At 46.0% G+C, this 144,179-nt stretch overlaps 1 protein-coding gene across 3 annotated transcripts; it reads right to left on the reverse strand.

Moving 5' to 3' along the window:
• Positions 1 to 39,424: 39,424 nt before the first annotated feature.
• On the reverse strand, positions 39,425 to 93,188 carry tp53inp1 (tumor protein p53 inducible nuclear protein 1). Of its 3 annotated transcripts, none has more exons than XM_070894382.1 (4): positions 92,884 to 93,188; positions 79,742 to 80,017; positions 69,908 to 70,250; positions 39,425 to 42,104 (listed from the first exon to the last, which is right to left on the reverse strand). In XM_070894382.1, the coding sequence occupies exons 2-4, from the start codon at positions 79,857 to 79,859 to the stop codon at positions 41,855 to 41,857; spliced, it is 711 nt and encodes a 236-aa protein (XP_070750483.1). In that variant the 5' UTR covers positions 79,860 to 80,017; positions 92,884 to 93,188; the 3' UTR covers positions 39,425 to 41,854. The 3 variants fall into 3 exon arrangements, with proteins under 3 accessions (XP_070750483.1, XP_070750474.1, XP_070750491.1); XM_070894373.1 differs by having other exon boundaries at positions 92,724 to 93,188; XM_070894390.1 differs by lacking the exon at positions 92,884 to 93,188 and adding an exon at positions 92,475 to 92,503.
• Positions 93,189 to 144,179: the final 50,991 nt, after the last annotated feature.

Below are 144,179 nucleotides of genomic sequence, written 5' to 3' on the forward strand. Positions count from 1 at the left end.
CATGGATTTATGAAAGGGAAATCATGCTTGACAAATCTTCTGGAATTTTTTGAGGATGTAACTAGTAGAGTGGACAAGGGAGAACCAGTGAATGTGGTGTATTTGGACTTTCAAAAGGCTTTTGACAAGGTCCCACACAAGAGATTGGTGTGCAAAATTAAAGCGCATGGCACTGACATGGATAGAGAACTGGTTGGCAGACAGGAAGCAGAGAGTCGGAATAAATGGGTCCTTTTCAGAATGGCAGGCAGTGATTAGTGGGGTGCCACATGGCTCAGTGCTGGGACCCCAGCTATTTACAATATACATTAATGATTTAGATGAAGGAATTTAGTGTAATATCTGCAAGTTTGCAGATGACACTAAGCTGGGTGGTGGTGTGAGCTGTGAGGAGGATGCTAAGAGGCTGCAGGGTGATTTGGACAGGTTAGGTGAGTGGGCAAATGCATGGCAGATGCAGTATAATGTGGATAAATGTGAGCTTATCCACTTTGGTGGCAAAAACACGAAGGCAGAATATTATCTGAATGGCGGCAGATTAGGAAAAGGGGAGGTGCAATGAGACCTGGGTGTCATGGTACATCAGTCATTGAAAGTTGGCATGCAGGTACAGCAGGCGGTGAAGAAGGCAAATGGTATGTTGGCCTTCATAGCTAGGGGGTTTGAGTATAGGACAGGGAGGTCTTACTGCAGTTGTACAGGGCCTTGGTGAGGCCTCACCTGGAATATTGTGTTCAGTTTTGGTCTCCTAATCTGAGGAAGGACATTGAGGGAGTGCAGCGAAGGCTCACCAGACTGATTCATGGGATGGCAGGACTGCCATATGAGGAGAGACTGGATCGACTGGGCCTGTATTCACTGGAGTTTAGAAGGATGAGAGGAGATCTCATAGAAACATATCAAATTCTGACGGGACTGGACTGGTTAGATGCAGGAAGAATGTTCCCGCTGTTGGGGAAGTCCAGAACCAGGGGACACAGTCTAAGGATAAGAACATAAGAATTAGGAACAGGAGTAGGCCATCTAGCCCCTCGAGTCTGCTCCGCCATTCAATAAGGGGTAAGCCATTTAGGACTGAGATGAGGAGAAACTTCTTCACTCGGAGAGTTGTTAACCTGTGGAATTCTCTACTGCAGAGAGTTGTTGATGCCAGCTCATTGGATATATTCAAGAGGGAGTTAGATATGGCCCTTATGGCTAAAGGGATCAAGGGGTATAGAGAGAAAGCAGGAAAGGGGTACTGAAGTGAATGATCAGCCATGATCTTATTGAATGGTGGTGCAGGCTTGAAGGGCTGAATGGCCTACTCCTGCACCTATTTTCTATGTTTCTATGTTTCTATCTCCTCGTCCTCTTCCTCTTGTTCCATATCCTCCTATTTCTCCTGAGGTGGTCCCACAATCCGTGATGGGAAGTGCTGTGCCCTCAATGTGATTTATTTGCAGCCATGCTCTGTCCCATGCATTGTACCATGTAATTAAATGTAGCAGCCAACAGATGGGGAAAGCCTGCCAGGCACACATTACTGCACCTCGTGCTGCCTCCCGAGTTAAAGCAGGCTCCCCCTGCAGATTTCACTTTTGGAGTTTACATTAAAGGTCACAATGGGCCACATTACAGTGATAAGCATATGTATCACTCATGATGGCCAAGCTGTGAAGCATGCAGCAGATCATCACAAAATGAGACAGCCGCATGTACTGGAGTCCTCCTCCCGAGTGATCAAGGCAGCGGAACCCGTGCTTCAGTAGCCCGTTGGTCTGTTCGCTGATGTTCCTGGTGGAAGCATGGCTCTCCTATAAATGCTGGGCATGAATGGTGGGGTAGCAGAGGGGAGTCTTCAGCCAGGTGCCGAGCAGATAGCCCTTATCTCCGAGCAGCCACCCTCGAGTTTCATGTGGTATTGGAAGATTGCTGGCACACCGGACTGATGCAGGATGAAGGCATCATTGCTGCTGCCAGTATAGCAGGTATTGACCATCAGGAAACGCTGGGTGTGGTCCCACACCAATTGCATGTTAAATGAGTGATAGCCTTTACAGTTACGGAAGACCTCAGCATTGTGATGCAGTGCCCGTAAAGCCACATGGGTGTAGTCGATGGTGTCCTATTCCATGGGGAAGCCTGCTATCCTGACAAAGCCACATGTGCGCTCCTTCTGTTTCTTTCTGCATAGAGAGAAGACAATGTAATCCCTTCTCCTGGTATAGAGAGCCTCAGTGACCTCCCAGATGCAGCGATGGATGGTGAACTGGGAGATATTAGCTATGTCTTCTGTTGCAGACAGGAAGGAGCCACTGGCAAAGAAATTGAGGGCCACGTTGACCTAGATTGCCACTGGGAGAACTGTGTTCACCCTGCTCTCAGGCAGCAGCTCTGGTTGCAAATAGTGGCAAAGTTCTGTGACCACCTCTATGGTGTAGCATGAGATTTTACTCCAGCCTCGAACGATCCCTGTCTCGTGTCCCTAAGGATGACAAACTGATCCTCCTTGGCGACTTCAATGCCAGTGTCGGTAAGGACACAGACCTCTGGGGAGGCGTGATCGGCAGAGAGGGGGTAGGGAAAACCAACTCCAGCAGTAACCAGCTCCTTACAAAATGCCTAGAACATGATCTTGTCATCACTAACACCTTGTTCCGCCAGAGGGACAAGTACAAGGCATCGTGGCAACACCCTCGCTCCAAACACTGGCACCTGCTCGACTATGTCATTGTTCGAGCCAGGGATCGCAAGGATGTGCGCATCACCCATGCCATGACAGGAGCTGACGACTACTGGACGGACTACCGCCTAATCCATTCCATCATCAACATCAATATAACCCCAAAGCGGCGACAGCAGCAGAAGCAGTGCCGCAAAAAAAACAACGCGGGGGCACTCAAAGACCCAACGAAGAGAGCCCTATACAGCCTCACTGCTAACCTGCCGACCCTTGATGACACCAAGACGCAGAATGCCCACAGCGCTTGGTCTTCCCGCCAGGCCACCATAACCAGTGCTTGCGAAGAGACGCTCGTTCACTGAACCAGGAAACACCAGGACTGGTTTGATGAGAATGTCAGGAGATCCAAGAGCTAATAAATCGCAAGCGCTGCACATTTCTGAACCTAAAACAACAACCCAACTCGGGAACAGCAAAGCAGCTTTACAGATGACTTAAGGCTGAGGTCCAACAAAAAAACCCGCGACCTAAAGAATAGATATTGGGTGGAGAAAGCACAGGAGATTCAGCAGCTGGCCGACTGCCATAATTGCGAGGATTCTACACCGCAGTCAAGTCCACCTACGGCCCAAGCACCCAAGGCCCCACCCCACTGCCGGCCAAGAACGGGGAAACACTCATCAAGGACACCAAGGCAGTCAGGACCCGCTTAAAGGAGCACTCGAAGATCTCCTTAACTGAGACTCTGCATTTGACACAAATGTCCTCGACTTCATCCCACAGCATGCTATCTGCCACCATCTCAGCAAAACCCCAGCCCTGCATGAGGTAGAAAATCCATCAGCTCAAGAACACCAAGGCATCGGGAACAGATGGAATCCCCGCTGAGGCACTAAAGTATGGTGGAGAAGCACTGTTAGCACAAATGCAGGATCTCATCTCTCTCATTTGGAAGGAGGAAAGCATGCCAGGAGATCTCAGAGATGCAGTAATCGTGACCATCTTTAAAAAAGGGGACAAGTCCGACTGTGGCAACTACAGAGGAATCTCCCTGCTATCAGTCACTGGGAAAGTCATCGCTAGAATCCTCCTCAACCATCATCTCCCTATGGCTGAGGAGCTCCTCCCGGAGTAGAAACATAGAAACATAGAAAATAGGTGCAGGAGTAGGCCATTCAGCCCTTCTAGCCTGCACCGCCATTCAATGAGTTCATGGCTGAACATTCAACTTCAGTATCCCATTCCTGCTTTCTCGCCATACCCCTTGATCCCCCTAGTAGTAAGGACCTCATCTAACTCCTTTTTGAATATATTTAGTGAATTGGCCTCAACAACTTTCTGTGGTAGAGAATTCCACAGGTTCACCACTCTCTGGGTGAAGAAGTTCCTCCGCATCTCGGTCCTAAATGGCTTACCCCTTATCCTTAGACTGTGACCTCTGGTTCTGGACTTCCCCAACATTGGGAACATTCTTCCTGCATCTAACCTGTCTAACCCCGTCAGAATTTTAAACGTTTCTATGAGGTCCCCTCTCATTCTTCTGAACTCCAGTGAATACAAGCCCAGTTGATCCAGTCTTTCTTGATAGGTCAGTCCCGCCATTCCGGGAATCAGTCTGGTGAACCTTCGCTGCACTCCCTCAATAGCAAGAACGTCCTTCCTCAGGTTAGGAGACCAAAACTGTACACAATACTCCAGGTGTGGCCTCACCAAGGCCCTGTACAACTGTAGCAACACCTCCCTGCCCCTGTACTCAAATCCCCTTGCTATGAAGGCCAACATGCCATTTGCTTTCTTAACCGCCTGCTGCACCTGCATGCCAACCTTCAGACTGATGTACCATGACACCCAGGTCTCTTTGCACCTCCCCTTTTCCTAATCTATCACCATTCAGATAATAGTCTGTTTCTCTGTTTTTACCACCAAAGTGGAGAACCTCACATTTATCCACATTATACTTCATCTGCCATGCATTTGCCCACTCACCTAACCTATCCAAGTCGCTCTGCAGCCTCACAGCATCCTCCTCGCAGCTCACACTGCCACCCAACTTAGTGTCATCCGCAAATTTGGAGATACTACATTTAATCCCCTCATCTAAATCATTAAGGTACAGTGTAAACAGCTGGGGCCCCAGCACAGAACCTTGCTGTACCCCACTAGTCACTGTCTGCCATTCTGAAAAGTACCCATTTACTCCTACTCTTTGCTTCCTGTCTGACAACCAGTTCTCAATCCATGTCAGTACACTACCCCCAATCCCATGTGCTTTAACTTTGCACATCAATCTCTTGTGTGGGACCTTGTCGAACGCCTTCTGAAAGTCCAAATATACCACATCAACTGGTTCTCCCTTATCCACTCTACTGGAAACATCCTCAAAAAATTCCAGAAGATTTGTCAAGCATGATTTCCCTTTCACAAATCCATGCTGACTTGGACCTATCATGTCACCTCTTTCCAAATGCACTGCTATGACATCCTTAATAATTGATTCCATCATTTTACCCACTACCGATGTCAGGCTGACCGGTCTATAATTCCCTGTTTTCTCTCTCCCTCCTTTTTTAAAAAGTGGGGTTACATTGGCTACCCTCCACTCCATAGGAACTGATCCAGAGTCACAGTGCAGATTCCATCTGTTGTGTATGCAATAACTCAATAGGCTTAGTACCGTGAACTCAATCAGGTGCGATAGGACTACTTTATTAGCTCTCAAAGTGAGGCTTTCTTTATATACAAGGGCTGCATGTGTGTGTCTGTGGCCCAATGACCTCTGACGGTCACTCCCCCTGGTGGCAGGTAAACCCAGGCATACATACATTACATCATTGCCCCCCACCAAGATCTTAGTATCAGTCCTATTTACAAACTGAGATGGTCCTTTCTGCTCCCTAGTTGATCATTTCAGTTCAATTCCAGATCCGGGTGAGCTCTCCACATCATTTATGACTTGAGGCTGGGTAGCCGATCTAATGGGAGTGGCAGTGTCCATGTCGGGGATTGAAGGTCCAGATTCATTGACAACAGCAGGGTCTTCTGATGGCTGATTATGAATCGGTTGGTCATTGACGGTGTCTTCTTCAAGCTGTTCCGGTTCGGCTGTGTGCCGCAATTTCGTCTGATCAATGTGCCTCCTGCATGTTTGCCCATTAGTGAGCCTGACAATAAGCATCCTGTTACCCTCCTTGGCTGTAATAGTGTCAGTGACCCACTTGGGGCCTTGACCATAATTTAGCACATACACAGGATCATTAATAGAGATGCCGTGTGACACGGCAGTGCGATCATTATACCACTGCTGATGTTGACGTCTGTTTTCGACGTGATCGTTAAGATCAGGGTGGACAAGCGAGAGCTTGGTCTTGAGACCTCGCTCCATCAACAGTTCAGCAGGGGGGACCCCAGTAAGTGTGTGGGGTCTTGTCCTATAACTAAGCAGTGTGCGTGACAAGCGAGTCTGCAAAGAACCGTGAGTTATGCGGTTCAGGCTCTGCTTGATGGTTTGGACAGCCCACTTTGCTTGACCATTGGACGGGGGTTTGAATGGTGCTGACCTTACGTGCTTGATACCATTGAGTCTCATAAACTTTTGAAACTCCAAACTCGTGAAGCACGATCCATGTCGCTCACAACGATGTCGGGCATAGAAACATAGAAACATAGAAAATAGGTGCAGGAGTAGGCCATTCGGCCCTTCTAGCCTGCACCGCCATTCAATGAGTTCATGGCTGAACATTCAACTTCAGTACCCCATTCCTGCTTTCTCGCCATACCCCTTGATCCCCCTAGCAGTAAGGACCTCATCTAACTCCTTTTTGAATATATTTAGTGAATTGGCCTCAACAACTTTCTGTGGTAGAGAATTCCACAGGTTCACCACTCTCTGGGTGAAGAAGTTCCTCCGCATCTCGGTCCTAAATGGCTTACCCCTTATCCTTAGACTGTGACCCCTGGTTCTGGACTTCCCCAACATTGGGAACATTCTTCCTGCATCTAACCTGTCTAACCCCGTCAGAATTTTATATGTTTCTATGAGGTCCCCTCTCATTCTTCTGAACTCCAGTGAATACAAGCCCAGTTGATCCAGTCTTTCTTGATAGGTCAGTCCCGCCATCCCGGGAATCAGTCTGGTGAACCTTCGCTGCACTCCCTCAATAGCAAGAATGTCCTTCCTCAGGTTAGGAGACCAAAACTGTACACAATACTCCAGGTGTGGCCTCACCAATGCCCTGTACAACTGTAGCAACACCTCCCTGCCCCTGTACTCAGGCAGACCATGAGTGGTGAACATGGCACGAAGGCTCTCAATGGTGGCTGTGAATGTGCTGGATGACATGATTACACATTCTATCTATTTGGAATACACATCCACCACCACCAAAAACATTTTGCGCAGGAAAGAACCCGCATAGTCGATGTGGATCCTCGACCATGGTTTGGATGGCCACGACCACAGACTTAGCGGAGATTCCACTGGTGCATTCCTTAACTGCATGCACACATGACTCCAAATCAGAGTCAATGCCAGGCCACCAAATGTGAGACCTGGCAATGGCCTTCTTCATCACAATACCGGGATGGGTACTGTGTAAATCCCATACAAATCTCTCCCTGCCTTTCTTGGGCATGACAACACGATTACCCCATAGTAAACAATCAGATTGAATGGATAGAACCTTACTTAAGGAAAGATATACTGGCTTTGGAAGGGGTACAGAGACGATTCACTAGGCTTATTCCGGAGATGAGGGGGTTACCTTATAATGATAGATTGAGTAGACTGGGTCTTTACTTGTTGGAGTTCAGAAGGATGAGGGGTGATCTTATAGAAACATTTAAAAAATGAAAGGGATAGACGAGATAGAGGCAGAGAGGTTGTTTCCACTGGTCGGGGAGACTAGAACTAGGGGGCACAGCCTCAAAATATGGGGGAGCCAATTTAAAACTGAGTTGAGAAGGAATTTCTTCTCCCAGAGGGTTGTGAATCTGTGGAATTCTCTGCCCAAGGAAGCAGTTGAGGCTAGCTCATTGAATGTATTCAAGTCACAGATAGATATATTTTTAACCAATAAGGGAATTAAGGGTTACGGGGAGCGGGCGGGTAAGTGGAGCTGAGTCCACGGCCAGATCAGCCATGGCGGAGCAGGCTCGAGGGGCTTGATGGCCTACTCCTGTTCCTAATTCTTATGTTCTTATGTTCTTATAGTTCATCTTTGCGACGGTTGTAAGGTTTGGTCTCATCACACACTTCCCTGGGAATGGCTGACCAATCACCACTAAGGACACAATATTTTACAACCGATAAGATCGGATCCTGGCTGGTCCAGGTCCTAACTTGTTGAGCAGTGACAGGCGATCCTCCACTCTCAAAGGCATTCATGACCAACAGTGGGTCTGCGGGCTGTGGCGATTCCACCTCCGGCGTAGGCAACAGTAAACGGCTTAATACATCGGCACAATTCTTGGTGCCAGGTCTATGGCAAATGACATAATCATAGGCAGATAATGTCAGCGCCCACCTCTGGATGCGGGATGACGCGTTGGTATTGATACCTCTATGCTCTGAAAACAAAGATATGAGCGGCTTGTGATCGGTTTCAAGCTCGAAACGAAGCCCAAACAGATACTGGTGCATCTTTTTAACCCCAAATACGCAGGCTAAAGTTTCTTTCTCTACCATGCCATAGGATCTTTTCGCTTTAGACATGCTTCTCGACGCGTATGCAACGGGTTCTAGATTGTTGGAGCACGCAACCAACCCCATGTGATGAAGTGTCACAGGCCAATACTAACCACTTGCACGGGTCATAATGTACAAGCAATTTGTTGGAACAAAGCAGATTTCTAGCCTTCTCAAAGGTCCTGTCTTGAGATACACCCCAAACCCAATTGTCGCCTTTTCTAAACAGCATGTGCAGTGGCTCTAATAATGTGCTCAATTTAAGTCAGAAACCGAAGTAGTTGAGAAGACCAAGGAATGAACCCAGCTCTGTCACAATCTGGGGTCTGGGTGCATTTTTGATGGCCTCTGTTTTCGAGCTCGTAGGCCGGATGCCGTCTGCAGCAATCTTCCTTCCCAGGAATTCGACTTCCATTGCCATAAAGACGCACTTTGAACATTTCAGCCTGAGCCCCACTTTGTCTAGACGATGTAGAACCTCTTCCAGGTTGTGCAGGTGTTCGGCAGTGTCATGACCTGGGACCAGAATGTCGTCTTGGAATATCACGGTTCTAGGGCCGGACTTCAGTAAACTCTCCATGTGTCTCTGAAATATGGCTGCAGCCGAGCGAATTCCGAAAGGATACCTGTTGTAAACGAACAGCCCTCTATGCGTATTCATGCACGTAAGTTTCTTCAACGATTCGACAAGCTCCTGTGTCATATAGGCTGACGCCAGATCCAATTTGGTGAATGACTTTCCCCCGGCTAGCATTGCAAACAGGTCATCAGCCTTTGGTAATGGGTACTGATCCTGTTTCGAAACTCAGTTGATCGTAACCTTGTAGTCTCCACAAATCCTGACAGTGCCATCACTCTTCAGCACGGGAACAATGGGACTAGTCCATTCGATAAATTCGACCAATGAAATGACCCCTTCACGTTGGAGTCTGTCCAGTTCGATTTCGACCTTCTCCCTCATCATGTACGGGACTGCCCAGGCTTTGTAATGTCTTGCATCCGAGTCCAGGTGGATCTGCACCTTGGCTCTCGTGAAGTTGCCGATGCCCGTTTCAAACAGCGAGGGAAATTTGTTCAGCACTTGAGCACACGAAGCGTCATCCACTGATAACAAAGCTTTAAAATCGTTTCAGTTCCACTTTATTTTTTTGAGCCAACTCCTGATGAACAGCATTGGACCATCGCCTGGAATGATCCACAGTGATAGATCATGAACCGCCCCATCGTACGACACCTTGACTGTTGCACTGCCAATCACTGGTATGAGCTTTTTGGTGTAGGTATGCAATTTTGCATTTACTGGACTCAGCAGCTTGGGTTTCACGGCTTTGGTGTCCCACAGCTTTTCGAAAGTCCTCTGACTCATAATTGACTGACTCGCACCTGTATCTAATTCCATAGATACCGGCACGCAAATTAAATTTTACTTCAATTATTATTGGTTGGCTCTTTGTCAGGAACGAATGTACACTATACACTTCCTCCTCGCGTATCTCGGGTTGCATTGCCGGATCCGCTCCGGATCGGTCATCATCATCCACTTGCTGAGCTGCGGACACATCCGCAGAAGGTGTCCCATTTTCGCACAGCCTCTACAAATATACTGTCTGAAACGGCACTGATGAGGCCGATGATTGCCCCCACAGCACCAACAGGGTGAAATCGGATTTGTGCCCAATGGCGGACTTCGAGCAGCTACAGGTTTCGCAAACACAGTCGGGTAGGCCCTGCCAGATGCAGCTCTGCCAACCGACGACACAATCTGGTGCACAGGACTTGCCATGGAGTTCCGACTCTGCGAGGATATCTGCTTTGTACTATCGACTGTGGTCAGGCAAACCTGGGCGATCGTGATGGCCCTGCTCAGATCCAGCGTCTCCGCAGCCAGCAGCTTCCGCAGGATCACCTTGTGGTTTATGCCTATTACAAAGATGTTGCCCAGCATGTCTTCCAAACTTACACAGCCCAACGAGATGTCTCAGGTCGGCAACAAATTCTGCCACGTCCTGGCCCTCAGAACGAACATGCTTGTAAAAGCGTTATCTCAAGATAATTATACCTTCTTTAGGTTTGAGATGGTTCCGAATCAGAGCACACAATTCCTCATAGGTCTTTACCGTTGGACATGCAGGTGAGAGCAGAATCTTTATGAGGGCATAGATTTTTGGATCACAAACCGTGAAGAAAATCGCCCTCGCCTAACTGCGTCAGCGTCTTAATCTATCTTGTTGGCCACAAAGTACTGGTCGAGACGATCTGTAAAATCCTCCCAGTCTTCTCCCTCCACGAATCACTCCAGGATTCCAAAGGTGCTCATTTTTTTTTGTGTGTGTGTGAAAGTTCATTTTGTACCTCGTCGCCAAATGTTGCGTATGCAATAACTCAATAGGCTTAGTACCGTGAACTCAATCACGTGCGACCTAACTCTACTTTATTAGCTCTCAAAGTGAGGATTAAACATGGAAACTTTCTTTATATACAAGGGCTGCACGTGTGTGTCTGGGGCCCAATGACCTCTGACGGTCGCTCCCCCTGGTGGCAGGTAAACCCAGGCATACATACATTACACCGTCCACCACGTGGTACAATGGACATGATCCTTACGGCACGACAACTGCAAGAGAAATGCAGGGAATAGCAGCAACCCTTGTCTATGGCCTTCTTTGATCTTACAAAGGCCTTTAACCTCGAGGGACGATGGAGCGTCCTCCTTCGTTTCGGCTGCCCCCCAAAAGTTTGTCGCCATCCTCCGCCTGCTCCATGACACAGAAACATAGAAACATAGAAAGTAGGCCATTCGGCCTTTCAAGCCTGCACCGCCATTCAATAAGATCATGGCTGATCATTCCTTCAGTACCCCTTTACTGCTTTATCTCCATACCCCTGGATCTCTTTAGCCGTAAGGGCCATATCTAACTCCCTCTTGAATATATCTAATGAACTGGCATCAACAACTCTCTACGGCAGGGAATTCCACAGGTTAACAACTCTCTGAGTGAAGAAGTTTCTCCTCATCTCAATCCTAAATGGCTACCCCTTATTCTAAGACTATGACCCCTGGTTCTGGACTTCCCAACATTGGGAACATTCTTCCCGCATCTAACCTGTCCAGTCCCGTCAGAATCTTATACATTTCTATGAGATCCCCTCTCATCCTTCTAAACTCCAGTGAATAAAGGCCCAGTTTATCCAGTCTCTCCTCATATGTCAGTCCAGCCATCCCTGGAATCAGTCTGGTGAACCTTCGCTGCACTCCCTCAATAGCAAGAACGTCCTTCCTCAGATTGGGAGACCAAAACTGAACACAATATTCCCTGTACAACTGCAGTAGGACCTCCCTGCTCCTATACTCAAATCCCCTAGCTATGAAGGCCAACATACCATTTGCCTTCTTCACCGCCTGATGTACCTGTATGCCAACTTTCAATGACTGATGAACCATGACACTCAGGTCTCGTTGCACCTCTCCTTTTCCTAATCTGCCACCATTTAGATAATATTCTGCCTTCATATTTTTGCCCCCAAAATGGATAACCTCACATTTACCCACATGCAAGCCGTGATCCTGACCAACGGATCCACCACAGACCCAATTCACGTCTGGACCGGGGTCAAGCAGGGCGGTGTCATCGCGCCAACCCTCTTACATAGAAACATAGAAAATAGGTGCAGGAGTAGGCTATTTGGCCCTTCGAGCCTGCACCGCCATTCAATAAGATCATGGCTGATCATTCACTTCAGTACCCCTTTCCTGCTTTCTCTCCATACCCCTTGATCTCTTTAGCCATAAGGGCCATATCCAACTCCCTCTTGAATATATCGATCTTCCTCGCTGCAATGCTCCACCTCACACTCAACAAGCTCCCCGCTGGAGTGAACTAAACTACAGAACCAGTGGGGATTTGTTCAACCTTCGTCATCTCCAGGCCAGACCCAAGACCGTCTCATCATCTGTCATCGAACTACAGTACGCGGACGACGCTTGCGTCTGAGCACAGTCAGAGGCTGAACTCCAAGTCTGTTTAAGACCACTCTTTTTGTCAGTAGATACTGTGTACTTTTATGCACCTTGGAGCCACACCCAAGTTACAAATGTTGACTCAGCTTCCTATTCACAATATTCAAGATCAAACACTTAGAGCTGATTGACAGTCAACTGCCACTGACAGGCAGTTTCTGTTAACTACAGTTTTTAAAGTTCTAAGTTAAATTCCAAGGGCCTCAGTTAATGGCCAGAGGGGGCATTAATGTGAGAGTTAGAGCTTACCGACTGGGTCCGCAGTCGACAGAAGATTCATTGGAGGTTTACCAGGGACACAAACCGTGGTGCCTGGCTGCTGATGATCACTCCGATCATGACACCAGTCCTGGTGCAACACCCACGCTTGCGCCCTGCTCGTTAAATTAGATGCGGCCGCCTCATTTAGCGCCCACCAATAATCACATCTGATAAAACAGTCAGTACAGGCTTCCAGAGTCGTTATCTGGTGGCTACTTAAAGAGATGAGTAAGCACTTCCCTCGGAGGTCACAGTCAGTGCGTTTACACACAGCATGGTGCGTGAGCATCCGAGTTTGCAGCGGCAGATAGACATAACATTTCAGCTTGAGAAAAAGTCAATTTGAAAACGTTAATGGGGCCATTACTAGTTCGCCAGTGTTGCATTCTACATGCTCTAGCAAGGCGGAGTCAAGAGAGAAGGGCTGTTGGCCATGTGCAGTGGCCGAAAGAGGAAAGCCTCTAGATGTCAGGGCAGGAAGCCTTACCCCCCATGGCTTTACTGGCGACATTGCTCATACCTGGACCTGTCCGAGGAACAGTGTGTCAGAAGGCTGCGCTTCTGAAAGGAGGTAGTTACAGAGATATGCCATCTCCAGCAGGAAGACCTGCAGCCTCACATCGGCACCAGGACTGCGCTGCCCATCGCAGTGAAGGCCACGGTGGTGCTCATCTTCTATGCCTCCGGTTCCTTCCAGGTTGCATCCGGGGACATATGCTGCATCTCACAATTTGCAGCACATTGCTGCATCCATGACATCACACAGGCTCTCTACACACGTAGAATGGACTTCATTATCTTCCTGATGACCAGGGAGAAACAGCATGAGCGCCCATATGGGTTTTGTCATGTATTCAACCAGCATTGTAACCCATGTATAAACTGACCTAAGTTGTACACCGTGAGAACACTGACCACTAGGTGGGAGACATTCCTAACCTGGACCTTCAGGTATAAAAGGGGAAGCTTCACCCACCTTCATCACTTGAGTGCTAAGGAATAAAGGACAGGTCACAGACTGACCTTCTCTCAAGCATGGGCCTCGTGTGCATTTATACTGTGTGGTAAGGACGTATCAATGGCGACAAGAAACTGGGATTTAAACCACGCGAGCATGGCCACTAGCAGAACAGATGAGGGGTACTGTGTTAAGGAATGGTTGGGACAGAGATTCAACATTGTTAAAGCAGCACACAGTTCTCCAGGCAGACAAGGGCAGTCAGGCATGCCCCAACATGTAGTCGAACCCAGAGGGGGAGTTCGACAGAGACAATGGCAAGCTGAACAGCGATTCACGCCATTGCAAGGGACAATGCGGCCAGTAATGGGGCCATCAACACCTGTTAATGGTGCACTCAAGGACAATAACAGGGACAGTCAGGGACGATCGACTGGCAAGGGACCTTTTGTTTCAAACCGCAACTCATGCTGGAGCTGGAGGCGTGGAGGCATACATTCAGCCGGAGTTTGCAGAGATGAGCAAAATACCTGCAGAAATTGCAGAAATGGACACTGGGGGAAATCGCTGGAAGCTGAAGTTCAGCGAGTTCATGTGGAGCACGTATACAGTTCATACACCAGGACGCCACCGATAATGATGAAAGTGCTCCTCAATGGCATCCCAGTATCAATGGAGTTAGACACAGGTGGCAGCCAGTCCCTGATGGGTATCAAACAGTTCGAAAAGTTGTGGGCATCCAAGGCCAGGAGGCCAAAATTATCGCCGATTGACGCACAGCTACGGACTTACACAAAGCAGATCATTCCGGTGCTAGGCAGCGCCACGGTAGTCGCGACCCACAAAGATTCGGAGAACAGGTTGCCACTCTGGATTGTCCCAAGGGATGGTCCCGCACTACTGGGGAGGAGTTGGCTTGCTGTCATGAACTGGAAATGGGGCGATGTCAATGCAATTTCCTCTGTGGAGTGAGTATCATGCTCACAGGTCCTGGACAAATTTGACTCATTATTTCAACCTGGCATTGGCACTTTCATGGGGGTCAAGGTAGTGATTCACATAAACCCAGACGCGAGACCAGTACACCGCAAGACCAGAGCGGTGCCGTACGTGATGCGGGAAAAGATAGAAGGCGAATTGGACCACCTGTTGAGGGAAGGCATCATCTCGCCAGTCGAATTCAGTGACTGGGCGAGCCCGATTGTGCCGGTGCTCAAGGCGGATGGGTCGGTCAGGATATGTGGCGATTACAAGGCCACCATCAATCGGGTGTCACTCCAAGACCAGTACCCGCTACCGAGAGCGGAGGACCTCTTTGCGACACTATCTGGTGGCAAACTTTTTTCAAAATTGGACCTGACTTCAGCTTACATGACCCAGGAGCTGGCGAGTGAGTCGAAGAAGCTGACCACCATCACGACACACAAGGGGTTGTTTGAGTACAACAGATGTCCGTTCGGGATTCGCTCGGCCGCCGCGATTTTCCAACGAAATATGGAAAGCCTCCTCAAGTCGATTCCAGGGACGGTGGTTTTTCAGGACGACATCCTCATTATGGGTTACGATACTGAAGAACACCTCCACAACCTGGAGGAGGTGCTACGCAGACTGGACCGGGTAGGTCTGCGACTGAAAAAGGCGAAGTGCGTCTTCCTAGCTCCAGAGGTAGAATTCCTGGGGATGAGGGTAGCAGCAGACGGGATCAGCCCTACTGCATCCAAGATGGAAGCGATCCAGAGAGCACCCAGACCCCGTAACACGACGGAGCTGCGTTCGTTCCTGGGGCTCCTGAACTATTTTGGCAACTTTCTTCCCAAATTGAGCACGCTGCTAGAGCCGCAACACGTGCTCATACGCAAAGGTCGCGAATGGGTCTGGGGAGACAGCCAGGAAAGGGCTTTTAATAGAGCACGCAATTTGCTATGTTCCAACAATCTGTTAACGCTATATGACCCATGTAAGAAACTTGTGTTAACGTGCGATGCGTCGTCCTATGGTGTCGGGTGTGTGTTGCAGCATGTCAATGCCAAGGGTCAGTTACAGCCGGTAGCTTATGCCTCCAGGATTCTGTCCCAGGCAGAAAGGGGCTACGGGATGGTAGAAAAGGAGGCGCTCGCATGTGTATATGCGGTAAAGAAAATGCACCAGTACCTGTTTGGCAGGAAATTTGAGCTGGAGACAGATCACAAACCCCTAACGTGCCTTTTGGCCGACAACAAGGCCATAAATGCAAACGCATCGGCCCGTATACAGAAGTGGGCACTCACGTTAGCTGCCTATGACTACACAATTCGGCACAGACCGGGCACCGAAAACTGCGCCGATGCACTCAGCAGGCTCCCACTAGCCACCACTGAGGGGGCTACCGAGCATGCTGCTGAGATGGTCATGGCTGTTGAAGCTTTCGGAAGCGAAGGCTCACCCGTGACAGCCCGTCAGATTAAAGTCTGGACAAATAGACACCCCTATTGTCTCTAGTCAAGAAATGTGTCCTGAATGGGGACTGGGCAGCCACGTACAGGGCATGCCCTGAGAAATTTAAACCATTTCACAGGCGCAAGGATGAACTCTCGATTCAGGCTGATTGCCTACTGTGGGGAAATCGCGTAGTCATGCCCCAGATGGGCAGAGAGGTGTTCATCAGAGAACTCCACAATGGGCACCCGGGCATTGTCACGATGAAGGCAATTGCCAGGTCACACGTTTGGTGGCCAGGGATAGACGCAGATCTGGAACTTTGTGTTCGCAGGTGCAACACGTGTGCCCAGCTGGGCCATGCGCCCAGGGAAGCCCCCCTTAGCCCCTGGCCATGGCCCGCCAAGCCTTGGTCACGCATCCATGTGGACTACGCAGGTCCTTTGATGGGGAAAATGTTTTTGGTTGTAGTAGACGCCTACTCCAAATGGATCAAGTGTGACATTTTAAATTCAAGCACATCCTCTGCCACGGTAGAAACTCTACGGGCAATGTTCGCCGCCCACGGTCTACCGGATGTCTTGGTCAGCGACAATGGCCCGTGCTTCACAAGCACTGAATTCCAGGACTTCATGGCAGGCAATGGAATTAACCATGTTAGAACGGCACCGTTCAAGCGGCCTCAAACGGCCAGGCAGAACGAGCAGTGCAGATAATCAAACAGGGGATGCTCAGATTCCAAGGGGGTTCGCTACAAACCCGCTTATCACGCCTCCTGTTGGCCTATAGATCCCGCACCACACTCGCTCACAGGGGTTCCACACGCAGAGCTACTAATGAAAAGGACGCTCAAAACCCGATTATCCCTTATACACCCCACCATGAAAGAAATTGTCGAGAGCAGGCGCCAGTCACAATATCACTACCAATACAGGAATGCGAGGGCGCGATGTATTGATGTAAATGATCCTGTTTTTGTCCTCAACTACGCTGCAGGGCCAAAATGGCTCGCAGGCACTGTGGTTGCCAAAGAGGGAAATAGGATTCTGGTAGTTAAATTTACCAGTGGACAAATCTGCCGCAAACATGTGAATCAAACAAAAAGGAGGTTCAGCAACCCCATTGAAGAAGCAGAGGAAGAACACGATATAGAGTTCACTCGACCACAGGTGACTGAACACCGGAACCAAAGGGAGGAGAGCCCAGTCACTGTGGGCAGTCTGGACAGGCCTGAGGCACTGCAAACAGCAGACACTCAGGCCAGCGCCCAACAACCGGAGCCCCAACTCAGGCGCTCTACAAGGGAGCGTAAACCACCAGAGAGACTTAACCTGTGATCCCAATAAGACTTTGGGGGGGGAGGTGATGTCATGTATTCAACCAGCATTGTAACCCATGTATAAACTGACCTAAGTTGTACACCGTGAGAACACTGACCACTAGGTGGGAGACACTCCTAACCTGGACCTTCAGGTATAAAAGGGGAAGCTCCACCCACCTTCATCACTTGAGTGCTAAGGAATAAAGGACAGGTTACAGACTGACCTTCTCTCAAGCATGGGCCTCGTGTGCATTTATACTGTGTAGTAAGGACGTATCAGGTTTGTCAGGATAGTGGGCTTCCCGACAGTGCAAGGACCAATTGATTGCATGCATGTGGCCTTGCTAGCAACATTCCAGAAGGTCTTCTGAAACAAAAAGGGATGCCACTCTCTAAATGTGCAGCTGGTGTGCGACCACACGCAGCGCATCCTCGCAGTCAATGCTCGCTTTCTCCAGGACTGTGCCTCGACTGTTTCAGCCACCACGGGAAGGCCAAGTCTGGTTGCTCGGGGACAAGAGATACAATCTGGCCACCTAGCTAATGACCGCCCTTCCGCAACCCCACCATAGAGCTAGAGGAATGCGACAATGAAAGCCATGTCGCCACCTGCAACATCATAGAGCAGACAATATGGCTGCTGAAGCAACGATTCCAATGCCTGAAGGCAGCCTTAATACTCCCCTCAACAGGTCTCACTATTCCAAAAGCAAAATACTGTGGATGCTGGAATCTGAAATAAAAACAGAAAATGCAGAAAATCTCAGCAGGTCAAGCAGCATCTGTGGAGAGAAACAGAGTTAACGCTTCGGGTCTGCTCCTATTTCTCATGTTCTAGATGTAACAGATTCTTTAGGAAGTGCAGGGGCAGTGAAAGTGGAAGGGGAGAAAGAACAAAAGGGAAAGTCTGTGATAGGGTGGAAGACAGAAGCAGTTAAGAGACAAAAGGGATGATGGGTAAAAATGAGATAGTAATGGAACAAGTTAAGAAACAAAAGATGAGTCTAGATGGGGTGTGAGCGGCAGAATCATCACTAGCTGCCATGGGAAAGAGAAAAAAAGGTGGTTGGGGGGGGGGGGGGGGGAGTTTGTAAAAAAAAGGGGGAAAAACATGGGCAGACGTTATGGTGTAAAATTGTTGAACTTGATGTTGAGTCCAAAAGGCTGTAACGTGCCTAAACGAAAGATGAGGTGGTGATCCTCGAGCTTGCATTGAGCTTCATTGGAAAAGTGTAGGAGGCCGAGGACGGAAAGATCAGAGTAGGAGTGGAGCGGAGAATCAAAGTGGCAGACAACCGGAAGCTCGGGGTCACGCTTATGGACTGAATGGAGATGTTCTGCCAAGTGATCACCCAAACATGAAGGCCCAGGCCTTGCCAGTGGGGATCACAGGCCCACCTCAGGAGGACGAGGATGAAGGGGAGGAGGAGGAGGAAGAGGAACAGGAGCCTGATGCCCCGAATGTCCAGCAATACAACAATGACTAGCAGCAGACATGGAGGAGGCAGCTGCAAATGTTGGTGGCGGCAGGGCTATTCGGCGGCAGCTCAAAAGAGATCGGTTTGCTTAAGTGGAGGGAGCTGAGGGATGCAGCTAATAATGACCGCATTGTACCACGATAAGGCCACATCTCCATCACAAGTCCACAATCATATACCAGAGGCTGAAGGAGATAGTCAAAGTAAGTTTATTTTTCACACATCGCTCAAACTACCCTAAAAACCTCACACCCTCAAATGAAACAAAATGGAGCACATGCCCCTTCAAAGAACACAAACAAAGATGAGACTTCATTATATTTCTACAGAGAGACATGGGGAGACATTTGCTCAGTGGGTCTTATGCTGGCATTTCCCATCCCTCTGCCTCACCCCCCTCCCACACCGACTGCTCCTCATCAATGTGGCCTCAGTGCTTGCAGCAAGGCCACTTGAGGGCTGCTGTGTGTCTGAACGAGACAGGACAGATGGCCTACATTGACGGCCTGGACCAGCTGTGGCCATGGAAGGCCTGGCTGCTGACTGCACCATCTCAGGATGGGCGGCAGCAGTGTGGTTTGGCTGAGGTGCAGGCCGTGGCGGGTGCAGAGGCGGACTGGCAGTGGCGGGAGCCGGAATGCTGCTATCATGAGGAAGGACAGCACCTTCCATTTCCAGCAGCACACTGCCACTCCTCTGGGGCGGCACCAGAGCATCAGGAGCAACATGTGCAACCACAGATTGCTGATCTGCTGCGGCATCGTCTGTCCCCCATCCGACTGTGGGGATGACAGAAAGGATAATGGCACAACTTGCATGTTATCACTCTGAGACTGAAGGAACATAGGGAATGCTTGAAACACTGCAGTCTGAGATTGCATGCCAGCAACTAGTGTCTGCATGACATCATGAAGATCTTGCGTGGCTTCGGCCTGTGATGTCATGGCCGCTGCAACATCAAGCATGGCACGAGCTGTCACCTCTGGGACCCTAGAGGCCACTTACCGGTTTACACGGGCAAGAATGGATTTAATGAGAGGCATGCTGGAGGGGGCCTCTGCCACACTCACAGCAAGTGCATCCACACTCTGTAGTACCCTCCCCAATGCACCCATAATCTCACATTACATCTGCGTGGACTCCCTGGACATAGCCTCCCAATCCAGGTCCTCATCTGGCTGACTCTGAGCAGTGCTGATTTACTCTCCGGAGAGCTGGCCCCTGAGCTTCCCCTTGCGCTGTCCATCGCTGCAGGCCACTGGGGCCAGGAGCGTTCAGAATCAACAAACCCCATGAACGTGCCCTCCTCCACTGTGCTGATCTCCCCACTCGCTGGCACTGAGGACGTGTCCCGGTCTGTGGCCAGACACATCACGTCCTCCTAATCCTCCTCCTCGTGTGGTGACAGCGGCTGACGGGCAGGCTGCGGCTCATCTGGCTGATCATCTGTAAGCACAAAACAACATGTGTGGGTAGCAGTTGGGAAGGGGGCAGGAAGCAAGAAGGAGGAGCATCGTTATTTTGCAGCACCATGTTGTAAGGCATATGGGCTCAAGGGCCAGGGCTCTCACAGAAAATGGACATCATATTCACAAGCCATCACTGTCCTGTGGGGGCTCTGCCTCACTGGCCGCCACCGCCTTGACTGGTACACCCATAAGGGCAGACACTTGCTCCTCGATGGCGGTAAGGTCCTGCAGGTCTGGCTCCTTACCTCCCATCAGCTCCCACTATCGCCTGTTGTAGGCGCGTTTGGCCTGCAATAACCAAAACAAGGTGTTGTCAGTGGGTCTGTAGCTGCTCGTGTGCCTCATGTGTGACTCGATACTAATTTTGCGAGGTGTGAATCTCTGCATCTCAGCTTGTGTGGCAGCGCACAGTGAATGTGTCAAAGGTGAGATTTAGGGACAAAGAGCTATGAGGCTGAAGGCCTGTGACTGCATATGGAGAGTTAAAAGATGTTGGTGGGTGTCCTCAGGTTGAGTTGGGAGCTCGAAGGTGAGGGACGCTTGGATGGGCAGGGCATGTCTGGTCAGACGATAGAGAGCATTTAGGATGTCTCCAGAAAAGAGGAGCATGGCCTGGTACAAATAAAGAAGGGATGGGCAGTGTAAAGCTTTTACATTGTGTAAGACAGTGAGGATCACATGATCACATTGCAAGGTTAATGCAAAGGGTACTCACCCTGACGACCCTAGTGAGGTTTTTGTATTTCTTGCGACATTGAGTCGCTATCCTGGTCACCGTGTTGGGGCAGAGACGTGCTGGGCCACCTCCCTCCACAGCCTCCTGAACACCCTTGGCGATGGCCTTCGTCTCCCTCCGGATGTAGGGCATTGTTGTGCCTCTCCACGGCCTCCAACAAGGCCTCAAGGGCCATGGCCAAGAAGCGGTGCGCTCCCTGCCTTCCACCCTGCTCCTCCGTTTTCCCGCTCTAATGTAAGTGAGGAGGTGGAGCTGCTTATGCACATACTTACCTTTAAGACTTGGCTTTTCCTGGGATCTGAATCAGAGATCGGAGCATGTGCAATGGTTCAGAAAAATTTATTGGCAGTATTTTCGTTAGCGCCCGCCGAGGTCAAATGTGTAATGGCTGATTTTGCGCCACCTTCAGCTCATCGTCCGATTCTGACAAATTTCTTGGCGGGAGGCGCAAACATTTTCAAGGTCCTAAAATTACCGCTCTGCCCGAGTTAACGCTGCAACAGAGGCGCGACCGAATTTCCACCCCAAAGTGTTCAACTAAATTTCACTTTTTAAAACTAGTACTTATCAGAGGCTCCCACTCTTACTAAATTCACAACTTTAACATTCTGTTTAGAAGTACTCCGTTTAAGACTGCTCTTTTCCCATAGCCCTGTAAATTTTTTCCCTGCAAGTATTTATCTAATTCCCTTCTGAAAGTTACCATTGAATCTGCTTCGACTACCATTTCAGGCAGTGAATTCCAGGTCACAACAACTCACTGCATAAATAAAATCTTTCCTCATGTCACCTCTGATTCTTTTGCCAATCATCTTAAATCTGTGTCCTCTGGTTACCCTCTCTTCTGCCACTGGAAACAGTTTCTCCTTATTTACTCTATCAAAAGTGTTCATGATTTTTAACGCCTCTATCAACTCTCCTCAAAACCTTCTCAGCTTTAAGAAGAATGATCTAACCTTCTCCAGGCTCTCCACATAACTGAAATCTCTCAACCCTAATATCATTCTAGTCAATCTTTTCTGCATGCAATCTAACGCCATGTCATCCTTTATAGAAACATAGAAACATAGAAAATAGGTGCAGGAGTAGGCCATTCGGACCTTCGAGCCTGCACCGCCATTCAATGAGTTCATGGCTGAACATGCAACCTCAGTACCCCATTCCTGCTTTCTCGCCATACCCCTTTATCTCCCTAGTAGTAAGGACTTCATCTAACTCCTTTTTGAATATATTTAGTGAATTGGCCTCAACAACTTTCTGTGGTAGAGAATTCCACAGGTTCACCACTCTCTGGGTGAAGAAGTTTCTTCTCATCTCAGTCCTAAATGGCTTACCCCTTATCCTTAGACTGTGACCCCTGGTTCTGGAGTTCCCCAACATTGGGAACATTCTTCCTGCATCTAACCTGTCTAAACCCGTCAGAATTTTAAACGTTTCTATGAGATCCCCTCTCATTCTTCTGAACTCCAGTGAATACAAGCCCAGTTGATCCAGTCTTTCTTGATATGTCAGTCCCGCCATCCCGGGAATCAGTCTGGTGAACCTTCGCTGCACTCCCTCAATAGCTAGAACGTCCTTCCTCAAGTTAGGAGACCAAAACTGTACACAATACTCCAGGTGTGGCCTCACCAAGGCCCTGTACAACTGTAGCAATACCTCCCTGCCCCTGTACTCAAATCCCCTCGCTATGAAGGCCAACATGCCATTTGCTTTCTTAACCGCCTGCTGTACCTGCATGCCAACCTTCAATGACTGATGTACCATGACACCCAGGTCTTGTTGCACCTCCCCTTTTCCTAATCTGTCACCATTCAGATAATAGTCTGTCTCTCTGTTTTTACCACCAAAGTGGATAACTTCACATTTATCCACATTATACTTCATCTGCCATGCATTTGCCCACTCACCTAACCTATCCAAGTCACTCCTCCTCGCAGCTCACACTGCCACCCAACTTAGTGTCATCCGCAAATTTAGAGATACTACATTTAATCCCCTCGTCCAAATCATTAATGTACAATGTAAACAGCTGGGGCCCCAGCACAGAACCTTGCGGTACCCCACTAGTCACTGCCTGCCATTCTGAAAAGTATCCATTTACTCCTACTCTTTGCTTCCTGTCTGACAACCAGTTCTCAATCCATGTCAGCACACTACCCCCAATCCCATGTGCTTTAACTTTGCACATTAATCTCTTGTGTGGGACCTTGTCGAAAGCCTTCTGAAAGTCCAAATATACCACATCAACTGGTTCTCCCTTGTCCACTCTACTGGAAACATCCTCAAAAAATTCCAGAAGATTTGTCAAGCATGATTTCCCTTTCACAAATTCATGCTGACTTGGACCTAGCATGTCACCTCTTTTCAAATGTGCTGCTATGACATCCTTAATAATTAATTCCATCATTTTATCCACTACTGATGTCAGGCTGACCGGTCTATAATTCCCTGTTTTCTCGCTCCCTCCTTTTTTAAAAAGTGGGGTTACATTGGCTACCCTCCACTCTTTAGGAACTGAAGGAATGTTGGAAAATGACTGTCAATGCATCTGCGATTTCCAAGGCCACCTCCTTAAGTACTCTGGGATGCAGTCCATCAGGCCCTGGGGATTTATCGGCCTTCAATCCCATCAATTTCCCCAACACAATTTCCCAACTAATAAGGATTTCCCTCGGTTCCTCCTTCTTACTAGACCCTCTGACCCCTTTTATATCCGGAAGGTTGTTTGTGTCCTCTTAAGTGAATACCGAACCAAAGTACTTGTTCAATTGGTCTGCCATTTCTTTGTTCCCCATTATGACTTCCCCTGATTCTGACTGCAGGGGACCTGTGTTTGTCTTTACTAACCTTTTTCTCTTTACATATCTATAGAAACTTTTGCAGTCCGTCTTAATGTTCCCTGCAAGCTTCCTCTCGTACTCTATTTTCCCTGCCCTCATCAAACCCTTTGTCCTCCTCTGCTGAGTTCTAAATTTCTCCCAGTCCCCAGGTTCACTGCTATTTCTGGCCAATTTGTATGCCACTTCCTTGGCTTTAATACTATCCCTGATTTCCCTTGATAGCCACGGTTGAGCCATCTTCCCTTTTTTATTTTTACGCCAGACAGGGATGTACAATTGTTGTAGTTCATCCATGCGGTCTCTAAATGTCTGCCATTGCCCATCCATTGTCAACCCCTTAAGTATCATTCGCCAATCTATCTTCGCCAATTCACGCCTCATACCTTCAAAGTTACCCTTCTTTAAGTTCTGGGCCATGGTCTCTGAATTAACTGTTTCATTCTCCATCCTAATGTAGAATTCCACCATATTAAGGTCACTCTGCCCCAAGGGGCCTCGCACAACGAGATTACTAATGAATCCTCTCTCATTACACAGCACCCAGTCTAAGATGGCCTCCCCTCATGTTGGTTCCTCGACATATTGGTCTAGAAAACCATCCCTTATGCACTCCAGGAAATCCTCCTCCACCGTATTGCTTCCAGTTTGGTTAGCCCAATCTATATGCATATTAAAGTCACCCATGATAACTGCTGCACCTTTATTGCATGCACCCCTAATTTCCTGTTTGATGCCCTCCCCAACATCACTACTACTGTTTGGAGGTCTGTACACAACTCCCACTCACGTTTTTTGCCCTTTGGTGTTCTGCAGCTCTACCCGTATAAATTCCACATCATCCAAGCTAATGTCCTTCCTAACTATTGCATTAATCTCCTCTTTAACCAGCAATGCTACCCCACTTCCTTTTCCTTTTATTCTATCCTTCCTGAATGTTGAATACCCATGGATGTTGAGTTCTCAGCCCTGATCATCCTGGAGCCACGTCTCTGTAATCCCAATCACATCATATCCGTTAACATCTATTTGCACAGTTAATTCATCCACCTTATTACGGATACTCCTTGCATTAAGACACAAAGCCTTCAGGCTTGTTTTTTTAACACCCTTTGTCCTTTTAGAATTATGATGTAGTGTGGCCCTTTTTGTTTCTTGCCTTTGTTTACTCGGCCTTCCACTATTGCTTTTTACCTTTCTACCATCTGTTTCTGACTCCATATTACTTCGCCCTATCTCACTGCATAGGTTCCCATCCCCCTGCCATATTAGTTTAAACACTCCCGAACTGCATTAGCAAATGTTACCCCTAGGACATCAGTTCCAGTCCTGCCCAAGTGCAGACTGTCCCTTTTGTACAGGTCTCACTTCCCCCAGAACTGGTTCCAATGTCCCAGGAATTTGAATCCCTCCCTCTTGCACCACTGCTCAAGCCACGTATTTATTCTAACTATCCTGCTCCCTCTACTCTGATTAGCACGTGGCACTGGTAGCAATCCAGAGATTACTACCTTTGAGGTAGTGCCCTGAATTGAACACAATACTCCAGCTGAGGTCTAATCAGTGTTTCATAAAGCATAACTTTTGTTCATTCATGGGATATGAGTGTCACTGGCAAGACCAGTATGTATTGCCTGTCCATAATTGTCCTTGAAAAGGTGGTGGTGAGCAGCCTTCGTGAACCGCTGCAGTCTATTTGGTGAAGGTACTCCCACATTGCTGTTAGGGAGGAATTTTGACCCAGCGATAATGAAGGAACAGCAATATATTTCCAAGTCAGGATGATGTGTAACTTGGAGGGGGTGGTGGTGTTCCCATGCACCTGCTGCCCTTGTCCTGCTAGTTGGTAGAGGCCGTGGATTTGGAAGGTGCTGTCGAAGACACCTTGGCGAGTTACTGCAGTGTATCTTGTATATAGTGCACATTGACGCCATGGTGCGGGGAGGGAGTGAATGTTTAAGGTCGTGGATGGGGTGCTTTGTCCTGGATGGTGTTTAGCTTCTTGAGTGTTGTTGGAGCTGCACTAGTCAGGAAAATGATGAGTATTCCATCACAATCCTGACCTGTACCTTGTAGATAGTGGAAAGGCTTTGGGGAGTCAGGAGGTGAGTCACTTGTTGCAGAATACATAGAATATCTTACTCTTGTAGCCACAGTATTTATGTGGCTGGTCCAGTTAAGGTTCTGGTCAATGGTGAGCCCCAGGGTGTTGATGGTGGAGGATTTGGTAATGGTCATCCATTCGAATGTCATGGGGAGGTGGCTAGACTTTCTCTTGTTGGAGCTGGTTATAGCCTGATACTTTGTGTAGTGCGAATGGTTCTTGCCATTTATTAGCCCAAGCCTGAATGTCGTCCAGGTCTTGCTGCATGGCGCACAGACTGCTTCATTTTCTGAGGGATTGCGATTGGAGTGTGCAGTCATCAGCGAACATCCCCACTTCTGACATGATGGAGGGAAGGTCATTGATGAAGCAGCTGAAGATGTTTGGGCCGAGGACACAACCCTGAGGAATTCCTGCAGCGATATCCTGGGGAAGAGATAGAAAGAGATAGAAACATAGAAATATAGAAATTTACAGCGCAGAAGGAGGCCATTTCGGCCCATCGTGTCTGCGCGGGCCGACAAAAAGCCGCATGGCCCTTAGTCAGCAGCCCTAAAGGTTACATATAAACCTATGAACAATGACGGAAAGGCAAAGAGCACCAAGACCAACCAGTCCATCTCACACAACTGTGACACCCCTTATACTGAAAACATCTACATTCTACCCCAACCGGAGCCATGTGATCTCCTGGGAAAGGCAAAAACCAGATAAAAACTCAGACCAATTTCGGGAGAAAATAAATCTGGGAAAATTCCTCTCTGACCCATGCAGGCAATCGAAACTAGTCCAGGAGATCACCCTGGCCTATTCCCTGCAGTACTTACCATTATATCTGCGCCGTCCAACAAAAGGTCATCCAGTCTAATCCCAATTACCAGCTCTAGGTCTGTAGCCCTGCAGGTTACGGCACTTCAAGTGCCCATCCAACCATCTCTTAAAAGTGATGAGGATTTCTGCATCCACCACTCTTCCAGGCAGCGAGTTCTAGATCCCCACAACCCCTTGTGTAAAGAATCACCCCCCCCTCAAATCCCTTCTAAATCTTCCACCAACCACCATAAAACTATGCCTCCTCATAATAGACCCCTCCACCAATGGAAATAGATCCTTACTATCCACTATATCCAGGCCCCTCAATATTTTGTACACCTCAATGAGGTCTCCTCTCAACCTCCTCTGTTCCAATGAGAACAAACACAGCCTATCCAATCTGTCCTCATAACTAACATTCTCCATTCCAGGCAGCATCCTAGTAAATGTCCTCTGCACCCTCTAGTGCAATCACATCCTTCCTATAATACGGTGACCAGAGCTGCACGCAGTACTCCAGCTGTGGCCTAACCAAAGTATTATACAATTTAAGCACAACCTCCCTGCTCTTATATTCTATGCCTCGGCCAATAAAGGCAAGAATTCCATATGCCTTCTTAACCACCTTATCCCTCTGACCTGCTACTTTCAGGGGTCTGTAGACAAGCACTCCAAGGTCCCTTTGTTCATCTACACTATTAAGTGGCCTACCTTTTAATGTGTATACCCTTTCCTTATTAGCCCTCCCCAAGTGCATAACCTCACACTTCTCTGAATTAAATTCTATTTGCCACTGCTCTGCCCACCTGACCAGAAGATTGATATCCTCCTGCAGCCCATGACTTTCCTCTTCATTATGAACCACACAGCTAATTTTAGTGTCGTCTGCAGTTAGCCCTCCTCCAGTTAAGTATTTTTATGCTTGACTTTTACATAACTATACTAAACCTTATATCATGATCACTGATCGACAAATGCTCTTCCACTGAAACATGCTCCACTTCATTCCCCACAACTAGATCCAGCACTGCTTCCTTCATTGGGCTGGAAACACACTGACCAAGAAAGCTCTCTTGTACACATTTCAGGAATTCCTCACCCTCTTTGCCCTTCACACTGTTACTATCCCAGTCTATATTAGGATCATTTAAGTCCCCAATTTTCACTACTCTGTAGTTCTTGTATCTTTCTGTAATTTATCTGCAAATGTGCTCCCCTATCTCCTTTCCACTATTTAGTGACCTGTAGTATAAGCCCAGTAGCATAATAGCTCCTTTATTTTCCCTTAATTCTGACCAAATAGATCCTGTCTTTGGAACCTTCAACTAGGGTCTTAAGAGAAGTAGCGGCAGGGATTGAGGATGCATTGGTTGTAATTTACCAAAATTCCCTGGATTCTGGGGAGGTCCCAGCAGATTGGAAAACTGCAAATGTAACGCCCCTATTTAAAAAAGGAGGCAGACAAAAAGCAGGAAACTATAGACCAGTTAGCCTAACATCTGTGGTTGGGAAAATGTTGGAGTCCATTATTAAAGTAACAAGACATTTGGAAAAGCAAAATTCGGTCAGGCAGAGTCAGCATAGATTTATGAAGGGGAAGTCATGTTTGACAAATTTGCTGGAATTCTTTGAGCATGTAACAAGCAGGGTGGATAAAGGGGAACCAGTGGATGTGGTGTATTTGGACTTCCAGAAGGCATTTGACAAGGTGCCACATAAAAGGTAACTGCACAAGATAAAAGTTCACAGGGTTAGGGATAATATATTAGCATGGATAGAGGATTGGCTAACAAACAGAAAACACAGAGAGTTGGGATAAATAATTCATTCTCGGGTTGGCAATCAGTAACTAGTGGTGTGCCGCAGGGATCAGTGCTGGGACCCCAACTATTTACAATCTATATGAACGACTTGGAAGAAGGGACCGAGTGTAACGTAGTCAAGTTTGCTGATGATACAAAGATGGGAGGAAAAGCAATGTTTGAGGACACACAAAATCTGCAAAAGGACATAGACAGGCTAAGTGAGTGGGCAAAAATTTGGCAGATGGAGTAGAATGTTGGAAAGTGTGAGGTCATGCACTTTAGCAGAAAAAAATCAAAGAGAAAGTTATCATTTAAATGGAGAAAGATTGCAAAGTGCTGCAGTAAAGTAGGACCTGGGGGTACTTGTGCATGAAACACAAATTGTTAGTATGCAGGTACAGCAAGTGATCAGGAAGGCCAATGGAATCTTGGCCTTTATTGCAAAGGGGATGTAGTATAAAAGCAGGGAAGTCTTGCTACAGTTGTACAAGGTATTGATGAGGCCACACCTGGAATACTGTGTGCAGTTTTGGGTTCTATATTTACGTAAGGATAACATAAGAACATAAGAACATAAGAATTAGGAACAGGAGTAGGACATCTAGCCCCTCGAGCCTGCTCCACCATTCAACAAGATCATGGCTGATCTGGCCATGGACTCAGCTCCACTTACCCGCCCGCTCCCCATAACCCTTAATTCCCTTATTAGTTAAAAATCTATCTATCTGTGACTTGAATACATTCAATGAGCTAGCCTCAACTGCTTCCTTGGGCAGAGAATTCTACAGATTCACAACCCTCTGGGAGAAGAAATTCCTTCTCAACTCGGTTTTAAATTGGCTCCCCCGTATTTTGAGGCTGTGCCCCCTAGTTCTTGTCTCCCCGACCAGTGGAAACAACCTCTTTGCCTCTATCTTGTTTATCCCTTTCATTATTTTAAATGTTTCTATAAAATCACCCCTCATCCTTCTGAACTCCCAACGAGTAAAGACCCAGTCTACTCAATCTATCATCATAAGGTAACCCCCTCATCTCCGGTATCAGTCTCGTGAATTGTCTCTGTACCCACTCCAAAGTCAGTATATCCTTCATTAAGTAAGGTGACCAAAACTGCACGCAGTACTCCAGGTGCGGCCTCACCAATATCCTGTACAGATGCAGTAGGACCTCCCTGCTTTTGTACTCCATCCCTCTCGCAATGAAGGCTAACATTCCATTCGTCTTCCTGATTACCTGCTGCATCTGCAAACTAACTTTTTGGGATTCATGCACAAGGATCCCTAGGTCCCTCTGCACCACAGCATGTTGTAATTTCTCCCCATTCAAATAATATTCCTTTTTACTGTTTTTTTTTCCAAGGTTGATGACCTCACATTTTCCGACATTGTATTCCATCTGCCAAACCTTAGCCCATTCGCTTAAACTATCTAAATCTCTTTGCTTGCTTTGAAGGCAGTTCAGAGAAGGTTAACAAGGTTGATTACAGAGATGAGGGGGTTGTCTTATGAGGAAAGGTTGAGTAGGTTGGGCCTCTGCTCATTGGAATTCAGAAGAATGAGAGGTGATCTTATCGAAACGTATAAGATTATGAGGAGGCTTTACAAGGTGGATGCAGAGAGGGTGTTTCCATTGAGAGGGGAGACTAGAATTAGAGGGCAAAATCTTAGAATAAGGGGCCGCCCATTTAAAACTGAGATGAGGAGAAATTTCTTCTCTCAGAGGGTTGTGGATCTGTGGAATTCACTGCCTCAGAGAGCCGTGGAAGCTGGGACATTGAATAAATTTAAGACAGAAATAGACAGTTTCTTAAATGATAAGGGGATAAGGGGTTATAGGGAGTGGGCAGGGAAGTGGACCTGAGTCCATGATCGTATTGAATGGCGGAGCAGGCTCGAGGGGCCGTATGGCCTACTCCTGTTCCTATTTCTTATGTTCTTATGTACATCATCCCTCTCCAGCGCTATAACAGTTTTTTTGATCAGTACTGCCACCACCCACCCTCCTTTTATTCCTTCCCTATCTTTCCTGAATAGCTTGTAGTCATGGAAACACCACCACCTGCAAGTTTCCCTCCAAGTTACATACCATCCTGAGTTGTAAATGTATTGCCTTTGTTTGTTTGTCACTGGGTCAAAATCCTGGAATTCCCTCCTTAACAGCACTGTGGGAGTACCTTCACCAAACGGACTGCAGTGGTTGAAGAAGGCAGCTCACCACCACCACTTTCTCAAAGGCAATTAGGGATAATCAATAAATGCTGGCCTTGCCAGTGACACACATCCCAGGAACAAATTTAAAAAAATCAAGTTCCCAATCCTCCCATTCTTTGAGCCAGGTCTCTGTTATTGCCACTATATCACAGTCCCATGTGGCGACTTGTGCCTGCAGCTCACCAACCTTATTTACCACATTACGTGCATTTACATGCACTCTACACCCATTTTAGGCTGCTATGCATTTTTCCTGTCTGATCCTTCCTATTTCTTAACTATTATTTACTCTGGTGCAATTTGTCACTCCCAGTCCTCTGAGCACTTTGTTTCTCCTTTATAATGTTTCATCCTGAAGCCCATCCCTCTGCCAAATTAGTTTAAACCCTTCCCTGAATCACTCGTTAGCTTTCCCACGGGGACATTGGTCCCAGCTCTGAAAAGGTGCAACCTATCCACCTTGAACAGGTCCCAATGTGGCAGGCATCTGAAGCTCTCCTGCACATTTCTCCAGCCACGCATTAACCCATCTTATCCTACTGTTCCTGTACTCACTAGCGAATGACAATAATCCAGCGATGACTAGCTTTCAGGTGCTGCTCTTTAATTTTCTCCCTTGCTCCTGAAACTCTGACTGCGGGACTTCAACCCTTTTCCTTCCTACGTCATTGGTTCCCACATGGATCTTAAGGGGAGCTAGACTTTCCACTATGATCGCTATCACCCAAAAATGGGCGATATTTCCGGCCTTAGTAATTTTTTTATTTTTCAGGATCGCTGGATTATCGCCCATTTTTTGACCGCTAGTTTCGGTTTTTATTTTGGGCGATAGCCTTAGCAATTTGAAATGGGCCTTAGCGATGTGAAATGGATCTTAGCAACATATTCTGTTGTACAAGGCTGGCGTCTAAAGCAACGGCCATTCTGCGCATGTGCTTTTTTTTAAGCAAAGAACTTTTCCTGCGATTTGGGAGGTCAGGGGTCATCTGCGCATGCTCAGAAGACAAAGGGAGGGAGAGAGAGTGTTTGTAGTGGAGAGAGAGAGCAGAGCTTTAAGAAGTGAAGGATTGCTAAGATTTTTGAAGGAGTTAAAAGTTAAAAGATTGTTGTAAATCAAGTGAGAAAGTTAAACATTATGATGGAGTTGTCGCACGAGGACTTGGGAGTCTCCAGGAGGTTACAGGGAGAAGGAGGGCCAAAGCCTTCTCCGATGACGCGAATGAGGCGTTAGTCCACGAGGTCGAGACTCAGTGGGGCAATTAACCCGGGGTAGGCATGGAAAACCTCCGCCCCAGATTCATGAAAGAATATGGGGTGAGATCGCCGATATTGTTTCCTTGATGTCCCACAATAAGCGTGCGTCCGACCAATGCCTCAAGAGGTGGAACAGCCTGGTTGCTTCCGCTAGGATAAGTATTTAATAGATTAGAAATTGTAATGATCCACTGAATATGTAAATCTGTGGGATTGTAATGAAGCTGGGTAATCTTGCGTAGGTTCCCAGCTAAGATTTGGACTGGGGTCGGAACCTGCGCCCTTTAAGTCTAATTTGGGCACCGTCTCCTTTTGGGTTACGTTGGTGGAAGGGGCACGACTGAGAAATGAGGGGTCCGGTCACCTTTACCCAGACTGTGTTAGTCTCTCCGGCTGCTGTCATTCACACGGTGACCCAGCCTGGACTGGGCGAGAACTGTCCTGGCTCACTGTCTGCCCTGGGACACTTTGGGACATTAGCTCCGGCCACACGGGAGTCTCCGAGCACAGCCTATGGACACGGTGCCCCATCCCATTACACTCCTCTCATTGCTGGCTCACCAGCGATCCTGAGTCTAATCCCTGGGGAATCTCCATCGAGTCAAATAAACCACCTACCTCCCCTCAGGCGCCGAATGAAACGGCCCATAGATGGGGCCCTTCCTGGAGATTGTACACGAAATGTTTACTGTCAAGCATTAGTTCCTAAACTCGATGTTATTAAATATTTTCTCTGAATGTAGATGTTATAACCATGCATCCATTGTGGATACAAACTGTATTAGCATATAACGTTAGAATCTGTTGTCTTTCCGTAATAGTACCTAGTCAATTAGCTTATGCCATGCTCTTGTCACATTTGCAGAGGAAGATATCTAAGAATTGGGTGGAGCAGAGGCGCACTGGAGGAGGCCCTGCTGAAATATAGCCCCTAACCGATTTAGAGGAACGTGCTTCAGCACTAGTGGGCAGCCACAGTCATTCTGCCATCCGTGGTGGTGCATAGAAACATAGAAAATAGGTGCAGAAATAGGCCATTTGACCCTTCGAGCCTGCACAACCATTCAATAAGATCATGGCAGATCCTGTTGTTGTGCCACGTGAGTAATGTGTAAAGCAGTGGTAAACCAGTGGTAATTTAAAGTAACCCGATTCCTAATCCTAACCCTAACCCTGGGCAGGACCAGAACTAATGTTCTTGGGGAGTGTTTGCTCGTGCTGTTGGGGAGGGGTTAAACTAATATGGCAGGGGGATGGGAACCTATGCAGGGAGACAGAGGGAAGTAGAATGGGGCAGAAGCAACAGATCGAAAGAAGAAAAGAAAAAATGGAGGGCAGAGAAACCCAAGGCAAAAATCAAAAAGGGCCACATTACAGCAAAATTCTAAAGGGGCAAAGTGTGTTAAAAAGACAAGCATGAAGGCTCTGTGCCTCAGTGCGAGGAGTATTCTTAATAAGGTGGACGAATTAACTGCACAGGTAGCAGTTAATGGATGTGATGTAATTGGCATCACAGAGACATGGCTCCAGGGTGACCAAGGCTAGGAACTCAACATCCAGGGTTATTCAACATTCAGGAAGGATAGACAGAAAGGAAAAGGAGGTGGAGTAGCGTTGCTGGTTAAAGAGGAAATTAACGCAATAGTAAGGAAGGACATTATCTTGGATGATGTAGAATCTGTATGGGTGGAGCTGCGGAATACTAAAGGGCAGAAAATGCTAGTGGGAGTTGTGTACAGACCACCAAACAGTAGTAGTGAGGTTGGGGACAGCATCAAACAAGAAATTAGGGATGCGTGCAATAGAGGTACAGCAGTTATCATGGGCGACTTTAATCTACGTATAGATTGGGCTAACCAACTGGTAGTAATATGGTGGAGGAGGATTTCCTGGAGTGTATTAGGGATGGTTTTCTAGACCAATATGTCGAGGAATCAACGAGAGGGCTGGCCATCCTAGACTGGGTGATGTGTAATGAGAAAGGACTAATAAGCAATCTTGTTGCACGAGGCCCCTTGAGGAAGAATGACCATAATATGGTAGAATTCTCTATTAAGATGGAGAGTGACACAATTAATTCAGAGACTAGGGTCCTGAATTTAAGGAAAGGTAACTTCGATGATATGAAATGTGAATTGGTTAGAATAGACTGGCGAATGATACTTAAAGGGTTGGCGGTGGATAGGCAATGGCAAACATTTAAAGATCACATGGACGAACTTCAACAATTGTTCATCCTTGTCTGGAGTAAAAATAAAATGAGGAAGGTGGCTCAAACTTAGAATTCAGCAGAGGAGGACAAAGGGTTTAATTAGGAGGGGGAAAATAGAGTATGAGAGGAAGCTTGCTGGGAACATAAAAACTGACTACAAAAGCTTCCATTGATAGGTGAAGAGAAAAAGATTAGTGAAGACAAATGTAGGTCCCTTGCAGTCAGATTCAGGTGAATTTATAATGGGGAACAAAGAAATGGCAGACCAGTTAAACAAATACTTTGGTTCTGTCTTCACGAAGGAAGACACAAATAACCTTTCGGAAATACTAGTGGACCTAGTGAGAAGGAGGAACTGAAGAAAATCCTTATTAGGCAGAAAATTGTGTTAGGGAAATTGATGGGATTGAAGGCCGATAAATCCCTGGGGTCTGATAGTCTGCATCCCAGAGTACTTAAGGAAGTTGCCCTAGAAATAGTGGACGCATTGGTGATCATTTTCCAACAGTCTATCAACTCTGGATCAGTTCCTATGGATTGGAGGGTAGCTAATGTAACACCACTTTTTAAAAAAGGAGGGAGAGAAAATGGGTAATTATAGACCGGTTAGCCTGACATCAGTAGTGGGGAAAATGTTGGAATCAATTATTAAAGATGAAATAGCAGCGCATTTGGAAAGCAGTGACAGGATTGGTCCAAGTCAGCATGGATTTATGAAAGGGAAATCATGCTTGACAAATCTTCTGGAATTTTTTGAGGATGTAACTACTAGAGTACACAAGGAAGAACCAGTTGATGTGGTGTATTTGGACTTTCAAAAAGCTTTTGACAAGGTCCCACACAAGAGATTGGTGTGCAAAATTAAAGCACAGGTTATGGGGGGTAATGTATTGACGTGGATAGAGAACTGGTTGGCAGACAGGAAGCAGAGAGTCGGCATAAACGGGTCCTTTTCAGAATGGCAGGCAGTGACTAGTGGGGTGCCGCAGGGCTCAGTACTGGGACCCCAGTTCTTTACAATATACATTAATGATTTAGATAAAGGAATTGAGTGTAATATCTGCAAGTTTGCAGATGACACTAAGCTGGGTGGCAGTGTGAGCTGTGAGGAGGACGCTAAGAGACTGCAGGGTGACTTGGACGGGTTAGGTGAGTGGGCAAATGCATGGCAGATGCAGTATAATGTGGATAAATGTGAGGTTATCCACTTTGGGGGCAAAAACACGAAGGCAGAATATTATCTGAAAGGCGGCAGATTAGGAAAAGGGGAGCTGTAACGAGACCTGGGTGTCATGGTACATCAGTCATTGAAAGTTGGCATACAGGTACAGCAGGCGGTGAAGAAGGCAAATGGTATGTTGGCCTTCATAGCTAGGGGATTTGATTATAGGAGCAGGGAGGTCTTACTGCAGTTGTACAGGGCCTTGGTGAGGCCTCATCTGGAATATTGTGTTCAGTTTTGATCTCCTAATCTGAGGAAAGGCGTTCTTGCTATTGAGGGAGTGCAGCGAAGGTTCACCAGACTGATTCCAGGGATGGCAGGATTGACATATGAGGAGAGACTGGATCTGGGCCTGTACCTCAATGGAGTTTAGAAGGATGAGAGGCGATCTCATAGAAATATATAAAATTCTGACGGGACTGGACAGGTTAGATGCAGGAAGAATGTTCCCGATATTGGGGAAGTCCAGAACCAGGGGACACAGTCTAAGGATAAGGGGTAAGCCATTTAGGACTGAGATGAGGAGAAACTTCTTCACTTAGAGTTGTTAACCTGTGGAACTCTCTATTGCAGAGAGTTGTTGATGCCAGTTCATTGGATATATTCAAGAGGGAGTTAGATAATGGCCCTTATGGCTAAAGGGATCAAGAGGTATGGAGAGAAAGCAGGAAAGGGGTACTGAGGTGAATGATCAGCCATGATCTTATTGAATGCAGGCTCGAAGGGCCGAATGGCCTACTCCTGCACCTATTTTCTATGTTTCTATATTTCTATGTAACGGCATTTCATTATAATATGTGAATGATGTCATGTTATGCATACAGTTTCTGTACTACCCTCAGGTTAACAACATAAGAAAATAAGAAATAGGAGCAGGAGTAGGACATTTGGCCCCCCGAGCTTGCTCCACCATTCAATAAGATCATGGCTGATCTGATCATGGACTCAGCTCCACTTCCCTGCCCGCTCCCCATAACACTTTATTCCCTTATTGCTCAAAATTCTCTCTATCTCCGCCTTAAATATATTCAGTGACCCAGCCTTAACAGGTCTCTGGGGCAGAGAATTCCATAGATGTACAACCATATGTTTTAATCATATGCAACGTCTCTCGTTCACATTTATTGCAGTAGTGTTGCTCCTCGTACATATGCCAGCGCAGCGCAAGCATTCTCATGTCCACCCTTCTCTTTTGATAACCTCAATTATGTTTTGCAGGTCCCGAGGCTCAAAGGGAGGTTCCGCCACGAACACCTGTGCTGTTGCAGCGGGTCACAACCACGGGTTCAGAGGAGACTACTGAGGAAGGGGAGAAGATGACATGATGTCACCTATTGTATTTGCAGCCACATCTTCATCGACGGATGAAGTAGCGGAGCCAAGTGGCTTGCAGCAGGCGACTACAAAGCGTACAGTGCCCACGCCATACCACGGAGGTTGAGTCGGCGAGGTAGATCCTAATGCGGACATGGTAGTACTGTCAAGGGCAAGCGTCGACGTAAGTCAAGAGCTCCTCCAGGCGATTGGTGGGTTGACCAGAAACATTGTCACAATGTCCACACGAGCCGCTTCCCCCCCCCCCCCCACCCCCCTGCTGCAAGGTGCCCTGGTGCCATTACTCGGGGATTTAAACGGGGGCTGATGACGGGAGTTGGGGGGGGGGGGGGCGGTCAAGATTCGGGAGGGAAGCGTAGCCGCAGGTAGGGAGGGCGAGTGCTATATATAGTTCTTGATAAAAATTCATTTTTGTTAAATGTTCACTGTTGGGGATGGTGGGAGGGTGTTGTTATGTTATTGTGTTAAAAATATTGTTGATTGTTCAGGGCTTGTTGTAAAAATTTTCAAATTTGTGTTTTATTATTAAACATTTTTATCTAACTTTACAATTGTCCTCAAGTGTCTTCTAATAACGTAAGGTAAAACATCAATACAATGGTTGGAAACAATGGCCATGGCCAGGCTAGGCCAGGCAAGGATGAAATGTAACGCAACTGTAACTGTCACCAATGTAAGTTCACGCAAAGTGTTTATATATGAGCTGTTGACACAAGAGGTTTGCAGCTGAGTAACTACCATGGTGCTTTTCCAGTGTTGCCGGGAGCCGGGGGGTTGGGGTGCGGGGGGGGAAAAGAGTGGGGGAGCATGGGTTCATCGCCAGGCTGATTGTCCTCCCTGAGGTCCTAGTCATCCTCCTCCTCGTCCTGCTCTTCCGCCTTCCCTCTTTCCTGAGGTGGACCGGCGGTCCCATCTGGCAACTGTCCTCTCCTCATAGCTAGATTATGCAGCATGCAGCACACCACAATGAACTCAGCAACCTTCTCAGGGTGGTATTGTAGGTTGCCTCCTGAGTGGTCCAAGCATTTGAAGCGCTGCTTAAGCACTCCCAATTGTCTTTTCGACGAAAATGCGTGTAGCTATATGGCTTTCATTTCTCAGCTTCCGCCTGGAGCTTACGCAGGGGAGTCATGAGCTAGCTTGCAAGGTCATATACTTTATCCCCCAGCATCCAACCATGACCTTGTGGCTGACTGTGCTCTCAAGCAACATGTGTGCATCGTGGATGCTGCCTGGAAAATTTGCATTTACTGCCATGATTATTTGCTTGTGGTCAACAACGAGCTGCACGCTCAGGGAGTAGAATCCCTTTCGGTTCCAAAACACCTCTACATCCTGTAAAGGTGCTTGCAGGGAAATGTGCGTACAGTCTATTGCTCCCTGCACCTTGGGAAAGTTTGCTATTTGCGAGAAACCCAAAACTTTCTCAGTCTATGCCTCCCTGGTCATAGGGAAGCCTATAAAGTCCATCCGGCATGCGTAAAGGGCTTCAGTCATCTGTCGAAAGGAGCAATGTGTGGTGAGATGAGAGATACCGCAAATGTCGTCAGCTGAGGCCTGAAAGGAGCCTGATGCGTAGAAGGAAAGTGCCGCAGTAACCTTAACCTCAATGGTCAGTGCGGTCCTGATGGTGCTGGTAGGCTGCAGATCTCCCTTAATTAGCTGGCATATCTCACTGATGACCTCCTTTCAGAAGCGCAGCCTCTTAACGCACGTGTTATCGGACAAGTTCAGGTATGATCGCTTATCCCTATAAATGCATTGGGTGTAACATCTCCTCCTCCACAGCAGTCTGCCATCTCTTTGATTGGGTACATAACGCTCTTCAATATACCTTCTCCCATCTCTATTCTGCAGCATGTGATTAGTGACCAATACTGGTTGAGAAATTACAGGCCCCATCACTATAAATGCCCTTAATTTGTCCTCAACAGATACAAATGTGATTAGATGATTGGCAAGAGTCAAAAAGGCCCTTAAAATCACTCTCAAATTGATTCTCCTCACAAGCACTTGAAGTACAGATCCTCCGAATTTCAAAATGGCATCCAAAGTGCTGAGTACTGCCGAGTACTGCCGACTTAAGGTCTGGTGGGTGCAGCTTTTTTTCAGCCGGCGATTATTTCGGCATAGTGTGGGCGAAATGTCGAAAGTTGCGGTCGGCGACAATCTGGGCGATAATCAGGTGCAAGTTTCCATTTTCAGAACTAGTCTCGGCCTTGTACGTGGATAACGTCATTTTTTTTTTAAAAACTTAGGCCGGGCGATGCAGCACATTCATGTATGCCAAAAGTTGGGCTGGCGATAAATGGACGATAATCGGGTGCTAGTTTCCACTTTTTAGCAAATATGGGCGATAGCCCGCATCTCAGCTCTTACATGGGTGCTAAATGGGCGATGTGCCGAAAGTCTAGCCCATGACTTCTGGCTGTTCCCCTTCTCCCTCATAATGTTCTGTACACTCTCAGCAATCATACTGGGACACAATAGTGTTATATGGATCTCACTGTGATCTAGTGTTAGTACAGTTTGTTTTATCTGCCCTTTGGTGTTTTTCCGATTTAAAAAAGTGACAATACTCAAACTCAAATTATTACATTTATTGACAAATTAAACATTTCCACAGTCAATACAAGAAATCAATAGCCAATTATTGGAACTTAAATCAAAAAGCACATTCCGGCTATGTGAAAGGACAGATAACTAGTTTTAAAATATCTTTTTTAAAATGCCATTTTAAAAAAAGAAACACAATTTCACATAGTGCAAACTGCACTAGTTAACCTTTTGGATTCACTAATAAATACCTAGATTCTAAATTAGTAAATAAACTTATATCACTAATTCTACAAGTCTATAAAGTTGACACACTTATTTGGCAAAGTGCTGTATTTATTCTGTAAATTGGATTATGATGCTGGTCAGCTGAGTGACCATAAAGTCCCAAAATGAGTTAAAACATCTCCAGGCTTTTTTCTTGTAATTATCTGGTACAACTGAATATAAAACTGTACAAAGTAACTTCACAAACAAGTTGTCTTCTGTGCATAGTTGGGTTGGTTTGTTATATTTACAACATCTGGCTCTTTCATATCTTCAAATTCTTCATATGTAACACAAAACAATGTTTTCACATACTGAATTTACACTGGAAGGCACATAATTAACAAAACCAAACATGAATCCCTGTATGAAATATTCAGCAATCTAAGCTACAGCTTAGTATTTTTATATGTAACATACACTTTCTTACAGCAACATGTACAAGCTTTGTTCAAAATTAAGACAGTTTTCTCTGTTGTTTTAATCTCATCATCACCAACTTAATCAACTCCTAATGCAACAATATACAAAGAAGCTTTTACATAAACACAATAAGTCAGTCAAATGTAATCAATCCGTACAACATCAAATACAGTCAACAACAATTTGGTTAGGATACATGTTAACCTTTATGTCCAATCACATTCAGCCACTATCAGTTTTCCATAGAGCCTAAAACATCTGCAAGCATTTCACCAAGAACAAAGATCAGGTTAGATTTTACCACAATGCTATCAGTGATAAATATCTAACAAAATAACCACTCAAAGAAAAATATATAATCAGATTTTCTTCACCAGTGTTAAGTTTAACAGTTTTATAAAGCACTTTCAGAGATGGACTTGTTTATCAGCTCTCAGTTTCCTAGACAACTTAAGAGGCATTAATGAGGCCTTTTACAGGATTTGCCAGACAGCATTGTCTTGAAATGCTCCTCTGTATGTTGTGAAAACAGTGATGTAAGACAATGTATTTGCACATTTAAAAATAAATCCTGAGGCAGAGTTGGATAATTTTCTAATACATTGAAGATTCCATGATATTTGCTGTGACACAACATTGGGTTTTTTCTAACTGAAATGCATTTATTTATTCCTATTTTTCAACCTATTTCTTTAAGGTGCTTCTACAAAGTAAAATCTTGTTGGACAAAAGCTTTACTAAATATGAAACAATATGCAGACATTTTTTCTTATTTTGCACTTGCAGCAACAGTTAAAAGTAAATATTTTTTTAAAAAGTCTTAATTGGGAAAATGAGGCCTCTGCGACTATCAGAATCCATACTTGCTCAACAGTCACATTCCTCCAAACAAGATTAAATTTCACAGGAACATCTTTGGAAAATGAGACAGAAATGTAGAATTAAATAGAAACACTTTATAACTAAAGCAGGTTCACTATTCTGTGATAAACCTCACAGCCAACATAGTGTAGTAAAGGGAAACAAGTAAACAAAAGCAATCCTTCATGTAAATGCACAGTACCGAGGTATCATCCAACATCAAAACATCTAAAAAATTCAGCACATTTAGAAAGGGGAAAAATGGATCATCTAGAAATATAACAATTTTAGACATATTCAAATTGCTACCGAGAGGGAAGTCACATATGTAGCTTCAAAGTTTAACTATTTACAAATATCCTGTCGCAATCATAATGATATATAACCACCACCAATCCAAAAAGGCCCATTTAAAAACAATGAAATATGCATTTACATAGGGCTTCCTTGATGTCACATACAGATGTTTAGAAAACTTATACACTATATTGTCCCTGAGAATCTGTGTTTTGAAATAAGATGAGTTTCACTTCACACAACAAATCACAGCTGAAAGAGGCTTTCCAGGCAATATTTCTTAATGATCATGTTGACAGCATACATTTTTTGTAACACATCTGAATTTTGCGCATGCGCGCGCATATACTCAAACATTCATGCACAGACAAAATGGGTCGTCATACTGAGATGGAAAACTTAACAAGCAAACCCTATATATTAAAAAGATTGCAGAAATTTCTAGATTTTAAGAGTAAAATCCTATCAATCAGGACAAGGCATTTGGTGATACTGAGTTTAAGATTTGAAAGCACCCAGAAAATAGAATAGAAACCCTAAAATACTTATTCAGTATGATTAATGATTCCTAATTTTGTTAAATATGGAGTCCTAAAAAAGTTACATACACATACTGTATTTACAACAACATTGTTTAAAAAGTTAAAATTGCAATTAATAATTATACTGGCGCTGGCAAGGTTGGTGTAGAACGTGTCCATTGTGCTTAGTTTGTCGAGAGTTGCACTCCCTAGTAAGGTTTTGGCGGCGAATGTTGTTGCGGTTTATGAGGTGCTTTGCGCCATGCTCTTTTCCATGTCTAACATGACGAAGCTGATTGGCTTGTTCCACGAAACTAGTGTGGGCGGCTAGAGCAGCTGCATAGCAGCGAATATGGTGGCCTACCCCGTTGGGGGTTTCAGTTCTAAAATGAGAAGCAAAATATCAATTATATAATCTGCATTTGTCTCGAGTTATCAAGCCAACGCATTACACAAAATCCAATTTTTGGTATACATCAATATAGTGCAGACTTTTCTATCAATTTCAGGTACCGTTTTAACCGACTATTTAACCACTGTATTTGATAAGCACAAAAAATAACTACTGTGGCATTTAAAGTGGTAATGCTGGCGGCAGCCCCAAATTTAGGAATTAGGAGGTGCTATTGCCACCACAGGCACCAAGGCACACATGAACAGTTGCCCCTCATCACCTCCCGCCCATGCCTCTAAAGCAATATAAATGTTTACTGCACTAGTATAACTTCTCATCTTTTTGACAGAATCATAGAATGGTTACAACGTCATGGCTTGTTGTGTGCCGGCCCCGGGCGGTAACCGCAGGGTGCTGCACTACCGGCAAATCGCCCCCAAAATCTCGGACGCAATTTCTCCCGAGGCGCCATTGCCACCCGCCCCCGGGCGAAAAGGACGTTGCGCCCAGTTATCACGGGGCGCAAAAAAGGGGCAATTTCGGCCCCATAATATTTTGACTTTCAAACAAGTTTGCATGCATGTAATCTCTCTTCTGCCCGCCAATAACATAAATGGAGCAGATTCCATGGGATTGGGAACAAGGGGTTTCTAGAACCAGGGCAAGGATTTTAAATTTAATGCGTTGAGGATGGGGAGCCAGTGTAGATCAGTAGGACATAGTGTGGGACAAGTTGGTGTTTATGAAGAACAAGGAATAGGAGACCAGTAAGGAAAGCATTGGAATAGTCAAGTCTGGAGGTCACAAAGTAATATATGTAAGGGTTTCAGGGCAGAGGGACTGAGGTACAGGAGGAGGTGGATGATGTTACAGAGGTAGAAGTGCGTGCTCTTGGTGATGAATTGGATATAGGGTTTAATGCTCAGCTCAGGGTTGAACAGGACATCAAGGCTGCAAACTGTCTGGTTTAGCTTGAAAGATCATCTGGGAAGAGGGATGGAATCAATGGCAGCAGAGTGGGATTTGCCACAAGAGCCAAAGATAATGGCTTTGATCTTGATGATATTGTGTGGCAGGAAGTTGTAACTCATCCATGACTTAATATCTGATAAACAGTCCGACAGTACAGAAGCAGTCAAGGGATTCAGATAGGTAGTAGAGACTTTGGGGTCGAGGTGCTAACCGAGGTGAGACGGGACTTCCTGCACCCGGCGCGGAAGTCCCGCCTGGCCACAAAATTGGGGTTACCACCCCCGAGAGGAAGTGGAGCACAATGTTGGGAACTCCACTTTCTCTCGGGGGCGGGACCAGGGTGGTAAGCATGCAAATTTTCCAGCACTATGTGGCCTCTCCACATTGTGTTGGAGCGAGCACAGGGCCCTCCCCTTCCATTAAAAGGGAGAGCACGCTGCGAGATCTGTAATGGGGTGAGGGGCTTCCTCTACGGCACTGGGGATGCAGGGTTCCGTGGCCGCAGTACACCACGAAAGGTCGGCCGAGAAAGAAAAATGGCGCAACGCACCGCCCCTTTAATTTTCACCCCGTGAGCGGAGTGAGACCCGGTTCGCAACCCGCGAGGCTGGCACTGACATCATCCACGGCAGCCTCATGGGGCGCTGCCCAATTTCCATTGTGGTAGCACCCCGTTGGGCAAGAAATCAATGCCAATTTCTCCCCCTTCCTCTTCTTCCCTCTGCAAGCGGATGCTGTAAATATGAAATGACAGCATGAAATGCTGGAAATATTCAGCAGTCAGGCAGCATCTTGACATGAGACATGAACTCTTGAATCGCTCTCCACGATCTGCTTGACCTGCTGAGTATTTGCAACGTTTTCTGTCTTCTCAGAGACCTTCCTTTACCATCCATGGCCTTGCAAGTGTCCAGCAACACTCCCTATACATTTAAAAAACACTTTTAACATCTATTGTAGCAAGCCACTACTTCAGTAAAATCAAAATAACCCAGTCCAAAAGCTTAAATGTAAATTTAACCTGACAGATGTGTATGTCCCTTTAAGAGGTGCCATCAGTGCCTCTGAGTCTGTGAGTCTGTTTGCACGCTGGGTTTACCTGGCATGCTTAGGACCCAGTGCTGAACTCAGTGTTAGGGTTGAAGTTCACTGTGGTGATGTTAAGTTGGCATTGCACACTGGCTGACGTCACCACTCTGCCATTTTTCTTTTGCAGTGTGATATTTCTTAACGGCAGCGCTACCAGGTCTAGGAAAATGGAGGATGCTGCGGGAACCATCACCAGCTGGCAAGAGTGGCAGCTGCCCTCTTTTTGCCATTTTTTGCCGGTAACGGTTGATGTTAAGCCACCGAATCTTTAGTCCCAAATTACTAAATATCTAGATGATGAAGAGAAAATAATGATTTATACACAGATTTCAGAAAGTATAGGTTAAATAGATGGTTTAATGAAAGGGGAATAAAGGGATATGGAAAGAGAGGAGGCACATGGGATTATGTCTATGGCTCACATGAAAGATAACCATCAACAAACTAGCTTGGCCAAATGTATTCTTTCCATGGTACCATTTTTATGTTTATCCATGTCCAACTACCAATTTTTCAGCACAATATCTTTGGTGAGGGGCATGTAATTTATATGCAGTGTGCTTTGCAAAGTAATTTTTGTGGCAAAGGATGCCATTTATTGGAGGAGCTATCAGCATGACTGTCAATTAATTTTGAATTAAGTTTCACCAGCTAGCCTGGAATATACACAACAAAAAGATGAAGGCCTAGAAATTGGAGGAGTTTATCACCGGCAGTTACCATCATATTCGGGCAAAGAAATAGTGGGCGCACCGCCGGTAAATCCCGTGGCAACCGCCATTTTCGAATGGCTGGCAGCGCTGCCAATATCAACGGTCGCTAAAATCATGTAGATGATGCAGATTGTGGCATCAGTGAGTAAGCAACGCTCACTTGACACCCGATTTGTGAGTTTGGAGTTCGCTGTTCAACTTACTGGCATGGCTTAAGTGCGATGAGTTGAGCAAATGTTGACAAGCAGGAAAGCAGCAGCAATATTTAAAAGGGATCATCAGCAATTACTTGAACCGGACATGTTTCTGCAGTTTGACTGGCTCTGTGCAACTTTCTGCAACACCAGCAGCTTTATAAACTTCTTTTAAGATTCTAACATAACAGGGAGTGGTGTTGCAAATGGAGAACACCTTCATTCTTATTTAAAGGCTTCTGCTCACAACACCTTCTCACAGTCATGGGAGCTCTAGAAGCAGTCACCCTTTTGCATGAATATCTTTGAGAGTGAGAGCAGAGGCAAGGAAGATGAGAAGATGCACGCAGAGGGAGGAGGACGTCGACAGGAGGGCTCTCAACAGGAGACTATGCCTATCTCGGGTCTTCGAAGAGCACTTCTCTTATATCCATTTAAGTGAGGAGCAGTGTATTAGGAGGCTACACTTCACCAAGGAGGTGGTCACAGAACTCTTCCAACTCCTGCAACCAGACCTGCAGCCTGAGAGCAGGACACAGTTCGCCCAGTGGTAATCGTTGCCCTCAATTACCTCACCAGCAGATCCTTCCAGTCTGCAGCAGGAGACATAGCTAACATCTCCCAATCCGCCATCTATCACTGAATCCAGGAGGTCACAGTAGCTCTCTACACCAGAAGGGACAATATAGTCTTCTCTCTGAGCAGAGAGAAGCAGAAGGAGTGTGATGTGGCTTTGCCAGGATAGCAAGCATCCCCATGGTGCAGGGTGTCATCGACTGCTTCGATGTCGCTTTGCCAGCGTTGAATAGCAATCCCGAGATCTTCTGTAACTGCAAAGGCTACCACTCACTTAATGTGCTGTTGTGCAACCACGTTCAGCGCTTCCTGATCGTCAATGCACGCTATCCTGGCAGCAACCATGATGCATTCATCCTGCATCAGTTTGGCATGTCAGAAATCTTTCAGCTACCACATTAAACTCGAGGGTGGCTGCTCGGAAACAAGGGCTATCCGCTCTGTACCTGGCTCAAGACTCTCCTCCGCAACCCCACCACTCATGGCTAGTACTCCTATAATGAGAGCCATGCTTCCACCAGGAACATCATCAAGCAGACCGTGGGGCTGCTGAAGCAATGGCTCCACTGCCTTGATCACTCAGGAAGAGCCCCCCACTACTTGTCAGAGTGGGTGTCCCATTTCGTGGTGATCTGCTGCATGCTAGGCCACAACTATGCCATCATGAGGGCACAGCCCATGCATGCACCAGGGATTGTGGAACCACCCCAGGGGGTACATGAGGGAGAGGAGGAGGAAGAGGATGAGGAAGTCGAGGTAGAGGAAAAGTATGAGGAGGCAGGGCGGAGGTAGGCAGTCAATTCCCCCTTCTGGGTGGGCTGTCCATGAATGCCGCATCAAATTCCAAATCCAATTAATGGAATCCCAAATCCCCGTTGCTCACTACTTCCCCATCATACCATCCCTGTGTCGTGGAATATCACAGCGTCCTCCTGAGCACAAAGCAAAAGTGAAAGCCACGGAAGATTTCAAACAAAATTTATAAACTTATCCAAAGTCACTTCACATATATTTACACTTACGATATGAACTAATCACCCTTGTGCAAACCCTTAAATGCCTGTCGTTCAGGTACCCTTTCCTGACCTAGTGCTCCTATGAAGTGCTCCTCTCAGTGGCTGCAGCATGGCTGGTGGAAGGCTGCCGAGTCTCCATGGGAGAGACTTCAGATAGCCTTGCAGGATGACCTCGAGCACTTTGGCTCCAGAAGGCCTGGCTGCAGATTGCACCAGCTTGGCATGGGTGGCAACAGTCTGTGCTGGCTGGCTGGCTAACAGGCAACAACAAGGGTGGCAGTGTTCGGAACAGAAATGCCATCATCCTGAGAGAGGATAGCAGGGCTCTGCTCCACTGAACCAGTGTCCCCAAGAGATGGGGACACTACCACTACGAATCAGATTTCTGCATGTGAACCTTGGGCATTGACTGGGAAAAGTTAAAAACAGACAATGATGTCCTCATGTTATTTAGACTTTTGGGCTCAATGCAAGATGCCAATGCTGAGAAATGGGGCATTTTTCTATATTTTGCAATTGAACAAGCATTATTCTCTTTTATTTAGGATATTAAGGATAAGGGGTAAGCCATTTAGGACTGAGATGAGGAGAAACTTCTTCATTCAGAGAATTGTGAACCTGTGGAATTCTCTACCACAGAAAGTTGTTGAGGCCAGTTCGTTAGATATATTCAAAAGGGAGTTAGATGTGGCCCTTACAGCTAAAGGGATCAAGGGATATGGAGAGAAAGCAGAATGTGGCCCTTACAGCTAAAGAGATCAAGGGGTATGCAGGAATGGGGTACTAAAGTTGCATGATCAGCCATGATCATATTGAATGATGGTGCAGGCTCGAAGGGCCGATTTTCTGCACCTATTTTCTATGTTTCTATATCAACCAACCCCCAAAGAGTGGAATGTGAAAGTTTCCACCACAAACTGTTGTTGAAGCACAATCCGCAGGTTCTTTCAAAGGAGACTTAGATGGTTGCCAGAAAAAGAGATGTTAAAGTATATGGGGAGTGAGCAAGAGAGTGGAATTAGACTAGATGGCTTATGTAGAAAAACACCAGTGCAAACTTGACCGGCCAAATGATTTGTTGCAGTGCTGTAACCTTCTATGGGGGCAAAATTGCCCCTTTTTATAGCCATATTAATGTCTCTGGGGGGGCGCAAGGCAATTTTTGCCCGTGGGAGGGCCTCCTGGGAAATTGCCCCAGAGGTTTGGGAGGCTATATCCCTGCAACCCCGGGCCGCCGTGCAACCGGCGATGATGTCATCGCTGTGTGCGGCGACCCCTTAACGCCCCCACAGGGTAATTGAAGGGGAGGGGCTTTGTAGTGCATCAGTGCTGTGCTACCGCCCCTCAAAGGAGGGGTGCAAGGCCTAATTCCGCATCGGGATCGGGGCAACTATGCAAGCCACATTTTGTTATGTGATTTCATACCACATGATAAGATGGGGGGTGGGCAGAAGTCAGGGCCGTTATCACCGGAATGCAGCAGCTAAGTGGCAGAATCCAATGGCTGCTAATTTCTGCTCGAATGGCCGCTGCCAGCAAAATTCAGCAGGGGCTTTTTTCTGGCGGTCCCCACTTCCGCTCCGCCACTGCCGAGCGGCCATAAGTGCACCATCAGTCCGCGCACCGCCGGGACCCCCCACTTCTGTTGATATTCAGACTGAAAAATCTAATGGCCGCCGAGCGGAGACCCTGACAGCTTTCTCTGTCGGTGCATCTTTCGTTCCCTCCGTGAGCCTCGGCTGCACGGGGGCCATTAAAAGTAAGGGCCCAAAGCCGCCGCCGCCATTTTTTTTTGCCGATCGACTTCCATATTGGCCGGACTATTGTGCCCCCTGGTTTGTCCGGGCCGCCAACAGAAGGCCGTCACGGAGGCCGTGGTGAGCGGCGAGGTTGAAAGCATTAATGATGATGGTATGCTCATACCCCAACCCTTTTGGGTGCCAGGCTGCTGGTCCGGCAGAAACCCTCCCTGGTGGCCCAGTGGCCGATCCTAAAGATTCGCTGATTCTCTCCCCTTTAAAAGGAGGGCAGAGAAGTAGTGACTCAGATGCGCAATGATGTCACCACCGCTCCGCTGCTGAGTGACAGCGGCGGAAAATCCATCCTGCCTCCACTTCCGCCCCTCACCTGCACTTACCGCCGCACTTCCGCCCCCATTATGACTGACTTCCTGGCCGCTTAAAAAAAAAGACAAAGACCTGAATATCAATCAAGAGTCGACCTCATCCAAGATGGCAGTAAAAGCATTTAAAAAACAGTAAGTGCACCAGGTTTCTGGCGGGCCTGAATTTCGGCCTCTGAATGTTTAACAACATTACAGTGCTTGGCTAGGATTTATTAATTAGACAGGAGCTGTATATTTTGCTTGAAAAGCAGAATTCAAAGAGAACATTAAGTGGGCGAAATTGGATTTGGCCAGAAAGTGGGCGCAGGGAGTGCGAAGCACGATCTGCTCACGCTCTTTGATAGTGGGCAGGCAGCATGTAAAATGCATGCTACCTGCTCATTAGCATGATTGCAGCGCTGAGCCCAGCGCTAAATGCGCTGCTGGTTGGCTCAGCGCTCAACAGGGGGTCCAATTTTGGGTGCAGTCTGCTCTTCAATTTAAGTTTGCCTAGGCTCTCTGCACTTCTTAAAGGGAAGGTGCGTTGTTGCAGAAGTCGCTGTTGCTGCAGCAATGTCACAACAGAGCAGAGATAGGGCACCTCGCTTCTCAGATGCAGCCCTGGAAGCATTGGTCCATGAGACCAATAGAGAAGAAAGATCCTCCACCCGCATGGGGGCAGGAGGCCTTTGGGATAGAATGTCAGAAGGCAGTGGGAGGGGATAACACAAGACATCAACGCCACCAGTGTTGCCACCAGGACCTTGATCCAGTGCTGCAAGAAGTTTAATGATCTCACACGAGTGGTCAAGGTGAGTGAATGCATCTTCAAATGCCATATCCCACCAAGTGCACCACTAGTCTCACACGCTGCCCAATGCACCACAACCCCATCACTCACCTAACAACAATCTCTAGCAATCACAACCCATACCTCACAATCATAGCTTCACCTCACACTCACACCACTGCTGCAAGCCTCACACCCACATCTCACACCTTGCGCACAATGTCAGCTATTGAACCATGACAGGCACATCACCCAAGCACATTTTACCATGCTCACTGACACACTTTCCTTTCTCTTGCAGGCCAAGGTGGCTCACAACCGGCGTGAGCAGCAGCAGCAGACAGGTGGGGGCAAGCATATCCGCACAACTTTACTGCGCTGGAGGATCGAGTGCAGGAGATAATTAGAGATGCCATCATGGAGGCCGTGGTGAGCGGCGAGGTTGAAAGTACTGATGATGATGGTATGCTCATACCCAATCCTTCTTCTCACTTCCCCCTTATTATGTATGCAATAAAGGTTCAAACTGAGTACTGTTTAACTAAGCAAGGTACAACCTTGGCTCTGCTTTATTTAGGCCCAAAGTGGCTGACTCTCAAAATGGCTGGCCTTTTATACCTGAGCAGCATCATGTGCATGCTGCTCAGTGGCCTCCAACAATGCCATCTACAAACAGCATATGCATACATGACACCCCTCATCACACAATACCTTCTCACTTACAAGCTGCTGATGGTGTAAGAATGCACATCTTGCTTTCCCCTTTCTCCTCACCAGAACTGAATCTTGTGTCTTTCTCCTTTCAGATACCCAAGAACTGCCAGTGCAAGAACAACTAGAGGAGGAAAGTGATGGAGAAGAAGAGGCACCATCACTCGATCTGACACTCCCAAGCACCAGCTCAGAATATGGCACTGCGCAAACTTTAGAGAGTAGTAGAGCGGAATCTGCACATGGTGATTCAAAATAGCAGATCGTGTGTCAAAACAGCGTTGCACACTGATTGATGTCACGATTTGCCTAATTTGCTTTCTTCTGCCAAAATGGCGACCACCCGCGCCGGAAGTGGGTCGGCTGCCATTTTTCTGGCGAAACCTGCCTTAAATACCAGTGCTAAGAGCGGGAATTTCGTGGCCACAAAGTATAGCATTGAGTATATCAGGATTATGTAGCCTTAAGTATTGTGCGGAGGAATTCAAATTATACAATTAAATCATTTCACAATAATCATATTTAGTCACAGGTAGTGATAGTCATGAGGAATGTAGCTTATTACTGGTGGCTGACTCAAACCATCCCAATGGCCATACTGATTAATTAGTCTGCGGAATATAGGTTAATTTTCTTTCACTGCATAACCATAACACATTGTCATTGTAAGCATGTCAAATAAATATAATGCTCCCAAGATCATGTTCTATTGAGACCTTCTCCACGTTAGAAATCTGCACACACTCGAACAGCAGTGCTATGTGCAGCCAGCTGAATCAAAGAACTTCCTTTCTGGAAATAGCTTGATTTTATAGCTCAATTTGAACAAATTATGCAAGTGCTGATGACACTGCAGAGTGCTCTAACCAGAGGAATAAAAAACAGCTGCAAAAATATCACAGTAGCATTACAGACAGAGGAAAAGTAACAAAAGGATTGCTGAACCATATGGATCCAATTCTTCCTTTGACAAACCCCTTGGGAGATCTTTTTCTTACATTTTAAACACATCAATGTTGAAAAAAAAACTTTTTTAGGCTGAGCTTATGCAATGCAAAATTAAAATTGAAAAAGGTTCAAACCATCTTATGTTATCTGAAATGTTGTCTACCAAGGAATAATTCATTCTCACATTACGCACTAATCATTCAGTGCTGCTGCACACTGATAGCAACAAACGAAATGCAGCCATTTCCTCATATTTAGCAAGAACTAAAATATGTTTATAAGTTTTGAAGCTATCCTTTTAATGCAATTGTCAAGTAGCCCAGTTATTATTTACTCCACAAAGGTTTTTAATCTGATCAGGACTCCATCTTTTCCTTACTCCTCCACAAATATATACCTTGGTTGTTGGACAAGAACATTTTATGAATACAAAATTAAAAAGGTACTATCTTCAGTGCAGTTCCTGGTGGGAATGGCCCTACATCACAAAAGTGTCACTAATTTGCTACTCATTGGCAATCCTGCTCACAAGATTACATGGTGCGGGTAATTGGAAAAAAAAAAAGCCACATTGGTGCAGTATGGACTTCTCCTCAGAGGACCTGAGGCACATTGTTAGGACAGAACAAAAGGAGCTTCATTCTACACCAGGCTGCATTACAGGTATAGTTGAACTTGGTACTGACATTGATGCCTGAAGTGAGAAGAGTTCCACTTCCGAGCACGAACATCCCTCACCACTGATGAACACAAAAATAAATAAATGGTACCAGGCAGAGGCTAATTTGTAGATCAATTTTCGACAGTCAAGAACAGGAGAATGTAGATCTGCAGCTGTGATGCCCCAAAGTAAGCTCACCATCTTAGATTTGAGGGCAGCAGGAGAGGAAGATGAAAATTGCAGACAGATGCTTAGCATTTCTCAATAGGTGGGGAAACAATAGCTTCAACATGCTGCTTTGAAAATATGACACTAGGTACAGAATGTCTATCCATTTCATAACATAGAAACATAGAAAATAGGTGCAGGAGCAGGCCATGCAGCCCTTCGAGCCTGCACCACCATTCAATATGATCATGGCTGATCATGCAACTTCAGTACTCCACTTCTGCCTTCTCTCCATACCCTCTGATCCCTTTAGCCGTAAGGGCCACATCTCATCATCATCATCATAGGCAGTCCCTCGGAATTGAGGAAGACTTGCTTCCACTCTTAGCATGAGTTCTTAGGTGGCTGTACAGTCCAATACGAGAACCACAGTCTCTGTCACAGGTGGGACAGACAGTGGTTGAGGGGAGGGTGGGTGGGGAGCTTGGTTTGCCATACGCTCCTTCCGCTGCCTGTGCTTGATTTCTGCATGCTCTCGGCGACGATACTCGAGGAGCTCAGCGCCCTTCCGGATGCACTTCCTCCACTTAGGGCGGTCTATGGCCAAGGGACTCCCAGGTGTCAGTGGCGAAGTCGCACTTTATCAGGGAGGCTTTGAGGGTGTCCTTGTAGCATTTCCTCTGCCCACCATTGGCTCGTTTGCCATGGACGAGTTCCGAGTAGAACGCTTGCTTTTGGAGTCTCGTGTCTGGCATGCGAACTATGTGGCTTGCCCAGCGGAGCTGATCAAGCGTGGTCAGTTCTTCAATGCTGGAGATGTTGGCCTGGACGAGGACACTAATGTTTGTGCGTTTGTCCTTCCAGGGGATTTGTAGGATCTTGTGGAGACATCACTGTTGGTATTTCTCCAGCGACTTGAGATGTCTACTGTACATGGTCCACGTCTCTGAGCCATACAGGAGGGTGGGTATTACTATGGAGCTGTAGATCATGAGCTTGGTGACAGTTTTGAGGAACTGGTCTTCAAACACTCTTTTCCTCAGGCGGCCGAAGGCAGTGTTGGATCTTGTCGTCAATGCCTGCTCTTGTTGATAGGAGGCTCCCGAGATAAGGGAAATGGTCCACGGTATCCAGGGCCGCGCTGTGGATCTTGATGTCTGGGGGGCAGTGCTGTGCGGTGAGGACAGGCTGGTGGAGGACCTTTATCATACTGATGTTTACCATAAGACCGATGCTTTAATACGCCTCGGTAAATACGTCAACTATGTCCTGGCGTTCAGCCTGTGTGTGTGCACAGACGCATACTGTAGCTCGACGACAGAGGTTGGAGTGGTCTTGGACCTGGCCTGGAGATGGCGAAGGTTGAACAGCTTCCCACTGGTTCTGTCGTTTAGTTCAACTCCAGCGGGGAGCTTGCCCACTGTGAGGTGGAGCATGGCAGCAAGGAAGATTGAGAAGAGGGTTGGGCCGATGATGCAGCCCTGCTTGACCCCGGACCGGACATGGATTGGGTCTGTGGTGGATCCGTTGGCAAGGATCATGGCTGACCTGCCGGAACATAGAAACACAGAAAATAGGTGCAGGAGCAGGCCATTTGGCCCTTCGAGCCTGCATTACCGTTCAATATGATCATGGCTGATCATGCAACTTCAGTACCCCACTCCTGCCTTCCCTCCATACACCCTGATCCCTTTAGCCATAAGGGCCACATCTAACTCCCTTCTGAATATATCCAACGAACTGGACTCAACAACTTTCTGTGGTAGAGAATGCCATAGGTTCACAATTCTCTGGGTGAAAAAGTTTCTCCTCATCTCGGTCCTAGATGGCGTACCACTTATCCCTAGACTGTGACCCCTGGTTCTGGACTTTCCAACATCGGGAACATTCTTCCTGCATCTAACCTGTCCAATCCCGTCAGAATTTTATATGCTTCTATGAGATCCCCTCTCATTGTTCTAAATTCCAGTGAATATAAGCCTAGTCGATCCAGTCTTTCTTCATATGTCAGTACTGCCATTCCGGGAATCAGTCTGGTGAACCTTCGCTGCACACCCTCTATAGCAAGAATTCCTTCCTCAGATTAGGAGACCAAAACCACACACAATACGCAAGGTGTGGTCTCACCAAGGCCCTGTACAAGTGCAGAAAGACCTCCCTGCTCCTATACTCAAATCCTCTCGCTATGAAGGTCAACATGCCATTTGCTTTCTTCACTGCCTGCTGTACCTGCATGCCTACTTTCAATGATTGATGAACCATGACACCCAGGTCTCATTGCACCTCCCCTTTTACTAATCTGTCACCATTCAGATAATAATTTGCCTTCCTGTTTTTGCCACCAAAGTGGATAACCTCACATTTATCCACATTATACCGCATCTGCCATGCATTTGCCCACTCACCTAACCTGTCCAAGTAACCCTGCAGCCTCTTAGCATCCTCTTCACAGCTCACACTGCCACCCAGCTTAGTGTCATCTGCAAACTTAGAGATATTACATTCAATTGCTTCATCTAAATCATTAATATATATTGTAAACAGCTGGGGTCCCAGCACTGAACCTTGCGGTATCCCACTAGTCACTGCCTGCCATTCTCAAAAGGACCCGTTTATTCCTATTCTTGGCTTCCTGTTTGCCAACTAGTTCTTTATCCACTCTATACATTACCCCCAATATCATGTGCCTTAATTTTGCACACTAATCTCTTGTGTGGGACCTTGTCAAAAGCCTTTTGAATGTCCAATACACCACATCCACTGGTTCTCCCTTATCCACTCTACTCGTTAGATCCTCAAAAAATTCTAGAAGATTCGTCAAGAATGATTTCCCTTTCATAAATCCATACTGATTTGGACCGATCCTGTCACTGCTTTCCAAATACGCTACTATTACATCTTTAATAATTGATTCCAGCATTTTCCCTACTACCGATGTCAGGCTAACTGGTCTATAATTCCCTGTTTTCTCTCTCCCTCCTTTTTTAAAAAATGGGGTTACATTAGCTACTCTCCAATCCATAGGAACTGGAATGTTGGATAACTCGCAACAAAAATATATCCCAATGAGAAGGAAAGTCTGTAAGAGAAGGGATAACCATCCGTGGCTAACTAAGGAAATAAGGGAGGGTATGAAATTGAAAACAAGGGCATACAATGTGGTCAAGACTAGTGGGAGGCCAGAGGATTGGGAAATTTTAAAAGCCAGCAGAGAACGACTAAAAAAATGATTAAGAGAGGGAAGATAGATTATGAAAGTAAAGCAGCACGGAATGTAAAAAACAGATAGTAAGAGTTTCTATAGGTACATAAAAAGGAAAAGAGTGGATAAAGTAAATGTTGGTCCCCTGGAGAATGAGACTGGGGAATTAATAATAGAGAACAGCGAATTGGCAGATATGTTGAACAAATATTTTGTATCAGTCTTCACGGTAATGGATAATCAAGGGGCTATAGGTAGGGAGGAACTTAATACAATCACTATCACTAATGAAATACTAGGTAAAATAATGGGACTAAAGGCGGACAAGTCCCCTACACCTGATGGCTTACATCATAGGGTCTTAATAGAAGTGGCTGTAGAGATGGTGGATGCATTGGTTGTAATCTACCAAAATTCCCTGGAGTGGGGCGGTCCCAGCAGATTTGAAAACCGCAAATATAACGCCCCTATTTAAAAAAGGAGGCAGACAAAAAGCAGGAAACTATAGACCAGTTAGCCTAACATCGGTCGTTGGGAAAATGCTGGAGTCCATTATTAAAGAAGCAGCAGCGGGACATTTGGAAAAGCATGATTCAATCAACTAGAGTCAGCATGGTTTTATGAAAGGGAAATCATGTTTGACAAATTTGCTGGACTTCTTTGAGGATGTAATGAGCAGGGTAGATAAAGGGGAACCAGTGGATGTGGTGTATTTGGATTTCCAGAAAGCATTCGATAACGTGCCACATAAGAGATTACTGCACAAGTTAAAAGCTCATGGGGTTGGGGATAATATATTAGCATGGATAGAGGATTGGTTAACTAACAGAAAACAGAGAGTTGGGATAAATGGGTAATTTTCCGGTGGGCAAACAGTGACTAGTGGGGTGCTGTAGGGATCGGTGCTGGGTCTTCAACTATTTACAATCTATATTAATGACTTGAAGGGATCGAGTGTAATGCGGCCAAATGTCATGTATGTACATTCTGTTTGTAGCCACCAGATGGCGTCATTGTTGGAGGTCACAGAGCAGCACGTACATGGTGCTGCTCAGGTATAAAAGGCGAGCCATTTTGAGAGTCAGGCACTTTGGGCCTAAATAAAATAGAGCCAAGGTCGTACTTTGCTTAGTTAAACAGTACTCAGTTTGAACCTTTATTGCATACGTAACATTTGGTGAAGAGAATACAAGAATCTTTGTTTGCAAAATGAGCACGATTGGATTTTTAGAGCGATTCATGGAGGGAGAAGATTGGGCAGACTTTGTGAGCCGTTTGAACCAGTACTTCATGGCCAACAAAATGAAGGGGGTCGACGATGCGGGCAGTGTTCCTCATTGTGGGCGGTTCAAAGATGTACGGTCTGATAAAGAATCTACTCATGCCTAATGATCCAACAGAGAAAACGTAAGAGGAGTTGTGTACATTGGTATGGGAGCACCTCAAGCCGGATGACGGCATCATCATCTCGAGATACAGGTTTTACACACACGTTCAATCGGAGGGCCAGAGCGCGGCGGAATTCGATGCCCACCTGAGACGTCTAGCGGGATCATGCAAGTTCGGGACGGTGTTGGCAGACATGCTGCAGGAATTCTTCGTTAACCACGAGGTGATCCTGTGCAAACCTCTGGCGGTGGAGAAGTTGAATATAAAAAGGGCCATCCAGATCGCTCAATCATGTAAGACGACGGACAGGAGTCAAAAGCAAATAGCGGTGAAGAACTGAACCTCGGCAAGTACTGTAAATGCGATTGATTCGGCGGTCAGCAGAGCTGCACGTGGCAGGGCCTATCCGGCTGCGTTCGCGAAACCTGTGGCTGCCCAAGTCCGCCAGCGGGAACTTATCCGACTTCTCCATGTTGGCGATGTGAGGGAAATCATCGGCACCAGCAGTGCCAATTTAAGCAATATAGTTACAAAGGCTGTCTGAGAGTGGGGATGTGTCCGCAGATGAGCAAGTGATCTGCGACACACGTGAAGGATGAGAGTTAGACTAGCGCGGATCCGGATACGCAATCAGAGATGCCAAAGAGGAAGTGTATGGACTGTACTCCTTTATAACCAAGAGTAAACAAATTTTGATTAAGGTGAAGTTTAACGTGATACCGGTATCGATGGAACTGGACACGGGGGTGAGTCAATCGATCATGAACGAGGGGGCATTTAATAAGCTGTGGGATACGAAGACTGTGAGGCCCAGGCTGAGCCCCGTTAACGCCAAACTGCACACGTACACCAAAGAACTATAACGGTAATTGGCAATGCACAAATTAATGTGTCATACAATGGTGCGGTTCACGAGTTACCGCTGTGGATTGTTCCAGGCAATGGCCCAATGCTGCTCGTCAGAAGCTGGTTGGAGAAAATCAGATGCGACTGGAACGACATAAAGGCGTTGTCATCGGAGGAAGTATTGAGCAAGTTCCCCTCGTTGTTCGAACCGGGTATCGGCAACTTCACAGGACCCAAGATGCAGATCCACGTGGACTTAGATGCAAGACCCGTCCATCATAAAGCTTGGGCAGTGCCGGATATGATGAGGGAGAAGGTCGAAATTGAACTGGACAGATTCCAGCGTGAAGGGATCATATTACCGGTCGAATTTAATGAATGGGCCAGCCCCATTGTTCCTGTGCTGAAAAGTGATGGCACAATCAGAATCTGTGGAGACTACAAGGCTACGATCAACAAGGTTTTGCAACAAGATCAGTACTCATTACCGAAGGCTGATGACTTGTTTGCGACGCTAGCCGGAGGGAAGTCGTTCATAAAACTGGACTTGACGTCGGCCTATATGACACAGGAGCTGGTCGAGACATCGAAGAGACTTACGTGCATTAACACGCACAAAGGACTGTTTATTTACCACAGGTGCCCGTTTGGAATTCGCTCGGCTGCAGCAATATTCTAGAGGAATATGGAAAGTTGACTGAAGTCCGTTCCCACACCGTCGTTGTTGTGTATGGAGAAAGAGTCAGACTGAACACTGTGAGCTCAAAGTAAAGTGTGACCTTAGTCTTTTATTGCAGGTCTCCAGAGTGCCTCTCCAACCTGTGAAGCCTCCTTAAATACCTGTGCTCCCAAGAGATTATGGGATCCCTTGGGACTCCAGGGGAAGAGCCCTCTGGTGGCTGTACAAAGTAAATACAAGTCCACATATATATACCAGTCGTGTTCCTGATCACCGGTTGTGACTACCAAGGAATATCTGAACAACCTGGAAGAGAGATTCTACTGCGTTTGGATAGAGTGGGACTCAGACTGAAACGCTCGAAGTGCGTCTTCATGGCACTGGAGGTCGAATTCCTCGGGAGGGAAATTGCCGCTGATGGCATCAGACCTACTTACGTGAAAAGCAAGGCCATCAAGAATGCACCCAAGCCACAGAATGTGATGGAGCTGCATTCGTTCCTGGGTCTACTCAACTACTTTGGTAATTTCCTACCTAAATTGAGCACTTTACTAGAACCATTGCACATGCTACTGAAAAAAGACAACAACTAGGTGTAGGGCACATCACAAGACAAAGCTTTCGAGAAAGCCACCAATCTGCTTTGCTCGAACAAGCTGCTGGTACATTATGACCCATGTAAACATTTAGTTTTGGCCTATGACGCATCGTCATACAGAATTGGTTGTGTACTCCAACAAGCCAATGAGTCGGGGAAACTTCAACCTGTCGCGTATACATCCAGAAGTTTGTCTAAAGCAGAACGAGCCTACAGCATGGTAGAAAAAGAAGCTTTAGCGTGTGCGTAGGGCATCAATACCTGTCCGGTCTGAGGTTCGAATCAGAGACTGATTACAAGCCGCTCATTTCATTGTTTTCCGAGAGCAAAGGTATCAATACCAACGCTTCATCCCGCATGCAAAGGTAGGCGCTGACATTATCTGCCTATGATTATGTCATTCGCCACAGAGAATTGTGCCGATGCTTTGAGCCGGTTGCCATTGCCCACACCGAAGGTGGAAACACCACAACCGGCGGATCTAATGTTAATCATGGATGCTTTTGAGAGTGAAGGAACCTCTGTCACGGCTCAACAAGTTAAGACCTGATTTTATCGGTGGTAAAGGGTTGCATCCTCCAAAGGGATTGGTCTGCCATACCTAAGCAAATGTGCGAGGAGGCCAAACCGTACATTCGTCGCAAGGTCGAACTGATTATTCAAGCAGATTGCATATTGTGGGGCAATCGCGTTGTAATGCCCAAGAAAGGGAGAGAGAAGTTCGTGTGTGAGTTACACAGAACACATCCTGGTATAGTGATGATGAAGGCCATCGCCAGGTCCTATGTATGGTGGCCAGGAATTGATTCTGAGCTGGAAGCATGTGTGCATCAGTGCACCAGCGGAATCAGCTCTAAATCTATGATCGTGGCCATCCAAATCTTGGTCCAGAATCCATGTAGATTTTGCAGGTCCATTCCTGGGCAAGATGTTTTTAGTGGTGGTGGACGCTTATTTGAAGTGGATAGAATGCATAATCATGTCATCCAGCACGTCCACGGTAACCATAGAGAATCTCAATGTCATGTTCGTAACACATGGTCTGCCTGACATAGTGGTAACGACAATGGGTCGTGCTTCATCAATCAGGAGTTTGTGAAACTTAATGGCATAAAACATGCAAGGTCAGCACTGTTCAAGCCTTCGTCCAATGGGCAAGCTGAACGTGCAGTACAAATCATCAAGCAAAGCATGAGGAGAGTAACCCAAGGGTCACTGCAGACCCGCTTGTCCTGCATACTGCTGAGTTACAGGACCAAACCCCACATATTCACAGGGATCTCGCCTGCTGAACTCATGATGAAAAGAGGTCTTATGACCAAGCTATCTCTGGCACACCCGGATTTAAATAACCATGTCGAATACAGAAGACAAAGTCAACAAGGGTACCACGATCACGCAACTGTGTCACGCGAGATTTCTGTTAATGATCCTGTATATGTGTTGAACTATGGTCAGGGTCACAAATGGATCGCTGATATGGTCATGGCCAAGGAGGGCAACAGAGTATTCTTTATTAAGCCCAAGAATGGGCAAACTTGCAGAAAACACATGTATCAGACAAAGCTGAGGCACACAGACGAGTCAGAACAGTCAGACGAAGAAACCATCGACGACCAACCAACCTACCAGCAGTCTTCAGTGGACTCAAGGGTCATCAGTGAACCCGGAATTTCCATCACGGACCTGTTCAATAAAAATGGACTTGAAATTCCTGACATGATCACTGCCACCCCCAACAAGTCAGTCATCCAGCCATCAGCCACAACAGACCCCGCAAACTCACCCAAGGCTGGAATTGAACTGAGGCGGTCAACCCCGGAGCACAAAAGCACTGGACCGGCTCAACCTGTGAAAGACTGTGATAAGATCTCAGAGGGAAGTATTGTCATGTATGTACATTCTGTTTGTAGCCACCAGATGGCATCATTGTTGGAGGCCGCTGAGCAGCACGCACATGGGTGCCAGCCATTTTGAGAATCTAAATAAAGCAGAGCCAAGGTCGTACCTTGCTTAGTTAAACAGTACTCAATTTGAACCTTTATTGCACATGAAACACCAAGCTTGCTGGTGATACAAAGATGGGTGGGAAAGCAAATTGTGAGGAGGATACAAAAAATCTGCAAAGGGATATAGATAGGCTAAGTGAGTGGGCAAAAATTTGGCAGATGTAGTATAATGTGGGAAAATGTGAGGTTATCCACTTTGACAGAAAAAATAGAAGAGCAAATTATAATTTAAATGGAGAAAAATTGCAAAATGCTGCAGTACAGAGAAACCTGGGGGTCCTTGTGCATGAAACACAAAAAGTTAGTATGCAGGTACAGCGAGTAATCAGGAAGGCATTTATTGCAAGGGGGATAGAGTATAAAAGCAGAGAAGTCCTGCTACAAAATACAGGGTATTGGTGAGGCCACACCTGGAGTACTGCGTACAGTTTTGGTCTCCGTATTTCAGGAAGGATATACTTGCATTGGAGGCTGTTCAGAGAAGGTTCACTAGGTTAATTCCGAAGATGAGGGGATTGATTTATGAGGATAGGTTGAGTCGGTTGGGCCTATACACATTGGAGTTCAGAAGATTGAGAGGTGATCTTATTGAAACTTATAAGATAATGAAGGAGCTCAACAAGGTGGATGCAGATATTTCCACAAAGGGGAAACTAAAACTAGAGGACATAGTCTCAGAATAAGGGGCCGCCCATTTAAAACTGAGACGAGGAGAAATTTCTTCTCTCAGGGGTTGTAAATCAATGGAATTCTCTGCCCCAGAGAGCTGTGGAGGCTGGGTCATTGAATATATTTAAGGTGGAGATAGACAAATTTTTGAGCGATAAGGGAGTAAAGGGTATGGGGAGTGGGCAGGGAAGTGGAGCTGAGTCCATGATCAGATCAGCCATGATCTTATTGAATGGCAGAGCAGGCTCGAGGGGTCAATGGCCTACTTCTGCTCCTGTTTATTATGTTTCTTAGCATATTGTCTCTGCTCGTAAAGTCTTACTTTCGACCTCAACATCAGAGTAAACTGGCCAACATTACTGAAAATTCATTTTCCCAGATGCAACACCAGTAAACTAATTTACTAAATGGCAGTTAGTCAGGAAAGGAAGTCACTGTTCTTTCTCCACCTGGATTTGAGTTCTGTTAAAGCTCGAAATAATGTAGATCAAAAAAAATGGCTTGCGTATTTGGAAATTTAATTTTTGCTTTGATACATCTCAAATTTTCTACCAATGCTAATAAAAGTACAGCTGCATAATCAAGGCATAGCTTTCATATGACTTTGTAAATTTGCATTCCTTAACTGTTAGGAATATGTGGGGTGGAGATTGAGGGAGGAGGATGAGGAGCACAGCTAAAAATCTAAATATTGATCCATAGTGCAGTTTTAAGATTGCAATGGATCTATATCTAGAAGAAATTTGGGACTGCAATACAATTTCCATTACTTAGGATTCTGTTTCAGTTCTAGTAGTAATGCCAACCCCACTGTCTCATAAATCATGAGACAAACTCGTAAAAATCATGATATTTGGCAAGAAATCTCGAGTTGGTATTTTTTGGTTTATAAACTTCATTAGTGGTTTTATTTAATCTCTAACAGGTCACAGCCCTTTACAAAAACTATATTACTGCAGCTGAAAATGATTTACAAAAAATAATTCTACCCGTTATCACCACCCTTCACAAGTTGGGGTAAATTTTCATAACAAAATCTTATGTCTTACAAGTAACTTGTGAGAGTTAGCATTACTGGTGAAGAATTACCAAATTGAGTGTGGAGAGTAGCAGCGTGTTCAGTGTGTACTGGGGTACGGAAGTGTCACTGAATTGCTTTGGGACAAGTCCATGGCCAATGAACCCCAGGCAACAGGTTCCCAAACTCACCCATAGGGGAAGTACTGGCCAGAGAAAGTGAGAGAGGGAGGGAGAGACAGAGACAGACAGACAGAGAGAGGGAGGAAGGGAAGGAGAGACAGACAGACAGAGAGAGGGAGAGAGGGAGGGAGGGAGGGAGGGAGGGAGGGAGAGACAGACAGACAGAGAGAGGGAGGGAGGGAGAGACAGACAGACAGAGAGAGGGAGGGAGGGACAGACAGAGAGAGGGAGGGAGAGACAGACAGAGAGAGGGAGGGAGAGACAGACAGAGAGAGGGAGGGAGAGACAGACAGAGAGAGGGAGGGAGAGACAGACAGAGAGAGAGGGAGGGAGAGACAGACAGAGAGGAAGGGACAGACAGAGAGAGGGAGGGAGAGACAGACAGACAGACAGAGAGAGGGAGGGAGAGAGAGGGAGGGAGAGAGAGGGAGGGAGAGAGAGGGAGGGAGAGGGAGGGAGAGAGAGGGAGGGAGAGACAGACAGAGAGAGAGGGAGGGAGGGAGAAACAGAGTGGGAGAGAGGGAGGGAGAGAGACGGGGGGGAGGGAGAGAGACGGGGGGGAGGGAGAGAGACGGAGAGAGAGAGACGGGGGGGGAGAGAGAGAGAGACGGAGGGGGGGAGAGAGAGAGAGAGACGGAGGGGGGAGAGAGAGAGACGGGGGGGGGAGAGAGAGAGAGACGGAGGGGGGGAGAGAGAGAGAGAGACGGAGGGGGGGAGAGAGAGAGAGACGGAGGGGGGGAGAGAGAGAGAGAGACGGAGGGGGGGAGAGAGAGAGAGACGGAGGGGGGGGAGAGAGAGAGAGACGGAGGGGGGGGAGAGAGAGAGACGGAGGGGGGGGAGAGAGAGAGACGGAGGGGGGGGAGAGAGAGAGACGGAGGGGGGGGAGAGAGAGAGACGGAGGTGGGGGAGAGAGAGAGACGGAGGTGGGGGAGAGAGAGAGACGGAGGTGGGGGGAAGAGAGAGATGGTGGGGGGGGGGGGGAAGAGAGAGAGACGGTGGGGGGGGGGGGGAAGAGAGAGAGACGGTGGGGGGGAGAGAGAGAGACGGAGGGGGAGAAGAGAGAGAGACGGAGGGGGGGAGAGAGAGAGACGGAGGGGGGGGGAGAGAGAGACGGAGGGGGGGAGAGAGAGAGACGGAGGGGGGGAGAGAGAGAGACGGAGGGGGGGAGAGAGAGAGACGGAGGGGGGGAGAGAGAGAGACGGAGGGGGGGAGAGAGAGAGACGGAGGGGGGAGAGAGAGAGACGGAGGGGGGGGAGAGAGAGATGGAGGGGGGAGAGAGAGAGACGGAGGGAGGGAGAGAGAGAGACGGAGGGGGGGAGGAGAGAGAGAGACGGAGGGGGGGAGGAGAGAGAGAGACGGCGGGGGGAGAGAGAGAGAGAGACAGAGGGGGGGGGGAGAGAGAGAGAGAGACAAAGGGGGGGGGGAGAGAGAGAGAGAGACGGAGGGGGGGGGAGAGAGAGAGACGGAGGGGGGGGAGAGAGAGAGACGGAGGGGGGGGAGAGAGAGAGACGGAGGGGGGGGAGAGAGAGATGGAGGGGGGAGAGAGAGAGACGGAGGGGGGGAGAGAGAGAGACGGAGGGGGGGAGAGAGAGAGACGGAGGGGGGGAGAGAGAGAGACGGAGGGGGGGAGAGAGAGAGACGGAGGGGGGGAGAGAGAGAGACGGAGGGGGGAGAGAGAGAGAGACGGAGGGGGGGGAGAGAGAGAGACGGAGGGGGGGGAGAGAGAGAGACGGAGGGGGGGAGGAGAGAGAGAGACGGAGGGGGGGAGGAGAGAGAGAGACGGCGGGGGGAGAGAGAGAGAGAGACAGAGGGGGGGGGGAGAGAGAGAGAGACAAAGGGGGGGGGGAGAGAGAGAGAGAGACGGAGGGGGGGGGGGAGAGAGAGAGACGGAGGGGGGGGAGAGAGAGAGACGGAGGGGGGGGAGAGAGAGAGACGGAGGGGGGGGAGAGAGAGAGACGGAGGGGGGGGAGAGAGAGAGACGGAGGGGGGGGAGAGAGAGAGACGGAGGGGGGGGAGAGAGAGAGACGGAGGGGGGGGGAGAGAGAGAGACGGAGGGGGGAGAGAGAGAGACGGAGGGGGGAGAGAGAGAGACGGAGGGGGGGAGAGAGAGAGACGGAGGGGGGGGGAGAGAGAGACGGAGGGGGGGGAGAGAGAGACGGAGGGGGGGAGAGAGAGAGAGACGGTGGGGGGGAGAGAGAGAGAGACGGAGGGGGGGAGAGAGAGAGACGGAGGGGGGGAGAGAGAGAGACGGAGGGGGGGGAGAGAGAGAGACGGAGGGGGGGGAGAGAGAGAGACGGAGGGGGGGAGAGAGAGAGACGGAGGGGGGGAGAGAGAGAGACGGAGGGGGGGAGAGAGAGAGACGGAGGGGGGGAGAGAGAGAGACGGAGGGGGGGAGAGAGAGAGACGGAGGGGGGGAGAGAGAGAGACGGAGGGGGGGAGAGAGAGAGACGGAGGGGGGGAGAGAGAGAGACGGAGGGGGGGAGAGAGAGAGACGGAGGGGGGGAGAGAGAGAGAGACGGTGGGGTGGGGGGAGAGAGAGAGACGGTGGGGGGGGGGAGAGAGAGAGAGACGGTGGGGGGAGAGAGAGAGTCGGAGGGGGGGAAGAGAGAGAGACGGAGGGGGGGAGAGAGAGAGACGGAGGGGGGGAGAGAGAGAGACGGAGGGGGGGAGAGAGAGAGACGGAGGGGGGGAGAGAGAGAGACGGAGGGGGGGAGAGAGAGAGACGGAGGGGGGGAGAGAGAGAGACGGAGGGGGGGAGAGAGAGAGACGGAGGGGGGGAGAGAGAGAGACGGAGGGGGGGAGAGAGAGAGACGGAGGGGGGGAGAGAGAGAGACGGAGGGGGGGAGAGAGAGAGACGGAGGGGGGGAGAGAGAGAGACGGAGGGGGGGAGAGAGAGAGAGACGGAGGGGGGGAGAGAGAGAGACGGAGGGGGGGAGAGAGAGAGACGGAGGGGGGGGGAGAGAGAGAGACGGAGGGGGGGAGAGAGAGACGGAGGGGGGAGAGAGAGACGGAGGGGGGAGAGAGAGAGAGGGAGGGAGGGAAGAGACAGAGTGGGAGGGGGGGGAAGAGACAGAGTTGGAAGGGGGGGAGAGACAGAATGGGAGGGGGGAGAGACAGAGAGGGAGAGACAGAGAGGGAGGGAGAGACATGATGGTCAAATGGCCTCCTTCTGTGCTGTAAATTTCTGTGCGACAGAGAGATAGATAAAGATAGAGTGGATCCCACCTCTCCCATCCCCAGCCAAATCTGGGCTGAGAGAGGGTAATTCTAGTTCACTGGGGTAGAATTTTGACTTTGTGCAATGGTGTAAAATGGTTGATAGCGAGGCAGGAGCCCATTTTACATCTCTCCCATTGACTTCAATGTAAATAAAAATGGGGTGAGATGTAAAGCGGACTGTTGACTCGCTATCACCCACTTCACACTATGGCACAGAATCAAGATCAACCCCACTGCTTGAAAGGGCACCGGTAATGAGGGAGAGAAAATAAAAAGAAAAGTGAGAAGGACAATGGCCATTACATATATCACTTCGGTTAGCGAGCCTCCTCTCCCCTATAAACCGCTGATGCCAAGGGTTGCACAGAAACTCTTGCTACCGTAATAGCCTCTGGATCCCATTGAAGTTAATAAAACTGATTATTGGGCAGGGAATATAACAGGCGACCGGTGGGATACCACCCGTCTTGCACTGATTCCTTCGTTCTCTGGTCCTCTCATGCGCTTTTGCTCTCTCCCCTCCCCCCCCCCCTCTGAGTACAAATTTCTTCTGTCTCTCCCAGCTCCCCATATCATTCAGATGGAGTGTCTCACGGGGCTTGATTTTACAAACCTCGGCGGGTCCGTGGCGGGTTCCAACCCTGCTACTGTCTCCATCCCGGCATCTAAAATGAATTTCCTTTGATTTGTCTTGTTAAGCCCCGCCCAGTGTGTTTCCCGGCCAATTAGAGGAAGCGCATCCGGTGCCGCCATTTGATGAGCGTCATCAGCCGATTTCCTTAAAGGGACCAGGGCCAAATTTATTTTGACATTTGTGCTGTGAGTGTTCTACAGCATTAAGGTCCTGCAAACAGTGACACACACTGCACAGAGATGCAGGGCTGCACCCAAGCTCTCCCATAATCCCCTCTATATGCTTATGGAGGGAATCACAGCACACAGGGTGTTCCTCCCTTTCCCATGGGCGGAAAAGATCTCCCTAGGAGAGCAACACAGCCTGGTTGCACATTGCAGAGGAGTGCACAAGCAGGGATGTGGTCAGGACGACCTGGGTACAAATGTTTCAATGATCTCAGTAGATCACAAAACATTAGTACAAAGCCACACAACTTCACCTTGCTGTGCTCTCATCACATCCCCATCACTCTGCCTTCCCTACCCTACTCCTGCACATCCTTACTCACACCAACTTACCTTGTACCTCCACTCATCCCTCTCTATCTACATTATCACATCCCCATCTCACTAGCCCTCACATTCACCCTCATCCTAGTGCAATCATACTAACTAACAACACACAAAGGTAGGCACTTGGTTCAGCCATGATCACATTGAGTGGTGGTGCAGGCTTAAAGGGCCGAATGGCCTACTCCTGCACCTATTTTCTATGTTTCTATGTTTTTTGCAATGTTCATGTAAAGTTTCTGTAAATGTGGTGTCAAACATTGAAACCATTATTTTCAACACTTTATGTTCTTCGACAGATACACTTTTGGAAGTGGCTTAGTGAGTTGCAATGAATGGTGAGACATAACCGCCCCCCCCCCCCACCCCGGCAATGGCGATGAGTGTGAAAGGAATTTATTGGGCATTGTTGGGATGCTTTATCGTTTTGATGTGGGGTGATGCCAATCTGGCGCATCTTGTTACAGCATTAAGTGAAGTAAATCTGGCCATGGTGAGACCATCCCTGGCTTCCCGGGCAGCAATGTGGTTGGGTGCTGATGCCTTGTGTCCTGTGCAGCATTAGTTGATTATGAAGAAGGTTGGTGATGTTGTTGGTGCTGCTTGTGTGCCTGGTGATGATGGTGTACCTGGTGATGCTGGGCCTGATTTTGGTGGGATTCTGAGGACCAAGTTGAGAGAGTTTCAAGCGCACCCATACTGATGAAATAGTTGGCAGGTGAAGTAGAGATAATAGAAGCAACCTGTCAATAGTGGGAGAGGTAATGAAGTCAGACTGGATGGAGATTTATGTAAAGACTTGCAGCATCCTGAATCTGTAGCGGAAATGCAATTTACAGAAGCTAGTTGGTTAAGGGAACATTTAGGATTAATTAGAAGGTTTGACTTGACATTTGAAGCTGTCAACTCATCAGCTGATTCAATGGCCACTGACCTCTCACCTCAGCTTCACAGAGAGGTCTAGGCACAGCGGGAAACCAGTGGGCAACCAGTCAAATTCAAAGAGCTGGGTAAAAACCATTGATAAGTGGCTGTAAACAAGCCACTAACGATTTTAATTGCCTCCCCTGCTGCTGTTCAGCGCTGACAGACCCAACATTTGGTAAAGGCGCATAGCGATGGGTTCACAGCAGGGCCCCGACCCACTGGGGGAAAAACACACTTTGCCACTTGACCCACCACCAATCGCGCCCGCTGACATCCCTGCAAAATCCAGCCCTCAGTCTCTGTACAAGAAATCTAATATTTACCTGAATATCACTTCAAGTATCATCACCAAGTTCACAATCCACCATGGATTCATCATTTTGGTACACCATTACAACCTACTGTAGCTCGCCTCACGGCAGACCACCAGCTCAAGAGTTGTGCCTGCAACCACAGAGAACCAGCTCAAGAAGGCATACCTCAAGTTGGCTAAGGAATACCATCCAGATAAAAATCCAAATGCTGGAGGCAAATTTAAAGAAATAAAGCTTTGCATATGAAGTTTTATTAAATCCAGAGAAGCGAAAACTCGATCATCAGACAGCTCCTCATTCCTTTCCTCATCATCCTTGCTGATATATTTACTCACTGAACTCCTTAACTCCAAAGGGGAGAAATTCAGGCGCGCCCTTAAGCTTGAAAAATTAGCACCAGGCACTAATGATACTCAGCTTTCTCTAAATTTGGTGTTAGCGCTCCAGGAAGGAAGTGGAGTGCTAAATCAAGCACTATCACTTCTGTTGGAGTGCTGAACCACACAGGCGGAGCCATAATGTTACAACGCTACACAATGTCCCGTGCAGGGCTGCCGGGATCCGAGGCTCCTTTCCTTCTTTAAAGGGAAGGGTAGTGGCTGCAAGTTCTGCATTGGGATGAATTAGCTGATCCCTGACGGCAGTCGCGATCTGGCCCATTTCAGTCCCAAGCACTCTAGTAGTGCCGGGCTGATTGATTGTGGCTGAAGAAAAATCCAAAAAATTGACATTATGCATTTGAGAAAAAAATGTCTTCCCCACAACAACATGCCCTTTAACTTGCGCCCCTGCAAGCTCCAGGCCTCCTGAACAAAGCTTCCTGCAGCTATCGGTGTTGTCGCAGCAGGGGGTGGAACCGAATTACGGGTCTGGGACACGACCGGGGCGATGTGCAGGACAATGACGTCATGATCTCCTGGTACAGGAGATCATGGCGCAAGGTGTTACCACCGCCGTAAACCTCTTGGCCAATTTAACACAAATTATTTCTTTCACCGCGCCCAGTCGGTAAGTCGTTAGCGCCCCATTATCGCCCTCAGGAGGTGATAACGGGAGGCGCAAAGGAGGCCAATTTCTAGGACCAAATCTCTGGCGGCATGCTGCCTGTCTCGGGTTTGGTCCTTGACTGCCGCCTCACCCACATGCCCGGAGTCTATTTTTGATTGGCTATCTTCCTCCTATTGGCCCAGGGTAATTAATAGTTTCAACGCTCGCATGGGATTGGTTGGATTCAAATCTGAAGCTGTTTCTGGTGCAGCATGGTTCAAAATCCTCTCTTTGCTCTAAAAGGAGAACAACTTTTTACAGTTGACTCGCAAGATCATGAGTTGGGGCAATTTTTTTAAAATTAAAAATCGTGTGTCTCACAATTAATTCACGAGATTTGACATTACTGGTTCTAGTATTGTCTATGTTCATCACTCAACATGACAAGAGTCACCGCTGTCCATATTTCAAGAGCTTCTGTTAAATCAAAATCATGTTTTCAAACACTAATTCAAAATTACATATGCCCACTTAAAAAATATATAGTATTACGGGTTCTATTCTTTCTAAAGCAACTCCCAATTTGTAATTCATAAGTATCAACATCATTATTACTACAAACCTACCTGATAGTTCGATTTTCATATTCAACAGACCTGCTGTTCTCTCTCAAGTTGCTTCGAACATTGTGCACTGTATATACAGACATGCTAGGGTGTTCAATAAGAAGATTTTCCATTGGGCTGGTCTCCACCTGCACTGGGGCATGGCCACCTGCAGTGAAACAGGGGGGAGGGGTGATGAACCAGCTCTCCTCCAAAGCGCAGGAGTCAAGCTGAAGAAAGCAGGGATCACTACAATTGCCAAGCAACTCAAGAGAAGAGGTTGAAGAGGAGAAAATGGCTGAATTTGGAGAGGTTGCCCTGTCTATGCCATTTGTTTCTTCTCCAGAGCAATCAGTGCAAGCATCTAACAAGCAGTAAGCAACAGTCAAATTGTATTAGAAGTAGGAAATGGAAAATAAACGAGACATGCAAGTAGTAAAGCATTAAAGTTTACAAAAATGAAGCAGGTTTTCGGGAAAGGGTGAGAAAAGGAAATACATTTATTAGTTTTATTTTATAATCAACACTGCAGATTATATATATTTGTACAAAAAAAACTCATAATCAAGAAGAAACAGTGCATTAGGCTATGCATTGACTGGATTTTCACACGGCCACATTTTAAAGGCAAATATTTAAAAAATTATGCTGATGAATATATATTAACTATGTATAAAATGCAAGGTTTCAAAAAACTATAATAAACATTTCTGTATAATTGAAGTACACCGTTTCTTTAAAATGGTCATTAAATTAAATCTAACCCTTGAACCCAGCTTGAAGATTGGTGTAATGTCTGTGAGCTTGTGATGTTTGTAGCTCCACACTATGGATGTGGACGTATTGTGTACTGCAACTACAGAGTTAATAATTAAACAGAACCAGGCATGTTCCGGAGGCTTCCGACAGAGTTGCCTGCCATGTTAGAAGCTGTGTGTGCTTGTGTTCTGTGAATATATCACATTTGGCGGCGAGATGGAACTTTTCGGATGATTTAAAGCTTAAATTTTGTTGGTGAAGGATTCAGCCAGCCGACAGAGAGACTTTGGAAGCTTCTGTCTTTGGAAAAAAGCTACAAAGTCCAAGGTAAAATACAGCACACGGTGTGAACAGCTAGAAATTAAAATGACAGCACCCGCATGTGTAATGGGACATTTGGGTGAATATAGACACGACCGGGAACGTTTTAAAGCATATGTGGATTGGCTAGAAATGCATTTCACTGCAAATAACATAATCGAAGTTCCAGAGAATGCAGTCCAGAATCAGGCAATATTGGAACGCAAGAGAGCAATTTTCTTCTCAGAAGCTGGACCGGCATTGTATGAAACACTGATAAATCTGCTTATGCCTGACGAGCCAAAAAACAACGCTTAAAGAGATTTTAATGAAGCTGGAGCAGCACTATAACCCCAAACTGTTAGAAATTGCTGAAAGCTATCATTTCGGTATACGAAATCAAAAGGCTGATAAAAGTATCAGTGATTACATTGTAGCATTAAAAAACTATCGATTCACTGTAATTTCGGAAACTTTCAAAACCGAGCATTACGGGATTGTTTTGTTTGTGGGGTGAAAAATGATGCGATCAGAAGGAAGTTATTCACGACGGATGATTTGACTTTTGAGATTGCTGTCAGACAGCGAGGTCGATGGGCATGGCCGAACAACATTCCCGAGAATTAAATAATAATTACGGTCGTCAGTCAACCGAGGTGAATCGCCTGCAGGTTCAAAGTAAAAGGTGGTGGGGGCCCAAAGTCTCAGAAATGGGAAATTCTAACAGAGCGTCAAAGTTGTGCTATAGGTGCCTGGGACAACACATTGCTCAAAGTTGTCCATATGTGAAGGCAGACTGTTTCTTCTGCAGAAAGACTGGGCATCTTGCGAAGGCATGTCGACTGAAGGGTAAACCAGCTTTTAAAGCTATGAGTCCAGCGTTCAAAGCTATAAGTAGAAATCCCCAGAGACTACATAGCATGGAAGAACAACAGGACGAGGAGATGTTAGAGTTACACATCATCAGAAGCACGAGGTTAACGGACAGCGATTCGGAAGGTATCAAAATCCACATAGATGTTGCGGGATTCAAGATACCAATGGAAATTGACATGGGTGCATTCATGAGTGTAGTACCGGAGTGACTACACCTCGACAAATTGTGCGATTTCCCATTGGAGAAAGCCAAGATAGAGCTGCGAGGCTACTCGGGAGAGAAAATTCCTGTGGTAGGTCGTATCACTGTACCGGTGAAATACAAGGATCAATTTCGGAACTTGCCTCTAATAGTCGTGAAAGGAGACAAGCCTGCCTTACTAGGAAGAAATTGATTGAGATCACTGAAGCTGGATTGGAGTGAGATTTTCCGTGTAGAAGTGAGATTTGCATCAACGGATGATGTTATCAAGAAGTATCCGAAGGTGTTCTGCGGAACGGGCAGTCCGATCCAAGGCTTCAAGGCGAGTGTCAGGGTACAGATCGGTTCACTACAGGCCACGTTCCGTACCATATAGAAACATAGAAAATAGGTGCAGGAGTAGGCCATTCGGCCCTTTGAGCCTGCACCGTCATTCAAGAAGATCATGGCTGATCATTCCCTCAGTACCCCTTTCCTGCTTTCTCTCCATACCCCTGGATCCTGTTAGCCGTAAGGGCCATATCGAACTCCCTCTTGAATATATCCAATGAACTGGCATCAACAACTCTCTGCCGCAGGGAATTCCATAGGTTAACAACTCTCTGAGTGAAGAAGTTTCTCCTCATCTCAGTCCTAAATGGCCTATCCCTTATCCTAAGACTATGCCCTCTGGTTCTGGACTTCCCCAACATCGGGAACATTCTTCCTGCATCTAACCTGTCTAGTCCTATCAGAATCTTATACGTTTCTATGAGATCCCCTCTCATCCTTCTAAACTCCAGTGAATAAAGGCCCAGTTGATCCAGTCTCTCCTCATATATCAGTCCAGCCATCCCGGGAATCAGTCTGGTGAACCTTCGCTGCACTCCCTCAATAGCAAGAACGTCCTTCCTCAGATTAGGAGACCAAAACTGAACACAATATTCCAGGTGAGGCCTCACTAAAGGCCCTGTACAACTGCAGTAAGACCTCCCTGCTCCGATACTCAAATCCCCTAGCTATGAAGGCTAACATACCATTTGTCTTCTTCACTGCCTGCTGTACCTGCATGCCCACTTTCAGTGACTGATGAACCATGTCACCCACGTCTCATTGCACCTCCCCTTTTCCTAATCTGCCACCATCCAGATAATATTCTGCCTTCGTGTTTTTGCCCCCAAAATGGATAACCCCAAAATGGATATGCACTCAAGGAGAAGGTTGAGCAAGAACTCAAAAGACTAGAGACTGAGAACATTATTTTTAAGATAGATCAATGTAATTGGGCTACACCCATTGTTGTTGTACCTAAGTCCGATTGTAAGGTAAGATTGTGTGGTGATTATAAAGTAACCGTAAACCAGGTTCTAGAGGGTAATGTCCTCAATACATTGCCAAATATAGAAGATTTGTTCACAACACTGACAGGTGGTCAGATCTTCTCAAAACTGGATCTTACGAATGCCTACTTACAGCTTGAACTAGGTGAGGAGACCAAGTCATGTTTGACTATAAATACTCATCTTGGCCTATATCAATTTAATAGGCTACCGTTTAGAGTGTCTTCCGCCCCTGCCATAATTGAAGGGGTGATGAACCAGATTTTTCAAGGTATTGAAGAGGTAGAATGTTATTTAGATGACATACTAATTTCAGCACCAAATAGGCAAATTCATAATAACATACTGAATGAAGTCCTCAAACGGCGAGAGAAGCATAGAGTACGAGTGTCTGCTCGAAAGTGTGAGTTATTTAAAAACTCAGTCGAGTACTTAGGATACAGAGTAGACAAAGATGGTTTACATCCAACCATGGGAAAGCTGGATGCAATTAGAAATGCACCCACTCCCAGGAATATCACTGAACTTCATTCATTTTTGGGTCTTTTGAACTATTATGGGAAGTTCCCAGCAAATTTGGCTACAGTATTACATCCACTGAATGACCTATTGAAAAACCAGGTCCATTGGAAGTGGTCAAAAGAATGCGATACAGCATTCAAGGAGTGTAAAAGCAAATTGGTGGAGAGCACCATGTTAGTTCACTATGGCATATCTAAGGAGATTAAGCTAGCATGTGATGCCTTTCCGTATGGAATTGGAGCAGTGATCTCTCATGTATCACATAGTGGGGAGGAGACCAATTGCTTTTGTTTCACGCACTCTCAGTGCCAATGAGATTAATTATGCGTAAATTGAAAGGGAAGCTTTGGCCTTAATTTTTGTGGCCAAGAAGTTCCACAAATACTTGTATGATCGTAAGTTTACCATCGTTACGGACCATAAGACTCTAACAGCAATCATCCATCCAAAGTCCCCAGTTCCAACATTAGCTGCAGCCCAAATGCAGAGATGAGCTTTGATTTTGTCAGCATATACATATGATATTGAATATAGACGTTCAGCTGATCACAGTAATGCCGATGCTATGTCTAGATTGCCTTCCCCAAACCAAAGTTACACCCGATAGGGAAGAAGTGTTTTATTTTTCATACATTGATGAACTGTCAGTCACAGCTGAAGAGATTGGTAGAGCAACCAAACGTGACCCAGTGATGTCAAAGGTGTATGATTATATTGCAAATGGATGGCCAAACCATGTAACAGACAAAGATATTCAACCATTCTTCATTCGAAGGAATGAATTATCAGTCGATAAAGATTGTATCATGTGGGGTTATACCAAATAAATTCAGGTCCAAATTATTAGGAGACCTCCATGACCAGCACCTGAGCATGTGCTTGACCAAGAGTTTTGCACGCAGTTATTTATGGTGGCCAGGTCTTGATAAAGATATAGAGTACATCATGAGTCAGTGTACGACATGTCAATCGGTAAGCAAGCAACCACCATCAGTACCATTACAGCCATGGAAATGGCCTCCCAGGGTGTGGCAAAGGCTACATATTGATTTTGCCGAGTTAGAAGGACAATTGTGATTGATAGCCATTCAAAGTGGGTTGAGGTGTTTCCAATGTGAAAAATAACAAGTAAAACATTGGACATTTTGCGAAGTTTATTTTCTTCATTTGGCCTTCCAGAAGAAATTGTTTCAGATAATAGACCACAATTTCGTTCAGAAGAATTTGCACAATTCACGAGCAAAAATGGTGTGAAACATACCAAGGTACCTCCATACCATCCTGCCGCAAATGGTGCAGCAGAGCGCACTGGACAAATTGTAAAACATGGCCTCATAAAACAAATGTTAGATCCAAATCCAAAGAAACGACAGTTGTCAATGGATCACAAATTGGCTCATTTTCTAATTACATATTGTAATACTCCTCATACAACTACGGTAGAACACCAGCAGAGTTGTTTCTTAAATGACAGCCACGAACCAGATTCTCGTTGTTAAAACCAAACTTGGCACAGTCCATAGAAGAGACACAATTAAGACAGAAAGAGAATCATGATAGAGGTAGAGTAAAAGAGAGAAGTGTGAAATTAAACCAGAAGGTGAGAGTGAAGAACCATCACTATAAATGGTTAAAGTGGTTACTAGGAAGAGTGGTGAAGATATGTGGTCCTCACACATATTTGGTAAAGATGTTTGATAACGGACAGGTTAGGTTTGTCCATATTGATCATATTTTACCTACAGACATGGAAGGAGTTGAAGATGGGAATGATTCAGTTATTTTTGACTCATCAGATAGTTTTGATATACCAGTAGCAAATCCTACATCTAATGGACTGGAAACAAACCCAAGAGAGAATAAGAATGTAAGTCTGAGTCCGAGTCAGGAAAACAAACAGCCTGAAGTTAGAGTTAGTTCAAATGAAAATCAAGGAAACTCCATGGAGGAAAACATTCCTCAGGATGAGACCTCGAATGAGAGTAAATTCGACACCATGTTTGGAAGATTCTGTTCGAGAGCGAAGGTATTCCTCTTTGAAACAGAAAACAAGCGGTTGTTAAATTTGTAAATATGGAAAACAAAGAGTCTATATCCTGTGTTAGGTATAAACTTGCAAGTTATGTATGATGTTTGTTATAATAATTTCATTAAGGAGGGAGAAGTGTAATGTCTGTGAGCTTGTAATGTTTATAGCTCCACATTGTGGATGTGGACGTATTGTGAACTGCAACTAGAGTTAATAATTAAACAGAACCAGGCATATTCCGGAGGCTTCCGACAGAGCTGCCTGCCATGTTAGAAGGTGTGTGTGCTTGTACTCTGTGAATATATCACAATTGGGACATTTCATAAGTTAAAAAGGGTCAAGTTAAAACTTTTTATTCAACATTAGTGATGTTTAAGCACCAACGTTTTTAAGAGTAATTCCTACAATAATTTCCATGTTATTATATAATTACATTAACATTGACTTTTAAAACAAGGGGAGAAAAAGGAGAATCAATTTATGATTCGGAATTTTACTTATCAAATTTAAATTTTATAAATGCCATTTTACAATGAAACCACGTGAGAGTGGGTAAATTGATGGTATAGTATGGACTAAGTCATACAGGTTAATTTCAAGTTCGATCTCTGGTTTCTGCTGTTAGATGATCTTAGCCATGTAGTAGTCGGATGGAAATGCTACAATTGACCTCCGTGTCCCTAATCTAGGGAGGGGAATCCTGATCATCATCCAATACCCACTGCTGGAAAGTATGTGTAACACCAGAAAGGGACAGGATTGGCCCTGGCTACATATATGCAAAATAGCATGCCATGGAAATAAGTTCTTGCTTTTCTTCTACAAGCAATGCAGTTTAAAAGATGTATTATATATTTATATTATGTATTTTTTTGCTTAATTCTCAGGTGTTTTCATTGCATGTATTCTGTGGTAAGTCTTTGGAAAAGAGCAATAAATATTACGCAGTACGAAGTAGACAATGCTGAAGTTATATAAATGAAGGCCTTAAATTCAGCTACACAATAAGGTGCAGCTGGACACAATTGTCTCAAATTTGCAGCCAGTAACTGCTGGAAGCAGAAAATAACTTGGGAAAAATTGTTCTGAAATATTTAGAGAATACTTAGTGCGGCACTTAGATCTAAACTTAAAGCGTTTTACATTAGCCAAATACTGAATATATATGTGGAGTTGAGAATACATTCTACTTGATTTTAAGGCTTTGATAACTCAGTCACAGAATAAGTTCTGCATTTTTTTTTACAAATTCTTCTTTAATGAAGGTTACTTTAATGAAGCTGCTGCAAATAGACTGAGATTTTAGTTCTGTGATTCTACACCTCAGTGGCAGCTTGGGGCAGATATTTTGCAGTGTGCTTTCCCTTATGAGAATTCTTGGGCCTAGAAATTCGGGTTATTTGCGCATCCCATTAGCCCACTAACGGGGCACAAATGACTTTTTGCTCAGACGTGGCACCACTAATGACTCTCGCTAAATTTGTCAGGAGTTTAGCGGCAGCGGTATCCCGTAGCACCTCACTCAGCTGGCGATGATGACGTCATCACCGTGCACGGTACCCAGTTAGCGCCCCGGACCCTAAATTGGGTATTGCCCCTGAAGCTGCGCTGGACGATGACAGTGACAACTTCAGGGGACATGTACTGGGCGGCTGGCCGTTTGCAGGACGCAAGTTAAAGGAGAGGTGTGGTGCTTTCAAAAAAAATGCCTCCGATTTTCCATGCGCTCCATTGGTGCTTTGGACACGGGGTCCGTGCCACAATCGGTCAGCCCGACACTCTGCTCAAATGCCGGCTATTGGCACAGCATCCCCGCTCCCAGATAGTCCAGGTAGGTCCTTTTTGTTGCTGCAGGATATGCAGCTTGGGCTCTTCCCTTTCATTAAGGGAAGAGCCCCTCCTACGTGGCCCAGTGTGTACCGCTTCCGACCCATCCGTCCCACTACTGCCCAGAAAGGAAGTGGAGCGGGTTTATTTTGCGCTCCATATCCTTTAGGGGGCAGTAACCCAATTTCTCGTGAGAGGCGAGACTTCTGCACCTGTTGCAATGTCTAGCGCCTTGCGAGTGTTACCATCCCCAAACAGGGTGGTACGCTGTTCTGCTCCAATGACATCATGAATGACAAATGCTGATTTCAGCCAACCCTTCCTATATATGATGTCACCATAGAGGAATGTCATGTGCCTTGGAAATCCATGGAATGCTATCCCAATGGTGCTCTCCTGTGCTAATCCAACTGGAGTTTGTAGTGGTAGTGGGCAGACACCCAAGTTGTATTGGGTAGGCAGGCACAAACACCACTGTGGACTCCACTCCGCCACCTACTACACCATACAGCTGGAAAATCCAGCGCCTGTGCGTCATTAGGGTGGGAGTTCTTTTGGTCCTGCCTCCTTACCCCACACCCCAGTCATGACCTCTTTAGAACCCTGTATGAGGAGGCCGATCAAGACATTTGAAAATGACAATTTTTACTGTTGGGAGTCTAGATCACTTGCCTGACCCATTTAAAGCCATCTGGAAGCGGATATGCCTCATCTCACTGGGCATACCAGTGTCCAGTCCTGAATAAAATGAGGATGTCAGAACTGCCAGCATAGTGCGTCTCTTGCCCTGGCTCCATCCACTAATGACATTTGCATTGTAAGGGGTGGGTGGAGGTTCTGCCCTTAAAAGGCAGGCTGGAAACTCAAGAAACCCGGCGCACGTGTGTCCCTGTCATTTTTCACTGAGCTCTGACGGTCTCCTGCCAAAGTTATGGGTGGAGTCCGTCTGAATCCCTGCAGATTCTCGAGGCTATGATGTCACATCAACAGAAGCTCTAAACAAAATGTCTGGTCCCAGGCTGTCTTGAGCAGAAATTCTGAACCATAAAACACTAAAAAGAGGAAAATAAAAATATATCCAATAATCATTAAATTATTTAGGATTATAAACTAATTCATTAAAATACAATTCCCATTTATTGAAAAATAAAGTACCTTCATCAAGTGCATGTACAGTGTCATGAAAAGAAACAGCATTTTGTGTGATTATTTGATTGGCGTAATGGTAGTTAGTCAAGTCTACTTGGTTTGTGATACTTCATGAAATGTTATTTCTTGTTACTTTTGAGTTGTTTTTATATGGCTTCCACATTTTAAGTATTTTGTGTTGTGATTCTTCCCCCGAACTCAATTTTCTCACCTTCTCTCCAGAAACTGAGGATTCGTATTAGCATACAGTTCCACTGGTATCAGAACTCGTATTAGTATACAGTTCCACTGGTACCAGAACTTAGTTTGTCCACATAGCTATTCTTCAAGTATAGGCTTAGCCATTTCAACCGAGCCTGGTCCTGGCTTTGTTTTCTGTCTACATCTGCACTTTCCAACAGGGGTTACCTATCAGAAGATTTTTTTTTGCCTTTTCCAGTCCAGAGACCCGAGACAAATTGTTGGAAGGCCCTCTCACACTTGATTAAGAATCATACAGATTGGCGATCAAATTGCGACTTTTCTAGTTTACATGACTCAAACAGATCATATGGTGCATTTAACCACTGTGGTATTTAGTTTAACGGAATATTTAAGAAATAGCCATGCTGTGACTCTAGAGTAATCTGAAACTTGGTGATACAGTACAGCTTGATGTGACTCAGCTCACAAAATCATCTTGTGAAAAGATGTTTCAAAATCCTCCAAAAGCTTCATTGTATGACATGAAAAAAGTATTCATATTGATATTGGTCAGTTATGTTTAAATTAATGAGTATAACAAGGCAGTCTAATGTTCAAGTCTTCACCAATATAACATATCATAAGTCATTTATGTACATTAACTTGTGTTTTGGGTTAAATTGTCTTACCTATATAATCAACCAGAATCCATTCATCATCCTCCTTTTCACTAATCTCTGGCACCTGACTTTCATTTTCAGCATTGTCAATTGCTCCAAACAACATACTTGAGAAACGTTGGTACATAGCTCAGTGAAGGGCAGGTACTTCTACTGTTGTACAATGGTGATTGACTGAATGGAGCAACTAATCACTTTAGTGGCACAAGGAAGTAGATCAGCGAGTGCTCAAAATACATATAATTCCAAAATTCCACACGGTGAAGCTCTAAAATTTTCATGCATCTGTGTGGAAAAAAGTTATAAAAATATTTAAAATGGAAAAAAATTGAAACAGGACAACATGAAAAAGAAATGTATACTAATACTCCACAATCTAAAAATGCCTATGTAAACAAAGTACAGCTTATTTAAGCAGTAACTCTGTTAAAATGCACAAAGACTTTAGCTTGTAAACTTCTGAATTACTTCACTGCAAATCTTTCTTCAGTTCTTTATTAGCATTCTCAGATGATAAGCCATACAGATCAGAAAAGTCCCAGGTTCCATCACCTGTCTGGGCAGAGGTAATGGTCTTTGTTGGGAGTTGCAGTATGGGTACTACAACTGGGGCCAGCATTCCTGAGCCAGGTTTTCTTGATTGAAGAGCAGGGACCCCTACTGGAAGCTGCACATGTAACTATCAGGCGAGAACAAGATTGGGCTCATCTGTGATTGGACTCGTGGCCAAGCACACTGACTCTCACTGCCCAGGTTCGTACATCTAGAATAATCACTTGTGTAATGTATCAAAAAATGGCCAGCACCCATGAAACCATGCCCCAGCATGATTGAGCATCTTCAGGAACAAAATGGGAGAAAAATCACAGGACAGTTTTTTATTCAGATCAATATATCGGGGGGAAATTTGCGGTCGGAGGCCTCCTTCGTACAAACGCCTCTGACCCCCAAAAAATCTGCAAAAATACCTGTTGGTCTCGGAGGAATGTAGGATTCTGGTCTGAGGCCTTCATTCGCTGCGCAGCGTACAGGAAGATGTCTTCCACATACGGACGCATATGCTGGAATCACGTGGGCCTGGACCACCAATCACTAACTAGTATTCTCATTGATAATAATAGTGAGCTCAGTTTGTACGAGCTCCCATTACTATCAATGAGGATACCCTCCTAAAACACCTCACATATTTAAAATTAATTGAAATTAAATATAATTAAATGTTTCAGAATTTTTTTTAATGTGTTTTAATAGGGTTAAAAATAAACTTACCTTAATGAACAGGGTTTTTAATATAAAATGAATAAATTTAATTTTTTTTATGTTTTAAAAGTGTTACTCCTACTTGTACCAGGTGTAAAAGTTTGAAGGACATTCGCTGGGCAAATAGCCCAATCTCTGTTCCAATTGAAAGAAAAGGCTAAGAATAAAAAAAGCTCCCTACCAAAAATAGTTGAATACAGAAGAAAGTACAAGAATCAATAAAATCTTGTGAAAGATGATGGCTAAAATTAAGTAAACTGGAAAAATAGTCTTAAAATACAAGCTATGCAAATTTATAAGTCAAATTGGTCTTCTACAATATCCAACAGGATGAATAAATCAAACATTTCAAAACAGAGATGCAGATGAGAAACAATGGCCTAGAAATTCGATTAAGCCCGAAAAAGGGGGTAGTGCCACCATGAGCCATGAGCCTGCAAAAAGAATGCTGGTATCATCAGTATTTTGGTGCTATCTGCTGATTTAAATAAGTGTAGCACAGAAGCTCCCGTGCAACACAATCTTTCTAGCGGTAACATCAATAGGAGGCCAAAGGTCGTGTCTAAAGGATCGGTGCAGTATTTTCGGGTAGTCACCTCAAATAACAGTACATTTCGAAATGAAAGTCTGTGGCACAGATGTCCTTAAACTGTTGTATGAGAATTCCTGAGATTATGCCCGAAACATAAGCCGACGCAGAAAATGTAATGGACTGAGTGCAATATAAAGGAAGTAGCACCATTATGTGGAAGAGAGATGTTGCTAAAGTGACAAGAATGCAAGAGATACCAGTGACTGAATACTGGCCACTTGCTAAATTTGCTAAAATAGGACAATGATCACAAGATATATAACTATGGAAATACCAAACTGTTCTTACAAGCTTATTTTACGATTATGGTTGTATAGGAACTGTATATTATATAGGCACCTCTGTATATATTTTCAATAAGAACAAAACTTTCTAGAAATCTTAATATTTCTTTCTTTAGTGGGTTCAGCAGTATTTTCTTGATATAAACAGGATCTTGATGAAAAGATCATTCAAAAAAATGTAATTAAGCAACAATGAAAAAAAAGCCAGTTCGATCTGGATCATATACGATGGCTAAGTGAGTGGGCAAAAATTTGGCAGATGGAGTATCATGCTGGAAAGTGTGAGGTCATGCACTTTGGCCAAAAAAATCAAAGAGCAAGTTATTATTTAAATGGAGAAAGATTGCAAAGTGCCACAGTACAGCGGGGCCTGGGGGTACTTGTGCATGAAACACAAAAGGATAGTATGTAGGTACAGCAAGTGATCAGGAAGACCAATGGAATCTTGGCCTTTATTGCAAAGGGGATGGAGTATAAAAGCAGGGAAGTTATGCTCCGGGGTATTGGTGATGCCACACCTGGAATACTGCGTGCAGTTTTGGTTTCCACATTTACGAAAGGATATACTTGCTTTGGAGGCAGTCCAAATAAGGTTCACTAGGTTGATTCTGGAGATGAGGGGGTTGACTTATGAGGAAAGGTTGAGGAGGTTGGGCCTCTACTCATTGGAATTCAGAAGAATGAGAGGTGATCTTATCGAAATGTATAAGATTATGAGGGGGCTTGACAAGGTGGATGCAGAGAGGATGTTTCCACTGATGGGGCAGACTAGAACTAGAGAGCATGATCTTAGAATGAGGGGCCGCCCATTTAAAACTGAGATTATGAGAAATTTCTTCTGAGTGTTGAAAATCTGTGGAATTCGCTGCTTCAGAGAGCTGTGGAAGCTGGGACAATGAATAACTTTAAGACAGAAATAGACAGTTTCTTAAACGATAAGGGGATAAGGGGTTATGGGGAGCGGGCAGGGAAGCGGAGCTGAGTCCATGATCAGATCAGCCATGATCTTATTGAATGGCAGAGCAAACTCGAGGGGTCGTATGGTCTACTCCTGTTTCTATTTTTGTGTTCTTATGTTCTTCTATCAAAGAATTTTTGCAATAAACTGAAAGACAATTGAAGTCAGTTATTTGGGTGCAACTTATTTAAAAGTAACAAGGCATACATGAATTAAAATACATTTTTTAAAAAGGGTAACACTCTTGGTCACGAGTTTACTGGTGTGATCGTTCAGAAGAGAGTTCAATTACATTTTTTTTTACAATAACAGACTTTTGAAGAACTCTTGATGAAAATATGCAGTTAAATTTTCCTGAATTTTTGGCCTTTTAAAAACAGACTTAAAAACTTTGCATATTGGCCTAGAAACTGCGGTCGGAGGTGTACCTCCAGAGTACGCCTCCGACCCAAGAAATATTTATGAATTTACATTCAGGCAACCAGGCTGCAGAGATGCGGTCTCGGGCCTCCAGGTGTATGGCAGCATTAAGGCTCACAGATCCCAGGGACGCAAGCGGATCGGAAGCGTCCCTGGGATCATGTGGGCCCAGTCCTCCAATGAAAAAGGATTCATTGCAATCATTTATGAAGGGAATCCCCATTTCTACAGAATTTTAATAAATAGAAATGTACTGGATTTAAATTATATTCATCACTCCCTTCATTGCAACAATCTAAATAAAAAAATGTTCATAAATAATTTAACATCTTAATTAGGACCAATATTTGCGTAAACTCATCTAAAGTGTATATGCATAATTTTGGATTTTTAAATGTTTTCTTTAAGCCTTATATATAACCTTACGCTGATGAAAGCAGGCCTTACACCTGCTTTTACCAGCCATAATAGTTGCGAAGGGCAATTGCTGGACAGTTGTTGGGCAAATACTTGCGCCAGTGCAGCCTTCGGCCGTCTGAGGAAAAGAGTGTTTTAAGATCAGTCCCTCAAAACTGTCACCAAACTCATGGTCTACAGGGCCGTAGTAATAGCTGCCCTCCTGTATGGCTCAGAGACGTGGACCATGTGCAGTAGACACCTCAAGTTGCTGGAGAAATACCACCAGCGATGTCTCCGCAAGATCCTGCAAATCCCCTGGGAGGACAGGCGCACAAACATTAGCGTCCTCGTCCAGGCCAACATCCCCAGCATTGAAGCACTGACCACACTTGATCAGCTCCACTGGGCAGGTCACATAGTTCGCATGCCAGACACGAGACTCCCAAAGCAAGCGCTCTACTCGGAACTCGTCCACGGCAAATGAGCCAAAGGCGGGCAGAGGAAACGTTACAAGGACACCCTCAAAGCCTCCCTGATAAAGTGCGACATCCCACTGACACCTGGGAGTCTCTGGCCATAGACCGACCTAAGTGGAGGAAGTGCATTCGGGAGGGCGCTGAACTCCTCGAGTATTGTCGCCGAGAGCATGCAGAAATCAAGCAGAGGCAGCGGAAGGAGCGTATGGCAAACCAGGCTCCCTGCCCACCCTTTCCCTCAACGACTATCTGTCCCACCTGTGACAGAAACTGTGGTTCTCGTATTGAACTGTACAGCCACCTAAGAACTCATTCTAAGAGTGGAAGCAAGTCTTCCTCGATCCCGAGGGACTGCCTGTGATGATGATTTGGATTTTCAGAAGGCATTCGATAAGTTGCCACACAAGAGGTTATTACACTAAATTAGGGCTCATGGGATTGGGGGTAATATACTAGCATGGGTTGAGGATTAGTTAACGGACAGAAAACAGAGAGTAGGAATAATTGGGTCATTTTCAGATTGGCAGTCTGTAACTAGTGGGGTACCGCAAGGATCGGTACTTGGGCCTCGTATATTGTGAATAGCTATCAATAATTTGGATGAGGGGACCAAACTTAATATATCCAAATTTGCTGATGAGAATGTAAGTTGTGAGGAGGATGCAAAGAGGCTTCAAGGGGATATAGACAGGCTAAGTGAGTGGGCAAGAACATGACAAATGGAATATAGAAACATAGAAAATAGGTGGAGTAGGCCATTCGGCCCTTCGAGCCTGCACCGCCATTCAATGAGTTCATGGCTGAACATGCAACCTCAGTACCCCATTCCTGCTTTCTCGCCATACCTCTTGATCCCCCGAGTAGTAAGGACTATATCTAACTCCTTTTTAAATATATTTAGTGAATTGGCCTCAACAACTTTCTGTGGTAGAGAATTCCACAGGTTCACCACTCTCTGGGTGAAGAAGTTTCTCCTCATCTCAGTCTTAAATGACTTACCCCTTATCTTTAGACTGTGACCCCTGGTTCTGGACTTCCCCAACATTGGGAACATTCTTCCTGCATCTAACCTGTCTAAACCTGTCAGAATTTTAAACGTTTCTATGAGATCCCCTCTCATTCTTCTGAACTCCAGTGAATACGAGCCCAGTTGATCCAGTCTTTCTTGATATGTCAGTCCCGTCATCCCAGGAATCAGTCTGGTGAACCTTCGCTGCACTCCCTCAACAGCAAGAATGTCCTTCCTCAAGTTAGGAGACCAAAACTGTACACAATACTCCAGGTGTGGCCTCACCAAGGCCCTGTACAACTGTAACAATACCTCCCTGCCCCTGTACTCAAATCCCCTCGCTATGAAGGCCAACATGCCATTTGCTTTCTTAACGCCTGCTGTACCTGCATGCCAACCTTCAATGACTGATGTACCATGACACCCAGGTCTTGTTGCACCTCCCCTTTTCCTAATCTGTCACCATTCAGATAATAGTCTGTCTCTCTGTTTTTAACCACCAAAGTGGATAACCTCACATTTATCCACATTATAATGTGGAGAAATGTGAAGTTATCCATTTTGGTAGGAAAAAATAGAAAAGCAGAGTATTTTTTAAATTGCTTGCTGTACTGCATGTTAATGTTTAGTGATTCGTGTACAAGGACATCCAGGTCCCTCTGAACACCAACATTTCCCAAGCAAGCAATTGAGAGAGCAAATGGTATGTTGGCCTTTATTACAAGAGGACTTGAGTATAAGAGTAAAGACATCTTACTGCAATTATATAGGGCCCTGGTGAGACCGCACCTAGAGTATTGTGTACAGTTTTGGTTTCTTTACCCAAGGAAGAATATACTTGCCATAGAAGGATTGCAACAAAGGTTTACCAGACTGATTCCTGGGATGGGGAGATTGCCCTATGAGGAGAGATTGAGCAGACCAGGCTTATATTCTCTAGAATTTAAAAGAATGAGAGGTGATCTCATTGAGACGTACAAAATTATTACAGGGCTTGACATGGTAAATGCAGGGAGGATGTTTCCCCTGCTGGGGCATCTGGAGCCAGGGGTCACAGTCTCAAAATAAGGGGTTGGCGATTTAGAACTGAGTTGAGGAGAAATTTCTTCACACAAAGTTGTGAATCTTTGGAATTCTCTATACCGGAGGGCTGTGGAAGCTGTCGTTGAGCATATTTGAGAGAGAGATCGATAGATTTTTGAATATTAAGGGAATCAAGGGATATGGGGATAGTGCAGGCAAGTGAAGTTCAGATAGATCAGGCATGATCTCATTGAATGGCGGAGCAGGCTAGATGGGCCAAATGACCTACTCCTGCTCCTATTTCTTATGTTCTCAATAGTCCAACTCGTCGCCAGTTATATTTACTTTACAATCTGTTCGGATGATCTGTCAAGGCATACCATGACATATCGTAAATTCCGTATTTCGCGCATGTGGAAGCTCATGCAGAAAACGGAATTTCTGGGGCCTTTGAAATGGCTTACGATGGCGTACTCTGAGTGTACACCATGCAGAGACCGCAATTTCTGCCCCATTATTTTATCAGTTCCTAAACTAGAAAACCCAATTAATAAAATTTAAGGACATGCAGCTTGGATTTTTTCATGAGATTATTACAACTTTTGTACAGTATAGTTTATTTTCAAAGTGTTTACCACCTTTAATGTTTCACTGGCCAGGGGGGAGATTTGGTGCATCTCATTGGCAGAAGATTTCACTCCAATTACATAGTTTGAGCTCTCCATAGTTACCAGTTATCAAAGCAGCCGTTTATGTACGGGTTATAGCTCATCGCCGCTTTTCCCCGGCTCTACGCGCTATCAATGGCTGCACGAACGGGCGTGCTTTGGCAAAGGTGGTAAGAGTAGCGGCGACGTCCAAAAATTACTGAGCGTGCATCAATTCGGTGTTCTACGCCGATTGACATCATGTTCCTGGTAATTAAAAGACTTGTGGCGAGCGCAGGAAACAGCAGCGCTGCTGCCCTGCCCAACATGGTGGCCGCTGTGTTCTATGTCAGAAGTGGGTAGAAGCGAGCCGGCCGCCATTATTTCTTCAAAACCGGCCTTAACGGCCAGCGCAAAAGTTTTACATTTCAAGGCCAATGTTTCTGATTTTATCTACCACAGAAAATATTTCAACAGGTGGTACCAATAAAGGACTAACTAGATCAACAGGAAAGGCTGGATCAGTCTTTGAGACTGGTCTCTAATGTCTAATTTCTTCTCAGGAATGCAAGCTGTATCTTCCATCGCCTACAAAAAGGAATGATTTTAGACTTTAATCTTGGTGATTTTAGTTAGTTTGAAATAAATAAATCCAGCAAATTTTGGTTCATCAGAATGTAAAGACACTTCAGATGCTGGTGGGCTCCACAACAATGTTTGTGAAGGAGCAAAAGCGACTGTTCCAGCCTCCATCATACCAATGTTCTGCAATATCCTCAATTGGGTTTCCCTGATGTATTTAAAAATCCCGTTACAGTAGATAAGGCCAGATGGTGCAATTGGATGTCACACCCTTGGCTGCTCTCCTGTGTCAATTTGTGGATATTTACAAGTTGATATAGGTTTGAAAGGAGGTCAGGAATCATGTAGGCCTAGGAGCAGGTCAGGGAGATTGTGTGTGGCCCCTCTAGTGAGTGAGAAATAGCTTTAAAAAAACTTGGCTGCTGAGATGCCTAACTATATATTTTACCAAGTGATATCCACTTTTATCTGATACTGTATTCTCTGCTCAATTTGTGGTATTCCATACACTGGGGAGACCAAATGGTGATTGCTTTGCAAATATCTCATTCTTCTGGAATACCTTCTTGCCCTTCTTCTTGGCACATGTAGACCTCTAGTCCGGATACCAACATTAGCAACTTCATAATAGGTGCCTTTCTTCCCTTTCCCATCTGCTTCTGCCATCCACCTTAGTTCCATCCTTTTTCTGTTTCTTTTATCTTCACTACCTGACTGAGGTGATCATTGCCTATCAGCCAGCACCTTTTCCCTCACTTCTTTTCAGCTTTAGAAATAAACTTATTCACAGGCTCCACTGTCTCAGATAAAAGTTAGAAGACTTATCATGTTTCCCTTTTGTTCTTCCCAGATGTGCCAAGATGACATTAAGCTGGGTGGCAGTGTGAGCTGCGAGGAGGATGCTAGGAGGCTGCATGGGGACTTGGACAGGTTAAGTGAATGGGCAAATGCATGGCAGATGCAGTATAATGTGGATAAGTGTGAGGTTATTCACTTTGGTGGCAAAAACAGGAAGGCAGATTATCTGAATGGTGACAGATTAGTAAAAGGGGAAGTGCAATGAGACCTGGGTGTCATGGTACATCAGTCATTGAAGGGAGGTATGCAAGTACAGCAGGCAGTAAAGAAAGCAAATGGCATGCTGGCCTTCATAGCGAGGGGATTTGAGTATAGGAGCAGGGATGTCTTACTGCAGTTGTACAGGACCTTGGTGAGACCACACCTTGAGTATTGTGTGCAGTTTTGGTCTCCTAATTCTGAGGAAGGACATTCTTGCTATTGAGGGAGTGCAGCAAAGGTTCACCAGACTGATTCCCAGGATGGCAGGACTGACAATGAAGAAAGACTAGATCGACTAGGCTTATATTCACTGGAATTTAGAAGAATGAGAGGAGATCTCATAAAAACATATAAAATTCTGACGGGGTTTGGACAAGTTAGATGCAGGAAGAATGTTCCCGATGTTGGGGAAGTCCAGAACCAGAGGTCACAGTCTAAGGATAAAGGGTAAGCCATTTAGGACCGAGATGAGGAGAAACTTCTTCACTCAGAGTTGTGAGCATGTGGAATTCTCTACCACAGAAAGTTGTTGAGGCCAGTTCATTAGATATATTCAAAAGGGAGTTAGATGTGGCCCTTACGGCTAAAGGGATCAAGGGGTATGGAGAGAAAGCAGGAATGGGGTACTGAAGTTGCATGATCAGCCATGATCATATTGAATGGTGATGCAGGCTCAAAGGGCCGAATGGCCTACTCATGCACCTATTTTCTATGTTTCACCTCTTTGCTTTGTTCAGTCTTATATATTCTGTTTTCCAATTCTGACAAAGGGTCTAGACCTGAAACATCGATTGATCTTTTCTCTATTCAGAAGCTGTTCATATGCAGTATTCTACATTTCTAGTTCAAATTTCAGCTGCGGCATTTTGTTTCTTATTAGGGATCAGCATTGGTTCAGTGATAGCACTTTTGTGTGTTCAAGCCACACACCAGAGATTTGAACACATAATCCAGGCTGACACCTTAGTGCAGTACTTAAGGAGTGCTGCCTTTCGGAGGAGATGTTCAATTGAGGCCCCATCTGCTCTCTTAGGCAGACATAAAAGATCCCATAGTATTATTCGAAGAAGAGCAGGAGTGTTATCCCAGTGTCCTGCCAATATTTATCCCTCAACCAACATCACAAAAACAGATTATCTGGTCATTTATCTCATTGCTGTTTGTGGGAATTTGCTGTGTGTAAATTGGCTGCGGTGTTTCCTTACATTATGACAGTGACTACACATCAAAAGTACTTCATTGGCTGTAAAGTGTTATGGGAATTCCTGAAGTCATGAAAGGTATTACATAAATGTAAGTCCTTTCATTTCCTTATTAATTTCGAGACCAGTCTCAAACTTTTTAACACTAATGCTACATGGGCCCAGCAAGAATAAGTCCAACTGTTCTTAACTCCCAATATGGGATATTTCATGGCAAAGTGCCGAACAGGAGCTGTGGTATTCACAATAGGGGAGGCAAAGCTAGAAGAGTCACATCTAACAATCCCTGGAGCCTTAAATAGAACCATTAAAAAAGAATCAAGATCTGCAATTAATTATTTTGCAACACACTTACAGTAACATCACAAATATTAGCCTATAGAAATAAATGTCTCAAAAATTAGTTTATATTAGAAAAAGATACTCCAAAGTAAATTCATAAACAGAGTCTCAACTCTGAGATGTGGTAGGTATCTGTAACACACTACATACTGGTGTGTTATTCTGTAAAAGTTATTTCTTGTGACATTTCTCACCTTCTTTCTGATGGGAGCTTATAATGAACACAAACAGATAGCAGGCCCCTCCCTTCCTGTGAGTGAAGGATGATCAACAAATAGAATGGGCTTCTGGTTAAGGTGGTGGGAGACAAAAGCCCTGGATTCATTCAAGAAAATGTTGGACGTTGTAGGGTCGATCTGGCTGCAATGGACTGAATGGTTTTCCTTATCTGATCCTATCCTGTGATTTGACCAGCAGTATTATATAGTCTCAAATATTCCCAACACATATCCCTGCGGGACACCACTAGTCACATTCTGCCGATTTGGGAACCTACCCATTATCACTACTCTCGGTTTCCTGCCACTCAGCCAATTTCCTAACCAGATCAACAATTTTGCCCTCAATTCTTTGGGCTTATTCCTTAGATAACAGTCTCTTATGTGGGACTTTTATCAAATGCTTTATCAAATTACATCCATAGACATTCCCCTGTACACTACTTTAGTCATCTCTTCAAATATTCAATCAAGTGCGTCAGGCATGACTTACCTTTCACAAGTCTAGGGTCTCTCTCTGATCAACTGAAAATTTAAGGTGTTCAGTCACCCTATCCTTACCTATAGACTCTAGCAATTTCCTAGGGCTGTGGGGAAAGGGCAGGGGAGTGGGAATAATTGGATAGCTCTTTCAAAGATCTGGCACAGGGATGTTGGGCTGAAAGGACTACATCTGTGCTGTAGCACTCTATGATTCTAATTAAATTTTGAAATTGAAGATTTTTCAGGTAGTTCTTTACTCAGCCATTTTGGAATGTGGGCAGGAACATTGGCGGGACCCAGGTACAGGGGAGTGGGAAGGTCGGGGCGGATGAGCGGCGAGAGTGGTGTAGGTGCGGCAAGAGATTGTAGCGTAGGAGCGGCGAGAGATCGTGGCGGGGGGTGGTGTGAGATTGCGGCGGAGGCGAGGCAAACGTTTGGTGGAGGAGCGGCGAGAGATCGTGGCAGAGATGCGATGAATGTTTGTGGCGGAGAAGCTGCGAGAGATTGTGGTGGAGGTGCGACAAATGAGGGTACGGGGCCCAGGGGCAACACGGGCCAGCCCACACTGCGATATATGTGCGCGCTAGGTCCGTGCAGCAGAGCAGGTCTCCAGTCGTCCTGGTTAACCTTTGCCACTGGATAAAGGCCTAGCTCTGTCAAGCCCGTGTGGTAACTGGTGTGCAACGGTCACCACACGTTAAAAAAATTCACACACAGGCACCTTCCACCCCTTCAATTGGAGTTCAGGACTGGAACATCGGGCCCTTCATTGAAACACCTGTGCACTCATGGAAGCAGGTCATCATCGTTCGAGGGACCGACTATGATGATTATACTGTGTCATTTGATCAGTAGTGAAAGCGCACTTAATAACTTATACAAAGGAATATCATTGCTATTATATATTGTAAGACAGTAAGTAATTCCCAAATGCTCTTGTTTACTATATTATACTGAGAATCTGTGACCAGTAATTATTTTGTAATTTAGCTTGGATGGAAACTTTGTACCATATGTGGTCTTACATCCTGCGAAGTACTACATAATCACAGTAACTAGTGGTAATTTTATTTCTAAAATTAAAAAAGCCAGATGTCTACCAGAAGATTACTGGCATTAATCCAATATTGGGTTCATCTGATGGAACAAACTTTTGGAGCAATTAATGCAACGTCTGACTAGATTACTGTGCAAAGTAAATCCACTATCAGTCATCCAGTAGCATCTGTGTAACCACTTGTAAGATGTCCAGTCGCACGTTTGACTAAGGATGGAAGCAGCCCCAGGTTGCCATGGCACGACCATTGCTAAGTCCCAAGAACCGAAGCCAGATCCGATGGTGACATCAGTGGAAGATGGTGCTGCATTCGGAATCCCTTCGCCGAGTCTCTCCACCGCGAGCACCCGCAATCTGGGGGCTCTGTTTTGTGTGTGTTTGGGAAAGAAATCCGTCACAACACTATAGATTATCAGATTAGGCGGCTTAATGGCCCAATTCTTTGTTCGTCCAGAAGATTGCGATTACAGCACCACTTGGTAAGAAATAAGTCACACTCTACCATAAATAATCCTATATATAAAAATAACTAGAAATCATTTCATTGTTTGCAGATGTAAAACAAAACACAATTGAACTATTTATTACGTAAATATTTAAAATTGCTTTCAGAATCCTAGGGGGAAAAAAGCAACACTGATCAACTGGTCATTAAACATTTCATGCAGGAAAACAAACATCCGCACAAGCTATCGCGAGCAACAGTAACACAACAGCAAAATGTCTCTAACCTCATCTCCAGAAACCGCACACAGCCCAGTTGAGGACTGTTTAGTTACGCCTTTAAAAGCTAACGTAAGCATTTTAAAGCGCCCAGCTGGTCGTCTGGCTGTAAGAAAAGATCGAGTAAACCGACACCCGTGATGATGAACGATACCACACATAAAGGGCTCGGTGGTCGCGTTTTAAAATGTCAGTATTACCAGATTAACACGACGCGGCACTTTAACACTAAAGCAAAAACAAAAGAATCGACCTACAAATACACTTTATCCGGAGCAACCGTTCATGTTGCTCGATTGCAGTTCTCCCTTCGCTTTGTCTTTTCTCTCCTTTCTCGCACCTCCTCCCGGCTAACGCAAGAGAATCGAGTTCAGAAGAAAAATGCAACCAGACACAGGGAAAGTTCACGCCACTTGCCTGACTTTAGGTATTGCACTTTTTTGACCCCCCTCTTTTGTATGTAAACAAAATTTTCAGCGCGGGCTCGATTTTAAAGGATTCTTTTTCTTTTTTTTTTAAAACAAAACTGTGAGGTAGAAAAAAGAAAGAGAGGATAAAATGAGAGTTGCCGTATCTCTTTGTTGCTGTTGTATTTGGAGAGCGTCACCGGGTGAATGTCCTGGTCCGTGCCGCCCGCTCTCACCTCCCTGTATTGTTATTGTTGTGGAACTCCAACAGCTGATCGCCGCCGCGCGTCACAATGCCCCGCCTCGCACCCGACCCTCTCCTGTCCAATCAAAAGAGCGTTGGCATCTGGGGACGTTCTGTCACTAACGCACGTGATCTGGTGTGGGAGCCAGGAAGAAGTCGAAGGGAGTCTAGCGGCTGCTTAGGTGAACAGCAAGTAAACCTGCTCAGCAGGGTTTGCGGTTCACCCTGACAGGGAAGTCTGCACGTAATATTATCTGGAAATGTATATTTTTAATATGCAATTAAAAAAAATACACCAATCATTCCGGCAATGATTTTTTTTTGGGGGGGAGGTGGCGATCAAAGTTCATAATTGTATTGTCTATGGAAAATAGTTTACATTGTATTTAAATATAAATATGGATCGTCATAACGTTGAGGAAGTCTTATGAGAATGCATGCGAAATATATCATGTAACTGGAAACAAAGGAAGCATAAATTCTATTTTTATACATTAAACCCATGACGTATATTCTGTTTCTAAGCGGAATATAACATTTTTAACACACAATAAAATATTTTGAGACCTTAGCCCACCTGCCCCTACATATTTTTGATTCCCTCACTTCATAGAAACATAGAAACTAGGTACAGGAGTAGGCCATTCGGCCCTTCGAACCTGCACTACCATTCAATATGATCTTAAATGATCATGCAACTTCAGTACCCAATTCCTGCTTTCTCTCCATACCCTGGTTGGTTCTTCAACATGTTGGTCAAGAAAACCATCCCTTATACACTCCAGGAAATCCTCCTACACATTATTGCTACCAGTTTGTTTAGCCCTATCTATATGTAGATTAAAGTCACCCATGATAACTGCTGTACCTTTATTGCACACATCCCTAATTTCCTGTTTGATGCCATTCCAACCTCACTGATTGTTTGGTGGTCTGTACACAACTCCCACTAGCGTTTTCTGCCCTTTGGTGTTCCGCAGCTCCACCCATACAGAATCCATCAGAACATCAGAACATAAGAATTAGGAACAGGAGTAGGCCATCTAGTCTCTCGAGCCTGCTCCGCCATTCAACAAGACCATGGCTGATCTGGCCGTGGACTCAGCTCCACTTACCCGCCCGCTCCCCATAACCCTTAATTCCCTTATTGTTAAAAATCTATCTATCTGTGATTTGAATACATTCAATGAGCTAGCCTCAACTGCTTCCTTGGGCAGAGAATTCCACAGATTCACAACCCTCTGGGAGAAGAAATTCTTTCTCAACTCGGTTTCAAATTGGCTCCCTCGTATTTTGAGGCTGTGCCTCCTAGTTCTAGTCTCCCCGACCAGTGGAAACAACCTCTCTGCCTCTATCTTGTCTATCTCTTTCATTATTTTAAATGTTTCTATAAGATCACCCCTCAACCTTCTGAACTCCAACAAGTAAAGACCCAGTCTACTCAATCTATCATCATAAGGTAACCCCCTCATCTCCGGTATCAGCCTAGTGAATCATCTCTGTATCCCCTCCAAAGCTAGTATATCCTTCATTAAGTAAGGTGACCAAAACTGCACACAGTACTCCAGGTGTGGCCTCACCAATACCCTGTACAGTTGCAGCAGGACCTCACTGCTTTTGTACTCCATCCCTCTCGCAATGAAGGCCAACATTCCATTCACCTTCCTGATTACCTGCTGCACCTGCAAACTAACTTTTTGGGATTCATGCACAATGACGGTCCAGGGTGTCCTTGGAGATGGAGCACGCGGTGTCCACCGGTACGCTCGCGGCCTTCCGCGAGAGGTGGGCACCGGAGGGACTGGAGTGCATCATCACGCCCGGCAACCAAATTTTAATTTGATTTTACGTTTTAAAGTTAATTTGTTTTAATTGCCGGTGCTTTTAGTGTCCCCTTCCCTTTTATAGGGGGCACTGGGGAAAAATTGTGATTTTAGTGCCCAAAAAAAAAAAAAAAAAAAAAAAAAAAAACACAAAAAAAAACACAAAAAAGGGGGAAAAAAAAATGGGCCTTGTAAATGTCTGGAGTGTCACCCAGGTCGGGTGGCACCGTTTAATGTTTTTATGTTTTCACAGATAAACTCAAAAGAGTTTCATGCACAATGACGGTCCAGGGTGTCCTTGGAGATGGAGCACGCGGTGTCCACCGGTACGCTCGCGGCCTTCCGCGAGAGGTGGGCACCGGATGGACTGGAGTGCATCATCACGTCCGGCAACCAAATTTTAATTTGATTTTATGTTTTAAAGTTTAATTTGTTTTAATTGCCGGTGCTTTTAGTGTCCCCCTCCCCTTTTATAGGGGGCACTGGAAAAAATTTGATTTTAGCGCCCCAAAAAAAAAACAAAAAAAAAGGAAAAAAAAAAGGGGCCTTGTAAATGTCTGCTGTGTCATCCAGGGCGGGTGGCACGGTTTAATGTCTTTTTTGTTCACAGATAAACTCAAAAAGAGTTTCATGCACAATGACGGTCCAGGGTGTCCTTGGAGATGGAGCACGCGGTGTCCACCGGTACGCTCGCGGCCTTCCGCGAGAGGTGGGCACCGGAGGGACTGGAGTGCATCATCACGCCCGGCAACCAAATTTTAATTTGATTTTACGTTTTAAAGTTTAATTTGTTTTAATTGCCGGTGCTTTTAGTGTCCCCCTCTCCTTTTATAGGGGGCACTGGAAAAAGGAAAAATTTAATTTTAGTGCCCAAAAAAAACCCACAAAAAACCCCCCAAAAAAACAAAAAAAGGGCCTTGTAAATGTCTTGTGTGTGTCATCCAGGTCGGGTGGCACGGATACATGTTTTATGTTTTGCAGGTTAACTCAAAAGAGTTTCATGCACAATGACGGTCCAGGGTGTCCTTGGAGATGGAGCACGCGGTGTCCACCAGTACGCTCGCGGCCTTCCGCGAGAGGTGGGCACCGGATGGACTGGAGTGCATCATCACGTCCGGCAACCAAATTTTAATTTGATTTTACGTTTTAAAGTTTAATTTGTTTTAATTGCCGGTGCTTTTAGTGTCCCCCTCCCCTTTTATAGGGGGCACTGGAAAAAATTTGATTTTAGCGCCCAAAAAAAAAAACAAAAAAAAAGGAAAAAAAAAAGGGGCCTTGTAAATGTCTGCTGTGTCATCCAGGGCGGGTGGCACGGTTTAATGTCTTTTTTGTTCACAGATAAACTCAAAAAGAGTTTCATGCACAATGACGGTCCAGGGTGTCCTTGGAGATGGAGCACGCGGTGTCCACCGGTACGCTCGCGGCCTTCCGCGAGAGGTGGGCACCGGAGGGACTGGAGTGCATCATCACGCCCGGCAACCAAATTTTAATTTGATTTTACGTTTTAAAGTTTAATTTGTTTTAATTGCCGGTGCTTTTAGTGTCCCCCTCCCCTTTTATAGGGAGCACGGAAAAAAAAAGTGATGTTAGTGCCCCCAAAGAAAACACAAAAAAAAGCAAAACACAAAAAAAAAACCAAAAAAGGAAAAAAAGGGCCTTGTAAATGTCTGGTGTGTCATCCAGGGCGGGTGGCACGGATTAATGTTTATGTTTTTTTCAGGTAAACTCCAAAAGAGTTTCATGCACAATGACCCCCAGGTCCCTCTGCACCGCAGCATGTTGTAATTTCTCCCCATTTGAATAATATTCCCTTTTACTGTTTTTTTCCCCTAAGGTGGATGACCTCACTTTTTCTGACATTGCATTCCATCTGCCAAACCTTAGCCCATTCGCTTAACCGATCTAAATCTCTTTGCAACCTCTCTGTGTCCTCTACATAACCCGCTTTCCCACTAATCTTTGTGTCATCTGCAAATTTTATTACACTACACTCTGTCCCCTCTTCCAGGTCATCTATGTATATTGTAAACAGTTGTGGTCCCAGCACCGATCCCTGTGGCACACCACTAACCACCGATTGCCAACCTGAAAAGGACCAATTTATCCCGACTCTCTGCTTTCTGTTAGCCAGCCAATTCTCGACCATGCTAATATATTTCCTCTGACTCCGCGTACCTTTATCTTCTGCAGTAACCTTTTGTGTGGCACCTTATCGAATGCCTTTTGGAAATCTAAATACACCACATCCATCGGTACACCTCTATCCACCATGCTCGTTATATCCTCAAAGAATTCCAGTAAATTAGTTAAACATGATTTCCCCTTCATGAATCCATGTTGCATCTGCTTGATTGCACTATTCCTATCTAGATGTCCCGCTATTTCTTCCTTAATGATAGCTTCAAGCATTTTCCCCACTACAGATGTTAAACTAACCGGCCTATTGTCTGCCCCATTTTTTAAACAGAGGCATTACATTAGCTGCTTTCCAATCCGCTGGTACCTCCCCAGAGTCCAGAGAATTTTGGTGGATTATAACGAATGCATCTGCTATAACTTCCGCCATCTCTTTTAATACCCTGGGATGCATTTCATCAGGACCAGGGGACCTGTCTACCTTGAGTCCCATTAGCCTGTTCAGCACTACCCCCCTAGTGATAGTGATTATCTCAAGGTCCTCCCTTCCCACATTCCCGTGACTAGCAATTTTTGGCATGGTTTTTGTGTCTTCCACTGTGAAGACCGAAGCAAAATAATTGTTTAAGGTCGCAGCCATTTCCACATTTCCCATTATTAAATCCCCCTTCTCATCTTCTAAGGGACCAACATTTACTTTAGTCACTCTTTTCCATTTTATATATCGGTAAAAGCTTTTACTATCTGTTTTTATGTTTTGCGCAAGTTTACTTTCGTAATCTATCTTTCCTTTCTCATCCATGCTAATGTCCTTCCTTACTAATCTCCTCTTTAACCAGCAACGCTACCCCATCTCCTTTTCTTTTCAGTCTATCTTTCCTGAATATTGAATACCCTTGGATGTTGAGTTCCCAGCCTTGGTCACCCTGGAGCCATGTCTCCGTAATCCCAATTACATCATATCCGTTAACAGCTATCTGCGCAGTTAATTCATCCACCTTATTACGAATGCTCCTCGCATTGAGACACAGAGCCTTCAGGATTGTTTTTCTAACATTCTTTGTCCTTTTAGAATTATATTGTAATGTGGCCCTTTTTGATTTTTGCGTTTGATTTTTCTGCCCTCCACTTCTACTTTTCTCCTTTATACCTTTTGCTTCTGACTCCATTTTACTTCCCTCTGTCTCCCTGCATAGATTCCCATCCCCCTGCCCAACAGCACTAGCCAACACTCCCACTAAGACATCGGTTCCGGTCCTGCCCAGGTGCAGACCGTCTGGTTTTTATTGTTCCCACCTCCCCCAGAACTGCTTCCAATGTCCCAGGAATTTGAATCCCTCCCTCTTGCACCATTCCTCGAGCCATGTATTCATTTTAATTATCCTGCTATTTCTACTCTGACGAGCACGTGGCACTGGTAGCAATTGCTACCTTTGAGATTCTACTTTTTAATTTAACTCCTAACTCCCTAAATTTGGCTTGTAGGACCTCATCCCGCTTTTTACCTATATCGTTGGTACCTATATGCACCATGACAACTGGCTGTTCACCCTCCCCCTCCAGAATGCCCTGCAACCACTCCGAGACATCCTTGACCCTTGCACCAGGGAGGCAATATACCATCCTGGAGTCTCATTTGCGGCCACGGAAACGCCTATCTATTCCCCTTACAATAGAATCCCCTACCACTGTAGCTCTCCCATACTTTTTCCTGCCCTCCTGTGCAGCAGAGCCACCCATGGTGCCATGAACTTGGCTGCTGCTGCCTTCCCCTGATGAGTCATCTCTCCCAACAGTACCCAAGGTGGTATATCTGTTTTGGAGGGAGATGACCGCAGGGGATCCCTGTGCTACCTTCCTTCCACTGCTCTTCCTGATGGTCACCCATTCCCTATCTGCCAGTGTAACCTTTACCTGCGGTGTAACCAACTCACTAAGCTTGCTATTCATGACACCCTCAGCATCGCGGATGCTCCAGAGTGAATCCATGCGCAGCTCCAATGCCGCAACGCGGTCTGTCAGGAGCTGCAGCTGGATATACTTCCCACACACATAGTAGTCAGGGACACTGGAAGCGTCCCTGATTTCCCACATAGCACAGGAGGAGCATGACATGGGTCTGGGCTCTCCTGCCATGACGTAACCCTTAAATTACTTAATTTGGTAACAATGACAAGGTTTCGTATTGCTAAGACAAAGAAAAAAGGTAAAGAAAAAGAAAACTACTCACCAATCAACCAGCCAATCACTTACCTTCTTGGCTGTGACGTCACACTTCAATTACTTTTTACTTCTTTCTTACTTTTTGCCCCGCTGCTGCCGCTTTCCTCACAGGTCTGCCCGCTCCCGCTGCTGCTCCCGACTAACTCGGTCTGGGCCTCGAGCCTCGGGGCTTTATTGAAGCACTCCGCTGCCCTCACATGTCCGCCCGCTCCTGCTGCTGCTCCCGACTACGAAGGTGAAGTGAAACATTTTGCAAACAGCAGGTACTATCGCAACATGACAAAATACTAAATATTTTCATTGTGTAGAGAAATTTCGGAATCCTTTGTCTTTTTCTCTTCCCTTCCTCGTGTTCAGCAAAACAAACATTGCATAAAACTACACACAAATTCCTAAAATCATCAAATGCATTATAGTTGACCAGCAATATAACCATGCTAAGTAAACTTACCTGGCTAACACAGTCCCTATACAGTACAATTTTTGAAATGGGAGGGATAAAAAGTTACCATTTACAACGCCTAATAATAATGACCAGGCTATATTGGAACAAAGTATCTATATTATAGCAAAGGATAGGGGTGTAGATGGTACATTTAAAATCGTACACACTCCTGCCAAAGTCTATGCGATGCAACACACGAGGGAGGCCCCTGGATATTCTCTTCACTGCCTCTTTAGAAAATTTCAAATTTTATATTAAAATAGCAAATTCTGAATAATTTTAGAACACTTTATAGATTTTTAATCCAAAAACCCATTTTACATCAGTCTGTGAGGTTTTTACTACAATATTGAATCACACAATTTTGTTTACATAGCATTATATACAGCACAGAAACAGGCCATTTCGCCCAACTAGTTTGTCGTCATGTTTATACTCCACACAATTCTCCTCCCATTCTATCTACCTCATATTGGCCTTTCAGGCTACCTTTTACTCTCATGTATTCATCTGGTTTCCTTTTGAAAGCATCTACACTATTTGCCTCAACAGCTTCTTGTGGTAGCGAGTTCCACATTCTAACTACCCTCTTGAGTAAATAAGTTTCTTCTTATTTCCCTGTTGGATTTATTAGTAACTATCTTGTATTTATGGCCCCTATTTCTTGTATTTATGGTAGCTAGTTTCTTGAATTTCTGTTTATAAGGGCAGAGAGCATTGTTAATCAACTAAAAATGAATGTGGGCACACCGTTGGCAAACTCAGTTTGAAGTTGAAGACTAAGGGGTGGAAATTCAGTCTCACCTCATTTGGGGTGGTAACCCAGATGGAGTGGTAATTTTATCGCTATGAAAAAGTTTGCGCCCTCCTCCAAGAAATTCGTCAGATTCGGGCGAAGAACTGACAGGGGTGCAAAATTAGCCGTTGCACACCAGAGCTGGGGGGGGGGGGAGGTAATAACAAAAGTTTGGTCGGTACATTTGGCGGACCCATTGCACCTGCGCGAAACTCTGAGTCAGATCCCTGGAACAGCTGACTCTTAAAGGCTCGGCAACTCAAGTAGAAGCATGCGCACTTCAAGACTCTCACTCACTTGAGTCCGGGAGGATGGATGCGGACACAGCGAGACAAGGTGCGCACCGGTTCTCGGCCGTGGCCCTTGAGGTGCTCCTGAAGGCCGTGGAACGGCGCCAAGATGATCTGCTGCCTCGAGGAGGACAAAGGACATCCCCCAGAGTCTTCAGGAGGTGGTGGAGGGTGGGGGCACAGCACGTCACTGCCTGTGACTCGGTGCCCAGGATGGCCACTCAATGTCGGAAAAAATTCAATGAATTGACTAGGAATGTCAAGATGAGTAGCCGTTACATTATCCTTGCAATGCCTTCATGTGAACCTCACTGCTTGACACTGCCCACACCTTGTGTGTGTGTGCCAGGTCATCATTGCTGTACACACCCTCAAAGCTCTATACAGCCTCCTAAGACATGCCCCACTCATCCAAGCGTCTCTCACATTCTAGCTCCCAACTCAGCCCGAGGACACCAACAAGATCTTTTAACTCTCCATATGCAGTCACAGACCTTCAGCATCATACTTACTCGTACCTCCTTGTGCCCAGACCCACCTTTTACACATTCACTGAGAGCTGCCACGTAGTCTGAGATGCAGACATTCGGACATCGTAACATCAGTAGCGACTCACTACAGACAGATGTTGCACACCAGTAGGTACAGACCCACTGACAACTTTTTGTTTTGCTCAGTGCAGGCCAAGCTCACCCACAACAGGCGAGAGCAGCAGTAGATGGGAGGAAGAGAGCCAGATCTGCAGGACCTCACCAACATTTAGAAGCCAATGGCTGTCCTCATGGGCCCAGCAGTCGGAGCGGTGGAGGCTGGACAGGCAGATCCCCCGCAGGAAACTGACACCCCTCACCCTTCATCCAACATGCCTTACAACATGTATCTGCAAAATAACAAAGCCACCTCCTTCTTGCCTTCCTGGCCCCTCCCTAACTGCTACTCACACTTGTGTTGCTTTGTGCTTACAGATGATGAAACATAGAAAAATAGCAAATAGGTGCAGGAGTAGGCCATTCTGCCCTTCGAGCCTGCATCACCATTCAATAAGATCATGGCTGATCATTCACCTCAGTACCCCTTTCCTGCTTTCTCTCCATACCCTTTGATCCCTTTAGCCATCAGGGCCATATCTAACTCCCTCTTGAATATATCTAAGGAACTGGCATCAACAACTCTCTGCGGCAGGGAATTCCAGAGGTTAACAACTCTCTGAGTGAAGAAGTTTCTCCTCATCTCGGTCCTAAATGGCTTACTCCTTATCCTTAGACTGTGACCGCTGGTTCTGGACTTCCCCAACATCGGGAACATTCTTCCTGCATCTAACCTGTCCAGTCCCGTCAGAATTTTATATGTTTCTATGAGATCCCCTCATTCTTCTAAACTCCAGTGAATACAGATCCAGTCTCTCCTCATATGTCATTCCCGCCATCCCGGGAATCAGTCTGGTGAACCTTCGCTGCACTCCCTCAATAGCACGAACGTCCTTCCTCAGATTAGGAGACCAAAACTGAACACAATATTCCAGGTGAGGCCTCACCAAGGCCCTGCACAACTGCATTAAGACCTCCCTGCTCCTATACTCAAATGTGCCGCAGTCTGCCCGTCAGTCAGCATCCTCACACGGGGGGGTGGGGGGGGGGGGAGGATGAGGAGTCTGTCGGGACATGTGTGCCAATCAACCGGGACCCGACACCAGTGCCCGCAAGTGTGGACAGCAGCTCGGGGGAGCGGACAAGCAACCTCCGGAGCTTCCCGGATGTTGCGCTCCTGGACCCAGTGGCCTGCAGCAACGTGCAACACGAGCATATATCCTAATGAGAAGGAAAGGCTATAAGAGAAGGGATAACCATCCATGGCTAACTAAGGAAATAAGGAATGGTATCAGATTGAAAACGAGTGCATACAATGTGGTCAAGACCAATGGGAGGCCAGACGATTGGGAAACTTCTAAAAGCCAGCAAAGAACGACTAAAACAATAATGAAGAGAGCGAAGATAGATTATGAAAGCAAACTAGCACGAAATATAAAAACAGATAGTAAGAGTTTCTACAGGTACATAAAAAGGAAAAGAGTGGCTAAAGTAAATGTTGGTCCCCTAGATGATGAGACTGCGGAATTAATAATGGGGAACAGGGAAATGGCAGAGACTTTGAACAAATATTTTGCATCGGTCTTCACGGTAGAAGACCACTAAAAATATCCCAATAGGGGATAATCAAGGGGCTATAGGTAGGGAGGAACTTAATACAATCACTAAAGAAGTAGTACTCAGTAAAATAATGGGACTAAAGGCAGACAAGTCCTGTGGACTTAGCTTACATCCTTGCGTCCTAAAAGAAGTGGCTGCAGAGATAGTGGATGCATTGGTTGTAAACTACCAAAATTCCCTGGATTCTAGGGCGCTCCCAGCGGACTGGAAAAACCACAAATGTAACGGCCCTATTTTAAAAAGCAGGCAGACGGAAAGCAGGAAATTATAGACCAGTTAGCCTAAAATCTGTAGTTGGAAAAATGCTGGAATCCATTATTAAGGAAGCAGTAGCATCATCATCATCATCATAGGCAGTCCCTCGGAATTGGGGAAGACTTGCTTCCACTCCTAAAATGAGTCCTTAGGTGGCTGAACAGTCGAATACGAGAGCCACAGTCCCTGTCACAGATGGGACAGATAGTTGTTGGGGGAAAGGGAGGGTGGGACAGCTTTGCCGCACGGTCTTTCTGCTGCCTGTGCTTGATTTCTGCATGCTCTCGGTAATGAGACTCAAGGTGCTCAACGCCCTCCTGGATGCACGTCCTCCACTTAGGGCACTCTTTGGCCAGGGACTCCCAGCTGTCAGTGAGGATGTTGCACTTTGTCAGGGAGGCTTTGAGGGTGTCCTTGTAATCTTTCCTATGTCCACCTTTGGCTCATTTGCCGTCGAGGAGTTCCGAGTAGAGCGCTTGCTTTGGGAGTCTCGTGTCTGGCATGCGAACAATGTGGCCTGCTGAACGGAGCTGATCAAGGATGATCAGTGCTTCAAAGCTGGGGATGTTGGTCTGGTCGACGACACTAATGTTGGTGCGTCTGTCCTCTCAGGGGATTTGTAGGATCTTGCGGAGACATCGTTGGTGGTATTTCTTCAGTGACTTGAGGTGTCTACTGTACATGGTCCATGTCTCTGAGCCATACAGGAGGGCAGGTATTACTACAGCCCCGTAGACCATGAGCTTGGTGGCAGTTTTGAGGATCTGGTCTTCAAATACTCTTTTCCTCAGGCGGCTGAAGGCTGCACTGGCACTCTGGAAGCAGTGTTGAATCTTGTCGTTAATGTCTGCTCTTGTTGATAAAAGGCTCCCGAGATATGGGAAATGGTCCATGTTGTCCAGGGCCGTGCCGTGGATCTTGATGACTGGAGGGCAGTGCTGTGCGGCAAGGACAGGCTGGTGGAGGACTTTTGTCTTACGGATGTTTATCGTAAGGCCATGCTTTCGTACGCCTCAGTAAATACGTCGACTATGTCCTAGAGTTCAGCCTCTGTATGTGCGCTGACACAGGCGTCGTCCACATAGTGTAGCTCAACGACAGAGGTTGGGTGGTCTTGGACCTGGCCTGGAGATGGCGAAGGTTGAACAGTTTAGTTGCACTCCAGCGGGGAGCTTGTTGACTGCGAGGTGGAGCATGGCAGTGAGAAAGATTAAGAAGAGGGTTGGGGCGATGACGCAGCCCTGTTTGACCCCGGTCCGGACGTGGATTGGGACTGCAATGGATCCATTGGTACGGATCACGGCCTGCATGTCATCGTGGAGCAGGCGAAGGATGGTGACGAACTTTTGGGGGCATCCGAAATGGTGTAGTATGCTCCATAGACCCTCGCGGTTGACAGTGTCAAAGGCCTTTGTAAGGTCGAAGGCGGCCATGTATAAGAGAGCTGGGGCTGTTCCCTGCAGCTGTCGCACTGCAAAAATCATGTCCATTGTGCGCCGTAGGGGACGAAAGCAGTAGCAGGACATTTGGAAAAGCCTAATTCAATCAAGCAGAGTCAGCATGGTTTTATGAAAGGGAAATGATGATAGACAAATTTGCTGTAGTTCTTTGAGGATGTAACAAGCAGGGTGGATAAGGTGGAACCAGGATGTGGTGTATTTGGATTTAAAAACATAAGAAATAGGAGCAGGTGTCGGCCATTTGGCCTCTCGAGCCTGCTCCGCCGTTTAATAAGATCCTGGCTGATCTGATCATGGACTCAGCTCCACTTCCCTGCCCGCTCCCCATAACCCTTTATTCCCTTATCACTCAAAAATCTGTCTATCTGTCTACCTTAAATATATTCAATGACCCAGCCTCGATGGCTCTCTGGGGCAGAGAATTCCATAGATTTACAAACCTCAGAGAAGAAATTCCTCCTCAGCTCAGTTTTAAATGGCCAGCCCCTTATTTAGTGGAAATATCCTCTCTGCATCCATCTTGTCAAGCCCCTCATTATCTTGTATGTTTCGATACCTGTGGAATTCCCTGCAGCAGAGTTGTTGATGCCAGTTCATTGGATCTATTCAAGAGGGAGTTAGATATGGCCCTTACGACAAAGGGGATCAAGGGGTATGGAGAGAAAGCATGAAAGGGGTACTGAGGGAATGATCAGCCATGATCTTATTCAATGGTGGTGCAGGCTCGAAGGGCCGAATGGCCTACTCCTGCACCTATTTTCTACGTTTCCATGATAAGATCACCTCTCGTTCTTCTCAACTCCAATGAGTATAAGCCCAACCTACTCAACCTATCTTCATAAGTCAACCCCCTCATCTCCGGAATCAACCTAGTGAACCTCATCTGAACAGCTTCCAACAGAAGTATATCCTTCCTTAAATACGCAGACCAAAACTGTACCAGTATTCTAGGTGGCCTCACCAACACCCTGTACAGTTGTAACAGGACTTCTCTGCTTTTATACTCTATCCCCCTTGCAATAAAGGTCAACATTCCATTTGCCTTCCTGATTACTTGCTGTACCTGCATACTAACTTTTTGTGTTTCATGCACAAGGATCCCCAGATCCCTCTGTATTGCAGCACTTTGCAATTTTTCTCCAGTTAAATTATAATTTGCTTTTCTATTTTCTCTGCCAAAGTGGATAACCTCACATTTTCCCACATTATACTCCATCTGCCAAATTTTTGCCACTTATTTAGCCTGTCTATATCCCTTTGCAGATTTTTGTGCGCTCCTCACAATTTGCTTTCCCACCCATCTTTATATCATCAGCAAACTTGGCTACATTACACTCGGTCCCTTCATCCAAGTCATTAATATAGATTGTAAATAGGTGAGGCCCCAGCACGGATCCCTGCGGCACCCCACTAGTTACCTTTTGCCAATCGGAAAATGACCCATTTATCACGACTCTCTGTTTACTGTTAGTTAGACAATCCTCTATCCATGCTAATATATTACCCCCAACCCTGTGAACTTTTATCTTGTGCAGATAGGTTGAGTAGGTTGGGACTATACTCATTGGCGTTCAGAAGAATGAGAGGTGATCTTATCGAAACATATAAGATAATGAGAGGGCTCGCCAAGTTGGATGTAGAGAGGATATTTCCACTCATTGGGGAAACTAAAACTAGGGGGCATAGTCTCAGAATAAGGGGCCGCCCATTTAAATCTGAGATGAGGAGGAATTTCTTCTCTCAGAGGGTTGTAAATCTGTGGAATTTTCTGCCCTAGAGAGCTATGGAGGCTGGGTCATTGAATATATTTAAGGCAGAGAGAGATAAATTTTTGAGCGATAAGGGAATAAAGTGTTATGGGGAGCGAGCAGGAAAGTGGAACGGTGTCCATGATCAGATCAGCCATGATCTTATTTAATGGCAGAGCGGGCTCGAGGGGTCAAATGGCCTACTCCTGCTCCCATTTCTTGTGTGCTTGTGTTCTTGTGGGAAGCTCGGGGGCCAACTCTCCAGAGGGTAAGTTGGCCCATGTGTCCTGCTAAGAGTCAGGCAGATGAGGACCTCTATTGGGTGGCTCCAGACAGGGAGTCATCACAGATGTACTGTGAGATGATGAGTGCATCGGGGACTGTGCCGCAGAGCATCGCTGCACTTGGTGTGAGTGTGGCCTCTCAGCAGTTCACTGAAACAATTCTTGCCTGTGTAGACTGGCAAATGGCCTCAGCGAGTGACAGTGGGGTCCCAGAGGTGATAGTGCATGCCATCGTTGACTTAGCAGCAGCCATGACATCAGAGGCTGAAGCCACGCAAGGTCCTCGTGATGTCATGCAGACACTGGTTTATGGCATGCACTCTCAGACTGCAGCGGTAGAAGCTCAGACTGCAGCGGTTCAATTCCAGACTGCAGTGTTTCAGGTGCTCGCTGTGTTCCTTCAGTCTCATAGTGATGCCATGCGAGCTGTGTCTGCCACTATCCCTCTGTCTTCCCCACAGTTGGGGCACATATTGCTCCTGATGCTGTGGCACCGCCCAGGAGGAGTGGCAGTGTGCCGCTGGTAATGGAAATGGAAAGTGCTGTCCTTCCTCACACTGACAGTATTCTGGCAACCTCTACTGCCAGTCCGCCATTGCACCCGACATGGCCTGCACCCCAGCCATCGCACACTGCTGCCGCCCATCCTGAGGCGATGCAATCAGCAGTAGTGCCCTCCATGGCCACAGCTGATCGAAGGCATCCTCCTAGGTCATCTGACCTGCATTCCTGAGACACAGCGGCCCTTAAGCGGCCTTGCTGCAGCCACCGAGGAACCATTGAGGAGGAGCAATAGGCGAGGGAGGGGGGTAAGGCAGAGGGTGGCAAATCCCTACGCAAAACAAACTCATTGAAGATGTCCCATGGGTCTAATTTACATTATGGTGCATAAGTCACTCATATGTTGTTTAATTTGAAGGGGAGGGTGCTCCATTTTGTTTTTTTTGAGAGGTTGGGGTTTTTGGGGTTCTTTGAGGAATGTGTTTGCAATAAAATGTTACGTTGAACATTTCCTTCAGCCTCTGGTGTATGACTGTTGACTTGTTATGGAGATGTGGCCTTAGCATGGCACAATGCACAGTCATTATTAGCTGTAGCCCTCAGCTCCCTCCATTTAAATCACTCCATTATGAGCTGCCACCGAATAGCCCTGCCGCCACCAACATTGGCACACTGCCTCCTCCGTGGCTGCTGCTGGTTGTCGTCATCTTGTTGGACATTCGGGGCGTCGGCAGGCTCCTGTTCCTCCTCTTCGTCCTTTTGAGGTGGACCCGCGATCCCCACTGGCAAGGCCTGGGCCCTTATGATGGCAAGTTGTGCAGCATGCAGTACACCACAATGAATAGTGAGACATGTTGAGGAGAGTATTAAAGGCTGCATCCAGAGCGGTCCAGGCATTGGAATCGCTGCTTCAGCAGCTCTATAGTCTGTTCTATGACGTAGCGGGTGGCGGCATGGCTCTCATTGTAGCATTCCTCCGGCTCTGTGGTAGTGTTGCGGAGGGGTTCATTAGAATCATAGAAGTTTACAGCACGGAAGGAGGCCATTTTGGCCCATCGTGTCTATGCCGGCCAACAAGAAGCCATCCAGCCTAATCCCACTTTCCAGTTCTAGGTCTGTAACCCTGCAGGTTCCGGCAATTCAGGTGCACATTCAAGTACTTTTTAAATGTGGTGAGGGTTTCTGCCTCTAACACCCTTTCAGGCAGTGAGTTCCAGACCCCCACAACCCTCTGCGTGAAGAAATTTCCCCTCAAATCCGATTGTACTAGAGGACAGTAGGTCTAGTCAGAAGGAGGAACTGAAGGATATCCTTACTAGGCGGGAAATTGTGTTCGGGAAATTGATGGGATTGAATGCCGCTAAATCCCCGGGGCCTGATAGTCTGCATCTCAGAGTACTTAAGGAAGTGGCCCTAGAAATAATGGATGCATTGGTGATCATTTTCCAACAGTCTATCGACTCTGGATCAGTTCCTATTGTCTGGAGGGTAGCTAATGTAACACCACTTTTTAAAAAAGGAGGGAGAGAGGAAACGGGTAATTATAGACCGGTTAGCCTGACATCAGTAGTGGGGAAAATGTTGGAATCAATTATTAAAGATGAAATAGCAGCGCATTTGGAAAGCAGTGACAGGATCGGACCAAGTCAGCATGGATTTATGAAAGGGAAATCATGCTTGACGAATCTTCTGGAATTTTTTGAGGATGTAACTAGCAGAGTGGACAAGGGAGAATCAGTGGATGTGGTGTATTTGGACTTTCAAAAGGCTTTTGACAAGGTCCCACACAAGAGATTGGTGTGCAAAAGCAAGGCATTGGGGGTAATATACTGGCGTGGATAGAGAACTGGTTGGCAGACAGGAAGCAGAGAGTCGGGATAAACCGATCCTTTTCAGAATGGCAGGCAGTGATTTAGTGGAGTGCCACAGGGCTCAGTGCTGGGACCCCAGCTCTTTACAATATACATCAATGATTTAGATGAAGGAATTGAGCGTAATATCTTCAAGTTTGCAGATGACACTAAACTGGGTGGCGGTGTGAGCTCTGAGGGGGACGCCAAGAGGCTGCAGGGTGACTTGGACAGGTTAGGTGAGTGGGCAAATGCATGGCAGATGCAGTATAATGTGGATAAATGTGAGGTTATCCACTTTGGGGGCAAAAACGCAAAGACAGAATATTATCTGAATGGCGGCAGATTAGGAAAAGGGGAGGTGCAACGAGACCTGGGTGTCATGGTTCATCAGTCATTGAAAGTTGGCATACAGGTACAGCAGGCGGTGAAGGCGGCAAATGGTATGTTGGCCTTCATAGCTAGGGGATTTGAGTATAGGAGCAGGGAGGTCTTACTGCAGTTGTAAGGGCCTTAGTGAGGCCTCACCTGGAATATTATGTACAGTTTTGGTCTCCTAATCTGAGGAAGGACGTTCTTGCTATTGAGGGAGTGCAGCGAACGTTCACCAGACTGATTCTAGGAATGGCTGGACTGTCATATGAGGAGAGACTAGATCAACTGGGCCTTTATTCACTAGAGTTTAGAAAGATGAGAGGGGATCTCATAGAAAGTATAAGATTCTGACGGGACTGGACAGGTTAGATGTGGGAAGAATGTTCCCGATGTTGGGGAAGTCCAGAACCAGGGAACATAGTCTTAGGATAAGGGGTAGGCCCTTTAGGACTGAGATGAGGAGAAACTTCTTCACTCAGAGAGTTGTTAACCTATGGAATTCCCTGCCGCAGAGAGTTGTTGATGCCAGTTCATTGGATATATTCAAGAGGGAGTTAGATATGTCCCTTACGGCTAAGGGGATTAAGGGGTATGGAGAGAAAGCAGGTAAGGGGTACTGAGGGAATGATCAGCCATGATCTTATTGAATGGAGTGCAAGCTCGAAGGGTCGAATGGCCTACTCCTGCACCTATTTTCTATGTTTCTATGTTTCTAAACCTTTTATCAATTACTTTAAATCTATGCCCCCTGGTTGTTGACCCCTCTGCTAAGGGAAATGGGCCCTTTCTATCCACTATATTTAGGCCTCTCATAATTTTATACACTTCAATGAGGTCACCACTCAGCCTCCTCTGTTCCAATGAAAGCAAATTCAATCTATCTAATCTGTCCTCATAGCTCAGATTCTCCACTCCCGGTAACATCCTCATAAATCTCCTCTGTACCCTCTCTAGTGCAATCACGCCCTTCCTGTAATGGGAGCGGCGTGGAGGCCCCAATCTGCGTGAGAACACCAGCGGCAGGTCTGGACCATAAAAGGAACAGCGTGCAGACCTCAGGAACAGCGTGGAGGCCCCGAGCTGCACGAGAAAACGAGCAGCAGGTCGGGCCATAAAAGGAGCAGCGTGGAGGCATGCTACTTCAGGGAGCAGCGCGAGCTGGTGCAGGAGGGCGACGGCAGCGAAGAGTGACGTCATCAAGGTCCAGGTCGGTGATTGGAGCGTGGACAGATACAGCAGGAGCGACGAGGTTGGGGCAAAGGAGTGGCGAGAGACTGTAGAGGGATGTGATCGGGGCCCAGGAGAGGCGTGAGTTCGGGGCCAGGAGCAGCACGGACCAGCCTACACTGCGATATGTGTGCGCACTAGGTCCGTGCAGCAAAGCAGGTCTCAGTCGTCTTGGATAACCCTTGCCACTGGACCAAGACCTAGCTCTGTCAAGCTGCGTGGTGGCTGGTGTGCAATGGCCACCACACGTTAAAAAAATCCACGCACAGGCATCTTCCACATTTCAGGATGTAGTTCGGGACCTGGAATATTAGGTCCTTCATTGAAGCACCTGTGAACTCATCCTTTTTTGGCTTGTAGCAAGTCATCTTCGTTTTGAGGGAGTGCCTATGATAATGATGATGTAATGCGGTGACTAGAACTGCACGCAGTACTCCAGCTGTGGTCTAACCAGTGTTTTATACAGTTCAAGCATAACCCCCCTGCTCTTGTATTCTATGTCTCGGCTAATAAAGGCAGCTAGGTGGCCAGGCTGTATCCCTTGTTCCTGAGCAGCCAGCTTCGGCCTTGCCATGGTGGCTGAAACAGTCGGGACACAGTGCTCTCCCGCAGAATAAAGACATAATGTGCGCTTCCAGGATAGCGAGCATTGACTGCGAGGATGCGCTGCACGTGGCTGCACACCAGTAGTACTGTAATGAATGTAATGACTCAAAAGACTTTCTACTGTAAACTGCCTCAGGTGTAAACCTGATCCAACTTTATTCATAAGAACATAAGAACATAAGAATTAGGAACAGGAGTAGGCCATCTAGCCCCTCGAGCCTGCTCCGCCATTCAATAAGATCATGGCTGATCTGGTCGTGGACTCAGCTCCACTTACCCGCCCGCTCCCCGTAACTCTTAATTCCCTTATTGGTTAAAAATCTATCTGTGACTTGAATACATTCAATGAGCTAGCCTCAACTGCTTCCTTGGGCAGAGAATTCCACAGATTCACAACCCTCTGGGAGAAGAAATTCTTTCTCAACTCGGTTTTAAATTGGCTCTTCCGTATTTTGAGGCTGTGCCCCCTAGTTCTAGTCTCCCCGACCAGTGGAAACAACCTCTCTGCCTCTATCTTGTCTATCCCTTTCATGATTTTAAATGTTTCTATAAGATCACCCCTCATCCTTCTGAACTCCAACGAGTAAAGACCCAGTCTACTCAATCTATCATCATAAGGTAACCCCCTCATTTCTGGAATCATCCTAGTGAATCGTCTTTGTACCCCTTCCAAAGCTAGTATATCTTCCTTAAGTAAGGTGACCAAAACTGCATGCAGTACTCCAGGTGCGGCCTTACCAATACCTTATACAGTTGCAGCAAGACCTCCTTGCTTTTGTACTCCATCCCTTTCGCAATGAAGGCCAACATTCCATTCGCCTTCCTGATTACCTGCTGCACCTGCAAACTAAGCTTTTGGGATTCATGCACAAGGACCCCCAGGTCCCTCTGCACCACAGCATGTTGTAATTTTTCCCCATTCAAATAATATTCCCTTTTACTGTTTTTTTTCCCCCAAGGTGGATGACCTCACACTTTCCGACATTGTATTCCATCTGCCAAACCTTAGCCCATTCGCTTAACCTATCCAAATCTCCTTGCAGCCTCTCTGAGTCCTCTACACAACCCGCTTTCCCACTAATCTTTGTGTCATCTGCAAATTTTGTTGCACTACATTCTGTCCCCTCTTCTAGGTCATCTATGTATATTGTAAACAGTTGTGGTCCCAGCACTGATCCCTGTGGCACACCACTAATCACTGATTTCCAACCGGAAAAGGACCCATTTATCCCGACTCTCTGCTTTCTGTTCGCCAGCCAATTCTCTATCCATGCTAATACATTTCCTCTGACTCCGCGTACCTTTATCTTCTGCAGTAACCTTTTGTGTGGCACCTTATCGAATGCCTTTTGGAAATCTAAATACACCACATCCATCGGTACACCTCTATCCACCATGCTTGTTATATCCTCAAAGAATTCCAGTAAGTTAGTTAAACATGATTTCCCTTTCATGAATCCATGCTGCGTCTGCTTGATTGCACTATTCCTATCCAGATGTCCCGCTATTTCTTCCTTAATGATAGTTTCAAGCATTTTCCCCACTACAGATGTTAAACTAACCGGCCTATAGTTACCTGCCTTTTGCCTGCCCCCTTTTTTAAACAGAGGCGTTACATTAGCTGCTCTCCAATCCGCTGGTACCTCCCCAGAGTCCAGAGAATTTTGGTAGATTATAACGAATGCATCTGCTATAACTTCCGCCATCTCTTTTAATACCCTGGGATGCATTTCATCAGGACCAGGGGACTTGTCTACCTTGAGTCCCATTAGCCTGTCCAGCACTACCCCGCTAGTGATAGTGATTGTCTCAAGGTCCTCCCTTCCCACATTCCTGTGGCCTGCAAATTTTGGCATGGTTTTTGTGTCTTCCACTGTGAAGACAGAAGCAAAATAATTGTTTAAGGTCGCAGCCATTTCCACATTTCCCATTATTAAATCCCCCTTTTCATCTTCTAAGGGACCAACATTTACTTTAGTCACTCTTTTCCGTTTTATAGATCGGTAAAAGCTTTTACTATCTGTTTTTATGTTTTGCGCAAGTTTACCTTCGTAATCTATCTTCCCTTTATTGCTTTTTTAGTCATTCTTTGCTGTTGCTTAAAATTTTCCCAATCCTCTAGTTTCCCACTAACCTTGGCCACCTTATACGCATTGGTCTTTGATTTGATACTTTCCTTTATTTCCTTGGTTATCCACGGCTGGTTATCCCTTCTCTTGCCGCCCTTCTTTTTCACTGGAATATATTTTTGTTGCGCACTATGAAAGAGCTCCTTAAAAGTCCTCCACTGTTCCTCAATTGTGCCACCGTTTAGTCCTCGTTTCCAGTCTACTTTAGCCAACTCTGCCCTCATCCCACTGTAGTCCCCTTTGTTTAAGCATAGTACGCTCGTTTCTGACACAACTTCCTCATCCTCAATCTGTATTACAAATTCAACCATATTGTGATCACTCATTCCGAGAGGATCTTTTACGAGGAGATCATTTATTTTTCCTGTCTCGTTACACAGGACCAGATCCAAGATGGCTTGCTCCCTTGTAGGCTCTGTTACATACTGTTCTAAGAAACAATCCCATATGCATTCTATGAATTCCTCCTCCAGACTACCCCCTGCGATTTGATTTGACCAATCGATATGTAGGTTAAAATCCCCCATGACTATTGCCGTTCCTTTTTCACATGCCTCCATTATTCCCTTGATTATTGCCCGCCCCACCGTGAAGTTATTATTTGGGGGCCTATAAACTACGCCCACCAGTGACTTTTTCCCCTTACTATCTCTAATCTCCACCCACAATGATTCAACATTTTGTTCATTGGAGCCAATATCATCCCTCACAACTGCCCTGATATCATCCTTTATTAACAGAGCTACCCCACCTCCTTTCCCTTCTTGCCTATCTTTCTGAATCGTCAGATACCCCTGTATGTTTAATTCCCAGTCTTGGCCACCTTGCAACCATGTTTCTGTAATGGCCACCAAATCATACCCATTTGTAATAATTTGTGCCGTCAACTCATTTACTTTATTTCGAATGCTGCGTGCATTTCGGTAGAGTGTTTTAATCCTAGTTTTTAAACCACGATTTTTAGTTTTTACCCCTCCTGCAGCCATTTTATATTCAGTGGCCCTTTTTGTTTCTTGCCTTTGGTTTCTCTGCCCTCCACTTTTACTCATCTCTTTTCTGTCTTTTGTTTTTATCTCCTTACCATATTAGTTTAACTCTCACCAACAGCACTAAAGTAACCTGCGTGACATGGTACCCACACTTTTATACCAGTGACTGCACAGGCACGCGTACAGCCCGATGACCTGAGACAATGGCGTCCCCTGGTGTCTGGTGACCCCAAGCATACATACATAACAACATCCCCTTTCAAGGTCTTAATATCAGTCTTTTTACAAATTAAGACAGTGTGGGACTTACCGCTCACAAGTTGATCATCTCAGTTCAACTTCAGTTCTAGGCGAGCGTTCTGAGTCAATTGTGACTGAAGGCTGAGTAACCGATCTGATGGGAGAGGTAATGTTCACATCAGAGACTGGAAGTCCAGTTTCAATAATGACAGCAAAGTCCTCTGATGAATGAACATTAGTTGACTGCTTCTTCCTCAAGTGGTTCCAGTTCATCCGTGTGCCGCAGTTTTATCTGATCAACATGTTTCCTGCATGTTTGCTCAATTCTTGAGCACAACAATAAACACTCTGTTACCCTCCTTGACTGTAACAGTACCGGCGATCCACTTTGGAACTTGATCATAGTTCAGTACTGAGATGTCAAGTGACACAGCAGCACGATCATGATACCCTCTGTTGTTTGAACAGAGCAAATTCTTAGCTTTCTCAAAGGCTCTATCTTGAGACACACTTCAGACCCAGTTGTTGTCTTTTCTGCGTAGCACGTGCAATGGCTCTAACAAAGTTCTCAATCTGGGTAAGAAATTACCAAAGTAGTTGAGTAGCCCAAGGAATGAACACAGCTCCGTCACATTCTGAGGCCTGAGTGCATTTTTGATGGCCTTGGTTTTCAAATCAGTAGGCCTGATGCCATCAGCACCAATCTTCCTCCCCAGGAATTCATCTTCAGGTGCCATGAAGACACACTTCGAACGTTTCAGCCCGAGTCCCACTTCGTCCAGATGATGTAGGACTTCAAGATTGTTCAGATGTTCAGTAGTGTCACGACCAGTGACCAGAATGTCATCTTGAAACACAATAGTTCTAGGAACGGACTTCAGTAGACTCTCCATATTCCTTGGAAATATGGCTGCAGCTGAACGAATTTCAAAAGGACATCTGTTGTAGACAAATAGTCCTTTATGGGTGTTGATGCAGGTGAGTTTCTTCGAAGTGTCGACAAGCTCCTGTGTCATATAGGCCGACGTCAGACCCAGTTTAGTGAACGACTTTCCACCAACTAGCATGGCGAACAGGTCATCAGCCTTCGGTGACGGGTACTGATCCTGTTTCGAAAATCGGTTAATCGTAACCTTGTACTCTCCACAAATCCTGACTCTTCAACACAGGAACAATAGGACTGGCCCACTCGTTAAACTCGACCGATGATATGACCCCTTCATGTTGGAGTCTGTCAAGCTCAATTTCAACCTTCTCCCTCATCATGTAGGGAACAGACCGAGCCTTATGATAGACAAGCCTTGCATCAGAATCCAGGTGAATCTGCACCTTGGCTCCAGTAATGCCCGGTTCAAACAAAGAAGGAAACTTCTTCAACACTTGAGCACATGAAGTGTCATCCAGCGATGAAGACGCTTTGATATCATTCCAATTCCACTTGATTTTCTCGAGCCAATTCCTGCCGAACAGCATTGGACCATTATCTGTGATGATCCATAATGGTAGATCATGAATCACACCATCAAATGAGACCTTGACTACTGCACTCCAATCACTGGTATGAGTTCCTTAGTGTAAGTATGCAACTTGGCATTGACTGGACTCAGCTTAGGCTTCACAGCTTCAGTGTCCCACAGCTTGTCGAATGTTCTTTGGCTCATTATCGACTGACTCGCACCCGTGTCCAGCTCCATTGATACAGGCACGCCATTCAGCTCCACCTTAATGATTATCGGCTGGTTCTTTTCCAAGAACGAATACAGACCATACACTTCCTCCTTGGATTGTGGATCCAGGCCAGCACTGGACTGGTCATCATCAGCAATGTGATGAGCGGCAACACGCTTGCTCAGTTGTGGGCATATTCCCTGAAGGTGACCCACTTTTGAACAGCCATTACAGGAGTACTGTTTAAACCGACACTGATGAGGCCGATGATTGCCCCCACAACGCCAACACAGTGAAATCGGATTCGTATCAGTTGGCGGACTTTGAGCAGCTACAGGTTTCACATAAGCAGTCGAGTAGGCCCTGCCATAAGCAGCTCTGCCAGATGATGACACAATCTTGTTTACAGTACTTGCCGTGGAGCTCCGACTCTTCGATGATATCTGCGTCAAATTATCAGTCGTCATGCATGCCTGGGCAGTCGCGATGGCCTTGCTCAAATCCAGCTTCTCTTCGGCCAATAACTTCCGAAGATTCATATCATGTTGATGCCTATCATGAAGAAATCTCGCAGCATGTCTTCCAACACGTTCCCAAACTTACACGGCTCAGCAAGAAGTCACAGGTCGGCGACGAATCCCGACACATCCTGGCCCTCAGCACGAACATACATGTAGAAGTAAAAGCGTGAGATGATGATCCCCTCTTTTGGCTTAAGATGGTCATGCACCAAAGCACACAAATCCCCATATTCTTTGTCCGTTGGATGTAAAGGCGAGAGAAGATTCTTCATGAGGCCATAAATTTTTGGACCACAAAGGGTGAGGAAAACTGCCCTGCGCCGAACTGCGTCAGCCTCTCCCTCCTTTTTGTTGGTCACAAAATACTGATCCAGGCGATCAATAAAATCCGCCCAATCTTCACCATCCGCGAATCTCTCCAGAATTCCAATAGTTCCCATTGTACATGCGAAGTTTCTTAAGTTACCTCGTCGCCAAATGTAATGAATGTAATGACTCAAAAGACTTGTTACTGTAAACTGCTTCAGGTGTAAACCTGATCCAACTTTATGCACGCCCAAAGTAGCGCACGTGACATGGTACCCGTGCTTATATACCAGTGACCGTGCATGTGTGGGTGCAGCCCGATGACCTCCGATAGTGGCCTCAAGCATAAATACATGACAAGTACATTTCGGGAGTGGTATCCCTTTCTGTTTCTGAAGACCTCTGCATTCTGGAATGGTGCTCGCAAGGCCATGTGCATGCAGTCAATTACTCCTTGCACCCTCAGGAAACCTGCTATCCTGGCAAAACCATGCGTGCGCTCATCCTTTTACACCCTGCTCAGCGGGACGGTAATGAAGTTCATTCGACTGGTGTAGAGAGTCTGTGTGACGTAGCGGATTTAGTGATGTGTTGCGAATTGTGAGACACTGCATATCTGTCCTCTGATGCAGTCTGGAAGGAGCCGGAGGCATAGAAGGTGAATGTGGCCTTCACTGCGTCGGACAGCGCAGTCCTGGTGCCGATGTGAGACTGCAGGTCTTCCTGCTGGAGATGGCATATTTCTGTAACAACCTCCTTTCGGAAGCGCAGCCTTCTGACACACTACTCCTTGGAGAGATCTAGGTATGAGTGTTGCCACCGGTAAGGCCTCCTGCCCCGCGTCTAGGGTCTCTCCTTCTTCGGCCACCGACATGGTCAACGGCCCTTCTCTCTTCATGACACCTTGCTGGAGCATGTAGAATGCAATGCTGTTGAACAAATAATGCCTCCATTAAAGTTTTAGAAATAAGTTTCTTTCAAGCTCAACTGCTATGTCTGTCTGCCACTGCAAACTCGGAGACTCACCAATGTGCTGTGTGTAAACACTGCACTGAATGTGACTTCTGAGGGAAGCGCTTCATTCTCCCTTTAAGTAGCCACCAGTTAACGACTATGCAAGCCTGCACCGACTGTTTTTCTTGACATTGTTCTTGGCAACTGTTAAATGAGGCAGCTCGCTGCTTGGGGGGGCGGGGAGGGGGAAAATCGCTGCTTGGGGTGGGGGGATTTCGCTGCTTGGGGCGGCGGGGGGAGAAGATCGCTGCTTGGGGGGGTGGGGGAGGAGATCGCTGCTTGGGGGGGGGAGGAAGATTGCTGCTTGGGGGGAGGGGGGGGGGGAAGATCATTGCTTGGGGGGGGGGGGAGGGAGATCGCTGCTTGTGGGGAGGCGGAGGGAAGAGATCGCTGCTTGGTGGGGGAGATTGCTGCTTGGGGCGGGAGGGAAGATCGCTGCTTGGGGGGGAGATCGCTGCTTGTGGGGGGGGGGGGAGGAGATCGCTGCTTGTGGGGGGGGGGGGAAGAGATCGCTGCTTGGTGGGGGAGATTGCTGCTTGGGGCGGGAGGGAAGATCGCTGCTTGGGGGGGGGGGGGAGATTGCTGCTTGTGGGGGCGGGGGAGGAGATCGCTGCTTGTGGGGGGAGATTGCTGCTTGGGGCGGGAGGGAAGATCGCTGCTTGGGGGGGCGAGATCGCTGCTTGTGGGGGGGGGGGAGGAGATCGCTGCTTGTGGGGGGGTGGGAGATCGCTGCTTGGGGGGGGGGGGGAGGAGATCGCTGCTTGGAGGGAGATCGCTGTAGGGAGAGAGGAAGAAACTGGGAGGTGGGAGAGACGGGGGCAGGGGGAGATGAGAGATAAAACATTTTTTACAGGTAAAGATGCATACCGCTGACTGAAGATTGACTTAAAACCACCTTTTCCAGGGCGGTCTGCAGGGTCGGTGGTATGTCAGTGGCAAGTGATCAATTTGGCAATTTTGGGCGGTATCTTGGCGGTGTGCATGGGCAGATGGTATGCCTACCGCCCGGCGGTATGTCGCTGATGAATTTTCCGCCGAGCAGTATGTAGGTGGTATGTAGGTATTTTTCGATCAATTTGACGATTTTGGGCGGTATGTCAGCGGTCTGCGGGCTGTATGTCCACCAATTTCGGGCCCCAAGTAGGTAATCATGGATAAAAGCAGTTAAACAGAGACATCATGATTCGATTATCACTTTGATTCTAAAACCAAGTAGCACTGACCACATTTTAGCATTAAAAGGCATTTGTTTTCCTTAATGGGGTGTTTTTACCACAGGAAATTACATTTATCTTGATTTAATGTTTCTAAATGAAGAAATTTGATCCAATGAAATAATATTTTATTAACAAGCAGACTGACCCACGGCAGAATCAAAACATATGTTCATAAAGTGTCCAGTAATTTAGTGTTATAAGTTGATTTCCAGACTGTGAGAAAATGTTTTATTAACTCAGATTTTTAAGTGTCATTATAACCTCGCTACCTTTTTAATTTACCTGGATGTACAAAATATTAACCATATGGATCCATTGTACCAATAAAGTTAATACTATCTTAGGTTCCTGCCTGAAGGTCTGTTCCTAATCCCTGTTTTGGGTCCTAGACTGAGCTACATTACTCTTTCCATGATCTCACCTTTGTTCTGAAGTTCTGTCTTCTGCCCCCATGCCTCACCTTCTTGGTTCAATTTCCTTTCCTGTTGTCTGCTTTCAGTGCTCCCATGTTGGTCTTGCTCACACTGGAACAGCTGCCCAAAGGGAAAAGAAATGTTTGCATTGCATGTACGCCTTGCTATGGTAGAGAATTCTAAACAAATATGAGTGATGCCTAATCTTGGACACAATAGTATTACAAAACTAAAAACTTATAATAAAGAATGTTTGATATAAAGATCTGATGCTTCATACAAAAATACAATGTTGTAATTTAAGGTTTCATTATTAAGAATGAAATAATAACAATTACCATATCAATACATTGTTTCCAAGACGGGGTAAAAATTTACCTCCGCCCGAAACGGGGTGTCCCTTCCGTTTTTTGTAGTTTTTTTCCGCCAATGGATTGCGGCAGTACTACCGTCGATATTCGGCACTTGGACATTTTTGTTTTGCTTGGGCGGATGTAGTTGCGGCTGAGGGGCGGATGTGCCCTTGCAGCGGGTTGGCCGCCCCGATCACAGGTAATGATGTACCGCGTCGTGCTTACACATCAATACCTCTCTCCCCTTCAGTTAAAGGGGAGAGCCGCTGCGAGCTCTGCAGATTTTTAAGTTAGGTCCACTGGGCCACCAGGGAGGGTTTTGGTCGGGCCAGCGGCATGGCACCCAATGACGGGGATCCAGGCTGCCTGTTAGCGGCCCAGCCGAACCCGGAGGCTTAATTGTTGGGACAATAAAAAGTAAAATGGCATCGCCGGCAGCGCCACCTCCCCTTTAACGGCGGCCGCACCCGCCAACCAACAAGGACGAACAAGTTGTGCACTGACACAAAAAGCTGTCGGGGGCACCGGCCAGCAGTGGCGCTGCTCCCGCGGGGCAATTCCGCAAAAGGGATATTCCCCATGGGGCAATTTCGGGAAGCTGTCGCCGCCGGCCGGTAAGTGGTCGGCAAGTGCATGCCGTGGCGCGAAAACGGGTGGAGTGGTCCCGTTCACTGCTCCGCCCCTGATGAAGGGCAATTTGCAAAATGCCTGCCCCTTCGCGGAGAGTCGCAGCCATTCCGTGCCGCTCCGTGGCCACCGTTTTCAGAAGGCCAGAAGCTTTATCAGGAGGGGCAATTTTGGCCCAATGTGCAGACAAATGCTAATCAGTTGTAAAAAAGCATTACATTTCTTTAGTTAAACTTCCTGCAATAACATATAGAGTACTCTTGTATATAGTCAATATTTTAAAATGCAAAACTTTATATATAAAAAATTAGTGCAAATTAAATGTTAACAGTATGCATCATCAAGATCAGTGTCTAAAACCCTGTGTTAATTAACATACAGGAAATAACAATACATAAGTAATAAATTGTGTACCATATCTAAGATATAAATGGCAGGTTTCTTGGCCAAAAGATATTGTGCAATGCATGCCCATCCACACAAGCATTCTCTCTCTGCAAAAGATTGTACCTTGATTTCAAGCAAGTAGACTCACCAGGTTTTGTTTGTGATTATCCATTATCATCATCATCATAGGCAGTCCCTCGGAATCGAGGAAGACTTGCTTCCACTCTTAAAATGAGTTCTTAGGTGGTTGAACAGTCCAATATGAGAACCACAGTCTCTGTCAATGAGGGATAGTCGTTGAGGGAAGGGGTGGGTGGGACTGGTTTGCTGCACACTCTTTCCACTGCCTGTGTTTGATTTCTGGATGCTCTCGGCGATGAGATTCGAGGTGCTTAGCGCCCTCCCAGATACACATCCTCCACTTAGTCTTGGTCTTTGGCCAGAGATGCCCAGGTGTCAGTGTGGATGTTTCACTTCATCAGGGAGGCTTTGAGGGTGTCTTTATAACGTTTCCTCTGCCCACCTTTGGCTCGTTTGCTGTGAAGGAGTTCTGAATAGAGCGCTTGCTTTGGGAGTCTCGTGTCTGGCATGCGAACAATGTGGCCTGCCCAGCGGAGCTGATCAAGTGTGGTCAGTGCTTCAATGCTGGGGATGTTGGCCTAGTCAAGGACGCTGATGTTGGTGCGTCTGTCCATACCTCAAAACAAAAGCATTGATTTAATAAGTAAATGAAAGCAAACACCAACATTGACCAACAATTCACAAGACTTTTAAAACATTTGCTTGAAGACTGAGCTGTGTGGATACCTAGTGCTATATTTAAGAGATTCCAGATCAAACTATTGAAAAATACACATAATTAGAGTGTACATTTGTCTGATATTTAGTGCACCTGCTCCATAAAGGGAAGGGGAGCAAACAATTATGGTGGTCCATGTGGCAGCCAATGATATCGGTAAAGTCAGGCCTGAAGTCCTGCAAAATGAGTTTAGGAAATTAGGAATGGATTTGCGCTAGAAAGGGAAGGACAGGAATATTAGGGAAATCAATGCATGGCTAAAGGAATGATATCAGGAAGAGGGATTGCACATTGTTGGGCATTTGTTCCAGTTCTGGGACAAATGGGAGCTACTTTGTAAGGAGGGGCTACATCTAAACAGGCAGGGTGTTAATGTACAAGCAAAATGGTGAAATAAGGAAGTAATGAGGTTTTTAAATTAGGAAGGGGGTTGCTGGGAAACTAAAAAAAAACTAATTAATGTCGAAAGCAGAAATGAATGAGGGTAATAAAATAAAACAATTTAGCAAGAGGGATATATAGTAGTGGAATAAAATTAAATGAACGGGGAAAAGGCTGAAGTGAAGATATGTGTCGCTTAAACAAAAAAGTTATGGGAAAAGGAATAGTATTTTTTTTAAAGCAGAAGAAATGGCTCAAATGCATGTATTGTCATGCAGAGTCTGGAAATTAACTCGGTAGAACTGGAAGCAATTATTTTTCAGGAAAATCTAAGCTTAATAGAATTACCAGAGAACCGGCTGCAAACTAGACAAGAATAGATAATAAAAATATTAGAACATAATATATTTTGGGATAAAAATGTTAAGAAAGGAGACAGAACGGCAATATTGGTAAATTGGGGAATACATGTCATATTGAGGGTTGATGTTGACGAGGAAGGGGCAGAGACAAAGTCAGTATGGCTGGAGTTCTAATTTAAAAAAAGGGCTTGTTACATTGGTGGGGTGTATTATAGATCTCCAAATTGTGGAAAGGAAATGGATGAGGAAATCTGTAATCTAATCAGATTAGAGTGATGAGTAAAAATAACAAAATTATTACTTATCCACTTATCGATTGAGACAGAGAGCAAGTACAGGAGAAAAGGGAATGGAATTCCTAAAATGTGTGCATGACTCCTTCCTCAAGCAGTATGTCAGTAGGCCTACAAGGGCAAAGACATTTTTATATCTGGTTATGAGTATGTTTGCAAATAGATCAGATGAGCTAAATGTGGGATGAGCATAAACAGCGGGCCCTGCGCAGCTCCAGTGGGACAACAAACAGCGGGCCCTCAGCAGCCCCAGTGGGACAGCACACAGCGGGCCCTCAGCAGCCCCAGTGGGACAGCACACAGCGAGCCCTCAGCAGCCCAGTGGGACAACAAACAGCGGGCCCTCAGCAGCCCAGTGGGACAACAAACAGCGGGCCCTGAGCAGCCCCAGTGGGACAACACACAGCGGGCCCTCAGCAGCCCCAGTGGGACAATAAACAGCGGGCCCTCGGCAGCCCCAGTGGGACAGCACACAGCGGGCCCTCAGCAGCCCCAGTGGGACAGCACACAGCGGGCCCTCAGCAGCCCCAGTGGGACAGCACACAGCGGGCCCTCAGCAGCCCCAGTGGGACAATAAACAGCGGGCCCTGAGCAGCCCAGTGGGACAGCACACAGCGGGCCCTGAGCAGCCCCAGTGGGACAACACACAGCGGGCCCTCAGCAGCCCCAGAGGGACAGCACACAGCGGGCCCTGAGCAGCCCAGTGGGACAGCACACAGCGGGCCCTCAGCAGCCCCAGTGGGACAATAAACAGCGGGCCCTCAGCAGCCCCAGTGGGACAGCACACAGCGGGCCCTCAGCAGCCCCAGTGGGACAATAAACAGCGGGCCCTCGGCAGCCCCAGTGGGACAGCACACAGCGGGCCCTCAGCAGCCCCAGTGGGACAATAAACAGCGGGCCCTCGGCAGCCCCAGTGGGACAGCACACAGCGGGCCCTCAGCAGCCCCAGTGGGACAATAAACAGCGGGCCCTGAGCAGCCCAGTGGGACAGCACACAGCGGGCCCTCAGCAGCCCCAGTGGGACAGCACACAACTTTTAAAACCTACATTTTAGACTTTTAATCAAAATACTTTTAAACATCTATTATTGATCTATATCCTTGACTTTTTAACAATATTTAGAAACTTTTTAAACTGGCGAAACTTTTATAACCTATTATTGATTTACATCTTAGACTTTTTAACAACTCTTAGAAACTTTTGAAATAAATTGAGAATTTTTATCAACTGTTAACTTTTAAAATAACTTTGGAAGTCACCTTCCTAATGCCTGCCCTCCAGCCAAGCCTCGGGCCTTCCACCATCAATGGCGCTACCCAGCGCCAAGCTTGTGGCCAACACTTCACCGTAGGCAATTAGGCTTATAGGGCTGTACCTGGTCTCCAGTTGTCTTGGACCCACTTGCCACTGGACCAAGACCTTGTTCAGCTAAGCCCGTGTGGTTGCCGGTGTGCAGCGGCCACCCCACGTTAAAAGAACTCATGCACAGGCATCTTCCACTTCGTCAGTATGAAGTTCGGGACCTGGAATGTCAGGACCCTCATGGACAATCCGCCATAGTTGCCCAGGAACTCAGACGTTTTGACATTGACATTACCACCCTAAGCGAGGCCCGGCGGGCAGGGAAAGGCCAGTTGTTGAAGGAACATGGTGGAAGTTCTACCTTCTTCTGGAAAGGGAAACCAGAGGCAGAACGCCGCCTTCATGGAGTCGGCTTTGCTGTCAAGAATGAGCTGGTCGACCGCCTCAAAGACTCCCCCTCTGGGGTTAACGAACGCCTCATGACTCTTCGTATTACGCTATCTCAGAACCAATGCATCACAGTCATCAGTGCGTACACCCCTACACTCGATGCAACAGATGAGGCTAAAGAGGGTTTTTCGTCCAACCTCGAGACATCCTTGTCCCGCATCCCCACGGGCGACAAATTAATCCTCCTAGGTGATTTTAATGCCAGGGTCGGCAAAGATGCAGCTCTCTGGGGAGGCGTGATTGGCAAAGAGCGGGTAAGGAAAGCCAACTCCAGTAGTACCCTACTCCTCACAAAATGTCTAGAACACGAACTCCTCATCACCAACACCCTGTTCTGCCAGAGGGACAAATAAAAGGCATCGTGGCAACACCCTCGCTCCAAACATTGACACCTGCTTGACTATGTCATCGTCCGAGCCAGGGATGGGCGCATTACCCGCGCCATGACAGGAGCTGGCAATTGCTGGACGGACCACTGCCTAATCCGATCCATCATCAACATTAACATTGCCCCAAAGCAGAGGGGACAGCAGAAGCAGTGCCTCAAAAAAGTTAATGCCGGGGCACTTAGAGATCGAGCTAAGAGAGCCCTATACAGCCAGCACCTCACAGCCAATCTGATGTGCCTTGATGACCCTGAGATGCTGAATCCCCATAGTGTTTGGTCTGCCCTCCAGGCCTCTATAACCAGTGCCTGTGAAGAGACACTTGGTCACTCAACTAGAAAACATCAGGACTGGTTTGATGAAAATGATTAGGAGATCGAAGAATTAATAGATCACAAGCGCAAAGCATTTCTGAGCCTCAAGCAACAACTCAACTTTGGAGCTGCAAAACAACATTACAGACGGCTCAAGGCTCAGGTCCAACAAAAATCCCGGGACCGAAAGAACAGGTGGTAGATGAAGAAAGCACAGGAGATACAACAACTGGCCGACAGCCACGATATGCAAGGATTCTTCACTGCAGTCAAGGCCACCTATGGTCCAAACTCCCAAGGCCTCACCCCACTCCTGGCCAAGAATGGGGAACCACTCATTAAGGACACCGAGGCTGTCAGGGCCCAATGGAAGGAGCACTTTGAAGATCTCCTCAATCGAGACACTGCCTTTGATTCGAGTATTCTCGACTCCATCCCGCAGCATGCGACCCGCCACCAACTCAGTGAAACTCCAACATTGCACGAAGTAGGCAAAGCCATAAAACAGCTTAAGAATAACAAGGCTACGGGTATGGATGGAACCCCGGCTGAGGTGCTAAAATATGGCGAAGAGGTGCTGTTGGCGTGGATACATGACCTCATCCCTCTCATTTGGAGGGAGGAGAGCATGCCGGGAGATCTGAGAGATGCAGTGATTGTTACCATTATTAAAAAAGGGGGACAAGTCCGACTGTGGCAACTGCAGGGGAATCTCCCTGCTATCAGCCACTGGTAAAGTTGTTGCTCGAGTTCTCCTCAATCGTCTTCTCCCTGTGGCCGAGGAGCTCCTCCTGGAATCACAATGCGGATTTCGCCCCCTATGAGGCACAACGGACATGATCTTTGCAGTGCGACAGTTGCAGGAAACATGCAGGGAGCAGCGCCAGCCCTTATACATGGCCTTTTTCGATCTTACAAAGCCCTTTGACATTGTCAACCGTGAGGGTCTATGAAGCGTCCTCCTCCGTTTCGGATGCCCCCAAAAGTTTGTCAACATCCTTCTCCTGCTTCACGATGACATGCAGGCCGTGATCCTTACCAACGGATCCATTCAATCAATAAATAAAAAACTTAAAGTTTCTACTCACCTACCTATCCGTTCGGGAGCACCGGGAACCCTCCAAAAGCCTGCTGAAGAGGTGGTCGGACGGGCCCCGCTGCTGAGGAGATGTTCGGGCGGGGTCCACCACCAGGAAGGAGTTTGGGCGGAACCCACCACCAGGAGCAGTTCGGGCGGGCGCCGCCGCCAGAGAGCTGCTGGTCCGGCGGGCCCTGCCGCCGAGGAGGTAAGGGCAGTGGCGACGAGGCGAGAGACGATGAGGCAGACAGACCATTCGGCCTGAGATAGTGGCGGCGAACATCACAACGTCCCTTTGGCCAGGGATAGGGTCACCCGGAGACAGGATGCGCTGGGAGAGCCAGGACCTACTGCGCACGCGCGCAGCTGCCGGCTCTCTTTTCGGCACAGGGCTGTAGCTCCGCCCCCAGCTGCTTGTGCTGAGCTGCACTGACTGCTAAACAGGCCTGCTGAACACCGAGAATTGCGAGGTAAGTTTTAGGCGTGCTTTTAATTTTACAAAATAGGTGGGCCTCTCGGAGGTGCGCCGTTCTGCGAGACAGCCGAAACTTGGGCCCAAAGAGTGGGCTTAATGGGTCAGTAAGCCCAAGTCACTTTAGCTCAGCATATTGCGGATGGCCTTACTTTACAAACTCACCATTTCCTTTTCTAACTCCTCCAAATCAAACAAAAAACGGAAGACAAGCAAAATACTGCGGATGCTGAAATCTGAAATAAAAACAGAAAATGCTGGAAATCTCAACGGGTCAGGCAGCATCAAAATGGAAAAACCTGGGAGTGTAGTACAATACCTTGTGTGAAATGTGGGATCCAGATTTTTATCCAAAAACAATTTACACCTAGATCAAACAAGACGACTGTTGTATATAGAAGAACTCCACGAGGCTGAGTACTGTGAGCTAAACTTAGTGTGACCTTAGTCTTCTTTATTACAACTCCAGAGTGCCTAAACAACATGGCAGCCAACCTTTTATATTGGCCCTGCACGTGTGTGCAGGTGACCATTAGGACTCCAACAGTCACGCCCTCTGGTGGCAAGTATTACACAGTTACATACATAACAACAACAACAACCCAGAACCAAGGCTAATTTGACTTTCGAAGATTGACGACACAAGAGATAAAAAAACAAATGTAATCACAATGCATTTTTGAAAAAGATAATCAATCCATCTCACTATCGCTCCAAACATTTAAAAACAAAAAAATACATGGAAGCTCTTCAAAAATGATTACAAATATGTTACTCCAAAATAATTTAGATAAATAATCCCTACTGCCAGGACAGCCAGTCCTCTGCTCAAATTTCATCTTTCAACTATTGACTTCATTGCTGATTGAACCTTCGGGCCAGGTCTCCGGCTACAAACTCTGCAAAATCCCGATGAGATAGGAGCGTCAGGCCTGAGGTTGTTCGTGAGGCTTGTTACCCTGAGAGAGGAACCCAGGGAGAGGGATTGCGGCTGTGAGGCGCACTGCACTGCTCCCCTTCTCTCCTGCGAGCAGCAACGGTTGGGAGCATGCGATGTAAAATCAGGGCGTGGTGCTCCACCACGGGCAGTGAGAATCCTCAATCTCCATGCCCTTGTTCCCCATTCGCCCCAACACTGCTTCACTGTTTACCCACAGTAAGGTGCCCAGATTTCATTCACCCTTTACTGGCTGTTCCTCTCTCAGTGCCACTCCCACTCACCGTGTTGCTGCTCCTGGCTGCGCAGGAAATGTTAAGCTCCATGCCCGCCGCATTCCACCCCACCCCATTTCTCTGTCCTGTCCCCTTTGATCTCGAGTCTCCACTTTCCATTCTCCTCTGCCTGAGTCCTCAAAATCAGACCCACATTTCACTCTCTCCCATGAGACTACATTTACTATCTCCTGACCCCTATTCCCTAGTCTCCCTTTTTCTCTAACGCCTCCATTGTTGATTCCCCCCCCCCCCAGACCCTTCACCCTCTCCCTAGCCCCCACTCCCGTTACCCTCTATCTGACCCTCAGTCCCGTTACCCTCTCCACCACTGTTCCATCTCTTTTTCCCCCCTCCAATAGCTGGTTCTGTTTCCAGTCACTCTCCCCAATTCTCCCGGGCTGTTGGAAGCAGTACCCGGGAGATTCCCGTCCCTTTCCCTCAGCAATCTTAAGCACAGGTGGATGGAATTGTTCTGCGGGCCAGTTACGTTGATACGTAGAGAAAGTGTTTTTGAAATTTATAGATAATACTAAAATAGGAGGTATAGTTAATTCTTTAGAAGCCCAAAGGAAACTGCAAAAGAGTATTGATAATATGGGAGAAAGGGCTAAAAATTGGCAGATGGAATTCAATGGTGATAAATGTGAGGTGATGGATTTTGGATAAAAATTACAGCAGTAATCGTACTCTGAATGGAAGTTGGCTTGGTACTGTGGAAGAGCAGAGTGACTTGGAGTAGAGTTTCACTGAATATTAAAGGCAGCGCCTCAGATTGATAAGCAAATAGAATTCTAAGTTTTACTCAAGAGGTACAGAATATAAAAACCAAGAGGTAATGATGAGCCGATATAAAATCTCAGTTCAAGTTCTGTGTGCAGGCCCTTTGAGCCGTTCCACCATTTAATAAGATCATAACTGATCTGATCATGGACTCAGTTCCACTTCCCTGCCCACACCCTTTATTCCCTTATCGCTCAAAAATCTGTCTATCTCTGCCTTAAATATATTCAATGACCCAGCCTCCACAGCTCTCTGAGACAGAGAATTCTACAGATTTACAACCCACTGAGAAGAAATTCCTCCTCATCTCAGTTTTAAATGGGCGACCCCTTATTCTGAGACTATGGGCTAGAATCTCTATTTGATCTGGGCGGTATTTCCAAGGGTAATCGATGTTCGACTTTTAAGAACTGCCGAGATGCTGCCCATATCCAAAGCCGCTAATTTCGGCTTTTTTTCCCTGGTGGTGGCGGTAGCGGTAGAGAGTGGGCGGTAGTGGTCTTTTTCCTCGTGTAAGGCTGGCGTCCCTAACAACGGCCGTTCTGCGCATGCGCAATGTTTTTTTTTCATAATTTACCTTTTTCCCGCGATTCAGGGGTCACCTGCACATGCGCAGAAGAGGAAGGGGTGGGGGGCGGGGGCAGAGAGAGAGAGAGAGAGAGAGACAAAGAGAGAGGAAGAGAAGACAGCCTGAGTTTGAATTTCGATGTTTTGAATTTGAATTAGAGTTTCAGTGGAGATTGAAGTTGAGGGAATGGAGGAGGTAACTGAGGTAAGGAGGGAGGGAGAGTGCCAAACGCTTCTCAGACAAAGTGCAATCTGCCTTGACCCCGAGTGAGCGTGGGAAACCACCCCCGCAGAAACTATCGCGCATATGGGCGGAGATTACGGAGGTGCTGTCGTCAGCCGCCAATGATTTTCGGGACCAAACCAGTGCCACAAGTACTGAAACGACCCCGTTGCATCTGAGAGAGTAATAACTTTAATCATGCACTAACTCATTACTTAAAATGTAAATCTGCCACATTGTAATGTTGTTAAGCTTGGTGTCACACATTATTTACTATCCACGATCTTATTACATTGTTTTTCTGTTCTTAGATGTGTTCATCATACAACATTAATGGGACATTGATGAAAAGCATTGGGGATGGCTAATTGTGGATGTCTATCTGTGTGTTCCATATAGTACCTGGGCAATTATCTTCTACTCTTGTCATCTTTGCAGATGGAATTCAATGGTAATATCTTTCAATTGCGCTGAGCGTCGGCTCACAGGAGGAGGGCCAGCAGAGTTGTTGGATCTCACAGACCTGGAGGAGCGGGCCGCAGCCCTTGTAGGGGCGCATAATCGCTCAGCCACCCGTGGCGGTGCAGGTCCAATAGTGGCGGCAGGAGTCATGTATAATCCCCAGGCCGTGCAGCGGTCATGTAATTTAATGCTGTGTGAGTATAATGTATGAATGATGTAATGTAATGCTGTGATCATGAAATCTTATTATAATGCCATGCAGTTTCTACATTCTGTTCATGTTAATTGGATGTAATGTCTATCGGTGATATATAATGCAGTAGTGTTGCTCCTCGACATATGCCTGCACAACGTAAGCTTTCTCATGTCACCCTGACCCTCCCCTCCTACTAACCTCTCATTATGTTTTCCAGTTGCCCAGGTGCATCGGAGACCTGCTGAGCCCCCTGGAACTTCACCATTACTGCTACAAGTGGTACTCACCGGAGGGGAGACTACGGAGGAAGATCGAGTTGACGACCCTCAAGCTAGTTCATGTGCGCATGTGCAGGGGGATATGGAAGAGGGGGAGTCGGGGGCTTAGGGGTGCATTCTACCTGCGGCCACCTTTTCCTCTGTCAAATCCATTTTTCCTGGATTCTGTTCCGAAGAAGTAGCGGGTACCAAGCGGTGTGCAGCAGGGCACACCGAGTGTTCCAGCACCTATGCCGAATCCACGGGGGTTGATTCGGCGTGGCAGGCATGCTCGACGACAGGCAGACGTCGACCTGGACATGGTGGGACTGTCTAGGGCAAGTGTCGACATTGGTTGAGAGCTCCTCCAGACTATTGGTGGCTTAGCCGGGAACATCGCCATGCTTTCAGCATGTCATTCGGAGGACATGGCGGAGCTGATTGCGGTGATGCGGCGAACCGCCAATTCCATCGATGCCATGTGGCATCCCAAGATGTCATACCACCTATACCGGCAGCACCGGCGAGTTGGGTGGAAACAATTGCTTCTGACTCTGAAGACGCGTCTTCAGAAACCGATATTTCTCCAGAATCCCCACAAATGACGCTGCCACTGTCACCCCCCGTACAGCAGCTGCGCTCGAGGTGCCCTGCGGCATGACGTCCTGAAGTCAACACGGGTAGGTCCAGGGGCAGGGGGAATGGGAGGGAGAAAGGGTGTGTAAAGACCAGGGGGTAAAGGCATTGGGAACGGTGGCCGTAGGTAGAATTTTTGCCGGGTGGGGGAAGAGGGGGGATAGTTATGGGTGTTATTATTATTTTAATTGTTATTCTAAAATTGTTGACTGTTGGGGGAGTTTTTAATGTTTTCAATGTTTGTTGCTGTTAATTGGTTGTTTTGTTTAAATTATATTGCATTTTTCCTTTAAAAATAATTATTTACTAATTTATTTCAAAGATTACACAGCTTTTCAATTTTCTCAAATTATAAATTTTTTTATTCAACTTAACAATTCTTGTGCAGCGTCTCATTCACTTTTACAAACTGAAAATTAAGAATCAATACAAGGGTTGCAAACAATGGCCAGACAAGGATGAAACATAGCTATCACTGTTCAAGCAAAGCGTTCATTTATGAGCTGCTGACGTAACAGTTTTGCAGTTGTGTAACTACCAAGGGGCTTCTCCTGTGGTGGGGGGGGGGCGGGGGGGTGGTGGCATGGGTTCATTGCCTGGCTGCTTGTCCGCCTCCCCTCTCTCCTGAGGTCCCATCTGGAAATTCCTGTCCTCTCTTGATAGCTAAGTTGTGCAACATGCAACACACCACAATGAACTCAGCGGCCTGCTCAGGGTGGTATTGCAGGCTGCCTCCAAAGTGGTCCAGGCATCGGAAGTGCCAATTGTCTTTTCGCCGATATTGCATGTGGCTATATGGCTGTGATTTTAGCGATGTTTGGCATCTGTTTGGGGCTTACAGAGGGAGATCAAGAGCCAGGTGGCGAGGCCGTATTCTTTATCACCCAGCATCCAACATTGACCTTGTGGGCTGACTCTTAAAGAGGTCGGAGACAGTGCTCTCATGCAAGATCAGGTGAATTTATAATGGGGAACAAAGAAATGGCAGACCAATTGAACAAATACTTTGGTTCTGTCTTCATTAACGAAGACACAAATAATCTTCTGGAAATACTAGGGGACCGAGGGTCTAGTGAGAAGGAGGAACTGAAATAAATCCTTATTAGTCAGGAAATTGTGTTAGGGAAATTGATGGGATTGAAGGCCGATAAATCCCCAGGGCCTGATGGTCTGCATCCCAGAGTACTTAAGGAAGTGGCCCTAGAAATAGTGGATGCATTGGTGGTCATTTTCCAACATTCTATAGACTCTGGATCAGTTCCTATGAATTGGAGGGTAGCTAATGCAACCCCACTTTTTAAAAAAGGAGGGAGAGAGAAAACAGGGAATTATAGACCGATTAGCCTGATATCGGTAGTGGGGAAAATGTTGGAATCAATTATTAAAGATGTAATAGCAGCGTGTTTGGAAAGCAGTGACAGGATCGGTCCAAGTCAGCATGGATTTATGAAAGGGAAAGCATGCTTGATAAATCTTCTAAACATTTTTGAGGATGTAACTAGTAGAGAGGACAAGGGAGAACCAGTGGATGTGGTGTATTTGGACTTTCAAAAGGCTTTTGACAAGGTCCCACACAAGAGATTAGTGTGCAAAATTAAAGCACATGGTATTGGGGATAATGTATTCATGTGGATACAGAACTGGTTGGCAGACAGGAAGCAGAGAGTCGGGATAAACGGGTCCTTTTCAGAATGGCAGGCAGTGACTAGTGGGATACCACAACGTTCAGTGCTGGGACCCCAGCTATTTACAATATACATTAATGATTTAGACGATAGAATTGAATGTAATATCTCGAAGTTTTCAAATGACACTAAGCTGGGTGGCAGTGTGAGCTGTGAGGAGGAAGCTAAGAGGCTGCAGGGTGACTTGGACAGGTTTGGTGAGTGGGCAAATGCATGGCAGATGCAGTATAATGTAGATATATATGAGGTTATCCACTTTATGGCAAAAACAGAAAGGCGGAATATTATCTGAATGGTGACAGATTAGGAAAAGGTGCAATGAGACCTGGGTGTCATGGTACATCAGTCATTGAAAGTTGGCATGCAGGTACAACAGGCGGTGAAGAAGGCAAATGGTATGTTGGCCTTCATAGCAAAAGGAGCAGGGAGGCCACTGCAGTTGTACAGGGCCTTGGTGAGGCCACACCTTGAATATTGTGTACAGTTTTGGTCTCCTAATCTGAGGAAGAACATTCTTGCTATTGAGGGAGTGCAGCAAAGGTTCACCAGACTGATTCTGGGGATTGAAAGGACTGACATATGAAGAAAGACTGGATCGACTAGGCTTATAGTCACTGGAATTCAGAAGAATGAGAGGGAATCTCATAGAAACATATAAAATTCTGACGGGATTGGACAGGTTAGATGCAGGAAGAATGTTCCCGATGTTGGGGAAGTCCAGAACCAGTGGTCACAGTCTAAGGATAAGGGGTAAGCCATTTAGGACCGAGATGAGGAGAAACCTCTTCACTCAGAGAATTGTGAACCTGTGAAATTCTCTACCACAGAAAGTTGTTGAGGCCAGTTCGTTAGATATATTCAAGAGGGAGTTAGATGTGGCACTTATGACTAAAGGGATCAAGGGAAATGGAGAAAAAGCAGGAATGGGGTACTGAAGTTGCATGATCAGCCACGATCATGTTGAATGGTGGTGCAGGCTCGAAGGGCCAAATGGCTTACTCCTGCACCTATTTTCTATGTTTCTATGTGCGCATCATGAATGTACTCTGGAAAATTGGCATTTACTGCCATGATTATTTGCTTGTGATCGACAACGAATTGCACGCTCAGGGAATGGAATCCCTTTCAGTTCCGGTACAACTCTGGCTCCTCTAAAGGTGCTCGCAGGGTGATGTGCATACAGTCTATTGCACCCTGGACCTTGGGGAAATTTGCTATTCTCGAAAAAAGCAAAGCCCTCTCACTCTGTGCCTCCCTGGTCATTAGGAAACTTATAAAACACATCCTGCGTGCGTAAAGCGCTTCAGTCACCTGGCGAATGCAGTGATGTGTGGTGTGCTGAGAGATGCAGCAAATGTCGCCAGCTGATGCCTGAAAGGAGCCCGATGCATAGGAGGAAAGTGCCGCAGTTGCTTTAACCTCAACAGGCAGTGCAGTCCTGATGGTGCTGGTAGGCTGCAGGTCTCCTTTATGCAGCTGGCATATCTCACTGATGACTTCTTTTTGGAAACGCAGCCTTCTAACACACAGCGTATCGGACAGGTGCAGGTATGACTGCTGCTCCCTGTGTTGGGGGTAAAGCCTCAGCAGTCTGCCACCTCTTTGAATGGACATATAATACTCTTCAATGAACCTTCTTCTATCTCTATTCTGCAGCATGTGAGTAGTCAGCAATATTGGCTGAGAAATTACAGGCTCCATTCCCTTAAAGTTCCTAAACTGTCTTCAAAATTATTCAATTGTTCTTAAACAACCACAAATGTACTCTAAATTGACCACAATGTGCTCAAATAATGTGTAAGATTTTCAAACACCCTTAAAATCCACTCACAAATTACTTTAATGCTCCATCATCATCCAATCAACTTAAAGCAGCCTTTTCTTCAACTTCATCTGATTTAAAACATGGCGTACATACCGCTGGTTGTCAGATGAGTGTAGCATTTTCTGGGTGTTTTTTTAGGCCGAGTGTAATTGAACGGTATTTGGGAAAATTGCTGAATTTAGTGCCGGTGGTAATTTGGGCGGTATTTGGGCAGTAATTTCCACTTTGAGCATCATTTTGGGCGGTGCACGAAAAATGACATCATAAATAAAAAATAAAAAATGGGCGGGCGGTTTTGCTTACCACCGATGGTAATTGATTGCCAAATTTAGCGCCGGCGGTATATGGGCGGTAATTTCCACTTTTACACTCATTTGGGCGGTGAAGTGCTTCTCAGAGGTAAAGGGTGGAATGCTAATGAATTTCTAGCCCCTTGCCTCCTAGTTTTAGTTTCCCCTATGAGTGGAAATATCCTCTCTGCATCCACCTTGTCGAGCCCCCTCATTATCTTACATGTTTCGATAAGATCAGCTCTCATTCTTCTAAACTCCAATGAGTATAGGCCCAACCTACTCAACCTATCTTCATAAGTCAACCCCTTAATCTCCGTGAACCTTCTCTGAACAGCCTCCAATGCAATTGTTTCCATCCTCAAATACGGAGACCAAAACTGTACGCAGTACTCCAGGTGTGGCCTCACCAATGTGCTGTACAGTTGTAGCAGGACTTCTCTGCTTTTATACTGCATCCCCGTTGCAATAAAGGCCAACATTCCATTTGCCTTCCTGATTACTTGCTGTACCTAAATGGTAACTTTTTGTGTTTCATGCAGAAGGACCCCCAGGGTCTCTCTGTACTTCAGCACTTTGCAATTTTTCTCCATTTCAATTATAATTTGCTTTTCTATTTTTTCTGCCAAAGTGGATAACCTCACATTTTCCCACATTATACTCCATCTGCCAAATGTTTGCCCACTCACTTAGCCTGTCTATAATCCCTTTGCAGATTTTGTGTGTCCTCCTCACAATTTGCTCTCCCACCCATCTTTGTATCATCAGCAAACTTGGTTACATTACACTCTGCCCCTACATCCATGGAAACATAGAAAATAGGTGCAGGAGTAGGCCATTTGGCGTTTGAGTCTGCACCACCATTCAATATGATCATGGCTGATCATGAAACTTCAGTACCCCATTCCTGCTTTCTCTCCATACCCCTTGATCCCTTTAGCCGTAAGGGTCACATCTAACTCCCTTTTGAATATATCTAACGAACTGGCCTCAACAACTTTCTGTGGTGGAGAATTCCACAGGTTCACAATTCTCTGATTATACCTCATCTTGGTCCTAAATGGCTTACCCCTTATCCTTAGACTGTGACCCTTGGTTCTGGACTTCCCCAACATCGGGAACATTCTTCCTGCATCTAACCTGTCCAATCCCATCAGAATTTTATGTTTCTATGAGATCCCCTCTCATTCTTCTAAATTCAAGTGAATATAAGCCTAGTCGATCCAATCTTTCTTCATATGTCAGTCCTGCCATCCCGGGAATCAGTCTGGTGAACCTTTGCTGCACTCCCTCAATAGCAAGAATGTCCTTCCTCAGATTAGGAGACCAAAACTGTACACAATATTCAAGGTGTGGCCTCACCAAGGCCCTGTACAACTGCAGTAAGACCTCTCTGCTCCTATACTCAAATCCTCTCGCTATGAAAGCCAACATGCCATTTGCCTTCTTCACTGCCTGCTGTACCTGCATGCCAACTTTCAATGACTGATGTACCATGACACCCAGGTCTCGTTGCACCTCCCCTTTTACTAATCTGTCACCATTCAGATAATATTCTGCCTTCCTGTTTTTGCCCCCAAAGTGGATAACCTCACATTTATCTACATTATACTGCATCTGCCCTGCATTTTCCCACTCACCTAACCTGTCCAAGTCACCCTGCAGCCTCTTAGCACCCTCCTCACAGCTCACACTGCCACCCAGCTTAGTGTCATCTGCAAACTTGCAGATATTACATTCATTTCCTTTGTCTAACTCTAAGTCATATTGTGCTCCATACTATAGGAAGCTTTTAAAGAGGATACAACACAGATTAACTAAGATGCTGTCTGGTATGTGGAAATACAAATCCAAAAAAGGTTGTCTTTTTCCCTGTTAGAACAATATGGATTACGGAGTGATACAATGGATGTTTTTAATATTATGAAGGGATGGGACAGGGCAGATAGAAATGGACTGTTTCCAGTGGAACAGGCTTGAAGGCTAAATGGTCTACTCTTGTTCCTACGTACCTATGGGCTAGATTTTACACTTTTGTGCAGATCGCTCAAAAATGGGCATTATTTCCGGCGTGGGCAGTAAAAATGGGTTTTCAGGTCGCCGGCTTGTGGCCCATTCTCAAAGCATTTTTGAAATTGGACATTACTGCAAGCAATATGAAATGGGCGGTTGCGTTAAATCTCTCTGACCTTCTGCCAGAAAGTGTCGCCATCCTTAGCAACGGCACGGCAACGCTCGATTCCCGCGATTCAGGAAGTCAAGGGTCATCATGACATGCGCATTAGAGACGACAAAGAGGGAGCTGAGAGGGAGTGAAGGCATGTGTGTATGTGGTGTGGCTGCTTTGGGAGGAAGGGGGTGGGAAGAGTTTCGAGCTTTAGAACAAATTGAGAAAAAAAAAATTGCTGTTACCAGCCAGATATTTGCCCGAATTTGGTGCCTATAATGGAGGGAGAGGAGGAGGCGACACAGCACGCTGTGGAGACTGTGCAAAAGAGCGAGGAGGTTCTTGGATGGGGCAAATGCCCCCTCCTGCAGGAGGTCGAGTTACACTGGGGTGATTTGACCCAGGGAGGGTGTGGGAAGCCCACTCCAAAGGCCTACCAGAAGATATGGGCCGAGATAGCAGAGGTGGTCTCGTCGGCGACCAATGAGGAGTGTGAGGGCAACCAATGCTGCAAACGATGGAACTATAAAAGTAGGGAAGTCTTGCTACAGCTATATAAGGTATTGGTGAGACCACACCTAGAATACTGCGTGCAGTTTTGGTTTCCATATTTACGAAAGGATCATCATCATAGGCAGTCCCTCGGAATTGAGGAAGACTTGCTTCCACTATTAAAGTGAGTTCTTTGGTGGCTGAACAGACCCGAGAGCCACAGACCCTGTCACAGGTGGGACAGACATTCGTCGGGGGAAGGAGGGATGGGACTGATTTGCTGCACGCTCCTTTCACTGCCTGCGCCTGACCTCTTCACGCTCGCAGCATTGAGATTCGAAGAGCTCAACGCTCTCCCCAATTCCACCTCGGGCGATCTTTGGCCAGGGTCTCCCAGGTGTCAGTAGTGATGTCGCACTTCACCAGGGAGGCTTTGAGGGTGTCCTTGTAACATTTCTGCTGCCCACCTTTGGCTCGGTTGCCATGAAGAAGCTCCGCATAGAGCAATTGCTTAGGGAGTCTTGTGTCTGGCATGCGAACTAAGTGGCCTGCCCAGTGAAGCTGATCGAGTGTGGTTAGTACTTCAATGCTGGGGATGTTAGCCTGGGCGAGGACACTGATGTTGGTGTGTTTGTCCTCCCAATGGATTTAGGATCTTGCAGAGACATCGTTGGTGATCTATCTCCAGCAACTTGATGTGTCTTCTGTACATCTTCCATGCCTCTGATCCATACAGGAAGGCAGGTATTATTACAGCCCTACCACGAAAGGATATACTTGCTTTGGACGTAGCTCAGAGAAGGTTCACAAGGTTGATTCTGGGGATTAGGGGGTTGACTTATGAGGAAAGGTTGAGTAGGTTGGGCCTCTACTCATTGGAAATCAGAAGAATGAGAGGTGATCTTATTGAAACGTGTAAGATTATCAGGGGGCTTGACAAGGTGGATGCAGAGAGGATGTTTCCACTGATGGGGTAGACTAGAACTAGAGGGCATGATCTTAGAATAAGGGGCCGCCCATTTAAAACAGAGATGAGGAGAAATTTCTTCTCACAAAGAGTTGTAAACCTGTGCAGTTCGCTGCCTCAGAGAGCTGTGGAAGCTAGGACATTGAATAAATTTAAGACAGAAATATACAGATAAGGGGATAAGGGGTTATGGGGAATGGGCGGGGAAGTGGAGCTGAGCTGATGATCAGATCAGCCATGATTTTATTGAATGGCGGAGCAGGCTCGAGGGGCCGTATGGCCTACTCCTGTTCCTATTTCTTATGACCTTGTCGGATCCGCAGGAGTATTCCATTTATTTACATGTACTTATGTATTTATATAATTTGATTTGTAAGAGTCATGAGTGACTATCATCAGATGTGAGGTCTTTCACTTTTACCGGGAATGTTTTACTCAAAGCCTGCGGTCACGGTGTACGTCTTTAGGTAAAGAATGATAATTATCATAATAATCATGATTACATCTGTTGGTTATGTGTTGTATCAGTCTCTGTGACAGTACCTAGCAATGATCTCATGCCATGTCATCCTGTTACCTTTTACAGAAGAAGCTATCGACGATGAGGTCTGTGCAGAGGCGAACGGGTGGGGGGCCACCAGTCACCAGCGACATCACTGACATTTGATGTCAATGGTCAAAAAAATGGGGTGGTATGGGGTGTTTTTGCCCGTAATACTTATGATTTTAGACCAATGGTCGTATAAAATGTTTTTTATTCAACATAGCCTTGTTACGCATTGTCTCAGATAGCTGGATCGTTACACACTGGTGATTCCTTAACATGAAAGGGTTAAATAAAATTTAAATTAAATCAACTTAAACTTTAACTGGCACCAAATTGATGCCCACCATTGATGTCTGAGCTGCCGTATTACTCCCCATTCAAATGCATTCAATAGCGTGAAGTTCTTGCAATTACATCATAGATACAGACTAAATTTGCCACAGAAAGTTAAGAGTTTGTCTATTTCAATCTAAGTACCACATTTAACGGTGTGATAAGTCTTAATTACTGACAAACAACCTCTCCGGCATTGAAAATTTACTTTTACAAGTGTGGAATCTCATTCATTTAGCTTTTAATCTGTTGGAGATTTTTTTTTTTTTTTAAATACATTTTTTATTTCTGTCTCTTTTCTTCTCTCTCTTAATCCAATCTTTCTTTCCCTCTCCTTATTTTGCTTTCTGTACCTGGTTTGACATTGAATTCATTATTCTAACTTACACTTCTTGGTTCAGAGCTGCGCTGCTCATTAATGATTCTTCAATCTGATGGGTTAAGGGGTTCCACAGTTGCTTACCCTGTGTTCACACTGGTCCTAGATGTCCTGTAGAGGGTACCGCGCTGTTTCCATTTCCCACTTACTGCAACTTGCCATGCAAAAGCTCATGGAAATTAGAAAAGCAAGAGCAAGTCTAATGAACATTCTGGCCCATAGTGAATTAAGTCATACTAAAATGTTTTGTGCTTCGGACTTCTGAACACAAAAGAATGCGCCATTGTTCTTATTCAAAGTAAATGTATTACATACATGCACATGACTTATATAATTCTTTCGTTTTAGACAAATGGTTTACAACAAATGTGTTGTAATACAATTTCTCCCACATCTATCTGCTGGTCAGGATAAAACCATGTGCAGTATTTTATTGAGTTCCAAATAATCTTTTTTGTACAGGTTTGACAGTCAAACCTGTACAGAAAAGATTATTTGGAACTCAATAAAATACTGCACTTTACAGATATTAGCAGATCTCCTATGGCATTGCTCACAGTGAGTCAGATGATGCTATATTTTATAATTTTAGGAGCATTATAACATGTAATGCACCATGTATAGTTGATCTCCTGTGGTTTTGTGCATAAGCAAAAAATATGATGTCTCTCTCATTACTCGTCATTCTGCTTCTTTTCCACTCTAATTATTTCTGTGTCTCTCTGTCTTGCTGTTTTTCTCTCAATCTCACTATGGCTGTCATATACTTTTCACATTGTGGTGTCTGTATCTTTTTATTCTGTTTCATTGTTTCTGTAAATCTCTCAACTTATCATTTCCCCTCTCTCTGTGTCTCAAATGTTCTGGTGTGGCTCTCACACTTGTTTCTTTACAGATGGAATCAATATGAATCAATATGAATACTGATGTAATCAAGTTGGATCTCTAACCAGCGTACTAAGCTTTAATAAAGGAGACTATGAAGGTATGAGGACAGAGTTGGCTAATGTGGACTGGGAAAAAAGACTAAAGTGTCGGACGGTTGATGAATAGTGGTGTACATTTAAGGAGATATTTCACAACTTGCAAGAAAAATATATTCCAGTGAGGAAGAACGGGTGTAAGAGAAAAGATAGTCATCATGGCAAACTAAAGAATTAAAGGACGGTATCCAATTAAAAACAAGGGCATACAAAGTGGATAAAACTAGTGGGAGGACAGAAGATTGGGAAGCTTTTAAAAGCCAGCAAAGAATGACTAAAACAATGATGAAGAAAGGGAAGATAGACTATGAAAGTAAATGAGCACAAAATATAAAAATAGATAACAAAAGTTTCTATAGGTATATAAAAAGGAAAAGAGTGGCTAAAGTAAATGTTGGTACCTTAGAGGACGAGACCGGGGAATTAGTAATGGGGAACATGGAGATAGCAGAAACTCTGAACAAATATTTTGTATCAGTCTTTATGGTAGAGGACACTCACAATATCACAACAGTGGATAGTCTAGGGGCTATGGGGGTGGAGGGGAGGGGGCGGAGGAACTTAACACAATCACTAAAGAGGTGGTACTCAGTAAGATAATGGGACTAAAGGCAGATAAATCCACTGGGCCTGATGGCTTGCATCCTAGGGTCTTCAGAGAAGTAACGGCAGGGATAGTGGATGCACTGGTTGTAATTTACCAACATTCCCTGGATTCTGGGGAGGTCCCAGCAGATTGGAAAACTGCAAATGTAACGCCCCTATTTAAAAAAGGAGGCAGACAAAAAGCAGGAAACTATAGCCTAACATCTGTGGTTGGGAAAATGTTGGAGTCCATTATTAAAGAAGCAATATCAGGACATTTGGAAAAGCATAATTCGGTCAGATAGAGTCAGCATGGATTTATGATGGGGAAGTCATGTTTGACAAATTTGCTGGGATTCTTTGAGGATGTAACGAAGAGGGTGGATAAAGGGGAACCAGTGGACGTGGTGTATTTGGATTTCCAGAAGGCATTTGACAAGGTGCCACATAAAAGGTTACTGCACAAGATAAAAGTTCACGGGGAAGGGGAAAAATATATTAGCATGGATAGAGGATTGGCTAACGAACAGAAAACAGAGAATCGGGATAAATGGTTCATTCTCGGGTTGGATATCAGTAACTAGTGGGGTGCCGCAGGGATCAGTGCTGGGACCCCAACTATTTACAATCTATATGAACGACTTGGAAGAAGGGACCGAGTGTAACGTAGTCAAGTTTGCTGATGGTACAAAGATGGGAGGAAAAGCAATGTATGAGGAGGACACACAAAATCTGCAAAAGGACATAGACAGGCTAAGTGAGTGGGCAAAAATTTGGCAGATGGAGTATAATGTTGGAAAGTGTGAGGTCATGCACTTTAGCAGAAAAAAATCAAAGAGAAAGTTGTCATTTAAATGGAGAAAGATTGCAAAGTGCTGCAGTAAAGTGGGACCTGGGGGTACTTGTGCATGAAACACAAATTGTTAGTATGCAGGTACAGCAAGTGATCAGGAAGGCCAATGGAATCTTGGCCTTTATTGCAAAGGGGATGTAGTATAAAAGCAGGCAAGTCTTGCGACAGAGAAACATAGAAACATAGAAAATAGAAAGCTCGGTGCCTCAATGCGAGGAGTATTCAGAACCCAGGAGAGGGCTCTGAGCTAGTGAGAGTGGGTGAGAGCGCAGATGAACAGGACCCCAAGAAAGAATGCAAAAGGCAGGAGGCAACAGAGCAGAGCAGAGCAGCAGTGGGGTAAGTGTAAACCACAAGGTGATAGGAAGGGACAATATGTATGAAAATAAAGGGGCTGCAGGAGGGGTCAAAACTAAAAATCATGGTTTAAAAGCTAGTATTAAAACACTCTACCTAAACGCACGCAGCATTCGAAATAAAGTAAATGAGTTGACGGCACAAATCATTACAAATAGGTATGATTTGGTGGCCATTACAGAAACGTGGTTGCAGGGTGGCCAAGACTGGGAATTAAACATACAGGGTATCTGACAATTCGGAAGGATAGACAAGAAGGGAAAGGAGGTGGGGTAGCTCTGTTAATAAAGGATGATATCAGGGCAGTTGTGAGAGATGATATTGGCTCCAATAAACAAAACGTTGAATCATTGTGGGTGGAGATTAGAGATAGTAAGGGGAAAAAGTCACTGGTGGGTGTAGTTTATAGGCCCCCAAATAATAACTTCACGGTGGGGCGGACAATAATCAAGGGAATAATGGAGGCATATGAAAAAGGAACGGCAGTAATCATGGGGGATTTTAACCTACATATCGATTGGTCAAATCAAATCGCACGGGGTAGCCTGGAGGAGGAATTTATAGAATGCATACGGGATTGTTTCTTAGAACAGTATGTTACAGAACCTGCAAGGGAGCAAGCTATCTTAGATCTGGTCCTGTGTAATGAGACAGGAATAATAAACGATCTCCTAGTAAAAGATCCTCTCGGAATGAGTGATCACAGTATGGTTGAATTTGTAATACAGATTGAGGGTGAGGAAGTGTGTCAAACGAGCATACTATGCTTAAACAAAGGGGACTACAGTGGGATGAGGGCAGAGTTAGCTAAAGTAGACTGGGAACATAGACTAAATGGTGGCACAATTGAGGAACAGTGGAGGACTTTTAAGGAGCTCTTTCATAGTGCTCAACAAAAATATATTCCAGTGAAAAAGAAGGGCGGTAAGAGAAGGAATAACCAGCCGTGGATAACCAAGGAAATAAAGGAGAGTATCAAATTAAAAACCAATGCGTATAATGTGGCCAAGGTTAGTGGAAAACTAGAAGATTGGGAACATTTTAAATGACAGCAAAGAATGACTAAGAAAGCAATAAAGAAAGGAAAGATAGATTACGAAAGTAAACTTGCGCAAAACATAAAAACAGATAGTAAAAGCTTTTACCGATATATAAAACGGAAAAGAGTGACTAAAGTAAATGTTGGTCCCTTAGAAGATGAGAAGGGGGATTTAGTAATGGGAAATGTGGAAATGGCTGAGACCTTAAACAATTATTTTGCTTCGGTCTTCACAGTGGAAGACACAAAAACCATGCCAAAAATTGCTGGTCACGGGAATGTGTGAAGGGAGGACCT

The sequence above is a fragment of the Pristiophorus japonicus genome, chromosome 1 (genome assembly GCF_044704955.1).
Source record: "Pristiophorus japonicus isolate sPriJap1 chromosome 1, sPriJap1.hap1, whole genome shotgun sequence".
NCBI classification, from domain to species: Eukaryota; Metazoa; Chordata; class Chondrichthyes; family Pristiophoridae; genus Pristiophorus; species Pristiophorus japonicus.

Excerpts from the sequence above, each read along its gene's own strand:
- tp53inp1 (XM_070894382.1), bottom strand. The coding sequence starts at position 79,859 with ATGTACCAACGTTTCTCAAGTATGTTGTTTGGAGCAATTGACAATGCT. Across the intron at positions 70,251-79,741 it reads GATTCTGGTTGATTATATAG|ATGCTTGCACTGATTGCTCT; the intron begins GTAAGACAATTT and ends ACTGCTTGTTAG. Across the intron at positions 42,105-69,907 it reads TATGAAAATCGAACTATCAG|AACTGAAACCCCCAACGGGG; the intron begins GTAGGTTTGTAG and ends TTCTCATTTTAG.